Here is a 144,179-nt window from a genome sequence, read left to right as displayed (position 1 = left end):
CTTCTATAAAACTGATTACTTGTCAATAATGTATTGTACTTCACTTCCTGAACCTCCGTGGTGATGGAATATGAGGTCCCCAATTCGAATTGTCCATTGGAATAAAGCCCGTTCCGAACCTCTTATACCACGGATTCTGCCTCTTATTTTACTGAGCTATTTTTATTAATTTTCCGTATCAAACTAAGTCCCGGTAATTAAATTATTTACGACAGTCTGCCAGACCTTGATGAATGCCCTTTCTGGGGACTGAAAAGCTCTGAATGGGATAAGGGTATGAAATTGCCCAGGAAGACTGCATCTTTGTTGGGATGAGGCTCTGGGTACCGCACTCTTCCAACACACACAAAAGTAGAGCGTTTGCTAAGAAAATGAGCCAAATGCCCCGTAAGAAGGGCGTCAGGCAAAATGGTCCCTTTACATAGCTCTTCGTGCAGGTTTCTCCTTCTCTTGCCTTAGTGGTCTAAGTACTCTTTAAATTGGCAGTAACGGGCCCACCACAATTGGGGCACATCCCCCACAGTCTGCACAGCACCATATGAGTTAATGACTTATTTACGCATTGGTTTTAAGAAGACAATCACTTCATTTTATTGGTTCAGCGAGTCTGACCAGTTTTCACACCCAATTCCAGCAGATGAGAGGGACCGGCAGACCCGGGATAGTTGCCCTAAAGATTAAAATATTTGCCCTCACGTAGGACATTGAAGAAGGAACCATCTTCAGCATCACTGATGAAGATCCTCTGAGGGTGTGATAAGAAGATGCTGGAATCCCTTTCCAATGGCCATGGCTGCACAGGCTGCTATGGGGTGGCACTGATAGGCAGCTGAGAGCTCTCCTTCAAGTTCTGGAAATTCCATCAATTTCGAATTTTGCTTTACATGGCTTTGGAGGTCACACTCTCAGAGTAGGAATTAAATAACTGGAATTTAGACACCCTCCAATGGGAAGCTAGACGATCCATTCCATTCAGCATGAGAACAAGGAAGATGTCTTTGACTGCTGTGCTACCTGCCAGAGGAACAATGGAAGGGCGGTTCCCGACTTGAACATCTGTCCTCCTTCACATGATTTCTAGAACATGGGAAGCTTGTTTCCTGGCCCTGTCCAAACTGAGGGACATATTTACAGTAAACTGACTGAGCAGGGTGTTAACCCAAAATTAGTAACTCTGTGCTCTGACAGTTTTAAAATGCAGGGATGCGCTGTATTTATAAAAATAAGGTGCAACCCTGCATTTCCCCTAGCGCTAAAAAAGCTGCCTAGTGCCAGCGGAGGCACCCTAGTGCCATTTTGCTAGGGTGCCTGTGCTGCAGGGGCTATTGTTTACGTGTAGGAAGTGACACCTTCCAGAACATAAACAACCTTAACAAGCTATTTGCTCTATCCATGTGTGCTCAGAAAGCAGCACAAGTGGAAAGAGCAATATACGAGGAGAAATAAAACATTTCTCCTCGTACTGCCTGTTTAAGACAGGTATTTCCTGGTCTTATTTTTGGGGCTGCCCCACACCTTGTTAATATGGGGGAGCGTGAAAAAGCAATGAGTGTTGTGGCGGAACGCTCACTGCAACACCCATTGGATGCCTCTTTCATGCTAAGTGCTGCGTGAATAGGGGCATTGTTTACAAGGCGGGGTTAAGCCACAAAAAGTGTCTAGTCAGACAGAGTCACTCCTGAGGCGGAAGCCGGGAGCAACAGAAACTGATTTGATACCTGTGTGTCTCTTTTAATATTGTATACTGTGCTTTAAAACGGATTCACTTATTTAGCTAAAACCTGACACTCACCTTAACCACGCCGATCAGCTGATAACTTGCTGAAATCGGTAAACGCTCGCTTTCCCTGCCGCCATTGCTAGGAGCGAGGAGCCTACAGACACGCCCATATCTGGTGGCCACGCCCCCTTTCTATTATAAACAGCGCGCGCTGACTACTAGCGCTGCCCTGCAGACAGAGTCACTCCTGAGGCGGAAGCCGGGAGCAACAGAAACTGATTTGATACCTGTGTGTCTCTTTTAATATTGTATACTGTGCTTTTAAAACGGATTCACCTATTTAGCTAAAACCTGACACTCACCTTAACCACGCCGATCAGCTGATAACTTGCTGAAATCGGTAAACGCTCGCTTTCCCTGCCGCCATTGCTAGGAGCGAGGAGCCTACAGACACGCCCATATCTGGTGGCCACGCCCCCTTTCTATTATAAACAGCACGCGCTGACTACTAGCGCTGCCCTGCAGACAGAGTCACTCCTGAGGCGGAAGCCGGGAGCAACAGAAACTGATTTGATACCTGTGTGTCTCTTTTAATATTGTATACTGTGCTTTTAAAACGGATTCACCTATTTAGCTAAAACCTGACACTCACCTTAACCACGCCGATCAGCTGATAACTTGCTGAAATCGGTAAACGCTCGCTTTCCCTGCCGCCATTGCTAGGAGCGAGGAGCCTACAGACACGCCCATATCTGGTGGCCACGCCCCCTTTCTATTATAAACAGCGCGCGCTGACTACTAGCGCTGCCCTGCAGACAGAGTCACTCCTGAGGCGGAAGCCGGGAGCAACAGAAACTGATTTGATACCTGTGTGTCTCTTTTAATATTGTATACTGTGCTTTAAAACGGATTCACTTATTTAGCTAAAACCTGACACTCACCTTAACCACGCCGATCAGCTGATAACTTGCTGAAATCGGTAAACGCTCGCTTTCCCTGCCGCCATTGCTAGGAGCGAGGAGCCTACAGACACGCCCATATCTGGTGGCCACGCCCCCTTTCTATTATAAACAGCGCGCGCTGACTACTAGCGCTGCCCTGCAGACAGAGTCACTCCTGAGGCGGAAGCCGGGAGCAACAGAAACTGATTTGATACCTGTGTGTCTCTTTTAATATTGTATACTGTGCTTTAAAACGGATTCACTTATTTAGCTAAAACCTGACACTCACCTTAACCACGCCGATCAGCTGATAACTTGCTGAAATCGGTAAACGCTCGCTTTCCCTGCCGCCATTGCTAGGAGCGAGGAGCCTACAGACACGCCCATATCTGGTGGCCACGCCCCCTTTCTATTATAAACAGCGCGCGCTGACTACTAGCGCTGCCCTGCAGACAGAGTCACTCCTGAGGCGGAAGCCGGGAGCAACAGAAACTGATTTGATACCTGTGTGTCTCTTTTAATATTGTATACTGTGCTTTAAAACGGATTCACTTATTTAGCTAAAACCTGACACTCACCTTAACCACGCCGATCAGCTGATAACTTGCTGAAATCGGTAAACGCTCGCTTTCCCTGCCGCCATTGCTAGGAGCGAGGAGCCTACAGACACGCCCATATCTGGTGGCCACGCCCCCTTTCTATTATAAACAGCGCGCGCTGACTACTAGCGCTGCCCTGCAGACAGAGTCACTCCTGAGGCGGAAGCCGGGAGCAACAGAAACTGATTTGATACCTGTGTGTCTCTTTTAATATTGTATACTGTGCTTTTAAAACGGATTCACCTATTTAGCTAAAACCTGACACTCACCTTAACCACGCCGATCAGCTGATAACTTGCTGAAATCGGTAAACGCTCGCTTTCCCTGCCGCCATTGCTAGGAGCGAGGAGCCTACAGACACGCCCATATCTGGTGGCCACGCCCCCTTTCTATTATAAACAGCGCGCGCTGACTACTAGCGCTGCCCTGCAGACAGAGTCACTCCTGAGGCGGAAGCCGGGAGCAACAGAAACTGATTTGATACCTGTGTGTCTCTTTTAATATTGTATACTGTGCTTTTAAAACGGATTCACCTATTTAGCTAAAACCTGACACTCACCTTAACCACGCCGATCAGCTGATAACTTGCTGAAATCGGTAAACGCTCGCTTTCCCTGCCGCCATTGCTAGGAGCGAGGAGCCTACAGACACGCCCATATCTGGTGGCCACGCCCCCTTTCTATTATAAACAGCGCGCGCTGACTACTAGCGCTGCCCTGCAGACAGAGTCACTCCTGAGGCGGAAGCCGGGAGCAACAGAAACTGATTTGATACCTGTGTGTCTCTTTTAATATTGTATACTGTGCTTTTAAAACGGATTCACCTATTTAGCTAAAACCTGACACTCACCTTAACCACGCCGATCAGCTGATAACTTGCTGAAATCGGTAAACGCTCGCTTTCCCTGCCGCCATTGCTAGGAGCGAGGAGCCTACAGACACGCCCATATCTGGTGGCCACGCCCCCTTTCTATTATAAACAGCGCACGCTGACTACTAGCGCTGCCCTGCAGACAGAGTCACTCCTGAGGCGGAAGCCGGGAGCAACAGAAACTGATTTGATACCTGTGTGTCTCTTTTAATATTGTATACTGTGCTTTTAAAACGGATTCACCTATTTAGCTAAAACCTGACACTCACCTTAACCACGCCGATCAGCTGATAACTTGCTGAAATCGGTAAACGCTCGCTTTCCCTGCCGCCATTGCTAGGAGCGAGGAGCCTACAGACACGCCCATATCTGGTGGCCACGCCCCTCCTACGCCTAAGCTCCTACAATAAAATCATGAACGCATGCCGGAAGCGCAGCGGACGTGCGCAACGGGCGCGACGATGGCGCGCCGACGCCGCGCCAAAGGGGTGCCAGTCTGCGCCAGTCCGCGCCGGACCCGCGCCCAGAGCCCTATATCCTACCCAGCCTCCACACCTTTCTAGTAAGTCTCTGAAATACTCTTCCTCCTACCTGACAGAGATTCGAAGCACCATGCTCCGCCAGGATTGCCCATTTCTTAACTTAGACGCGCAGTCCGACGTAATTTACAAAGCTTGCCTTAAATGCAATCTCAAATGCACCCACTCCTTTACTCAGACACCCCCAATTCCTGGAGCACCACATAAAGATACCATAAGCATTAAATGCGCACTAGTGAATGCGAGATCTATGTGCAAACACAAAGAAGAGGTGGCCGAACTAATATCGGCACACAAATTAGACATTCTGTTCATAACAGAAACATGGGCCGACTTGGCTTCTGACCCCGATCTCGTGACAGCCGTCCCTGAGGGCTACTACATTGTTAGACAAGACAGACCGGCCGGAAAAAAAGGAGGCGGCCTCGCCATAATCCTACTGCAAAATCTAGCAGTAAAAACTGGAACTTCAGCCACTATCCCGGCTGAAACACTGTCTTTCTCCATCACGCTTTCCCCCACCCAAGTGTTCAATGGAGTCCTGCTCTATCGCCCCCCTGCGGCCCGAACACCATTTCTCCAATCCATCAGCACTTTATTAGAAACTGTGCCAGAAGTCTCTGACCTCACAATACTCGGAGATTTTAACTTTCATCTAGAAAACACCCTAGACAAAGATACTCTGAGTTTGATTGAGGACCTTAAGGCAGCCGGCCTAAACCAGCTGGTCACCTTACCTACACACAAAGCAGGCCACATTCTTGACGGATTGTTTACGAATAACCCGGCCATTGCCCCCCCTACTGTAATTCCAATTGTATGGTCAGATCACGCAGTGGTGGTTTTCTGCGTTAGTGTTAAAAAACACAAAAATCAACCCTCGGCAAAAAAACAACAGAGGCTCTGCAGGGATTGGAAAAATATAGAAACGATCACCTTAGCCGAAACTCTCGGAAACACTAAACCACCCCCAGTATCTGACCCTCAACTAGCAGCAAATAATTATAACCAATGGCTTACAGATACTTTAAATCAAGTAGCGCCTCTAAAAAGAGTGCGGTCTAATCGTGCAACACCATCAGCCCCATGGTTCTCCGAACTGCTAAGAACAGAGAGACAGAAATGCCGCAATCTAGAAAGGCATTGGCGAGTCAACTATGACAACAACGACAAAGAAAGATACAAACAAGCGCTATCAGACTACAGGAAAACGCTAAGACAGGAAAAAAGCAAATATTTCTGTGAACAGATAGAAAGAGCACAGAATTCCAGTAAGCAACTATACCAGACCGTGGCTACATTAACAACGATACCAACTGCCAATATCACTGAAACCTCCCAAGACCTTTGCAATAAAATGGCCGACTTCTTCAGGACCAAGGTAACTGAAATTTTCGATAAATTTAACAACATCACGAATGAGGAATTGTCAGACGACACCAAGAACATAGAACTCACGTCCTCATCTCTGAACGAATTTATCCCCCCATCACTAACAGAAATAAAAGACCTCATTAAAACCACTATGTCAGGATCCCCTCTTGATCCATGCCCACCAACTATTATCAAACTAACATCTGATGTAGTAGCACCAATCCTGGAGAACATCTGCAGCACCATTTGTGAGACAGGAACATATCCCCAAAATAGGAAAACTGCAATAATAAACCCTCTATTAAAGAAACCAACTCTTAACACCTTGGAATTAAAAAATTACCGCCCTATAGCAGCTCTCCCTTACCCATCAAAAATTCTTGAAAAAGCCATAAACAAACAGCTGGCCAACTACATTGATCAAAATAATCTGTTGGAGAACACCCAGTTCGGGTTCAGAAGAGGACATGGAACGGAGACAGCGCTCATCAAGGCCTCTGAAGAGATCAGACAGATCATGGACCAGGGCGGTTCGGCTGTTCTGATCCTGCTAGATCTATCAGCGGCCTTTGACACGGTCGATCATAACATCCTGATCGACCGTGTCAAAGCTATGGGCATAAAGGGCAGGGCTGTGGAACTTCTGACCTCTTTCCTAGCCAACAGAGAACAGTCAGTGAAGATGGGGAACTTCTATTCACCAACGTTCGTGCTGCCATGCGGAGTCCCCCAGGGATCCTCGCTGAGTCCGACACTTTTCAACATCTATGTGTCGGACCTGGCGAGGATCATTAAAACCCATGGAATGGGAGTGACTTCGTACGCCGACGATACCCAGTTGGTGTTGGCAGTACATAAGAACGGGATTGAAGTAGCAGCCAATTTTCAGACTGGTATGAGAGCCATTAGTCACTGGATGGACAATAATTGTCTAAAACTAAACACCGATAAGACCGAGGTAATGGTGTTTGGAGACCTAAAACCATCTTGGTCTCCGATCTGGTGGCCATCGGAAATGGGCAATCCACCTATCCCAGTTTCTAAGGTCAGAAACCTAGGAGTGTTGTTCGACAACAAACTAAGTTTCACCAATCACGCCAACGCAGTGGTCTCCTCTTCCCTCTTCACGCTACGGAAGGTGAAAAAGCTACTACCCTACCTACCACTGTCTGCTGGGAAAACCCTGATGTCCTCCTTGGTGTTATCCAAGGTGGACTACTGCAACGGGCTTCTGCTGAACGCCCAGGAGCAGGTCCTCAAAAAGCTACAAATGGTGCAGAACGCCGCGGCACGAATCCTGACCAGAACACCCAAGTTTGCACCGATTTCATCAGTCATTTACCATTTTCACTGGCTCCCAATAAAAAAGAGAACTAAATTCAAAGCTCTGTGCATTATTTACAAAGCACTGAACAGCCAAGGACCCGACTTCTTCAGGGAATCACTGCAGCTGTACGTTCCCAAAAGAGCGCTAAGATCAGCCTCATCCGCTTCACTATGCATTCAACGAGTGAGAACAGTCACCTGGGGAGACAGACGCTTCATGGTGGCCGCCTCGAGGCTCTGGAACTCCTTGCCCCATCACATAAAAACCAGCCCCTCACTATTGCTCTTCAGAAGGCAAGTGAAGACATGGCTATTCACTCAATAATGCACAGGACGTGCCTCCTTGTCTGCCCAGCGCCGAGACACCATTTATGGTATTTGTTCGCGCTTTAGAAATTTAGAAAATAAATAAATAAATAAATAGTCCCCGCCTTGTAAATAAGGCGAAGGAGTTAACTCCACCAGAACGTCAAAATAAGTGACGTTCTGGTGGTGTTAACTCCTTGTACATATGCCCCAGAGTTTTGGCCCAGACTTGGTGGGAACAGGTAGGTGACTGTTGTGTGATCTGCATCTTGAGAGCCTGAAATAACTAATGACTGAGAAATCCCTGAACCAGAAAGGCTGCTGACCATTTCACAGGATTCCAATTACCGCCCATCCTTAAATGAAGGAATCTGAAATTTTGTTCATATGATTGACTGTTCTTTCATTTATTCCTAGCTCAGTTATTATCATTTTTGTGGTTATTATTAGTTCATGTTTTTTCCTGTGGAAACCTGGTTTGAACTTTGCATCCTTTATTATTTCAATATATTGTTTATTTGAGTTGTGGACCTGTGCATTCCCCATGACATATTCAGCTCAGGCCCAGGACATTTTATAAGCCTTTGGAAAGACCCTGGACATTACCGGGGGATCATGGCCCTAGCATATTTAAAAGTCCTTTTCCACGCTCCCTCCTCCGCCTCCCGGGAGGATTTCTTACACAGGAACACCTTTCATTATTCTCTCTGTTGTTGTTGGAACTTCACCAAGAATACGCGCGGCACTGTAGGAGAAAGTGCGTTTGCTTCCCTCTACTCACAGTGTTTTCAGATCTTGGTCTTTCTGTGTTTGATGTCTGGTTTGTGGAAGCCAATCTCTAGTTCCAGTCTGCTTTCCATGGTTAGGTTTTCTTCAGGCTCAAGTCATGTACAGTGCACTGCAGGTTCCCAGTGTGTATTGGAAGTGGCGGCTCCTCCGTAATGGCGGAGGAGTGTCGCCCCACTGCTCAGTGCCAACAAATGAAAAATAAAATGATAATAAAACTATTTTATTATTACTTTATTTTTCATCCCTGGACTGAGTGAGTCGATGCTGTGAGTGTAAGGTGTGGCGGGCAGGGCCGTCCTCCATAGACAGCAGGCAGGAGAAGTGGTGGGCGCTGCAAGTGCACGTGTTGGTTTGGCCGGCTGTCTTAGAACGGCCAAACCGACATGCGCACTTAGACTTCTCCGACCCAGCTGTGTTGTATAGCTGGGTGGAGAAAAGGAACCTGAGCTAGTTTTAAACCAGCGCGCTCAAGCCAATCCCGACGCTGCTCTCATGCTGGGTAATAGCATGAGAGCAGTGTCTGGGTTGGTGGGGAGTCTGGTAGCCTGTGCGGTGTGGCCGCCGGAAGCGGAGGAGCACCGAGGCAGATGGCAGAGGGAGCGGCAGCGGCAAGTAAGTGTTTTTTTTTAACGAGTATTATTTCCGCCTGCGCTGGCCTCCCACTTTCTGTGGCCAGCAGCCGCCACTGTGTATTGGTCAAGTAATCTCTTCCAATGTGCTGTTCAGGGTTTCTTCATTGTTTTAGGTGTCTGCGAGGTATGTTCTGTGGTATGTGGTATCCCATTGTATGATGTTGGCAAGTGATGATCCCAAAAATAATACCTCCTTGAGGCAGGCGTTAAATCAGAGGAATCTTTTAATTTCTCCTAACTTTTCACACATTGCATGCGTGCTGCACTGTACAGCACGTAACCAATGTGTGGAACGTTTGAAAGCGTGCCTAGGCATAGAATTCACTATGGTGCAAAGTTGTGTGTTTGGTGGTAGGCAGCCTGTCTGTGAGCCAGTGCTGGGAAAGACAGCAGTAGCACCACATCTGTGCAGGGAGGAGCTCTCCCTCTAACGCAATGCAGCGCAGCAACTGTGGTTGCCACGCTTTGAGGCGCTTTTTTTGCAAATTTACCACAGAGTGTGTTCTTTTTGTCTCATCCGGATTACAATGTTTCTTTACCCCACACACACAATTTAGTGGCCACAAAGATGTACTGGGGAGATGATATTGTGATGGATTTTAGATGTGTTTTACTGGTGAAATAAAATATACAAGCTCATTGTGATGGCAAAAAACTCATGGAGGGCTTGTGCTTGTACTGTGTGCACTGTTGATTCAGAATTACTAGATGAATAAAAGCCCTTGTTCATCTGGGGTGGGTGATAGTAACATTAAACGAAAGTGCCAACACACCCTGTTGGAAGTTACAGCAGGTCTACCAGCTTCTTTTCTGTTTGAACAGGGACGTTTCATGTTCACCCATTGAATTACAACTCCTTCAGCTGCTTTCAGCCACCGTCTGGAGTCTGGATTATTCTGGACACATCTTCTTTGACGAGGGTGTACAACTGGCCGCCATGTTTACCTGGTGATGTATTTCCCGCGTGTGTATTTTCAACGCCACAAATGATTTCCTGTTGTTAGGTAGTTCCTTCCTCCCTTCCTGAGTTTCCACATTCTCGCGAGGAAACAGGTGTTCCGGTCGCTGGTTATTTTACAATCTGCCCCCCCCCCGTCCCCCCCTTCGGCCGTGCTCCGTGGGCTCGCTGCTGCTGGCTACAGTTATAATATTTCAATGCACTGTTTGTCTATAGGCGTTTGTACAAGTGTATCAAGAGGTGATCTAACATTCACAATAGGCTATCAGTATGTGGCATAAGGTGTGTGCCGTAGGGTCCTGAATACACATCGGCTACCTTTGAGATATACACCAATACTACACCAGTGTCTTCTTGTGACATACAGACCTCTTATTATATCAAAGTTATTCCCCATCTATACGAGGGAAAGGGCCAGGTGTGGTTCCTATTTCGCTGTGCGGAGGGACTCAAATGGCAACTCACTAATGAAGGACAATAAGCAAAGCCACTGGAATTATGTGGCAGGGGATCACCAATATATGCGGCAGCGTTGTCTAAATTATGCGGCAAGCGAAGGCCTATATGCAACATATTGAACAATAAGAAGCAGTGGTTCAAGCATTCCAAATCATCACTTTTTGTCCTAAGAGAACTGTTATCTCAGGGCTGTGGCTGTTCCAGGCCCAAGGCTCAGTCATCTGGGGACGTCTGCTTGGCAGACCATGAGGCGCCCCTCTTTCTCCTTTCTGCCTCCTCTTGTGTAACGTAAGTACGCATGAATGCCAATTCACCAAAATTCCAGAGGGCTGCGGAAGTGACATCACCCACTCTTTTTTTTTATTTTTACTGAGTTTTATATAGTGCGAACTTGACCCGAAGTTATTAGATCGCTGCACACGAGCACCAGTTATGTTACATGAGGACACGCATTCATTCTTTGTTAGGCACAGGGAGATTAAAGGGTTTGCCCAGAATCACAGGATGTTGAGCGTCCTCACCGAGACTTCAACAGGGTTCCCCAGATTCGAGGTCGACCACCCTAGCCGTTAGGCCACATCCTCTCCCCATCTCTACCCGGCCTTTGACCTTCATTTTCACTCATACACACATGCTTACACATACACACACATTTACACTCTCTCTCAAATAAACACACTTAACCCACAACAACGCACACAACCTACATTTAAAACCATTTTTCTTACTTACCTCAGCTGCCAGGCAAAGTCATATTCCAGATAATAAATAGTAATAAATATTAGTGAATAATGTACTATTATTAACTATTAGTGTAATAACAAATTGACAGAAAACAAGGAGAGTGGTGCCCCAACGGACATCCATAAAGACTAGCTGCTGTTGTGTTCTAGGCACTCATTTTGACACCTCTGAGGCCAGGGGTCAAAGGGGCTGTGGGCTGTGTCAGGGGTCGCAGCTGTGACCGCTGGCGACCCCTAAATGACGTCCATGTGAGGAAGTAAATATAGGCTTACAAAGCGCACGAATGCCTGTCGGCGTCTAGGCGCTAGCGGCCAGATAGAGCCATTCCAAGAAAAAACAGAAGACCTGTTAAGCTAAGGAAGAAAAAAGCCAGGTTTTAAAGTGCTTGCTGAATTTTACCAAATCTGGCTGGGCTTCAAGATGGCCGGGCAGGGAGTTCCACCGTTTACACGTGGAGTGGGAAAGCTTCTATCTCCCCGTCGAGCCATTTTAATTCTGGGAATTACGACCGTTCTCGCTGTGCTGGAACAAAGAGTACGAGTGTGCAGGTGCTATTGAAAAAGATTTTGAAAATAATCAGGGCGAACTTTGTGTGCATAGGGCCTTAAACTTATTTGTGTGTCTGCTGCAAGCTACAATCAAAAGGGGATGTTGTCATGTTAAAGGTACACTGAAGAGGGGTGTTAGGTCAGTGTAGCTAAATCTCTGAGGATAGACCGGAAGTTCCAGCTTGTTAAAAGGCCTGGGGCGGATGGCTGCATCTTTTCCTCCTCTGGCTCAAGAACAGAGGTCTGGAGTTAGCTCAAAAACGCACAGCATCTGCCAGAGAGCCCACTGCCTGCCCTGCAATGTCAGATGTGATGCCTGTGACTGTAATAAACATGCACCGCATCTGCCAGAGAGCCCACTGCCTGCCCTGCAATGTCAGATGTGATGCCTGTGACTGTAATAAACATGCACCGCATCTGCCAGAGAGCCCACTGCCTGCCCTGCAATGTCAGATGTGATGCCTGTGACTGTAACAAACATGCACAGCATCTGCCAGAGAGCCCACTGCCTGCCCTGCAATGTCAGATGTGATGCCTGTGACTGTAATAAACATGCACCGCATCTGCCAGAGAGCCCACTGCCTGCCCTGCAATGTCAGATGTGATGCCTGTGACTGTAATAAACATGCACAGCATCTGCCAGAGAGCCCACTGCCTGCCCTGCAATGTCAGATGTGATGCCTGTGACTGTAATAAACATGCACCGCATCTGCCAGAGAGCCCACTGCCTGCCCTGCAATGTCAGATGTGATGCCTGTGACTGTAATAAACATGCACCGCATCTGCCAGAGAGCCCACTGCCTGCCCTGCAATGTCAGATGTGATGCCTGTGACTGTAGTAAACATGCACAGCATCTGCCAGAGAGCCCACTGCCTGCCCTGCAATGTCAGATGTGATGCCTGTGACTGTAATAAACATGCACAGCATCTGCCAGAGAGCCCACTGCCTGCCCTGCAATGTCAGATGTGATGCCTGTGACTGTAATAAACATGCACAGCATCTGCCAGAGAGCCCACTGCCTGCCCTGCAATGTCAGATGTGATGCCTGTGACTGTAATAAACATGCACAGCATCTCCCAGAGAGCCCACTGCCTCCCCTGCAATGTCAGATGTGATGCCTGTGACTGTAATAAACATGCACAGCATCTGCCAGAGAGCACACTGCCTGCCCTGCAATGTCAAATGTGATGCCTGTGACTGTAATAAACATGCACAGCATCTGCCAGAGAGCCCACTGCCTGCCCTGCAATGTCAGATGTGATGCCTGTGACTGTAATAAACATGCACAGCATCTGCCAGAGAGCACACTGCCTGCCCTGCAATGTCAGATGTGATGCCTGTGACTGTAATAAACATGCACAGCATCTGCCAGAGAGCACACTGCCTGCCCTGCAATGTCAGATGTGATGCCTGTGACTGTAATAAACATGCACAGCATCTGCCAGAGAGCCCACTGCCTGCCCTGCAATGTCAGATGTGATGCCTGTGACTGTAATAAACATGCACCGCATCTGCCAGAGAGCCCACTGCCTGCCCTGCAATGTCAGATGTGATGCCTGTGACTGTAATAAACATGCACAGCATCTGCCAGAGAGCCCACTGCCTGCCCTGCAATGTCAGATGTGATGCCTGTGACTGTAATAAACATGCACCGCATCTGCCAGAGAGCCCACTGCCTGCCCTGCAATGTCAGATGTGATGCCTGTGACTGTAATAAACATGCACCGCATCTGCCAGAGAGCCCACTGCCTGCCCTGCAATGTCAGATGTGATGCCTGTGACTGTAATAAACATGCACCGCATCTGCCAGAGAGCCCACTGCCTGCCCTGCAATGTCAGATGTGATGCCTGTGACTGTAATAAACATGCACAGCATCTGCCAGAGAGCACACTGCCTGCCCTGCAATGTCAGATGTGATGCCTGTGACTGTAATAAACATGCACAGCATCTGCCAGAGAGCACACTGCCTGCCCTGCAATGTCAGATGTGATGCCTGTGACTGTAATAAACATGCACAGCATCTGCCAGAGAGCTCACTGGCATCCCCTGCAATGTCAGATGTGATGCCTGTGACTGTAATAAACATGCACAGCATCTGCCAGAGAGCCCATTGCCTGCCCTGCAATGTCAGATGTGATGCCTGTGACTGTAATACACATGCACAGCATCTGCCAGAGAGCTCACTGCCTGCCCTGCAATGTCAGATAGGATGTCTGTGACTGTAATAAACATGCACAGCATCTGCCAGAGAGCCCACTGCCTGCCCTGCAATGTCAGATGTGATGTCTGTGACTGTAATAAACATGCACAGCATCTGCCAGAGAGCCCACTGCCTGCCCTGCAATGTCAGATGGGATGTCTGTGACTGTAACAAACATGCACAGCATCTGCCAGAGAGCACACTGCCTGCCCTGCAATGTCAGATGTGATGCCTGTGACTGTAATAAACATGCACAGCATCTGCCAGAGAGCACACTGCCTGCCCTGCAATGTCAGATGTGATGCCTGTGACTGTAATAAACATGCACAGCATCTGCCAGAGAGCCCACTGCCTGCCCTGCAATGTCAGATGTGATGCCTGTGACTGTAATAAACATGCACCGCATCTGCCAGAGAGCCCACTGCCTGCCCTGCAATGTCAGATGTGATGCCTGTGACTGTAATACACATGCACAGCATCTGCCAGAGAGCTCACTGCCTGCCCTGCAATGTCAGATAGGATGTCTGTGACTGTAATAAACATGCACAGCATCTGCCAGAGAGCCCACTGCCTGCCCTGCAATGTCAGATTGGATGCCTGTGACTGTAATAAACATGCACAGCTACCACACTCATCAACCTACTCCTAACAGTCTGCACTCAAGGGAATGCACTTATTCAATAAATAATCCTCAAATACAGAGGAGGTGAAGCTATATGTTATGTGATCACAATAGTAACTCTGTAGTTAAGGATCAATTGTTTAGTCCATAGGAAAAGCAGAGTTTTATCATTTATAACTTCTACCTCATTTAATCAATTTTCAATAAAAAAAGTGCTGAGAATCAATTATTTGTTTCTTTACAATGTCATGCAGATTACATTTTTTAGGTGTGTGTGTGTGCGCGCGCGTGCGTTCGTTCGCGTGTGTGTGTGTGTGTCGGAGGGAGGGTTCGAATATTCAGGTTCCCATTAGAATGTTTCCCCTATAGGAACAATTGCTGCCCAATATACTTCTCAATTTGCATAAATATAATGATTGGGCCATTTCTGCACCTTCTCTTGGTTTTGTGAAAATGTGTTAAAAAGTTATTGAGAAACTATTTTATACAATGTAATGATCTAAGAGTAGAGTCTTAAAGTACACATCTGATTGTTTAATGGCTTTGAAGTTCATGAACCTCCTAAATCCGTTTGTGAAAATCATCTCGAGCCACTGAAAGGTGATTTGCTGAAAAGGTTTTACAATATGGATCTAACCCCCATTAATTCATGAGAGGAGTTTTTTTCCTATCATGAATGGCTGTTCACAACCCTGCATTGCTGTAAGACATTTTGGGAAACTACATGGGAATATAGTAGGCACTCTCACAAAAGAGTAGATGAGTCCACTTCCTACAGTAGTGGAAAATACACTTTTCCACAGAAAACTGGGTAAAGGTGCCACAGGGTTTCAGAAAAAATATGCATTTTTATTTCAAAGGAAACCTAAGCTGAAATGGCATTAATACATTCCTGCCCTATAAACCTGGCATTATTCATTTCCCAAAATCTGCACTGGCACTAGTGTGTTCTGCACACAGGGGCATGACCTGCCCCCTGTACCGATTGTCACTGGCAGATATTGGTGTTACGTACAGCTGTAGAAAAAAAGTAATCGTTCTAACTTTGGCCTCATCATCAATCTGTATGAACTTCCCAACTAACAAATATGTCCTTTTTGAATGATTGGAGAGTTATGACCAGGTATGTGTATATAAACTTTGTATTATGACAAAATAAATACTTGATTCGGCTGAATCAAGTTGGGAGAAAATAACTGATTTTGGCTACTTCTTACCAGTGTGTATCTAATTCTGGACTTACGTGCTCTGTATATTTCTCTTTGTTTTGATTTAATCAATACAAAACTTTCTTTTGTGAAAATATTTAATTGTAACTGCAAATGAGTTCCATGCGAAGACTTGCCTGAAGTTAATACAGGTTGGTCAACGATCAGATCTCTGGGACGTGAGCCGGCCTTGCACTGGGCTTGTGCAGTTACCTACACATCTCTTTAAGGGGTCTCTGCTTCGTTCTAAACTTTCCTTGAACATCCATGTCCTCGATACACACACACAGATTAGAGCACTGATTTAGCATCACAGCACTGACAGGAAAGAAGCTTGAAACAAAATCCCAGTGAAGGTAGAGAAAAATTGTGAAATTCAGGGTATCTGGGCAAGTGTTTGTTGACTTCCTGTGGTGTTGCGTATGAACACGCCGGTCAAAAAAGAACCCACATAAATCTGCAATTCTCCAATCTACAGACACCCAAACTTTCAAAAGAGATTCCAAGAGAGTCAAAGAGTGCCAGTGGGTGGTAGGTGATGGCAGTACTAGGACCAGAATGAACGTTTCCATTGTTTCACTTACATAAAATCCTTACAATAAATACAACCCAAAGTTAAAACAAAGAACAGTGTAAAATCCCATTGGACTGTAAAATGTCTAATCAATTCTTAGCTATAATCATAAATTCAAGATTACACAATTGTCTTTGTAGTGGAAGTTTTGATCAACGTCACTATCTTTCACTGTCGTTTGACATCACTGACAACAACAGCGGAGATCTTTAGTTCTTAAAAATATTTGATATTAAAATGTCATTTATTATTCATAAATTGTTCTTAGCCATAACAAAGTCTATGAAGGTGCTGCATCTTCTGCTAACCCCTATTTCAGCTCGTTTATCAAGTAGATAACGTTTTCGAGGATTAACTGAATCAGCTGAGCTTACTTAAAGATGTAATTCTGTGAAATATTACATTTATGTATTTGCCAAACTGAGCTAGCGCTATTGGGTTGCTGGTGGTAACGCAGAATTTTAAGGCCTCCTTGCAAATAGAAATCCCATTTGGTAGAAACATTGGTGTGAGTAAAGTATGACGTGCTGATATAAATTCAGGGCAGCAGTGTAGTAGATGCAAAATAGATTCTCTTCTACAGTTGCAGAATCTGCAATGTGTACTAACAATGGCCATATTCCTGCAGTTTGATCTGTTGTCGTTGATGGGCAGGACCATAAATCGTGCACTTAAGATGTAGATTGTGCAGGCATGCTTAGTGCCTCCTTTAGGTAATATTGAATCTGGCTTGTTTCATATGATGGGCAGATTGGTTTGAAATGTCCATACATTTCTAATTTTTCATAATCTGTCTTCCTTGATAACACCAATTAGTTGCTTTTTTAAAAATAATTGTTAAAGCCAGGTAAGAGAGGGCCTCACTGAAATAAATGTCTTGTTCAATTTCAGGTCTTCAATAGCGGTGGCTGAGTATGTAGACCACAAGTTGTCATCTGACTTATAAATCACTTGTATGGCCAACTTGAGGGTGCCAGCTTTAGCATGTGTGACTATGTGGTGGTATTTGATAAAAGATGATTTACATTCAAAGCCCTGCGTGAGAAATCCAAATTCAAGGGGTATCTGAGTTTGGTGGGTGTACAGTTGTAGTTGAAAAATGCTTCTATATATGATGCATTGCAATTTATCTAGAACTAGTGTAAACTTTGATGGCTAATTTTGATGGACATAAGAAACTGCTAAGATTAATCTTTGCTTTTATGACTCTTAAGACGACTTCTGCCAAAGAACTGTGTAAATATGTGTCTAGTCCACACAAAGCAAGAGTTAGATTACTAGCTTTTTTCTTGATCTGCAATAAAATGAGTGTTTGGTTTGCCAATTTTCAATAGCCAAACCCCCAAGTAATATGTTGATGTACGGACTATCTTTATCTGGCCCACACTCTACAGTTGTTAGAATTTATTCTTACTTTTCGCAAATACCATCACCATGGTTTGTTCATGTTGGCCACAGGGTTGTTCACTAAATTATATCTGTTTAAGTTGTTCAGTGCCCGCAACAGGCCAATTTTGATAAGGTCTAGAATATCCAAGTCATCCCTGTATTGATGAATCTGGATCTTATGTGCCCCAATCTTAGGTTGAAGTGAGTTTGCTGTTATCAATGCCCTGCCATAGTCAGTAGTGTAAATATTGAATAATAGAGGTGTCAGGACGTATTTATGTAGATCTGTTCTGAGACTTTGTCTCCGTGTCCAATCTTAATAGTCACCCAGATGTCAGAATAGAGGGAGATAATTGCGTTGAGTAATATTTGTAATATGCCCCATTTTAGATTTTATTTCCCATAAAATTTGTCGTTCCACCCCATCAAACAAAGCCGAGTAGAATAGAGTAGTAGGCAAGGAATTACGGTATGGCATGTAAGACAATATGACAATGTTGTCCATGGTGGAAGATGTTTGTCTAAACCCACTCTGGTAAAAAGGAATTCATTTTTCTTTTTCTGTGCATTCTTCCAGGTCTCTTAGAAGAAATCTGTCCCTTACTTTAGCTTCCACGTCCACAAAAGCAATCAATCGATAGTTGGATGGATGGATCTGGACTGCTGTCCTTCTTGTGTTTTGGGTGTAAAATAGATCCGCGCCATGCTTGGGGCACTTGAACGTTCAATTATGATACTTGATATAATGGAGTTAGCCCGTTGGCCCAAATAACTATGTCAGCTTTGAAGAGAGACCCTGGTAGACCACTGGATCCTGGTGCCACAACTTCTGATTGATTTTAGTGCTCTTTTGACATCAGCCTTAGAGATTAAGACCTCATTATTATTTTGGCTGTCAATCCAGCGCTAGGCTGAGTTCATTGCTTCCTGAGTGAATATTGCTGTATAGAGGGCTAGTATATGTAAATCCCACTTTGCTTGTGGGACACCGTTCCCTCAGTTACATGTTTTGCTGTTTAGGGAGTTAATGTTCTGCCAGAATTTTGCCTGGTTGTTATGACTCTGCAAGGTGTATATTTGCAACCAATGTTTTTCAAAGTATTTGCTGTTATTTGCTAAGAGAGTTGTTCTACACACCTTCCTTGAGATTTGTTAGGTAAAGCTCAACCGCCGTATTTGATGTATGTTTGTTGTAGTTCTTAATGCAGATCGGAAACCTTAGATTTTTCAACTGTGAGATTACACCATGGGCCAATTGTGGGGCTTATAGTTCCCTTTGCCTTTATATGATTTTTACAGTTTCCTTTTAAGTGATCATGTAGAGAATCTATAATGGTGGACCAATTCAAAATACAATGTTTGCCGTCCATTGATTTACAGAATAACACTGTTTTAAGTTTAAGATTATACCATTCTCTGAAGCGGGACAAATATTCTTTGGAGCAAGGGAACCCTTGCTCCATTTTAACCTCCTTATGAGTGGCATGACTCTATGTCATCTGAAAATCCCACAATATTTAACTATTCTGAAATTTGGAATATGAGCTGGAAACACGTGATCAGTGGTAGAGCCTCACTTTCAAAGCTTTGTGTGATGCAAAAATACTGGTAGTCCAGACTAGCAAATCCCATGTTAAGTTATGATCCAACCTTGAGATCCCCCTGAATGTATGATGAAGCATCCGGTTTGAAGGCTTAAGTATTTGGACAAATTGCAGAGAGTTTAAGTTATTCTCTGAGAAGGAGTCATTGACCTTTCTGGTGTGAGGGTCCAGTCCAGCTAGATGTGGGGCGTTCATACTGTTTGGTCGAATGGCCAAATTGTTACGGTTAAATTCTCCTTTCACTATGATCTCGTACATTGCGTGTCTGCAAATTAGTTCCTCTAATGCACCACAGAAACTTTTGTAGTATTTTTCATACCCCTCCTATGCAAGTTTGGATATACGTTGATAATCAATGTTGATTTAATATTGCCTCCTAAATTGCACTGGTTGATTTTTATTGCTGGAAGTGTAGGGTTGTGTTTGTCTAGTAGAGTAATTGTTACATTCTTTTCTGTGGTTCCATAAATTGATAACCCTCCATATGGTCTTCTAAAAGTGTTGCTTTTACTGGGCGGTTGATGTATTCCTAATATCCCTCAATTGGTTGGGGATTAATTGCCCATGTCTCCTATAGGCCAACGATGCTCTCTGTTTTGATGTAGTTTAAGGGATCAGTCTGATTGAGAGCTTGTTTAAGACTAGAGACGTTCCAAGATATGCGTATGATTTGACTAGCATTCAGCCAGTCGGCCCCAGTGTTTTGTTGGCTTGTGTTAAGAGTAGGTAGTATTCTTGGAAGATGAAGTGGAGGCGGCCACCCAGCTCCAGTCTGCCTCTTTCTCTGGACCTGATGTGCACTGATGGTGCAATTCATTTGGTTATTTGTCTTAAGATGTATTTGAATCTTGGTGTTCCAGTGTAATGAGGGATCAAGTACACTGTTTATTCCATTAAGAATGCTTTTTGCAGACTGTTGCCTTTCTGTTGCCCTTGTAACGACCAAGGGATATTAATACACACAGAAGAAAGTGAGCTGTGTATAAGCCATATTTAGTTTCATCCTGTCCAGTATTTCTTTTCTGTAGCTCATCCCAAAACTTGTGATGGGGATTAAAATGGAGAATTCATGTTTTGTGACAACCCCACTCCAATGCTCAGTCCTATCACCCAAACCTCCCTCCCCCAATCAATCTGTAAAAGATTCTAAGGATTGATCCAAAACCTAACCTCCCCAGAGCACTTCTCAGGACCACATGCATGGTGTCACGTGATATCACAAATTAAATCAAAAATATCACAACATCACACACCACTGTAGCTCATCAGTGCCCTTACAACCCACAATCCATAGGGCTCAAGCCTTAGTCATGCCCAGTAACCTCCAGAAAATACATTCAGCACTCAATCCCTTGGAACCGCCCCCCCCTCCTTCAGCACCTCTACACTAAAAGTCCACTGCACATTACCTTCTTGGTGTTCCCAGTAGAGCCTGCTGCCCAATTGGCTAGGAGCAGAAGGCCTGGACTTTGGACTCTTTTCCCCAATACCCCTATCCCTAAATCACTCTGGAATGCTGTTCGAATGCCCTGGCTTTCACATGCTCCCACCAGCTGGATGTCTTTCCAAAGAAGAAATAAAAAAGATTGACACAGCTGCTCAGTAGCAATACTTTAATGACACCAATTGATATGGAATTCTACAGGTCCACGTTCAACATAGAGGTGCCCTTGCCTTTGTTATAGATCGCAAAAAGCCTTTACTTCTTCTTTCAGCACTCTCATGTCTGGGGTGCAGCATTTGTGCTATCCATGCACAATATCCCCTGCCCCTGGCTCAACAGGGACTCCCCCTTGGCCGAGTCCAGTGGGCTCTGGAGACCCCAGGGACAAGAAACTACAGACCATGGCTTTTGCTTGTCCAGCCAGCTCTGGTTGTACCATTTGGGCACGCTCTGTGCCATATCCCACAAGGCCCAGACCCCACAGGGCACAAGCTTGGAATATGCCCAGCAGACACTGCAAACCAGTTATCACAGAGCCCGTAAAACACATCCTCTGCCCATGCCAAGCATGTTCTGTGGATGGGCAGGATTTTCATTCATGCCATGCACACCGCTCCCAGAGCCTAAAAGCCATTGTATGTGCCTGAGCATAATGAGATTGTGAAGTATTTACTTTTTGTTTGGCATGAAGGCCCAGAATTTATTTTTTCAAAGCCAAAACAGCATTGTCAACACAATTATTGTTTTGAAAATCTCATGAATTGTAGTCTTAAACAATGGTGCATGTATAGATCTACTGTTGAAAATCAAGCAATCAAGAAAGTTAGACACTAGCAAAGAGGTGATCTGATTGTTAATAGATAGAGTGTGTGGTTGCCTTGTCGGACAGTATAATATGTGTGCAGGAATATTTTAACTTTCAGTTTATTTGCGAATATTTGTATTGCCTTTTTCTACTGGAAAACAAACTAAAAACAACAATTTTCACAAATAACTGATTGAATATGGTGTTCTGGTAATGTTCAAATCATGAGAAGGACAGGTTTAATGACAACTCCAATGAAATTTTCAATCTAATAACTATCAAACATCCTGGAAATGAATGGTTTGTGGATATAACAATATCAAAAGCCTTTTCATGTGTAGATCAGACATCATAATGTATGGCAGCAAACACAGTGACACTATGACAAGTGTTGGTCCAACGATGAGGAACCTGCAGTTTCCTTGTTCTCTAGCTAAACGAGCATGGTGAGTTTAGGCCACAGCTGCCTCCAGATGTCAGAATATTGGGAGGGACAAGAGATAATTAAGCATGATGGGTCTGAAACTGTGGTCTGCAGATCTTTCCCTGCTGGGCAAATTCTAAATCTAATCTTGTAATTTACACATCACAAATTTAAATATCATTAGCCAGTGCTACCATCTCAAAACCTATCAACAAACTGTAAAGGCAGCACTCTCCTGAGGGAAACGCCTGTATAAAATAGAATGCTGCACCCTCAAAGAAGGCTGTAGGGTTGGTTGGAGCCCGAGGCGAGTCTTCCTTGAGGGGTGCAGGCGCTGTTACCTATATAATGAGTGATCTGGAGGCACATGGATCCTTCCTGGAATAATCCATTCAGTGAGCCATCGATGGAGCCCTCACCCCCTCCACAGTGCATATGTGTTTTATGCTATGTGAGTGTGGCCTGGTTCCCATCTGTTGCATTGTCTGGAGGGTAAAATAACATCTGTGGGGTAAATATTGCTCTAAAAAGGACACAGTAAAAACTACGCAAATGATACTTCCCCTATAGGTTGCCCTTGCCCTGGGCATGCTGTTGATCCTGCTGCCTTGGCTCAGAAACCTCACAGGATGGCTTCAGTATTATGCGTCTCTTCCCTAGGAGGGCAAGGCCTCTGGTGTTCCTTGGGTTGTGCCGGGGGCACAGAATGTCTCGGCCAGGGGATTAGCTTTTGGGGTGGGGGTGTTTGTGCTGGGACACCTCCCAAATAAAGGACTTCTTGTCTTGGTAGGTGGGTCTGGGACACAAGTCGGGTCTGCTATGTCTTGGCTGGTTTTTCTGCCAAGAATAACAGCCAAAGATTGTACTACTGAATGTGGACATGAGGAATATCAACAAGAATATTAAGGGACAAACTATTGAAAGGTAAGTGCATCTAGTAAAGTATAGATTTACTATTTGTAACTCCACATCTATATACCCGGAATATATATGTACCATGAGGGTACATATGTGTGGAGTTAGGTATAGAAAATCTATACTTACTTACCTGCCATTATTTTTTCGATATTTTGTCCTCAATATTTTGTGTCATCGAAATGTTTACTTTAATATCTAGTATGCACACCAAGACAAAACAGAAACACATCCTTCTTGGTTATATATTTTCACATTTTGAAATTCAGCCATCAGATGAGTATCTTTTCTCTGCCTCCATTTCTCTCTCCCCTGTATTAACAGGAGAGAGAGAAATGGAGGCAGAGAAAAGATACTCATCTGATGGCTGAATTTCAAAATGTGAAAATATCTAACCAAGAATCAATTCCTTTCTTTCCTGCTTGTCCAAATTTTAGGATCTGAGGCAAACATTTTATTTCACAGAGCCTCCTTTTTTTTAAGATCACTTATGCGAGCATTTTGAATATACTTGAAATCAGGATGTGCACAGTACAAGCGCCTCTTATGTCTGATTTAATAGACTATAATGTTGCTCCTTCTATAATAAAAATCTAGCCAATGTTTAGGTTTTACATGACTACTGACTTGCGTCTTAGTTCACTAATGGCATTGTTGGGGGCAAGCCATGAGTGTTTCTATGTTCATGTTAAAAAACGATCACTTTTTTTAAATGTATGTCTATGCAGTGATCTAGAGAATAAAAAAAGAGAGTGACAAGAGTAAAGGCCCTTTATTTCCCTATCTAATATAACAAACAAATGAAAGGCAACCTGCTACCAAAGTTACAAATCGTGTGATGGTCCTCACTCTCATGAGTTGGGAAACCCTTTACGTTTTTAAAAGAACCCTAATCCCCTAACACTAGTTAGTGGCATGCTTCATCACAGGGTTCCCACCCGAGATTCCTAGTGCATCTGGGTGTGCTACGATGCCTGAATTACAGCAGACCGTGTTTTTTTTTTTTTTTACAGGGATCAAAAGGATAAAATGACCTCAAGGTTTCCCACCACTCAAGGTAATATTTAATAATGAAAACCTTAGGTAATATTAAAAACATAGGTAGATGTGATAAGAGATAGTGATGATCTCCCACATACTTGGTCTACATGTTTCAGCCATCTGCAAAGGTGCTCACAGGGTCAGAAGGGCTTTCTTCAGGACCAAGTTGTCCCTGTTAGTAATGAGTCGCTCCTAGATGGTGCCCACGTGCACACTAAGACATGCGGCACAAATATGATAGTTTGTAACTTATGATCTTCCCTATCACTCTGTATGATTATCTGTAGTAAATAAAGTCAGAGAGACATCGTACAAACTCTTTGTAATGCTGAATCTTTCAGGCATAGCAAGCATAACATAACGTGTATTTGTAAAGCGCATATTCACCCTCAACATGGTATCTTGGCGCTGAATAACAGATGTTTGTTGTTACCCAGCTCAATGATACTCATTTTATCGACCTCAGAAAGGAAGAGAGGCTGAGTGGACCCGCCGGGATTTTAACTTGTGACCATGAGGTCAAAACACAGGCCCCTGCAGTGGATATGTTAGTCCACTGAGCCACCAGACCCAGCACAATGCACATCTGCCATGCACTCAATTCCAAACAAGCTGGAAACATAAAAATCACAGTCAGTATCTCTTGTGGATTGTCTGTTAACCCACCGCATTGCCATTCATGCAGTAGGCATTCATATTGTGCCTCAACGGGAAACGTGCGCGTGTCCCTGAGCAGCGTTCAAACTTATCAGTGATCATTTTCAGGCAGTGCAATACATGTGTTCCATGCATCATGGCGTACAATGAGGCTCATGTGAACTCAAGTAGTGAGTTAATTGCATTTAATGAGTCCTTTTATCTTATATGGACTATGTAACCTACTTATTATGCGGTATTTCTTTTCAACATGGATACTCGCAGGGGGGCGGACCCTGTAGTCCAGGCTTCCCGAATGAGTAGCTTGTGAGCTACTGGTAGCTCTCCAGCTACCTACAAGGAGCTCTCCTATGGCAGGATAAAGGACTAAATTAGAAGCTTTTGCTAAGTTGAATTACTATATGTATATCGAAATTGAAAAGAATGTATTTGAGATCAAAATGTGCATATTTTAGAAACTCATAAGCTGATGATTTGAGAAAAATTGTATACTTTATGAAATATAAAGATGATATTTGAGTGATATATCATACAGCATCAAGGAGACTTATGACCCATATTATTACCTTAGTATTATGTGTATTACAGCTATGGCCGTTATGTATTATCCATGAAGAGGCATTCCAAATTGATAAAGCCTTTTTTAACATTACGGTGGCAGCCCTGTCTGTGGCACCATTGTGAGCACTGCTAGTAATCTTGCATAGGGTGGTCGCTAATGTAAACTTGCATGACATGCTCACTATTACAATAGTACACACAGCTGAAACCCCAGAGCTACCTAACGATCACTTTTAACGAACGTACCAAGCTACAGTTCTTAAGGCTGAGAATAGGTGTGATTCCCCTGACCTGTCACCTCCCAAAATGGAAAAGTGACTGTGCCCAGGAAACGTGTCGGCTCTGTAGCCAACACAGGGAAGACATAATACACGTTATATGCTTGTGTCCTAATCTCTTAGAAGACAGAAGGACCCTATTACTAAGGGGTTGGATTGCAAAGGACATAAGAACTTGCAGAGGAGCGGTGCTGGCATGCCTTGACCCCTTGAACACTACCCTTAACTATGCCTTGGTCAGATTTATGGATCGCTTCACTAAGAAGCTAGAGGAGGCGAGATGTGCGCAAGATGGTCGGGCAGGCAACCTGACTCCTTGCCTCACTGAGATTACCCTCCCTGGTCACTGATCTACAGACATGTTTTAGACCCATCACTGAGGCATGGCATAAGCAAAGGAGTCTATTTGTCCATACTGTTTTCTTATACAATTTCTCCCCCCCTACTAGGAAGACGCCAAACCCTCCTCCTTAACTGAACACAATCCGCAGTGTGTCATGGACTGTGCATCAAGCAATAGAGCTTTTTATGTCTCAATGACTCTCTTTTTCTTAACTCTCAACTGTTTAAATTGGGCCTCAGCGTCTTTTTAGATTAGGCTTCTACGATGCTTTTAAATTTTATATCAAAGCTAAATACCTAGCAATGAATCTCTGTTATTGTATATTCTTGCAAGGGTTTTTAACAAATCACTCAATAAAGCAATTTTTCAATTAAAAAAAAAACAATAGTAATAACAGTAGCTAGGGATGATATTAATTGAATATGAGCAGCTCTTATTAAAGAAAAGTTTGGAAAGCCCTGCTGTAGTCACACACTGAGGGAGTAGAAGTGTGCCAGATAATGCCCCCAATTGTATATGAAGTAATTATCAAAAGTCCCTATTCTAAATACTACCCGTCTGGCCCTCTTAGCTCCCCATGTTACTCAGCCCCTGTCCTATAGGGACTAAATACAGTTATCGGCAAGGGGAGAGGGCGGCCGTGTGTTTACACATCAGCACGTGACGTCAGCCGGGGGACTGGCATTCGTGCATTGCAGCGTGTGGGCGTGGCTGCCTGCATTAGAGAAACGGCCTCCGGACGCACCCATGCGAGTCCAAGAATGGGCTAATTCTAAGTGCAGTCTGATTCTCGATTGCAGTTGATCCCTAATCTCAAAGTGGCATAATGTCTAAGGCATCTTTAGGTATTAAAAGCGTGCTCATTTTAAAAGTGGCATGGTTAACATTTTCAGAATTTTATGTGTATTGCACATGAATGTGTGACACGACATCCCAATATTCAACATATGTCCGTCATACAATGAAATGTGTCTATAGTGACAAGCAGAAAAAATGGGGGGTGGGGGCTTCTGATTGTGACAACCTCCAAATACTTTATTGGCTTGATAGTTGGGTCTGTGGCTGAGACGCTAAGTCTGTGTCGATTTTTCTTGTCAATCTAATTTTATGATGAGTTTATAACTAGTTCATTATGTAGAGAGGAAACATAAATAAATATAGTGACTAGTATACCCAAAAATATTTCTGCACATACAGAAGTACTCCTTGAATGGGTGCTAATATACTAATTCACAAATATCGGCAGTTGTAGGCATGGGAAACTGCACCAGTCTCAGGTTCCATGCATACTACTGGTAATCAAACACCCAAAGGTTGATTGGGTGAATGCTTGCAAATAGTCTAACCAGTGGCAATCGCTTGGGGTTGCATTCCAATCCAAGAATGCCAAGAATGTGGTCCAACGGCCAGGGTGGTTGACCTAGGAGCTGGGGAACCGGGTTCGAGTCTTGGCAGGGACGCTAAACATTCTGAGATTTTGGGCAAATCACTTAATATCCCCATGCCTAACAAAAATGAATGTGTCCGTCTGTAACGTACCTGGTGCTCATGTAAAGCACTCTGATACCTCTGGGTCTAGCTCGTGCTATATGAAACTCCACAAAAGTTTTTCAGCTAACAATAATTGTAATGTGTGGCCCATGAATAGTAAACTAACATTCTAGTCTCCAAGAACTTCCTCATTGTGTTACTTCGTAATTGGCTAGACACGAGTCACATGATTAGTGACGCGTCGCCCGCGTACCGATACTCGGAGCTGACTCTGCCTTAAAAACGCCTGAAACATTGAGAATGGCGTCGGCGGGATCCCTTGAGAGGCACCGAGTAGGTGTACTGCGGGCGGGAGGTTTTGACGAAGTAAGCAAACCATTCTCTTACAGGATACGAAGTAACCTTTTTGGGTCTTGTGAATGAGTTTACGACTTTTGGTGGTTCGTTTCTTTACAGTGTGTGACTACAAGCCACCACCCTCCTCCGGGATCCATGAAGTAATTCTCCCTTGAGTTTTAAGTAAGCTTTTCCTCTCGTATCTCTGCCACTACTACGGGAACTACGACTGTGTGCAAATAGTTGTATCCCGCTTTTTAATTCAAGTTCACTTTCTTTTTAATTTGCGTAATACGCCCGGATACATTAGATGTGGGCGCCCTACTTAATGAGTAGATGGTAACGCTCCGAATTTAGGATATTACTATCCATCTAAAAGAAATGTGAAGTGGGTCGCACACCGCTCGTCATACTAGCAATTAGCCCCATAGGATTCTGGAGAATGTAGTGACAGCGGCGAGTACACCTATGCCACGAGTATATAGTTATAATACCATCCCTGGACACGTGTTTCGAGGTAATTGCCTCTCGTCAGCAGGGTGCAGGTATGTATGCGGGGTGCCAAGTAGACTGCCAAAATATATAAGGTATAGTACCTCTCACGGCGCGCGGGTGCGGGATCCAGGCTCGTCAGCCCATCGCTCGAGGGAGCTTTAAATACAAATGTGGAGGTACTATACCTTATATATTTTGGCAGTCTACTTGGCACCCCGCATACATACCTGCTCTCTGCTGACGAGAGGCAATTACCTCGAAACACGTGTCCAGGGATGGCATTATAACTATATACTCGTGGCATAGGTGTACTCGCCGCTGTCACTACATTCTCCAGAATCCTATGGGGCTATTTGCTAGTATGACGAGCGGTGTGCGACCCACTTCACATTTGTATTTAAAGCTCCCTCGAGCGATGGGCTGACTAGCCTGGATCCCGCACCCGCGTGCCGTGAGAGGTACTATACCTTATATATTTTGGCAGTCTACTTGGCACCCCGCATACATACCTGCTCCCTGCTGACGAGAGGCAATTACCTCGAAACACGTGTCCAGGGATGGCATTATAACTATATACTCGTGGCATAGGTGTACTCGCCGCTGTCACTACATTCTCCAGAATCCTATGGGGCTATTTGCTAGTATGACGAGCGGTGTGCGACCCACTCCACATTTGTATTTCAAGCTCCCTCGAGCTATGGGCTGACGAGCCTGGATCCCGCACCCGCGCGCCGTGAGAGGTACTATACCTTATATATTTTGGCAGTCTACTTGTCACCCCGCATACATACCTGCTCCCTGCTGACGAGAGGCAATTACCTCGAAACACGTGTCCAGGGATGGCATTATAACTATATACTCGTGGCATAGGTGTACTCGCCGCTGTCACTACATTCTCCAGAATCCTATGGGGCTATTTGCTAGTATGACGAGCGGTGTGCGACCCACTCCACATTTGTATTTAAAGCTCCCTCGAGCTATGGGCTGACGAGCCTGGATCCCGCACCCGCGTGCCGTGAGAGGTACTATACCTTATATATTTTGGTAGTCTACTTGGCACCCCGCATACATACCTGCTCCCTGCTGACGAGAGGCAATTACCTCGAAACACGTGTCCAGGGATGGCATTATAACTATATACTCGTGGCATAGGTGTACTCGCCGCTGTCACTACATTCTCCAGAATCCTATGGGGCTATTTGCTAATATGACGAGCGGTGTGCGACCCACTCCACATTTGTATTTAAAGCTCCCTCGAGCTATGGGCTGACGAGCCTGGATCCCGCACCCGCGCGCCGTGAGAGGTACTATACCTTATATATTTTGGCAGTCTACTTGTCACCCCGCATACATACCTGCTCCCTGCTGACGAGAGGCAATTACCTCGAAACACGTGTCCAGGGATGGCATTATAACTATATACTCGTGGCATAGGTGTACTCGCCGCTGTCACTACATTCTCCAGAATCCTATGGGGCTATTTGCTAGTATGACGAGCGGTGTGCGACCCACTCCACATCCATCTAAAAGATATAACAGAATTAAGAGGTGGTGGTCACTAATATGGCATAAGGACTTTCACCTCCTCTGGGTGAAATACAGTACTTTTGATATAACAATCACTCATTGGTATATGCATGCATAAACATCTTGTATGTATGACATATGACCTATTATGTTTTTTGTTTCTATATTTCTATATAGATACTTCAGAAATTCTGGAGACGTTATCAGAAACTCTAAGTTACAGTGTTTCATCAACCTTCACAGGTTAGGGTGCGCTTTAGGGTGCGCATACCGCCGTGGAGTTCTCTTGATCCTGACGAATGCCCTGCTAAAACGCACATAAATGGCAGAAACATGTTGATCAATTTTACTTTTTTCATCACTTTCACCTAACGGATACACCTGGTAGATTATTCCAGTGTTTTATCCTCTCCTTTTTCTGTGCCAGATTTTCCATTGATAAAGTCTTTTTGGATAAAATCATGGCACATTTTTAACATCACTACACTGCACTCACTTTTTTGCACTTACATATCATTTTAAAAACCAGCTCCGCTGTAACACAGGCGCAGTAGCACACCAGGGAGGCATTCGGCCTCTCTGGGGGGAACCCAATGATGAAGCATGTCACCACTAGGTTGGTGAGTGAGGATTCTTTTACAAACATTGAGTGATTTTTTACCGTCTTTTTTTTTGTAGCTCTCTTTTGTTGTTTATTGAGATATTTCTCTGGGAGATTAAGAGTAGCAGAGTGCCCTCCCTCTCTTGTTGTTTGAATATATGTAGTATCTCAGTCCACATCCTTTGTCTTGCCCGTGTTTATATAAGAAGCAGACAGACCCATAAAAACACTCAGAACTTGTGAATAAAAAAGCACTTTTTACCAATCTATTTCTGGTGAGGCAAAAAAGAATCTAGAACCACCTCCCCCCAGCTCTAAGAACGTCAACTGCCTTCATGAAAGCCACATAAGAGAACTCCTCTTAAACAGCCCTTTGGATCAGTAAGTGAAACTCCCGAGACCAATCACAAACTGCTCGTTTTTCTACCAAAACAACAGCACGAGGTCGTCACAACAAGTTCCTCCTGCATAAAAAGTGCAGATGTTTAGAGGAGGAGATGTGGCTTAATAGCCAAAGCTGCCGACTTCAAAAGCGAGGAACCAGCTTCGAGTCTCGGTGTTCATTCAACACCCTGTGATTCTGTGCAAATCACTTCAACTAAGCTCCCCGTGCCTTACAAATGTAACCTTGAGTAATAACATCTGACATTTAATGCTGTGTAAAGCGCGTTTATGCCCTTGGACCAAGTTCGCGCTACATAAAACAAAAATCCCGATTTTGTGACGTCTATAAGATTTTATTCTCTTTTTTGTGGTGCAGGATATGTTTTCTTTTTGCAACTTTGTAAAGATCTGAGATGACGATGACATGGTCAAGCTCTGGGATGACGAGATCTGCGCTGTATAAATACTTAAATAAATAAAAACAGAAAGTTAAGGAACATATCACTCAAAAACATTCTCCTCTTTCTTCTAAATATGTAACAATTTCTGACCCTATCTTTAGGCTGCAAACCGTCCCTTTGTTGGTCTGCATTTCTCTGTATCTTGTAACTGTTTGTCTCGGACTCCTGCTGAGCTGAGAAGCATCCGTTTCCACGAACCCCCGCCTCCCATCACCCCCGCCCCCCCAAGCCTCTCACAGTTTCGAATACTTCTGCTGCAGTCTGACCTCGGACAGATGTGAGATTTGACATAAATTATACATATATCTGCTGAAGATTGTGCTGCGTTGTACGAGGCTGTACCAGCCCCTCGCCCTCTGCTCCCCGCAGCGCAGTGTTTACTAGCCCAGCCCTGCTCGTGAAGTTTATGAACATCCCAGAGCAGGAAACACCGCCCCCTGCCGGCCCGGGAGCCCTGGTGTCCACCCTGCGGGGAGAGGGGAGTCCACTCTTCACAACAGCAGCAGCACGGCGGGTACTGTGTCCCAACGGCAGGCAGCAGTAGATATAGGTAAGTACCAATGAGCCATAAAAGAACACATGGATGTCTGCGCCCATGAATGCGCGCCGCGAAACCTGCTTCTGCCCGCTGCGAACGTCTACAGAGAAGTTCTGCCGCGCGCCAGCTGCCTGCGACTGCTGCATTAATAGAGAGCGCGCGCCTCTGTTTCAGTCAAAAACCCGGTTTCCATGTGAGGTTGGTGGCTGGTCCTTGGTTACCGGAGCGTCAGTGTTGTTCTGATCTTGTATTTCTCAGACCTCACGGGGTCTGCGTTTTTCGGTACCTACGACAAAGCGAACAGATTTGTTAGTGCGGTTTGGCAGTAGGCGACCCGATTGTAGTGTGAGTGAGTGGGCGGCACATCGTGTTCCAGTCATGAACATTCATTTTAAATGCCTGTTGGATTGTGGGAGTTGTAGGTCTCGTCACCGATCAATCTCTCGAAATGTCTACATTACCGTGGTTTGGGAGAGGAAAACCTGGTCTGGACTCTGCTATCCCTGATGACACAGAGTCGCCAAGTAACCTTCGCAACGGAGCTTATACAACCGCTGTGCGATTGTAACCAAACACCTTACAAAAGCCGTATTGTATGCACTGTAAGTCCAGGGAATAGGGACACCCTGCATGACCTTTCACATCATTGACAATAAGGTCACACGTAGGTCACCAGAAGCCACATCTCTTTTCCTGCATCCTCTGAGGGGAGGTGAAACAAGTATCGCAGCTAGGGGTGGGCGGAATTTGCGGAATTAACCTTCGCAAATTATCGCGAGAATGTTTAAAATTATCGCAAACAAGCAGAAATATCGCGAAGATGCGGAAGTTTTTTTCCGGCATGTTCGCGAGATTTTCTGCATGGTTGCGGGTCGCCAACTTACCCATGTGGTTGCTTGCGGGCGCGGCCATCTTGTTTTGAGTTGTTCTCGCGGTGCATGATCGCGAGAAGAAAGACGTGGTCGCGCGACGCATGACGTCACTGCGGGCGCGAACTGTCGCGAGACAGCGCAAATGGCTAAAAACAATACAACATCTCATGGAGAACGCGACCGGATCAAGAAAACTTGTCGGCGAACGCAGGGATTCAGGTAAGGCGATCGCGCGCGCGCGAGAATGTATCATTTTACAGCGCGAGCAAGAAACAAATTATCGCCAAGCTGCGGAAACCGGAATTTTTGACATTTTCGCGCTCTCCGCGGAACGCAAAAATGGCAAATTATCGCAATTTCCGCGAACGGAACGAAATTTTTGCCCAGGCCTAATCGCAGCCCCTCTCCTTTCAGTCCTCCAGTGCATGCCAAAGTGGTAACACACAGCTGCCAGGTTACCCGGTGCATGCGTGATGAGCTGCTCCTGACTATTGCTTTCATTTTAATTCGAGGCTTATAGTCAGGGCACAAGTCTTAAATAAAACAAGAAGTGGGGGGGACTAACCAGGTTAAGCTTTAGGCAAGTGAAATCATGAACGTGCCATCACAGCGCATGATGTCACAGCGTGAGACATTGCACATGACCCCACAGGAAGTGACATCACTGGAAGTGACATCAGATATTAAGACCTCACACATGTTTATCAGGTATATCATGAGTACATTTAAGTGCATTATGAGATTTAATAATTGAGAATTGGTGTTGGGGTTGTGCCAAAAAGTGGCTCAATCCTGACGCAAAATTTGGGCCTCAACTAATACATTTATTTTTTAAACCCTGCCACAAAGAAATTGGCAACAAGGAGAACCATGGAAGTAGATCAGTAATGCTTAATTGGTTGCAAAGTCTACATTTTAAAATATTTGATTGGGTTACGGCATCTGCTGTGAAGGTGCCCAGTAAATCTCAGGGAATAGTAATAATGGTGAGATAACTCTGGTGGCTCATGCACTTGCTGGAGAGATCTGTGTTTTGTGAAGTCCCAGATTTGAATCAAATTAGTATAAGGTGAATGTGTCTCCTGCAAAGCACATCATCTAACGCGCAGATGACACATTTTAATTTTCTGTCGATAGTAAAGTGGGGTTCTGCTTTTAACACCGAGATCCTTTTGTTTCCTGCAGTTCATAAATTGCAATCCTTGTAACATAGCACAGTGAGCTACACCTTGTAACCCTCGCTGTCTCATGTAACTCATTTTGTATATTGATTTACACATGTACATGATTTATTGTCAATGTGTAACGTGTATGTTATGTAAAGAGCTCTGACACCCTGCATTGGGTTGCATAGTGCTATAAAAGGAATAAAATAGTGCTATTGAAATAGTTGTTTGTGTAAATACTGGGACAGATGAACACACCTAGCATGCTTACAGTGCGTGCATCTCTTATACACAGGGACTGAACAAAGGCAAAAGCTGCCTCTCTTAAGTACCTGTAAAGAGATAATTAGCTGTGTGCCTTTGTTTCCCGCCGTGGCATTTACATTTAAGTGTGAGGTTCCAGGCCGCCTCCAGTCAGGATATTCAAACAAAAGGAGGCCTGATGGCTCCTTAACTTCGGCCCAGCTCGAGATGAATAAAAAAGCTCCCTCGCTGCCTGCAGGTTGCTGTGGGGAATCGAAAGCAGACAATGTAGAGGCCCTGCTGAATATGTCCCTGTGCCTGGAAATTACACTGGGATAAGTTCAGCATGTTTCTGTGGGGCCCAACTTCTTGGCAGGGGGGGACGGCGTCCACCCTGTGAAAATAGTGGGTGGACTCCGTGTACCTGCCCGTACCCTCGACTTATGCCCTGCATATAGTCCTGGTTTTATACTGGAATAAACAAGACTACAAGTCCCAGAATTCAAAGAAAAAATCCTGGACTGGAGCATCTACTCTCGCATGGCCTGGGAAACTTATCACAGCTGATAATAAATATGTCAGCGGGGTTCATTAGTGCCTCGTTCGCCCCACGTCCTTAGAGCACCATGTCGAGTCCTAGACTTTCACTTCACAACTTGTGTGTTCTGGGAGTTGTAGTCCTGTGTTACTTTCGTGAGCCAACTGCTGATACACCTCAAATCAGTAACAGAAGAGCGCAGGTCTTGAAAAATGGTGTCTTGATGACGAAGCTCTAGGTGGCACCCACAGATAGCCCAATAACAGGGAGTGCAGACTCCAATGACACCGCATGCAGGTCTGACCGAAAGTGACAGAACAGTGTGTGTTCGTTGAGCTTTGCAGGTGGTCGAGCAGTAAACAAACGTTTCATAAACGGTTGTTATTATGGATTCTGTTGTGTAGCTAGCGCTACCCGCAGCATCTCACATGCTTCACAGCACCTTTGGTGCAACTGGGAAAGGTGAGACGGAAAGCTAGAGGCTAGTATTCTCTACGGGGGGAGGGTGGAGGGGGGAATTCACATGTCTAGGTGAGCAGAGGAGAGTTCTTGAATCAAGTCCTTGATAATGTTCATATTATTTCAGTATAAACCCGGGATCTGTACATTACAACAAGGAGCACGCGCTCAGCTCCTATGCAGACTGGCCATCCCCATGTGGCTTCTCAGATGCACAAGCCTCCAAGGCAGGCATGGACATGGCGTCTCTTCTTGCTCTGCTCCCTAGGGTGTCGCAGGGTCTGGTGGAAGGTGGGGGTGTCAGTCGTCAGCAGCCCCAGGGAGGGATCACCGCAGAGACAATCGTGGAAGGCTGCCAGGTCTTTTCAGGCCACCTTGAATCCAATTAAATATCTCTGAATGGACTAGGTTTGGATGGCAGAATTTTGACGTAACTCCATTTCCAATTATGTCTCAGTAATGGACTGACAATTAACAGTAACGGTCATACTGTGATTACCAAGTCCCCAGACCCATCTTGCAGTTCCTGCACTTTGATTTAGCAAGCAAATGCACATCAATAGATTTATAAAATGGGAATATTCCAATAAAAAGAGAGGTTCCTACTACACACCTGAACAGACATGTTAAATGAACAGTGCTATGTCAACATTATAAACTTGAATCAATACTGAAAAGTACATTTAAGATAAATAACGTAACAAGAACGAAACATTTTTGATGAAAGAGACTTCTTTCAATCTTGGGTAGAGTAGGTTAGCTAAGCAATCATTGAGGTTGGGTGGAATACAATAGCTCAACATGCATTGATCTTCATTAGAGTAAGTTAGTTGAGCACACATTGAGGTTATATCGAGTACATTAACAAAGCAGACAGTGATTACAGAAAACAGCCTAGCCACTACTTGAGACTTCACTGGGTTCCCCCCAAAACACTACACCCACCTTGCTGAATCTCCCGCAGACCTAGCCGTACTTCCCCAAGACCCAGCCGTACCTCCCGCAGACCCAGCCGTACCTCCCTAAGACCCAGCCGTACCGCCCTCAGATCCAGCCGTACTGCCCGCAGACCCAGCCGTACCTCCCGCAGACCCAGCCGTACCTCCCGCAGACCCAGCGTACCTCCCGCAGACCGAGCCGTAGCTCCCGCAGACCCAGCCGTAGCTCCCGCAGACCCAGCCGTAGCTCCCGCAGACCCAGCCGTAGCTCCCGCAGACCCAGCCGTAGCTCCCGAGGACCCAGCCGTACCTCCCGCAGACCCAGCCGTACCTCCCGCAGACCCAGCCGTACCTCCCGCAGACCCAGCCGTACCTCCCGCAGACCCAGCCGTACCTCCTGCAGACCCAGCCGTAGCTCCCGCAGACCCAGCCGTAGCTCCCGCAGACCCAGCCGTAGCTCCCGCAGACCCAGCCGTAGCTCCCGCAGACCCAGCCGTAGCTCCCGCAGACCCAGCCGTAGCTCCCGCAGACCCAGCCGTAGCTCCCGCAGACCCAGCCGTAGCTCCCGCAGACCCAGCCGTAGCTCCCGCAGACCCAGCCGTAGCTCCCGCAGACCCAGCCGTAGCTCCCGCAGACCCAGCCGTAGCTCCCGCAGACCCAGCCGTAGCTCCGCAGACCCAGCCGTAGCTCCCGCAGACCCAGCCGTAGCTCCCGCAGACCCAGCCATAGCTCCCGCAGACCCAGCCGTTGCTCCCGCAGACCCAGCCGTACCTCCCGCAGACCCAGCCGTACCTCCGCCAGACCCAGCTATACTGTCCAGCCGTACCTCCTGCCGACACCGCTTAAGATGTGTCCAAAAAAGCTTGTCTTTTCTACTGTGTTTTCTGCCATTTTATTACTCTCTCTGATCCTACAAAAGTCTAAGGGGCGATTCACAAAGAGCCTCCGCACTCATGGCGGAATCTCCGCACTCGCGGGGGAGCCTCCGCACTCGCGACAGAGTCTCTGCACTCAGGGGAAGTCTCATCACTTGCTGCAGAGTCTCTGCACTTGTGGTGGAATCTCTGCACTCGTGTGGGAGCCTCCGCACTCTCAGCCGCACTCGCGGTGGAGTGAGTCTGCACTCTGAGGAAGCCTCTGCACTTGCAATGGCGTCTCTGCACTCTTGGCGGAATCTACTCACTGCAGTTATCATTGCAGACATTTCGCCATGACTGTGGAGCCTCCGCCACAACTACACAGGCTCTTTGTAAATCTGGCCCTTTATCACCAATGGCTACAGATGGCAGATCTCCTATAGAAGGGACATGTGGGTAGTTCTCCACTGAAATGAGATCTCAGTGGCTTGTGCTGTGCCTGCACAATCATGTAGCACACCATCCACGCCCTTCTAATGTCATGCTTGGATCCTACCGCCACTAGATGGTCGCAGAATCTCAGAGCAATCTTCCTCTCGCGAGAACAAAAGAGCTCCTAGTGGCCCGCCGTATACGGAAGAGGCTGTTGTTTCACCCACAGGGGGGTCTTGAGTCCTGGGTGGAATGCTTGACGGAGAAGGAAGTGTGACGAGGGCTCGAAATGAAGTGTTCTTGCTGCTCCATTCAGAATACTCTATTCTTCGAATGGCCCCAACGGAGCTACACACCCTGCGCCTTGAGACCCTATCGGATCAGTAGTGCGCTTTACAAAAACACTGATTGCTTGATTGACACTCCGCCACATCTGGACACACGTTTAAAGCACTGGGTTATTTGTTGTTTAAGGCACTGGGGTACTTGTTGACCAAAGCTGCTCCAGGAACCCTCTGGGCCATATCAGTTCATGTGACCGGCCACCCAGCAACTAATGAGCATGACGTGGATAAATGGGGCAATTTGATTGGTTGCATGGCAGCCAATCTGAGAGGCCGCACTTCAGGCAGTCACGAGTACTGTGCCTAAGAATGGTATAACCCTGGTATCTATGCCCTAGGATGCTTCTCCATCTCTGGCTTCACACTGGAGTACCTGAGGCCTCATGACCCCTTCCCTGTTAAGCGGTGTTGCTCATTGCTTGTATCTTTCCCTGTAGACATCTACTATTGGTAGAACTAGGTAATGAACGAATTTATGCAACCTAAGACTGCCCATCTCCCCTCCCTGAAATGGGTGCCTTTCAGTAAGAGGGAAACACCACCTTCCACAGCTTCTTTACGGAAGCGTGTCTATCCAGGATCCTCCAACTCTGGGGTACTCGCGCCAAGACAAGCGGGTGCGATCATTTCACAGAAAGCATCCCGCTTCAGGAAGAATGGCGAGCACCAGTGGAGTCACAGCAAAGAAGGTGAAGCACAATGGGACAAAACAGGACTGCATGCCAGGACCGAGCAGCACAGGGATAAAGCACGGCGGTGTGGGCATTTCCAGCTGACTGATGTTGCATTAAGGACAGCCTGGTGCTAGTCCTGTCTGTTGGTTTCACTTGATGCTTTCAGCGCCATTGGAACAGATTTTAGGATGAGCAACAGTGTTGCATCCTATGCGGAGACGTTCAAGTGAAAATGTGGCAAATTAGGAAAAGATTAGGAAGGATCCTCTGCACAGGGACAAGGAGAGAACATAAATGATAAAAAAAAGGATGTCTGATGGAAGTATACGTAGAGGGTTGTAGAAAGTGCAAGAAAACAAAGCTGAGAGCGAAGAGGACAAAGTAAGAAAAGATTGTGTGAGGAATGTGAAAAAGAAAGAGATACCAGAATGGAGGCACCCAGAGTAGTTCATGCACACAGGATATCGTTCCTAGTCATATGGGTGCAGCCCCCGGCGGGCCTGTCCATGCCCGTTCTGCCGTAACTTATAAATGTGACTCCATCAAGACCTCAATATCCTCATCCCATAAATCATGCAGAACAAAGATGACGTATCATTCTTTGCCTTTGTTAGTGCAGTCCTTTGCAAGATGTGTTGTTACTCCTTCTTTACGATGTCCATAGAGCGGCCCCTAGCTCCACCCACAGGAGTATTACTCCTCACCTCAGGCTATTGGATGTTTGGTTAATCATTCCGCCATCGATGGAGTGCTTGCACTGCAATGTATGAGGGATTGTATTGTGTCTAAAAACACTCTTAACCATCAGAAATTCAGTTCTTTATCTTATACGTGCATTGTGTGAGGAAAGCAACCCTTTCTCACACTTGAGCTGAAGATGGCCACTTTTACCTCCTCATCTGCTTTTCCATTTTTACATTTCATGGTCTGGCTCAGTTCCTGCCCTCCTTTTACCTCAGATCTTTGGCTGCCATGCCAACGCTGCAGTGTTAGCTGCCGACAGCTCCCCGGTGCTGCCTCATTGTGCCCCCCAACCACCATTAACACTACCGCCACCATTGCCACCTCCATTACTATCACTAGCACAAATGTTACCCACAAGCAAACTGAGAACTGGCAGCTCTGTTTTGCAAGGGTGGCCAACTGTGCAAGGTCCCGAAGTCCTGGTGATTACCACTTTCACAATCCCTTTTGTGCCAAATTATCATGTTGAACACCCCTAGATTGTCTTTAGAATTATTTGCTTCAACTTTATTATGCTGTTCTTTGTAGGTTTTTTGGGTTGCAGTGTTTTATTCAACTAATGAGTGTTAGTGTTTTATTGCAGAACATATTTTTTGCATACATCAATATCACACCCAAAATATGTTCATCTCTCATTCTGACAGTGTGGAAATTTAGCGTGCAAACTGAACATTATCTGCGCCATCTTGCCTCTCCCCAGCGCCACGCACAACGAATGCACGGCCGCCATTTTAGGCACCCCGCTCTCTCCCCGCTCACTCTCGACCGCCAGCGTTTTCCCTTGGCGCTGCAAGCATCCCCCGCGCGCCGGCCACCCCCGCTCTCTCATACAGGCCATAAACCCTCTCCTTCTGCGCGACCCTGCTACGGAACCACTTCCAACCGACAACCCATACATGGTCATGCCTCTCCTTTGATAACCCCCTTCCTCTGCGCCCCATTGTCTGAACTGGTCCCAGGCCATCACCTAGCCCTGCGGATGCAGTTTACTGCCCCTACTGTAAGGGAAAAACCCCACATCAAAGGGATTACAGTAGATCAAAGCCCCTACCCCCTGAGACCCGGCCAGTTGCACACACCCCCGGGAATTAGCGGAATTCCCTACTGCGCGATAGCCATCTCCCACTGCGGGTAGGGTGGGAACTTCTACTGTATCTATGTGTGGGATCGGATCTGAGCCGGGGCTTCAGGGGATGTTCTTTCAGGCATCAAGGGAATCTCAAGAATGTACTATGTGTAATAAAGCAATAAACCAGTGTATAAGAGACCAGGTCTCAGAGATGCAGTTAGAGCACCTCGTGACGATACCTTGCTGTCTGATCTGATGTGTTCTGCTCCGACGGAATAAAACTTTGTTTCCTGCCTTCCAGTCTCCGGCGCCTGCCTCTTTTATTGGTAAATTATCGAGTGGTATGAGAGGCGATTACCGCCGGGCAAATACTTGAAAGATTATCAACTGAAACTGCCGCTACCATTTAACAATTGGCGTCCCAAACGTGGGGCCCATCAGCGACACGTGGATCCAGTGGGAGAGGTCCCGACGACAGAGTGAACGACTGCAACGATCGGGAGAGCTCCTGCCCAATAGACCCTCGTCTGGCAGCCGATCATCCGAACTTCACTGGTTCCGAGCAGACCTCTCTCGAGTGATCTACGGTCCTGACTGGGAACCATCAGGAGTGCCGCGGCAAATACGGAGAATAGAGGACGATCGGGCGCTGGAGGCGGAAGACGAGAAACTGTCCACGCGGTCCGGGTAAGGTCGTGAAATACGACAAAAGTGCGAAATAATTGATTGATTGTTTGAATACTAGTATTGCTCATTGATTATGCTCATTGATTGTTCTTTTTGAGATATTCGCTGTCTACAAACGGGGAGGAGTAGAAATACTCTCTCTCTCTCCCTTTGCAGATGGTGAAGGGTAGGTAACGCAGACTTTTGTCCCCGTTGAAACCCGTCGTGCCTATCTTTATCTCCCCACTGATTGATTGTCCGAACATTGATTGTTTTGAAGAATAGTGCTCTTTGAGATATTCTCTGTTTGCAAATAACGTAGAATAGAAATATTCTGTCTAGTCTTTGCAAATAGTGAAGGGTAGGTAACGCAGACTTTTGTCCCCGTTGAAACCCGTCGTGCCTATCTTTATCTCCCCATTGATTGATTGATTGATTGTCCGAACACTAGTTGTTCGATATTGGTTCTTTGGAGGTATTCTCTGCTTACAAATAACGAAGAATAGAGATATTCTGTCTAGTCTTTGCAAGCAGTGAAAAGATAGGTAGTGCTGACTTTTGTCCCCGTTGAAACCCGTCATGCCTATCTTCTCCCCACTGATTGGTAGTTGGTTCTGCCCGGACCGCTTATTAGAGGTGAACCACCCGGCTCCACTGGAAGGCACCCCTAATAAGGACATGTTCACTAAATATGGACTAGTCGCCGTAGCTTATAGCAAGCTGTGGCATAAATATACCAAGAAGGACCCCGAAAGTCAGTGGCCACTGATGGGATCCTTCGACGACCGCAAGATAGAAGCGCTAGAAGTAGCTCTGCGTAGCAATAAGACGACGCCTACTATGCTTGACAGTATTGGCATGTGGCGCAAAGAAGCGACGCAACGGAAAAAGAGGGAAGAAGTAAAAGCAGAAAAGGAATTACGAAAGGCAGCTCACCTAGCCGCTAAAAAGTTAGAAGAAGACATAAAGGAGAGAAGGGAAACTAAACTAAGACAGGAGCCCGAAACCTCAGGCCAGTACGCTGTTAGGACCCCTTCTTTGCTCTACCCTGTATTGTCCTCCAAGCAGCAAACGAATGACGAATTACTGTTAGGTCCCCCGACCATTTACATGCCCCCTCCGTATGCACCCTCCCAATCGGTAGTGCAACACCCACAACCCCCGAACACGAACGAAAGCAGTACAGGGGCCTCGGCCCTCACGGCCTCCGCGCCGGCTGAGCCTCTTGTACTGAACCTAACGTCGACTACAACGCTAGACGACCATGAGATAGGAAAGAAAGAGTCCACCAGAATGAATCGGTTAACTAAAGATGAACGAGCAGGAATTGACAAGATAGTAGGGACGCTGGTGGAGCGAAAAGAAAGTGAGGAGTATATAACGGACGTGTATAAATCGTATGCCGACAGCCGCAGACGACACTTCGTCGTACGGCTCTGTTATCACACCCTGAATACATATGAGGATAGGTACCACGATAAAGGTCCCGAAGGCCTAGCGGCCCTATATAGGAAGGTAGACATTGGGGAAGAAAGAGAGGGCGATGTAACGAACCTCTTCACTCGTACACTCGAGGTCTACCGACACCTTAAAGAACATGGACAGACAACCAAAACAGAAACCCCCATAGCAACTAAGCCCCAGGGAGGAAGGGCCGATGCCATGATGCCCATTAAAGAAGCTGCCCCCTATTGGGTCCCCCCACGGGGTCAGGGAACGCACGACGACATCAACCACCAAGATGCGAAGGGAAGGGTTGTATATAACTGGGTCTACCAGCCGTGGGACCGGCAAGATATTTTGACCTTTAGAAAGACCCTACCCGACTTGAGAAAGAACCCGACTGCCTTCTACACTGAATTAGGCACAGCCTTAGGCTCAACGATAATGACGTTAGCAGATATCGACTTGTTCTTTGGGCTATGTCTGCCGGCTGATGTGTGGAAACAAATCCGGAAAGTTGACCACGCTGAGCCGTTCGGATATACCTGGGTACAACTCGATACCATAGATAAACAGCGAGAACCTGGACAGAAACCCCCGAAAGCCATCTTAGAGCTCCCAGACAAGATTGTACAAAAGCTGAAGACTTTAATCCCAGAAAGAAAGGTAGACTGGTCGATAGTGACGGCTTGCCGCCAGAAACCCCAGGAGGATGTGTCTGAATACTTCTCCCGATTCGAGACTGTGTTTTCCGATTACAGTGGCCAAGACATGACCACCGCAACCGGACACCACCTCTTTGTCCAGAATTATGTAAAGGGTCTGTCTCAAGAAATCTCCCAGAAGCTACAGACCAGCGAGAGTAGTTGGGCAGCCTCCAAACCCGCAGCAATTCTCCAGATGGCCCAATACTACGAAAATCAGAAGAACGAGAACGATAGGGCGTCAGAGAAGAAGAAAAAGGAATTAAAGGAGAGGGTGATGATAGCGCAGTTGCAAGGGGTGACCATAGGAAGGGAACCCCCAAAAGAGAATTACCAACCAACCGCCCCTAGAAAGCTACCCCCTAGAGACCATACACCTACACCCTACAACGGACGGAGAGACTTAGATGGAAATCAATGTGCGTTCTGTAGAGGGTTCGGACACTGGAAATCCCAGTGCCCGGTCCGTCTGGAAATAAACAAGAATAGGGACCCCAGAGACGCAGCATACGACCACAGAAATAGAGGACAGGGACGAGGGCACACGAACAACACCATCAACGACAGGCCAGGCAGACCAAACACCTTTGATCGCCCCCGCCAAAACCAGTGTCAGCAGTCCGACTATGAGAGCACTCATGACTTCGCATAGGACCGCCAGGGGCAAGGGAGGGATCCAGTCGAACTCCGTGTTGACCAGCAAGGTCCTTACGTCACCGCTAAGGTCTTGGGCACAAAATCTCCATTCCTGGTAGATACTGGGGCGACACGTAGTGCGCTATCTAAACGACTGATTCCTAGGGCACCCTTGTCTGGCTCACACGTAACCTCAATAGGCTTTGACGGAACGCCCTCCACTAACCCCTTATCAGCACCAATCTCCTTTGACTTAGAAGATAACACCACTGACACGACCTTTCTGCTCTCCTCCAACACCCCCGATGCTATTATGGGACTTGATTTGCTAAAACATTTTCGAGCCACTATCAGATGCTCCCCAGACGGAGTTCGAGTCATCCTACACGATAACCCAGATCTGTCCAGACCCTGTCACACTCGGCGTATGCTCTCTATAACCGATGCTGATATGTCCCTACTCGACACATTACCTTCACATCTATGGGCTAAAACCGACTCAGATGTAGGGCGCATGGTGATCGACCCGGTACACATAACCGTCCGACCGGACGCAGTGCTCCCAAAGCTTCCACAGTATCGGATATCACCCGAAGGCGAGAAGGCATTGGTGGAAATCATCGAGTCCCTGGTCGAGGCAGGAGTGGTAGAAGAAGTAGTGCTGCACGCCATTCCCGATGTTTCCAGGGGCCCGGGACACGACATCCAACCCGGTGACTTCGTCTTAGTGCGTAACTTCCAGCGCACCAAGAGTCTGGAGCCCCGGTGGACGGGCCCCCTGCAAGTCCTGATCACCACCCGAACAGCTCTTCGAGTGGAGGGGAAACGCAATTGGCTGCATGCACACCACTGCAAGAAGGCATCACCGACCCTGACAACCACGGACAACATCACCACCCAAGAGGAACTACTGGACAAAGACCGACCATCCCTGAACCGCGGCCCGGATACAGAGACACTTGAGTTGATTGAATATCCCGATCCCACTGTGCCATCTAAAGAAGGGTATAACTTGCGACGAAAGGAGAGAACTTCGGCTAAGCAGACCACAGGCTAAGTGGAAATCTCAGAACGGTAGCCTAGTCACCTAAAAGGCCACCAGGAGAGAAACTAAAACAAAGTCTGTGGTTCTGCCCGCTACCGAGTCTCTTGAAGGTGATGGAAGCGCCCGACATGAAGATGATGGAAGCAACCGGACGTCCGAAGATCCACTACAGAAACCCAAAGACTGACCGAATGCACAGCTTAAAGACTATTGCACTTTTCATTACCCTTCTCTTTTGCCTTCTCCTCATGGTCACCTTCTGGATCATGGAGGAGAGCACACCCGCTCATAAGACATTACTGACCACCGTTCAACCTACCACCACGAAAGAACATCATCTGATCTCGCTTTCACCCCAACTCCGAGAAAGGCGTAAGGAGTTCTGGAATAACTCTTTTGTGCAGTTGCTCCACCAACACAATCTTGCTACCAACGCCACTAATTGCTGGATCTGTGGACTGCTACCACATGCCACTGGACACTCTATCCCTTTCATCCCTTCACCTTTTTCTGTCCATGGTTCCTGCCTCGCCTGGCTAATCCTCCTGCAAGAAAGCTACAAGGACAATGCCACTTCCGGCAGAACCATGTCACACTTTTACCATGGGTTCTGGCTGAACAAAACTGGAAGAACTTCTGCCCTCTTCTGCCCTCTGAGATCGAACACTTCCTTTCACATGGACATCCCTGCCAAAGAACGAGTTGAAATGCAAGTGTTCAACAATCCAGCCAGACCCACCTTCTCTTACCTCCGGAAACGGACGGCCGCCACCCTAACAGTGGCCCTGTCCGTCATCAACATCACTGGGTCTGTATGCCTCGAAGGCCTGGGGGCACAGCTGGTGGGCCACAGCTCCTGCCTCATCACCCGAACATTGGACTCAGTTGACCCACCCTCCTTTGTTGCCTCCCCGAATATGTACTTCGTCTGTGGTACTAAGGCCTACACCTGGCTTCCGAAAGGTTGGGGAGGCACCTGCTACATCGCCTTTGTCCTTCCTCCGACGTATGTGGCTCCAGCAAACCATCACCGACAGAAACGGGCCAAAGACATTGTGCAGGCCGACTCCACCGGAGCACAGTTCATGGACGCAGTCAAAGGCCTTGTTCCACTCTGGGGTCCGATGGCAAACAGCCGTGCCATCCGCCACTTAACCCAGGCAGTCGAAACGGCAATGAACATTACAGCTGGCGCCCTCGCCAACAACACCGCTGAGCTTCAGGCCGTCCGCCTGGTGGCTCTCCAGAACCGCCTTGTTCTAGACGTGGTTCTGGCAGATCGTGGAGGAGCATGCCGCATCATTGGGTCCAGCTGTTGTACCTACGTACCGGATAACTCACCCTCAGTCTACAAAGCAATTGAACATCTCCACAGACTGTCCGCAGAGGTTCATCAAGAACAAGAAGAATGGTCACTGGGGAGTTGGTTTTGGGACACTATTAAAGGTTGGGGATGGAGACTGTTTTCATTTATCCTGATACCGATTGTGTTACTATGTGGATGTTGCTTGGGGATTCAGTGTCTGCCACCTTTATGTTCGCTTTTTATGAACTGCATCTGCCCTAAGACTTTGGACTTTGAAACTGAGCGGATGAAAGCTCTGAACGAGGTGGAGGTACGGGGTATTATGGGGATAGATCCAAACTAGGCAAGCTGGCGAGACATGTTAAAAGGGAGGACTGTGGAAATTTAGCGTGCAAACTGAACATTATCTGCGCCATCTTGCCTCTCCCCAGCGCCACGCACAACGAATGCACGGCCGCCATTTTAGGCACCCCGCTCTCTCCCCGCTCACTCTCGACCGCCAGCGTTTTCCCTTGGCGCTGCAAGCATCCCCCGCGCGCCGGCCACCCCCGCTCTCTCATACAGGCCATAAACCCTCTCCTTCTGCGCGACCCTGCTACGGAACCACTTCCAACCGACAACCCATACATGGTCATGCCTCTCCTTTGATAACCCCCTTCCTCTGCGCCCCATTGTCTGAACTGGTCCCAGGCCATCACCTAGCCCTGCGGATGCAGTTTACTGCCCCTACTGTAAGGGAAACACCCCACATCAAAGGGATTACAGTAGATCAAAGCCCCTACCCCCTGAGACCCGGCCAGTTGCACACACCCCCGGGAATTAGCGGAATTCCCTACTGCGCGATAGCCATCTCCCACTGCGGGTAGGGTGGGAACTTCTACTGTATCTATGTGTGGGATCGGATCTGAGCCGGGGCTTCAGGGGATGTTCTTTCAGGCATCAAGGGAATCTCAAGAATGTACTATGTGTAATAAAGCAATAAACCAGTGTATAAGAGACCAGGTCTCAGAGATGCAGTTAGAGCACCTCGTGACGATACCTTGCTGTCTGATCTGATGTGTTCTGCTCCGACGGAATAAAACTTTGTTTCCTGCCTTCCAGTCTCCGGCGCCTGCCTCTTTTATTGGTAAATTATCGAGTGGTATGAGAGGCGATTACCGCCGGGCAAATACTTGAAAGATTATCAACTGAAACTGCCGCTACCATTTAACAACAGGACAAGTGAATCTGAAACGTAACGGTGTCCGAGTCCTAATTTTGTGATGTTCACACTTACTTGCCCCTAGCGGTACCCCTCACAAAGGTCCCATAGACACTCCAAAGCCCCTCACCCTCAAATCCTCTCCCTGCTCCTACCCAGCACCTCCCCAGCCTGCATCAGCCTCACTTCAGATGTTTACTACCCGCTTAGAGCAGATGGAAACTATCTGCAGGAGAGTTCCCTGACTCTGGGGCAATCCTGTGGTACAGGAGTGGGTAAAACTTGCTCCAGCAGGTTATTTCCCATTCTGTGGATTTTCACTCATAATCCCTGTTATCACAGGAAAACGCCAGCTTGATTTATTAATACTGGCCCCAATATCTCCCAGCAGAGGTAACGGGGTACTTGTGATGCGGTCCTCTGTGGTTTTCACCATCTAATTTCCTCCACATATTACCTGGAGCAATTTGAAATCAAACCGGTAGGTGGTGGGGGTGTTTTTTTCCAGGTGCAGAAAACTACATACATCCCATAACACTATAACCGCACCTCGTGGTCATCACGCATTACATGGAAACACTTCAGACACCAACTTTCCAGCCAAACCCCTACATGGTGTCATGTACTACCCATGTAGGCAAGCGCTACAGCACCCCACATAGGGGTAGTAAGCGTAGTATAAAAGTTGCAATACAATACATCTGCCAGTTACATCTGCCATTCAAAATTCGGAATGAGGTGATATAACTATAAAGTGCAGTAACCAAATTGCCCTGGGATGATTTTAGCACACTTCCGCGCACCTTAGAAATGGTATTTAAGACTACGGGGCCGATATATAGTTTGACAAATGGTGTTAGCACCGTCTGCATGGCGAGGTACTTTAATCCTACCAGTGCAAGGGTACTCCACCTGCCATATTCAGAGATGTCCCCAGGCCTAGCGGACATCTCTAGCATTTATAGGAACCGCCGTCACAGAGGTTCCTGTAAATGCATTGAAAGTGGGCTGTGCCGCTCCATCAACATGACAGAGCTGCACTGCACACTTTTGAATTTTTTTTATTTTCAAAAACAAAATCCTAAAGCAGGATTTTGTTTTTGAATGAAGAAGAAAAAAAAAGCAGTGATCCACTCCATGGCATGGGCATCATAGACATATTTTTTACTTTTGAATACATGGCAACATTTTAGAAGAGGAAAGTAGGAGATTTAACAAAATAAAAAAAAAATAGCCAGGAGAATGAATTTCCCCCATTGACTTCTATTGAAGTAGAGGCAATTTCAGGTGGGAGACAAAGTAAAGTCATTTTTGGTTTTAAAAAAATCGGGAGTCTCCCGCCTGAATTGGGTCTGTTGGCATGTATGTGTTTGCTTACCTCCGCATTTGGGGTGGCGGTTTGTAAAGGAAAAATTGGCCATGAATCCGCTCACTCTATATTGAGCAGACGGGCACTTGGCCAAACCTCTATCAATCAATCGGCGGGTTTAAAGCGCGCTACTCACCTGTGAGGGTCTCAAGGCGCTGGGGAGGGGGAGGGCAGCTCCGGTCTTGAGGCTCTTCCTGAAGGTGTGCAGAGTAGGGGAGCGTCTGATGTTGACTGGGAGTTCGTTCCAGACTTTGGCTGCGATGTAGGAGAAGGCTCTTCCACCCACACTGGTTCTGTGGATGCGTGGGGTTTCTACTATGGTGAGGTTGGCAGAGCAGAGGTTTCTTTTGGGTATGTGGAAAGAGACTCTATCGTTGAGGTATTTGGGTCCGATGTGGAGGGATTTGTAGGCGTGGGTGAGTGGCATGAAGATTACTCTCTTCTCGACGGGGAGCCAGCGGAGGTCTTGCAGGTGTTGGGTGATGTGCTCATGTCGGGGGATGCCAAGTACGAGTCGGTCCGCGGTGTTCTGGATGGTCTGTAGTTTGTGTAGCAGGGATTTGTTGATTTCAGCGTAGAGGGCATTTCTGTAGTATAGTCTGCTTGTTATGAGTGTATGGGTGATGGTCTCTCTGGCTTCGGGGGGGGATCCACTTGATGGTCTTGTGGAAGATGCAGAGGGTGTTGAAGCAGGTGGAGGCACACGGCGTTGATCTGTCGGGTCATGGTGAGGGAGGAGTCTAGTATGATGCCAAGGTTCTGGGCTTGGTCCATGGGGGGGGGTGCCGAGGGCGGGGGGCCACCAGGAGTTGTCCCAAGCTGAGGGGGTGGGTCCAAGGACGAGAACCTCTGTTTTCTTTGAGTTGAGTTTCAGACAGCTGCTGCTCATCCAAGCTGTGACGTCTTTCATTTCTTCTTGGAAGCTGAGGCTGGTGGTTTCGGGGTCCTTTGTGAGGGAGAGGTTGAGCTGGGTGTCGTCGGCTTAGGATACAATGCTGAGTCCATGCTGTCTGATGATGGCGGCGAGGGGGGCCATGTTGATGTTGAAGAGCCTGGGACTTAGCAAGGATCCTTGTGGTACTCTACAGTTGATCTCTGTGGGTTCGAAGAGGAAAGGCAGAAGTCTGATCCTTTGGGTTCTGCAGACGAGGAAGGAGCGAAGCCAGTCGAGGGCGGTTCCCTGTAATCCGGCGTCGTGGAGTCCGGCTGCGAGAGTGAGGTGGGAGACGGTGTCGAAGGCTGCAGACAGTTCGAGTAGGATGAGGGCTGTGGTGTGGCCTTGGTCGAGGAGCGTGCAGATGTCATCTGTGGCAGCGAGGAGGGTGGTATCGGTGCTGAAGTTGCTGCGGAATCCAGATTGGGAGGGTTCGAGGATGTAGTTCTCTTCGATTAAGTTTGAGCTGGGTGTTGGTGATCTTCTCAGTGACTTTGGCGAAGAAAGGGAAGGAGAGAGATGGGTCGGTAGTTCTTCAGGTCCATCGGTTCTTGAGGAGGGGCTTGACTCCTGTGCGCTTCCAGTCGTCGGGTAAAGTGCCTGATTCGAAGGAGGCATTGATGGTCCGTTGTAGCTTGGGCGCTATGGCGAAGGTGGCTCTGTGGAAGATTTTGGGAGGGCAGGGGTCCGTAGGGGCTCCTGAGTGAGGGTTTTTCATGGTCGTGGTGGTATCTTCGGTAGAGACAGGGGTCCAGGCGGTGATGGTGGGCCAGCTGTCATCAATGCAGGAAAGGGTAGTTTCTGGAGTCTGCTTGCTCAAGTTGTCGCAGAGGGCCTTGATTTTCAGGTGGAAGTAGGAGCCGAGCTTGTTGCAGAGGTCCTGGGAGGGAGTGATGTTCGTGGCTTCGCTACGGGGGGTTTGGTGAATTGCTGGATGATGTTGAAATGTTCCTTAGAGTTGCTGGAGTTGGTGAGGATTTTGTTCAGGTTGAAGGTATTCTTTGTGGATCTTATGCATTCGTGGTATTCTGTCATGGCTTTCTTGTAGGTGGTCAGGTCTTCCGTGGCTTTGCTGTTTCTCCATCAGTTTTCAAGACTTCTGCAGGAGCGTCTGGCTTCTTGGAGTTCGTGGTGAACCAAGGGGGCCTTCAGGAGGTGTTGTCTGTTGGTGGCGCGGAGGGGTGCGAGCTTGTCTGCGCAGTTGGTAATCCAGCGGCGTAGTTCCTTGGCTGCAGATGTGGCGTCGGTCAAGGCAGGGGGGTTGTGGATGAGGGTGGAGTTGAGGTGCTCCTCTGTGACCTTGCTCCACATCCTATGCAGAGGGCGAGGAGTAGGTTTGAGAGCAGTGGTAGTGTTGAAAGAGAAGTGTATGCAGTGGTGGTCCATACAGAGGGGCTGCGTGGTATGGCTGAAGCGGATGTTGTTGCCACCTGCGAAGATGGGGTCGAGGGTGTGTCCTGCCTTGTGGGTGGGGGTGTTGCTGAGCTGTTTCAGTCCGATGTTGGCGAGGTTGTCCAGGAGGGCAGTGGAGTTGGGGTCGTTGAGCTTGTCGAGGTGAAAGTTCAGGTCTCTGATGAGTATGTAGTCCATGGAGGCGATGGTGTGGGGTGCGATGAGGTCAGCAATGGTAGTGGCGAACAAAGCGCGAGGTCCAAGGGGTCTGTAGGCAAGGGTGCCACGAAGAGTGTTTCTAGGTCTGGATCTGGAAGTGAAGGTGTTCAGCGGTGGTGGAGGAGTCGCTTGTGATGGAGGTGGAGAGTCGGAGGGAGCTCTTATGTGTGATGGTGAGTCCTCCTCCTAAGTTGTTGGGGTGGTTGTTTCTCTGGATCTTGTAGCCGTCGGGAACAGCAGTGGCGATGTCCGGGGTGGAGAAGGCTCTGACGGCCCTTACCCTGTCGGGCCATCAGAGGGGTATGTAGGCGGCAGAGCTGGCTACATACTGAAGTCCTGCCTGTCTCTAAATCAGGTGATTGGACCTTCAGTTTGGCAAAGAGAGTACTCCATCCCCTTTGTGACAGACTGCCCCTACACCAAACTGTAAATCAGCCCCTCTGTTTGTTAACTTGTGCTGCGAACGCAAAGGAAGGATGTAATTTCATGGTTGCTCAACATACGTTTAAAAAATCGCGTAAACTCACAAACGCATTGTGTGCCAGTGGTGTAACATAAGCCCCTGCAGCCCCTGCCGTGCGGGAGGGCAAGCTCCATGGGGCCGTATCAGCAAAAGTGATAGGTGTTTGGCTGGGAAGTGGGGGAAACTTTGCAGGGGGGCCCTCAGGTTTTGTTATGCCACTGTTACGCCTTGTTCACAGTGACTGGCTTCTCACCCTCAAGGCTTTTCATCTTAATAATATGCACCTCATTTATAGCTGGTTAGAAGTATTCACTGGCCTTGGAAACTGTTGTCCTAGAGCCTGTTCAGCCCAAAGAACAAACTCTGATTCATGACTGAGAACTTACCGTCCGATTAACTGAATTTTTTTGCAGCTTCAAGTGTGTTTACACCTCCCTACCAAGGCCGCTGCCTTGACAAGAGCTGCTTGAGGGTGAAGGAGGCTCTTTCTGTGCTCTGCAAGCATCGCGCCAGGAGCTGCCAAGGTTAAGATACTTTTTCAAGTAGAAAGAATGAGGGCGGTGAAGTCAGGCAGATACACAGTTTCAGAATGTAAACAGCTTGCATAGCCTCACCCTCTCTGCTGCCTTTGTGTGGTTCCAGCTCCCTGCCATAACCCTCAGAAGTCTGCACTGGGCAGCGTTCACTTGCTTTTCTTACTGTTAAGTTTGAAAATGACATCATCCACTTTTTGGCTGACCCTTTCCCTTTCCCAAGCAGGCTCTGCTTAATTCCTCCAGCTGGAGGAGGGGCTGAGCCTGGTGGGGGAGTTGCCTGTTTCTTGGAGATGAGTTGCCTTCATAATTTAAGGACTGTGATGGGGAGGTGGGGAAAAAGTGGTATTGTGGTCATGTGGCTAAATTGCTTACCTTCCATCCTGGAGACTTGGGTTCTATCCCAACTTCTGGGAAATTGTAAATATGTGTTATAGTCCAATGCGTATGTGTGAATATATATATATATTTATATAGCTAGATATATATGTGTGTGTGAGGTATACGTAGACAATTTTGTGTACCTACTCTACTCCTTATCACATCTTTATTTCTGTAATCCTGTTATTATTTTTTCCTATGTGCAACACCTCATGTTTGAGATGCTGATGTCGCAAAGACGCCGACCCACATATTACGAGTTGAGGGCTAAATTCCAAACCCGTGTTTGCACAGCTATCTGAATTACAAGTTGTTTTGATAATTATCATGCGTTGCAGTTTCCACCTGCTGGGGGGAAAAGGCCCTGAAAAAATGGAAAGTATGGAGAATTATGTGCGTCAAAACTGACTCCACATCTAATGCACATCTTCCTTCTAAAATCTCAGAATAGTAGGTATTTACCACGAGTGATAAATACCTTTACTTCATGTGCTAAATACCACACGCCGCCTGTCAAACTTGTATTAAGGGCCACAGTCTATAAACCATTCCGTTGGGATTCAGAGCACAGTTCCTCTACTATTAAAAACCAAAAGTGCAATACATTTTTATTTTGTTTAATAGGCAGGGCCACTCCAATTGAGCAATGCTGCTTCGTTTTCCTTACAATGATGGATTTATTGCATTTGCTACATAATCCATCATCTGTTAGATAATTTACAAATTTCAACAAAAATGTTTCTAGTGCAAACGGATCGAAAGTTACTAAAGCACACTGAGGTGCTTTGCCGTTCCATGGAAAGCCATTCACAAAGGCTATCTGGATAACTTTCAATTGCTTAACAGGAGTAAAAATGACAAAAAATAATGAATTAACACTACCACATAAAAATAATGAAGTAATACAAAAAAATAATGAAGTAATACCACCACAAGATATTGCCTACTACTGCAAGGCCTGCCTCTCCTATAGGATAATATTGGGTTACCTTATTACATTTAATACATGATAACTTTAATTTGAGACAAGGTACGAATGTTGAGTTTGGTGTCTAAAGAATTGTAATTTATAAGCTTCTTTAATGGTAAAGTTGGATTTTAAGTCACAATTCTGAAAATCCCACTTGTAGCAAGTTGCCATTTTCTTGTCCCAGCCATTTAGTGCCTGCAGCCTGTGACCTTGGTCACATGACTAGGTGTAACTGGCAGTTGGCCTTTGTGTATTTCCCCTAGACTGTGAGACAAAAGGGGAATAGGTGTTGGTGGGATGGGCCATCTCTGTCTTGATAGGGGGAGGAGCTGTCACCTACCACACTCACACATCACAAAGGATCTGCCGCAGCACACTTACAAAGACTTTCACAATAGACTTTTGTGCCCCCAGCCAAGCTGAGGCCAGGACAGGGAGTCAAGAAATTCCAAACACCTCCTGGTGTGGAAACCTCCAGAGCCATCTCCTGTTCCAAAGCTGGCACCAGGTATGTATAAATAGTGGAACCTCAGAACCAACACTTCAGTACACCTGTGGAAGACTCAGAAGCACTGCTTCTCTGCTGTCCAGCTGCTGAGTGAGTAGGACTGGATCTGCAACTTGAGCCCAGGACCACCAAAGTGACTCTAAGGGCCAATTGGCTGGCCTCCTGATCACAGCCACAGGCACAGAAAAGACTCCAACCGTCTTGAACCCTGCACCTGGACTATGTCTGCTGAGAGTCTTGCCCTCCCCCACAGTGGTGCTAGCCAGTCGTGGATGCTTGGAAGTGGGCCTGAAGGTAGTCTACCAGCCAAGCTGTGGCAAAACCTGTCAGAATCGATGCTAAACAATCCAGCTCCTCACAGCCTTGCATCAGAACTGCTGCTGTGCGACACATACTATCTGTCTATCCTATCTATCTATTTAGACTGGAGAAGGCGGTTAAGGGAACAGACCAGTGACACTTCCATACAAATGGCAACAAAGGTGTGATAAGACTTGGAGAACTTAAATATATGTACAATCTAAGGAGGAGAGAGATTGATTGGGTACATTTATGGAAAGCTAAAATATTATGCTTTGGTGAAAAAGCAGGTAGTGCCGCAGACAATTGGTTAAACTATAAGCCTAAAAAGGCCAAAACTACTTGTACTACTACCTGTGCTATACACACACCTATATCTCACTAACAGGTTATACGCCTCGCTCCAGGAGTTTTGTACAAATATCAGCAAGTTTATTTAGTGGCCATACATTGCCACACAGCACACCGTCACCAGTAAGAGGAAGGGGGAGAGGCCGTGGACAAAGACGAGGAAGAGCAGAAAAACAAGGAGGGGATCTAAAACATTTTTTATCTCCTACGCAATCATCATCCGAAGTAGTGGAGTCATCATAAAGGACCACGGATGATAATCTCATCATTAATCTCTCCTAACACATGTTCAACAAGCATCAAATCAATCTCCTAAATAAGGTCTACGATTTTGTCCCGAACAGCACTATGATTATGTGGAGAAAAGGATTGATAGCTATAAATTGAACAGAAATTGAAGTTGGCAAACTTCTTAGCAATAACAAATATAAAGACAACCATGAATACTAGCTCCACCAGAACGAGTACGAATCTACAGATTGAACAAATACCAGATGTGAAAACAGTGTATGACCTGATGTTTGATGAATTCATGGAAACACAGTTATTGGAAGATCTAGGCATAGAGACGGATGGTCATAAACATACCAACTTTAAAATTAAATCTAAGTACTGTGTGAATCCGTGGAACAAAATTGATATATATCATGATCTAGTGATATCAGATTTAGAAAAGCTAACTAATATTTAACAGAAAATTAAAAGGAAAATCTAACCCTGGCACAGCGTAAAGCATTGCAGGAATTGATGGACAATTAAATGATTAAAATAAAACCGGCAGGCAAAGGGGGTAATATAGTGATCTTGGATGAAACACAATACATGTAGGAGGCAATGAGACAAATGTGGCCATCAACTGTATGAACTTGAACCAGAACCCCATCAATGATCTGACTTTGACCTTCAAATGAGAAAATCAAAAGTTGGCAAGCAGTGGACTTATTGAGTGATGAGGAGGCAAGATTCTTAAGAAATAAGAGTCTGATTATTCCCACAATATACTTCCTCCCGAAGCAACAGAAGACACTGGATAAACCCCGATGGAGACCCATCATATCTAGCTGTGGGTTCCTTTGCGAGAATCTTTCCATATATGTTGATCATTTTCTAGCCCCATTAGTAACATCATTAAGCTCCTATATTAATGATATAGGGGATTTCTTGAGAATCCTTGCGAATACAGAATGGCAAGAAGGCTATCTATTAGTTACATTTAACGTTGTTTCACTATACACATCCATCAGTCATGAACTGGGACTAAAATCAGCTAAATATTTTCTTCAACAAAGAAATGTCCAGGAGTTGAGACACTCAAATATGCTACTGGAAATGATAGAGCTATGCCTCCGAAACAACATCTTCCTGTTAAACCATCAGATATACTCCCATATCTGTGGGACAGCCATGGGAGCTTCCTTCTCTCCAAGCTATGCAAATCTCACAATAGGTTGATGGGTGAAATCCATAGCTTGGGTAGAAGGGAACGAAGAATACACTGCCAAAATAGCTCTATGGCTGAGATGTATAGATGACCTATTCTTGACCTGGAATGGCATGAGCTAATAATTTATGGAATATTTTGAAAGACTAAATGTGAATAATGTTGGCTTAAAGTTCATCTGTAACACGAGTACAATATCGGTACAGATCCTGGATGTGATGTTCTACATTGAAGAAAATCATATACCAACGACTGTCTATCGCAAACCTACATCTGCCAATAGCATATTAGACGGATCCTGCTTCCATCTAAACAATTTTTAAAAAGCATTCCTTATGGAGAATTCATTAGAATTAAACTAAACTGTTCTGATAAGAAAAAATTAGAACCCAAACTTAAAGAAACAGAACGTAGATTCCTACAAAGGTGATATAGACCAATGGACATTAGAGTAGGAAAGAAGCAGGCAGAGTATGTGACTGGGGCACAAACTTTGGTAAATAAGAAATCAGGCAAAATCTCAGAAAAAGACGATCCAATAATCAGAATGATATTAAGCTACAGCAAAGAAAATCAAGACATCATCCGGATTTTGAACAAATATTGCAATATACTTAAGAAAGATCCAGACACTGGGGACTGCTGGGCAGTAGACCTTATATATCATACCAAAAAGCCCCTTCATTCAAAGATAAACCAGTGAAAAACCACTTTGAAATGGAAAAAATCCAAATCATGGCTGACAAAACAACAAGAAGGGTTTACCCTGCGTAACATGTAATGCATGCTGGACAGGCAAAAATATTGGAGAACTCCCCAACTTCAAAGGAAAAATCTTTTCTATTGATGAAAGGATAAACATGCGAACTACTTATGTAGTATACATCATTGAATGTCTGTATTTAGGTACTACCATCTGTTCCCTAAAAAGGAGGATACTTGATCATATTCGAGCAGTACAGAATAAGAATATGAACTAAGCAATGACGAAACATCTGGAAGTACATCCGGGATATGATTGCCAACAGATGAAATGCTATGGAATAGCTAGTGTTCCCAAAAATGAAAGAGGAGGAGACAGAACATTAAGATTGAGACTTTTAGACTTGCGTCTCATTATAAGATTCAGGACAAAGCATCCATAGGGACTAAACGTGGACGAGGAACTGCACTTTCCTATATGAGTGAAATGAGTGGAACTGTTAATAAGATCAGTAGAAAAAAATAAATATAGAATGACTCTGACCATCTGCCCTACTCAAATAAGTAACACATTTGCAGTGTGATAGATGTAGACATTTAGAAGTTGCAGGTCTCAAATTGCAATTAGATCCAAAGAGATGCCTTGGAGACAGCAATGACATAAACACATGGTAATTAGATGCCAGAAGGGATGGGGCACTGAGCACAGAATGATGAAGGCTGACACATTGAAACCATACAAAAAGAAATTATTTCAAAGACCAGAAAGAAATCTATTAGAGCACGTTAATTCTCAGAAAAGGGGATAGCACCCTAAAATAAGAATTTGTGAGGATCTCACAACTTAGTGTGAGGAAACAGCAGGAAGGAGCCTTAATATCAGGCTCCTTAGGGTATGGGAGTCAGCCACATAGCTGTTCAGTGAGACTCCTGCACTGAGCCTGTATAAGGGGAATAAGATCTCTAAACCTTAATTAAATGAGAGGAAGCAAATAAGCAAAAGTGCATATACCAATGACCTGACAATTATACATCCTATCTCAAAACTAACACCTAGGAGTGAGATTGGGCATAAAATAATAACAATAACAAACACACCAGCTGCTGGCATGACGTAAGGTGTATAAGTATGGAAATATGTCTAATTTGTTTTTAATGTTTATTATTGTATGTAATCTCTTGGACTACATAGTCCATGGTGAGCCAAGTGGAAACTATGTATAAATAGAGAAAGAAAAGAGGGACTCGCTCAACCTTGAACGAGACTTTCTGGTCAAAACGCATTGGTGATGGTGTGCTGTGTGGCAATGTATGGAAACTAAATAAACTTTGCTGACATTTCTACAAAATTCCTGGAGTGCGGCTTATAACTTGTTGGTGGGAGATGGTTGCTGGGCATGGTTCCGTCCTGAACGCCAGCACCAACCATGAAGAGCACGCTGTCACTGGAACCAGTAGGTGGACAATATATTCTATTTAACTTCTATTATTACATTTTCTAAGCAGTCACAGACCCCCTAAGTAGGCATTGTGGTCCCCAGGGGCCACGAATCACAGGTTAAGAACGGCTGATGTACAGTGGTCCAAGATGTATCTTTATATGATTACTGTGTAGAAGCTATTAATAGACAATGAATGCAGTGAACCACAAGGGGAAATGTAAAAAAGAAATATGTGTAAACTGGAGGCTAGGAGAGATGTGGACTATCACAGAGAACGTCAGTCGTTCAATGTAGCAAGAATCTTAACAAAGCAGGTTTATTCCATTGGAGGACTATTCTCAAAAACAGGGTATTGGTTTAGAAAGGGATTAGATACAAACTCAGTCGGTCTGGTACTGGTCTAATAAGGAGAAAGCTTAAGGAGAAAGCTGGAGACCATGGAGAGTTTGTGTTATGGTAGAGAGGATGTGCCTGGCTCTTCTCTGTTATAACATTTTTATTTTTTTTTCATATATTTGCAATCACCCAGTTTCAAAGGTATGCCAAGAGACTGTACTTCACAGATAGAATTTGCATACTTATAGCATTACTCTGAATTCATAGAAATGTGCTAAGTGTTTCCTTCAGGACTGGTCTTGAATTAGGAAATCCTGCTCCTTTCTGAAGACATTGCAAAGATTTCTGTGAGGATTAATGTACTACATATTTAAACCTCAACATTGAAGGAGTATCCCATACACACTCACACTGAGCATAGTGTGACTCACAACAGTGGGGGAGTATTTATTCATTGAGGCGTGTTCTCCATTATATCCTGGAGTGAACCACACTAACGGAGACACCCATGGCCCAACATCTGGGATGGATTGCAGAACAACTGCTGAAATGTGGTCCCAGGAAAATGCTGAGTAGCCAAAGCGAGACCTCGTTAAATGGGAATGAGTCAGCATTTTTGAATGAGAACAGAAGCAGCTGGGCATTAACATGCACAGTCTGTGGCTACAAACCCAATACATATATTTCCGATAACCAGATTTTGATGTATTTGCCAGTTGTTACCCGCACACAAGGGTGCCTCTCTCAAACAGAATGACAAAGGACTACATGGCATATTGGTTGACTATATGTACCCCATCTGCTTCCATGCATTACTACAACTTTAACCAGACTGTAGAAATCAACGTCTATGGTCCACACCCAACACTTCAGGCATACTGAGAACAGAGGGAATGGACATAAAAAGGGCTTGGAAAAGTGGGTGAAAAGGTTTAGAAAATATGTCTTGATTTCTCTTAAGGTATGTGCATGAGGGGTGCAGAAAGGGCTACATACATACAAAGCCCTACACTAAATAGGACCAGAATACCTGAATAGCCGCATACACTTTCACCAACCCACCAGACACTTACGCTGTGCCTCACTCGCACACATTCCCTGCATCCGCAAAAGCAAAGCTGGAGGCCGCTTATTCTCCTATGTCGCACCCAAGACATGTAATGACCTCCCTCAACACATCAGAGTCTCCTCCTCACTTTAATTCTGAAAGAAGCTGAAGTTTGCTTCTTTGTCTGAGCCCCTGGGAGACCATACAACTGCCCAAGTACCTGGATACCCTCTCGGGTGATTAGTGTGCTATACAAATCAACGTAACATAAGAGACTGAGCTTGGATCAGATCAAGATGAACTGTTTAGAATCAAGGAGGGATGGGGAAAGAAGAGTCAGAAATTAAACCTTGTGTGCAGTGGTATGGGGACCATCAGCGACCATCATTTAGCATTCGCCCTGGACAACCAGCGCCTTCCCTCCGCAGCAGCGTGTGGCTTGAAACCCCTTCATCCCCTAAATCACTCCATGTGGCAGCAGTGTGTCCCCCACAAGCGTCGTCTGCTGGGTGTGCCAGGCAGTGGGTGGAGGTGCCTGGGAAATGATGCCACTCTGAATGGTGCTGGCCGTTATCATTCCCATGCGATGCACGCCTTGGTACCCAGGCCAGATGTTAAGGGAGAGGGGCTCAAACTGCACTGCACCCCATGTGTTTCTGAGCACTCCCCTGCTTTGAGCACACTGCACCCTCCTCTGTGCCTTCACAGCAATTATAGAGAGTAATCAATGGAAATATCGTCCTACAGTTTGTACGAGATGTTTGTGCAAAGGCGGTAGAGAGAAGAAAGTCGGTTGCTGTACCACTCTGAACTAATATACGTCCTCACAGATATCACACTCGCATGCATGGATGCAGAACAACAACTATCAACAACATGTGTCCTAAAGAGAAGAAACACTGTGCCTGCACAGGCGCGATTTCATTGCTTACTATTGCTTCTTTGAAGCTCCAATTGGTGATGTCATATGTGATGTCACGCATTCCATTGATGTTGTTACCATTGCTGGGATTTGTGAGATCATGGACAGTGCATTGGGGGTGTTGCTGTTACACAGCAATTTCAGTGGGGTTTAGGTTTTTGAGCAGAGCTATACAATTTTTGAGGCAATGATCTTTATTACACTTTTATATTATACGTTAGTTTGTGAGCTTGTAAATGTTTTTTTCCTGTGAATTTCTATAATTTTGTGTCCATATTCTTTGGCGCCTACCTCCAGTACCCAATGGGAAGGGTGTGTCCTCCTGCAGTGCCCGGTCCACGCACACCATCTCCTGCAGGCTGTGGCTTATGGCCATGCTCACTGGGCACTGGTTACATGATGCCTTTATTCAGCCCTGTTTTTACTCCTTCCCTCCCAGTGCACCCTTGGCATCACCTTCAGCCATGCCATGTAGGAAATGGGCACATGATGGGGCACTTGTTTATGCCCTGGGTCCAGTCCCCCTTCTAGGCTCATGAATTGTTTCAGGAATATGGATCCCGGTTCACAAACCTCTCTGAGAGTTTTAAAAACATCTCTTTCAGTTATGGTGACAAAAACAGACATAAGGAGGTACTGCAGAAGAGAAAGAAGGCTGAGAACCAGTGAGGGGAGCAGAGCCCGGCTGGCAGCAGCACTCTGACCCTAGGGTCCATTTGGCTGGTCAAGGGCTGTGCCATCTGGTCCCTCGGGCAGAGAGACTGAGAAAGGTTACACGCTGCATGTACACACTCCTGTGCAGGTGGACACACACATATTTAAAGATTATCTATATCATTAAAAACATAACCTCTTCAATCAAACTAAGAAACTTACCTGTGAAGTGAAGTCAATGATTATGTGGTATGAACAGTCATCAATTAATTTTTTTTAAAAACCTTAAAAAGCCCTGACAAAATATCAGTCAGTGTTACAGTCCAAGCCCTAAAAACACCAGGTCTAACTGCCTGCAACGCAGTGCGCCTGACCTTGCACATAATGCTGCAAATGATGTCACATGTGCGTGCCCAGTCTGCTGACCCTTGTGCCTACAAGGTCTCAGGCACTGGGCACAGGACCCAACATTCTGCAATGACATGTCTCAGTGCCATGGTCCATGTCCAGGCCCCTATCAGTGCCATCATTGGGGTAACCAGTGGTCTTGAAGGCAGGTAACACCACACCTAGTTCACAAGTCAATGACCTGCACCCCCCAACACAGACACATCTTCTCAGCTGCCCATCATTGGTGGGCCTGCCAGTGTTCTACGTTGCAGCTCTTGTGCCCACTAGCGATGGTTGGTGGATTCCTCCTAGCAGATGTTGGTGAGAGAGATCAAAAGCCCCATAAAGCATTGCAGTCGCCCTGCATCATCCCATACAGTCAGGACTGCTGGCGAACTGATGTGACATTGGTCACTTAAGTGTACCTGTGCCCTTTGCTGCTGCCCTACATTTGTGTTACTTAGCACCTGTTGTGTATATGCTTGCACATGCCCTGCGAGAAGCCTTCTTTTAATTTGTAGCTGAGCAATATCTTGGTGGAGCTCTTGCAAAACAGTCCTAGACCAAACAAATGTGTTTGTGTTAAGCCGTGCACACACATATGTGCCTTATCTCGTGCGTGTTACTCTTTCTGTAGGTATAGAGCTTGTAGGCCTTGGCTTTGTAACATCTAAAGCAGTAGTGCAATAGTTGTGCATAGCTACTAGGAATCAATCAGCAGTTGTGTACTTTGTGTCACATCACACTCATCTCCCCCACAGTGGCATGTTGTTGTTTGGCAGTTGTTCTATGAAGGCATATGCATGCCATACTACATTTCCACCTGATTTTATTTATAGCCCTTACATTAACTGCCTGGTTGTCTAAAATGAATATGGCAATTTTCATTAGGATATCGCTGTAGTGTCTGACACCATTCCATGGGTGTGTTTTATATCTATTTTACATGAATTATTGTCCTATACACACACGCAATTTGTCACTCACTAGGAGGAAATGATGAAACCATTTTATTCTCAGACTCTTAATTTTTTTTAGAAAATTACAAGAACACAAAAATATAGTATTGGCCAACTTTAAAAAGATATCTTCCATCACATACCAATATAATTACATCTTCAACATTTAGAATTTTTGGTGAAACACAAGTATAATGGTGCATGTTAATACACTTTTCCTTATTCTCTCATCTCAATTCTTCCCCTCATTGCTGCCCATTAGCTGAACTATATTCTCTTAAGGTATAAACAAGAATCTCATAGCATCCCAGGTTCTCAAAAACAAGAAGGTGTTCATTGATATTTAATGTTGACAACATTGTTTCATGCTGTAAATAACTAGATCTTCAATATCTTATCTTATGTAGTTGAAGGAACGATAGTATTTGAAACCTTCCTTGTTTTCTTCTCGTGAAGAAATTAATAATTTGTTTCTTGACTTACTTGATTGCAGTCCTTGGCACACTGAGTGGTTTGAAGACTGCAGTCATGCTTTTTCCACAACTTCTGAGTGACTCCTCAACTTTACATTGTGCTTTTGTGTGTGAGCAGTTTTACATTCTGAACCATTTTTTTTGTAGAACTCTTTTATTAAGCATTAAAACCAAGACACACATACTGTCAACCCTTTGGTCAGCCGGGGGGTGGGGGAGGGGGGACTAGAATAACTTTTCAGGTTGAAGAGATGGCACATCTTACTACCCTCCGTTTGATCTCCACCTATGCCTGTATGTAGCATTAAACATTGAGCACTGTGAAAGCATAGATACAATTCCTTATGTGTAATCTCATGAGGGTTGAAGGATTCCTTAGCAATATCCAATGCCCTCAGGGGTCATTGGCCACAGTGACCTGGAAAATCTCTCTTGGTATCATTTGAAAAATCACAAGATATCTAGGGCAAGTGAACTTGTGAAATTCACTTGCTAAGTATTGTGTAATTAGGAGACCATTCAATCTCAAATGCTGTAAATTTATACTCCAAGTAATATGTAGCTTTTTACATCCGCAAGACATACAGAAACATTTTGTCCAATCTCTCAACACCAGGTCCTCTGGCTTTCCCAAGAGCATCACGATTCCCAGTATTGTGGAGAGGAGTTGGCCTAACAGCTAGGGTGGTGGACCTCAAATCTGGGGAACCGGTTTCGAGTCTCGGCAATGACGCTGAACATCCTGTGATTCTGGGAAAATCACTTAATCTCCCCGTGCCTAACAAAAATGAATGTGTCCTCATGTAACGCAACTGGTGCTATGTAAAGCGCTCTGATACCCAATACCTTTGGGTCAAGTTCGCGCTATATAAAACTCCATAAAATAAACAAAAGTGCCTTTATAAGTGCCAATGTCATGAGTTTATCCTGTCTGGTCCTCGGACCCTGCACCTCATGACCTGATAGGTCAAGGAGGACCACCACTGAATTACAAGAACCTGGATATTGAACATTGTGTTTACCAATGCTATAATTTCCCTCCAGTATCTGTTGAGTTTAGGGACTAGTAAGTGTGTCAAAGAGCCAGAAGCACCACATATCCTTCAACTTTGTTGATCATGATCTGTCCAGGCGTGCAGCTTCTCAAGTGTGTGATTAAAATACTTTGAACTATTTGTTGGGTTTCCATATCTGCCATGTTTTCGATAGAAGACTTCGTCTTGCATAGATTGTTTGGCATTCTTTGTCAGCAACGACCCATCCCTACTCCCTTTCTAAACGTCTGTGACCCAGTGATTTGTGTAGCTTGGGTGAGATTAGTTGTACTTTAAGCAACAATGATCTGGCGTGTTTTGTATGGTCCCCATCTTTCATCCAGAGCTCAAAGTAGGTTAGTTCCCAGGTGCCAGGGTCCTCATTAGTTGCAAACCCCAGTGTCAAACATGGAGATATCTGAACCTTTCTGCCTCTGGGAACGTAAATCCTCTTCTCAACCGAGGAGCTGCTTGAGTCCCCTCCCCGAAAAAGTGATCCCATAATTATGCATCCTGTCTTGTGCCAGAGCAAGAATGCCTATCTGTCCAACCTATGTGTGATCGGCATAAAGGGTGAAAGGAAAGTGACTACACTCGGTCTAGTATTGAGTTTGTTCCAGATGGTCAATGTAACCATAGTAACAGAGGTGCCATAAAGAACTGAAGTCAACTCCTTTGAGCCCCGTTCATCCATTGTGTGCTCCAAAGTGAGGATCCTGCGAACATGTGGCCAATTAAGCACCAGTATTTCAATGTTTCTTTTCCCACCATTAAATTCGAAACTGCAGTTGGGTAGGTTGATAATAGCATGCTGAATTTTGCGGTCACAGGCCACTTCTGTAAACCGAAAGGTATAGGTATTTGTTAGCTACTCTGGGTTCTTTGTCCTCCCCTAACCTCCCACTCCCCAGATAAAGGAGGAGTTCACAATGTCCTGGAATTGTTTTAGACTGTGGGGGTGGGGAAAGTAGATAATAGGATCACTTGGAGTATATAGATGAGTTTGGACAATATTAGCATCTTTACTGCTGCAACTCCCCCAGCCAGGAAATGTGACAAAGGGCCAATAATGTCACAATCTGAGCAACTTCACCCTCCGTATGTAATGAATTTAGAAGTCCAAGCGGCTGGAATGAGCAATTAGAGTTCCCTCTGCTCATCGGGGAATCCAATAACCATCACTTTGGATCTTGTTAGGTTTATCTTAAACTCAAACACTTCTTGACAGTGCCTTACTTTTACAGCAGGCCAGGTTTGGAGATGTGCAGTTCCGTAAGCATCACTATTATGTCATCCGTCAACACTGTCAACTTGAAGCTGCCCTTCCTATTCGTACTCCCTTGATATGGTATTGACATTGATAGCAGATGCAGTTAAGTAAATGATTCAAGACAGCGCGTTGAGACCCTTACGGGTGAGTAGTGCGCTCTATAAATCACCTGATTGCTTGATTGATCCCAATGTGAGGGCAAATAGGAGTGGGGACAGAGAACAGCCCTGATGTGTGCCGTCCATATTGTCCCTTTCTGGGAAGCCATACCATTCAATCTGATGGATGTCTTTAGATTCTGGTAGATAACTGGGACCCATCCAGTACATCTGGGACCAAAGTCCAGGATCTCCACCTGTCTGTATGTATATGTTCAGTCTATGCTGTAAAAGGTTTTTTCAGTGTCAAGGGAGCGCATTAGGACTATCCAAGGGGCCCACTGTGTGTATTTTGTTATTTGCAAGATCTTTTTTGTTTTTGGTATTATTGATGCATTCATGACTTTCTGAAAGCCCGACTGGCCGACTCAAGGAGGTCTGGCACCATTCGACCAACTCTTGCTGCCAGAATACCCATGAAAAGCTTGGTATCAAGATTCAGAAAGGAGACTGGCGTATAGGGAATTCATGCAGAAAGATCCTTACCCATTTTAGGAATTACAATGGTTGCCTCTGCCATGGAGCCAGCCACAACCCCAGAGTTAGTAAAGTGAAAATATAGATAGGTTAGTAATGGTGCCACTGCTTTGCAACATGTTTTGTAAAATGCAGCTGTAGAGCCATATGGTTTGAGGTCTTTGCCAGTTGTTATTGGTGAATAGCACTAATTACCACCTCTTTATATTTAGGTAAATCTAAGTGCTCCACTCACTCAGGCGGAAGTTTGGGGGCAATATGAGCCTTAAGATACTTGTCAATCAATTGTCCATCTACCCACTCTGTCTCATAGAGACTCTGATAAGATTCAGCAGTATTGATATACGTATTATATAGACACAGTCTTTTCACCCTGATTTTTCCTACCTGGCCCTTGTTGAATTTGTTCCTAAGCAGTCTGGCCAGGAGTTTGCCCACTGTGTTGCTGAACAAGTAGTACTTTTGCTTTGTTGTGAGATGGGTATATTCTGCTTTATCAAGATACAGTGCCCTGGCTGAGATGTATGATCTGTTACTCCATCCTTGTCTATAGACTTAGTTTATGTTCTGCTTCCAAAGAGGTGGGCTGCCCTTCTAGTTGTGCCCTAGTGTCAGATCTCACAGCTTTCAAGTGTAATGCTGCTGATATTAAGGATACCCTCGGGATCTCTTTGACAGTGTCTCAAAGAACGAATGGGTATAGTTCATCTACGTAGTTTTCCTTGATGAAATTAGAGATACTTTCTATGACCTCTTTATTTAAAGCAGAGTTAGAGGTGGTTGTTGTTCAAACCCCACCAGGAGTTTAAAGCGGGCTCCTTCTCAGAGCTGTGGTCAGTATGATAGGTGCGCAGTCCGACAAGGCTGCATGCTTATTGGTTGAGTCTACTGCCTGGGCCGATGCCCAAGAATAGCCAAATCATGCATACGCTCTGAAGTACGAACTGCTAGAATCTTTGTTGGTCTAATTTTATCTTTTTAAACTCTTTTAAATTGTTTTATCATTGTATTCTGCTGCCCATTACCTGCATTTATTTGTTTTTACTGGTTCTCTGGGGCTTGAGAGGGGAGTTGACTGCTGCTCGTATGCACTGCACTTTATCTACCTGCTTCCGGCCACAAAAACACCACTTCCGCCGGTTAGCGGTCTAGTGGCTCATGGGGGAGTACTTCAGGAAGTCGCTGTCGCGCCCGCGCAGCACTTGACAGCCTAAGCGAAGCTGTGTGTTATGCTCGCTGCAGCGCTGTAACGCTCTGAAGTACGAACTGCTAGAATCTTTGTTGGTCTAATTTTATCTTTTTAAACTCTTTTAAATTGTTTTATCATTGTATTCTGCTGCCCATTACCTGCATTTATTTGTTTTTACTGGTTCTCTGGGGCTTGAGAGGGGAGTTGACTGCTGCTCGTATGCACTGCACTTTATCTACCTGCTTCCGGCCACAAAAACACCACTTCCGCCGGTTAGCGGTCTAGTGGCTCATGGGGGAGTACTTCAGGAAGTCGCTGTCGCGCCCGCTGCGCGGGCGCGCCGCTGGCGCGCCGAAGGCGCGCACAAGGCAAGCCCGTCTGCGCCCGTCCGCGCTCGGGCCGGGCACAGGGCCACGACCCCTGGTCTCGTCCCCCCAGCAGGAAGACACACTTACACGGCTAAGGAGCTGAAGCAGCTGAACCGTAGTGATAATGGGCTCTGATGTCACAAGCTTTCTTTGGACTCCTTCACCGATGTTAATGTGGACTCTGAAAGAAAGGTCGGGCCTACAGTATGTACGGTGTGTCTGGCTTTACTCCCGATCCCACTTAACCATTCTATCCGAGATATTAAATCTGGTCATGCCACGGACAAAGCTGTAAGTAGGGATAATCACCTCAAATGCGTTTTATTTAACGCAAGATCGCTTGTTAAACACTCAGTAGAATGCGCTCTTTTTTTAGAAAATCACAATGTTAAACTCGCATTTATCACTGAGTCTTGGTTAGACAACACCTCTGGCCCTGACCTGGTGAAGGCTACCCCCACAGGTTTTTGCTGCTACTCTTTAGATCGAACTCATAAAAGGGGAGGAGGGCTTGCAGTGATCTACCACGACTCACTCACCCCGTATTTCCAACCGGTGTACGATCAAGGTTGTGAAGCCCTCTCCTTTAATATTACGTCTGAATATTGCAGACCTTTTAAAGGTATCCTCATCTATCGTCCTCCTGGAAGTAAGACCAATTTCCTTAATTCTCTCAACACATTACTAGAAGATGGTCTGACTCAACAATCCTTTGTCGTTCTGGGCGACTTCAATTTCCACCTGGAAAAACTGGAAGACCCTGATACGGCTAATCTCCAAAGCACAATGGCCTTGGGAAGCCTAGAACAGCTGGTCTCCTTCCCCACCCACATAAAGGGACATACCCTAGATGGGATTTTCTCGAACAATTGTGATCTGGGTAACATTGCTGCTCTTCCCATAACTTGGTCGGACCATGTTGCAATCACCTTTGAACTTAAACATGTCACGAGGGATTCTACATGTTTAAAAGTTAAAAAGGAGATCACAACTAGAGCTTGGGGAAGAGTAGACGTTTTACATCTAGAATCCTCCCTTCAGGAAAAACTACCCATAATTTCACCTGACCCTGAGGTAGCAAGCCGACAGTATAACAACTGGTTGGAAGAGGCATGTTTACAAGCAGCCCCCCCCAGAAAATGGATACCGAGAAGGGCCATACCTACGGCTCCTTGGTACTCAGAAGAGCTCCGGGGGAAAAAACTTTTATGTAAACGGGCTGAAAGACTGTGGCGAAAAAACTATACAATAGCCGATAAACTGGAACTTAAAGTAACCATCGCAACATACAAACAATCTCTCTTGGAAGCCAAGAGAGATTTCTTTTCGCGCCAAATTTCTAATGCCAAATCTGACTCAAAGGAGCTTTTTAAAACTGTCATTAAACTCTCTAACCCTAGGAAGCCCAATGGTCCAATCGCACCCAATTTCTGCAATACGGTGGCAGCTTTTTTTAAATCTAAAGTGGAAATCATTTTTTCCTCTCTATCAGACACGATTAATAAAAATGATGAGGTTTTAGAGACCAACACCCCCCCTCCCCTGGCTAACACATTAGATCACTTTATTCCTCTGAATTTAGAGGAAACTAAGGATCTTATGATTAATATCAAATCAGGTGCGCCCAGCGATCCCTGCCCCACCGGGATGATCAAACAGGTGGCAGATATTTCCTGCAGGGCCCTCACACCCCTCTTCAATAATATATTTCAAACGGCCATTTTCCCTACCCTATGGAAAAAGGCCTCAGTACTTCCTCTTCTAAAGAAACAATCCTTGGACCCCAAAGATCCATCTAATTATCGCCCCATCTCCAGACTCCCTTTACCAGCGAAAATGCTCGAAAGAGCTATGAACAGACAACTCAGCAATTTCCTTCAGTTGAATGATTCTCTTGACCACTCACAATATGGTTTCAGACCATATCATAGCACGGAGCTGGCGCTTATTAAAACGACAGAGGAGATTAGAGAAACCTTGGACAAAGGAGGAAGTGCTATGCTAATCCTTTTAGATCTATCCGCGGCCTTTGACACCGTGCATCACAAAATTTTGTTAAATCGGTTGTCAAAGACCGGGATAACAGGACAAGCCTGGAAGCTCCTGGAGTCCTTCCTAAAAGACAGGCTTCAAACAGTCGAATTAAATGACACTACCTCTGAAGCTTTTTCTTTGCCATGTGGGGTGCCGCAAGGCTCCTCACTAAGCCCCACCCTCTTTAATGTTTATGTGGCCCCCTTAGCCGGTATCATCAGGTCATTCGGCTTCCAGCTTACCTCCTACGCCGATGACACGCAAATTGTGCTATCGGTAAGGGAGGGGGCTGAGAACGAAACAGGCAATCGCTTCTCGAATTGTATGCTATCTATTTCCAGGTGGATGTCAGCTAACTGTCTTAAGCTGAACTCGGCTAAAACAGAAGTGGTGAGGTTTGGCAATAACCTCCGGATGTGGACTCCTGACTGGTGGCCTGACTCCCTAGGCCTCTGCCCCATTCCCTGTAGGAAGGCAAAAAACCTGGGAGTGATGATTGACGATAAACTCAACATGGGCGACCAGGTGAGCAGTGTCACTTTAGGCTGCTCCTTTGTACTTAGAATGATTAGGAAAATCAGGCCCTATCTGACTGAAGGTTGCCTTCGTACTGTAGTGACCGCACTCATACTATCCCGACTTGACTATTGTAACAGTCTTTATTTGAATATGCAGTTACAATATCAAAACAGGCTGCAGGTCATCCAAAATGCCGCAGCCAGACTCCTGACTCGAACCCCTAGATGGGTATCAGTTAAAGACGAGTTGAAAAAACTGCACTGGCTCCCCATCCATATTAGAGCCAGGTTCAAGGCCTCGTGTATTGTGTTCAGAGCCTTGAACGGGACAGCTCCCGAATTTCTCAAAAATAAGTTCTCCTGGTATAGACCAGGCAGAACGCTCAGATCATCTGGAGCCAAGCGGGTAAAAGTTCCTTACATAAAAAAGGTAAATTGGGGAGGAAGGAGCTTTACCTATGCAGCCGCTAAAGTCTGGAATGGATTGCCGTTCACACTGAGAAATGCTTCAGATCTCGCCTCCTTTAGGAAGACTCTCAAAACCTGGTTCTTTTCCGAGTTCTAATTCTTCACGTCAGTACAGGCTTTCAGTGCTTAGCGCCAGGACACCGCAAGGTAATCGTGCGCTTTATAAACTATTATAACATAACATAACATAACATAACATGCCCTGACCCGCTGACTAGAAGGTGAAATCCGTATCCTTTGTGTCGCGTTCTTTGCACACAAGTATTAGAACCATTGAGCTTACCCATAAACAAAATGTGGTTGAGGCCTGAAATGCGATGTGATCTATCTCTGTTTATTTCCATTACTATATTGAAATCCCCATATGACCACATCACCTTTTTAAGTATGAGATCTGTGAAATTGCCCCTCTAATAAATATCTCTTGAGCCTCGTTGGGTAGGTAAGGGGATGTGAACATAAGTAACTCAGTAAGAACTAATGTTCAGACATCTTGTCTGGGAACACCTGTTCTGTTGTACAGATCTCCTGAAATGTCCTGCACATAGTATCACGGTATTTGCCTTCTTTAGTCGACTGGAGTGTACAGTTTTTAAGTGGGAACCATTTTAAATTCACTTTGGAGGAATTCCTTTTTAAAAGGTAGGTCTGCAGAAGGCAGACATCTAAGCTCTTCTTTCTCAATAGATTCAGTGTTTCCTCCAGGAAATTGACACCTTTCACATTCAGGCTGAGCGCTTTATGCAGCGAGTTATATGAGGACAGAAGACTGTAGTTTTTACTGCTGCTCTTTCACCTGTCCCGCTCAGTCGGAGACCTCATTGCCCTACCCAACATATGTCAACCAGAGTGTTGTGTCCTCTAAAGGCCAAAAACACTTCTGCATAAATAACATTGAAGACCATGAAGAGAATAGAAACTACTACAACCTTCCAACCCTTGAAGGAATGGAATAATCTGTAGACTTTCAGAGGCCAACTCCCCTGTCTAGCTATCCCCCTCCACCGGTCGAGTTGTCAGTCTGACTATTCACAGCTTTCTGCTCTAGTCCATTGATACTCTCAGTATACCAGCCCTGCTTCCGTCTGCACCTCTCTTGCCACGTCTTCTGCTCTCTTGCCACTGAACTTTTGGACTTAGTTTAGGGCTTCCACTATGGCCTTCTCTTTCTCTTTGACCATGATATTGTTCTACATGTTTTTACAGTGAATGATCTGCTATGTGGGCCGTGTTTCTCGTAGTCTGTTTCTAGAGCTTGAAGTCCTCCTACTGGTGACTTCCAAGCGGAGGCTATCTTGTGCTTTCTCTTGGGCACTAACCAAGAGCGTTGTTCTTCCCAGGGGAAGATCGATCTGAATGGGTCAATGCATTGTTAGGATGTGTGAGGAGGATGGAATTGTCATCAATCTGAATTCCCTTCTCATCCACAGCATGGAGGCGGCAAGGTCCTAGAACATTAGGACCATGTGACCTTCATAGATTAAATAGTTTTTATGACTTATTGAGTTCATTATTTCACCTGTTTCATCACAATAAAGTATTCTCATTCGGATGTTTGGGGGCAATTGACCTGTCACCATATGGGTACGCTTCAGAAGGATTGGTTGGTTAATATGGTTCTATTACATCGGGATCTGTTCTTAAGATCTTCCTGCCTGAGTGCAAGCTCTCCGTATCGTCTTATAGATTTAGGGTCCGGTTGCTGACTACTTGTTGTTCCTATACCTGGTTATCAATGTTTTTTCCCAGTAGTCAATCTGGAAGCACAACGTATTTACATCTTTTTTAAAGTTCACTTATGTAGGTCTTAAGGTCCAGTCAATGGTTACCACCTCTGCTTTGATGTAGGCCAGGAACTAGTGCAGATATTTCCCTGATCAATGGGAGAAAATATCTGCACTAGTTCCTGGCATAGATGAAAGCAGAGGTGGTAACCATTGACTGGACCTTAAGACCTACATAAGTGAACTGTAAAACAGATGTAAATACGTTGTGCTTCCAGACTGACTACTGGCAAAAAAACATTGATAACCAGGTATAGGAATATAGGAATATATATATATATATATATATATATCACTTAAAAAACCATAGGTTTCACACATGTTATAGTTAGGTGGATATTTCACTCGTAAAAAACCAATGAAATTCCCCCGTTATAGTTACTTCAGATAACTATAACTCGCGCGCCCGCAATCCTCTGCTCATGACGTCACATATTACATCACTCATGACATGGTCAGTTGCATCACTCTTGACATCACTGATAACATCATCCTTGTGATAGAGTGGCGGCCGCGCGAGTTATAGTTATCTGAAGTAACTATAACGGGGGAATTTCATTGTTTTTTTACGAGTGAAATATCCACCTAACTATAACATGTGTGAAACCTATGGTTTTTTAAGTGAATTTGCAAGGTTTTTTAAATGCTAATTCCTAACTATAACGTGTGTGAAACCTATGGTCTTTTCAGTGAATTTGTATGGTTTTTTAAATGCTAAGTTATGTATGTATGATTATTTTTTTAATATATTTATTTTTCAATAAACTACGTATTAAAAATTTTGTAACTTTTTTTATGGTTTTTCATCGTGCGCGCACCCCCGCGATTTAAAAAAAAAAAATGATAAATGTTTTTTTCTGCCTTCGGGGTCCTTCAGGGACCCCCTGACAAAGGCTAGGGGGTCAGGATCTCTCTACCCTGCCCCCTTTTCACGTTCGCCACCTTCCTTTTCCACTCTCGCACTGAAAACAAACAAAATGGCGGCCGACACTTCCTGATTTCGACCGATTCGAACGTTGACTGACATGTAACAACCAATCAGAATTACGCTCGCGCACGTTGGGGTGCGCGCTCGGTGCGCGGCTATAGATATGTATGTGCTTTTTACTGCAATTTTCTCTGGAACCACTGAACAGATTGACTCCATATATGCAAAAGGCACATCCCTGACCTGAGGACTACCTCTCTGCCAAATTTCAAGTAATTCTGTTCAGCCTTTCGGGCTGTACCTTCGACTAAAGGTCCTATGGGAAAATGCATGGGGAAAACGCGTTTTGGGACCCCCCTTTTTTCTCGGCCCCCACTTGACGAATCCCCCCGAGACTTTCAGGGTAGGAGCTGAGCGGAGCGCCCCATTAGTTTTGAACATTTCGCGAAGATTCGTCAACCGGCGCCAAAGTTATTCAAAATAGAATTTTGAGATTTCCTATGGAAACACAGTCCTAACTATAACTATCTACTGGCGACCGCCAGTAGATAATATATATATACGCCCTCCTATCCTTGATTCTCCCTATGGTTGTGAGTTCCTGTCCTGCAAACCCTATATAAGGCTCACAGAAGACTGAGTTTGTGTTTTATGAATGTTGCTGCTGCCTTCTGCACGTTTACGGACATCAGCCTTTATATGGATTTTGTACACTGTGTAAACAATCTTGCACAGTGTACAATTTGCTCCTCTTTATTTATTCCACAACTTTTAGAATTTGTGTTGACAATAGGTCTGTGCTAAATTTGTAAGGACAACTTGGTTAAGTTCTACTTTGAAATATCAGCCTGTAAAACAAAAATCAATCTGTAAAAAAGGTGACAGACAATTAAGCTGTTCATCATATTTGCAATGTTTTGTCACTGGAATAATTATATTTTTCCAAACTCACATTCTTCTAACACATTAGGTGAAGTATGATTCCTTTTGCTCACCTTATTTTCAATTGGTTTACTTTTTTATTCTCATTTCACACCAATTTTTATTGAAGTATCTTTGGTTGTGCTCTTTCAAGTTTTATAAAACTTGCTTTACAGGTTTTTTTAAATGCTAGTTGCTCACTGTAGCTCGACACTTCTCTAGGAAGATGTTTAGCAACTATGAATCCTTCAACACTCGAAATCCTTCAACCATGTTTCCTGACAGCTCTGATCTTTGTGTAATCACAATGAGGATACCTGAGGATGTGACGTGTGGTCCAAATTGTCTCAAAGCGGCTGTGATGATCTTTTCCTTTGTGTTCTAGTATTATTTGTCCCAAATGTATACAGCTCTGAGTGCATTTTCCTCTGTTTATCATATAATTACTACAATTATTTCCTCTGCGTCCTTGATTCTTGCCACAGGAAGGCAGCAGTTGGTTCTGTTGTTTTCATCTGTGGTTCAGGGTACCGCCTCTGTGTTTCTGTCTAGAATGGCCTGACTGGTTTGTTCTTCTCTCCCCTGAAACCGATATGAGTCCAAATTGCTAATTCGGAGTTTTCCTTTCTCTTGTCTTCTCAGCATTCCAGTCTCTCTCCTCAAACATCTACCAGTTTACTACAGTTTACCTTTGTGTTTGTTGTCTTCAGTAATTTTTCTTTGAAATACCTACTCTGTTCCCTCACAGGATAAGCATCACGCTACCTAAAAATATAAAAATAAAACTTCTTTGTCCACTCACCTGCATTACCTCCTGTTTTTTTTTAATTACATTTTTTACATTTTTGGTATTTTAGAGAATAGATCATTACTTTGAAAGTGGCTGATAAAGACCTGTCGGCAGCCGTCATTTTGCTGGTTCCTCATACAGAAACCAGCGCTCCATGTTTTGTGATTCGCGGACTTCAGATTTTTAAAAATATTTCACAAAATATTTGCTGCCCACTTTTGTAGGCTATGGTCTGCTTTGACCCAGATGAAATAAATGGTGTCTCGAAGGCGCGGGTGATAGTTGTGCCCAAAGACCTGACCTCAATTCAACAGTTGGGCAAAATGGCCCTGATTAAGGAGGCTATAGAATCCAAGGAAATTAAAGCATTCTGGTGACATGAAAAATACCTATTAAAATGCGGAAGCAGACCTTCTAAGTGTGCACTATGACTGTTGCACATCTCTGTGATATGAGAAACGACCCCTCCTCCCAACTTCTAACCATTTCCCACAGTCACTGAATTGTTTCCCAAGCTCCTCCCCTTCCTGTCCCCCAGCTTGCTTGTACTATGCTATGCTGTTATTGTCATATACCTATCCCATACAATATATTACTAGCTATAGGACACACAAGCGGGCTTAAGGTCTACATGTGCAAATTTCACAGTGGGAGTCCTGTCCCTCACAACCAAATGGACGAAATGGAGGAAGAAAAGTGTGAACCAAGTTGGACTATAATTTTGCATAATAAACCATACATTTGTTTTGGCTTGCAATGCCTTTGAGAGTAAAAATCAGTGTTAGTACAAGCAGATATCAGGGACACGAGAACAGCTTTGTTATTCCTGAGATCCACCGAGCAGGAACATACCCAAGTGGCAACAAGAATATTTATTTGACTGCAATGGAAATAGTCATGAAGATTATGGTAAACTCGATAGACTTCTTATACAGCTGAATGAGGGGAATATCTACCCATGTGCTATGAATGCCAGGCGAGTTGGTGAAGTTCTTTGTGTTCTTGTCTTCTACTATTAAGAGGGCATGGACTAGAGTTTAACATTTGTGATATTCATGTGATAATAATGAGTTTTCATATAATGTACTATCAACTGTTGAACAATGAATCCAGGGTGAATTGTAGAAAAGAAGGAATGGTGGATGGCTTGGGCTAAATCGCTGATATGTTATCTGCCCTCATGAGGGTTTTTTGTGGGCAGTTATAGCCAGACCTGAAAGAAGGCAGCGGTAAAGACACAATAGTGGTTTGTGCAAAGATGGGCACCTTTTTGTAGTCTTCATCTGGCGGCTGTGGGCTTTGTTCTGAAAACTAGATTTGGGGCAAAATCCAAACCCAAGCAAGACTTGGCTATAGAAAAACCCAACAAGTAGGACTTTCGGTTCAGGGACATGACATTCTTTCCAGCAATTTCAATGGGTTAAAACGTCATTGTGAGCCTTGAGTGCCAGAGGGTGCCCTCTATCCTTGGGGGCTTTATGCTATGATGGGCTGTAAGCTGCAGCTTGATGGCTCCACCATCCAACATTTGCCCCTACACTTGATTATTTTAATCAAAACAAAAAGATGTATTTGGAGCCAGGCATACAAGATGTGATGAGGAAAGGTGCTACAACATCATTACCTTTATCAGAGAAACATTTCCTCAATATTATTTCTTTGGAAAAATGGAATAGGCCCAGGTTTAACCCTAATTTGCAGATGCATTAAGTTGAGGAAATGCAACTACCATGAAATATGCTCCATGCACCGAACTGTGTGGTAAAGTAAATGTAAAAACAAGTCGGACGTTTCTGCAGTTTAAGTGGCAAGGAAAGAAGTGGCAATCAGCCTATTTCTTAGTCTTAATGGCATTGTCATTAATGATCTACCAGGCTTGTAAGATTGGTGGTGGCCTGTTGGTAAGAGAGAGGCATTACGCTTATTTAGACAACAGGCTGATCATGTACCAGACCCTTCAAATTTGCAGGAACAATTTATGTTGACTGTGATTGTACTATAGAACTTCGTATTTATCATGACTAAGGAGAAATTGATAATGGTACAGTCTCAAAATTTGCAATATATGGGGTTCTAAGTAGAGATAACAGAGCTGCTTGCAGGCCTTCAGAGAAAGAAAGAAATAAGTACTTTCATGAAAAACCAACTTTTACTTTGAGGCAATGATCAAGTAATGAGGCATCCATCAAAGGAATCTTTCTGTGCCTTTTGCCCTGCAGATCCCATTGAATCAAAAGGTATATAATCTTCATTAAGGCTCTTGGAGGACGTTCAGCAGTGCTACATTAATGATTATGGAGCATACAATGTTTGAATTGCAGGGCAATATTGCAAATGGTCGGTGGCTGAAACCTGTCCAAAATTTAATTTCCTGGTATGCTCTTCTGTGATTGCGTGTTTGGTCAAGATAGGTAAGAATCGTTTCATAGTCCCTGTCCAAGTACAACATTTCTACGATCTGTTACATTTATCAACCTAGAGGAATTTGATCAAAAATACACCAATTACTCTTGAGAGGAATATCTTCTAGGATGGAGGACTGAAACTTTGGGACTGCAAAAACAAGAAGTTCGGCAAGATGTGTTTTAATGTTTTCATGAATGGTTGAGTCCCCTGAATCTGTACATCTTTGCCAAGGGTTTCATTATGGATGGTGGTTTCCAGTTGCAAAGACACTCCATTATAATTTCACAGTGCTGAAATTAGAGAGACATAATCAATATGAGAAAAAGTAAGAGTAAAATAGGGCAAGACCGAAGCAAGAGAAAGAAAGCAAGAAGTGAGAAAAATGAAAGAGGATCCATGAGATTTTGCATAGAGGCTTAGCATTAATGCATTATGCAACAGGTTGCTTCACAATTTAAACTAATAAAATATGATAAAATAACCAAACACAGAGTACTGAAATACCAAGATGCAGCATTTTTTGGCATGGCTGGGTAAAGACTGGGCAGTCAACACATACACTGTGAATCAAGTGTGAAGGTTTTAGCCCCTTATTGACACTTGTTGTGATCCCAAGCGACTCACTTGGTTGATATGTTATGTGTAATCCATCAAAAGGAGTAGTATAAACGAGAGACTTCTAGCAAAAGATTTAGCTTGTCAGATCTGGTTCATCTGAGAGATCACTATTCTATCTGAGACTAGATTCTGAAAGAGACCCTGCTGTATAAGGCCTGGGCTTGTAACTTGTGTGTCACATGAAAGACAGCTGTGCTATCTAAGGCTTGAACCTGAAGGATCGTTATAACCTGTGAACGCCACCAGCATCACTTGTAAGGTGATCAATTGTGCTCCACCCTTACTAGCATCCAACATCAGGACCACTCTAGAACTTCACAAAGCCAAGTCAAAAACAGATGCCATGTCATTGCTTGCTATGGCCTAGAAGTGGACAGGCATGCTGGTAGACATTTACAAGGCTCCAAGCATCCTTCACTTCAGAAAAAATTCATGACTTTGCTCTTCAAGCAACGCCATATCAGTGTATGTCTTCTGGATCATTATAGTATCTACAGATCAACCCTTCATGTCCCATTCTCCCCTCTAATTTATACCACAAACATCTGGCTGCTAGCTCTCTTCCAGTCACCTCTCTGGTTTTGAGCACACGTCTCTTGGTTGCGCAGGTACACATTCTCACCATCTAGTACCGACAAATGGGAAAAAGTAAAAAAAACAAATTTAGTATTGAAGTTTGAGTAAGCACATGTGAATTGGTCAATAAAGGCTTAAGGGTTATTATACAGCTACTGACAAGCTACAATATCTTCCTAGAAATCCACTTTCATCACATTTGATTCTTTACCAGGAAATCCTAATTTAAGTAATACTGACTTGACAAATAATACGAGCGCTATGATAAAAACATTTAATATAGTGTGTGAATCACTCCCGGAGATGTATCTCGGTGCTGCATTGCTTAGAGAGGGAGAGATTTCCTATGCAGAAGTCAGTGCTTATCCTTATAGCTGTCTTGAATCCTAGCAGGGGCAACTCAACTTCTCCTCTATGTAATACTGTGAAAATAAGTATCGTAGAGTTTTGTAGTAATCTATTACTACGAAAGTAAGATATTCAAGTGTGGCTCTACTAAACTATCTATTAGTATGCTTTTCAGTGATGCCTTTTGTTTATTTCTATGGAATCAACTCATCAAGTTGTTTTTTAATAATAACAAATGATAAATATATTAACCATTATATTTATTTAATTCTGCTTTTGTTACACGAAAAAGCTCTAAGACTGTATAACTTTATCTCAAAAATGTATAACCTTTGCAAATTTTTGTTTTATTGCAAGACGAGACATATTGAATATGGTATTTTAATTGAAGGGGTGCCACCATCCAACATGGCAGGCTCCGCCCTGCCAGAGAGGACTACGCTGTTCAAGAGTGAGTCCGATGGCGTCACATACCGGATTCCCGCTCTCCTCTATGTCCAATCAACAAGCACTTTCCTGGCCTTTGCTGAGAGGCGCCTGTCCCCGGAAGACATTGACGCTGAGTACCTGGTCATGAGAAGAGGTCTCTACAAGAACGGTTATGTGGAGGTAACCTGTGAGGGGATCAAACACTGTGTTTTTTGTACTTATGTTCATGAATGTTGTCCTTAATTGATAGGGTGCTTTTTGTTAAAATAGTCGAATGTGACAAGAGGCTTGTTGCCTAATACTTTTCTAACGTTATTTACAAAAACACATGTCGATCTCCTATGGCATGGGGCCTAGGAGATGACAGTGGTTTTAGCACTCTTGTTTTCTCTATTTCTTGTGCCTATAGTTAAAGCAAAACAGGAATATTCTCAAGAATAAACAAACATTGGCAATGCAATTAATCTAGCCTATGAATGAAAGTCCCTGTTGTGTCACTGATGGGTTAAGGCACTCAATAGGTCATCATGCATGAACTCTGTCACTTATCTTTGCACTTATACATTCAATCATCCATCCACTGACTCATTCTTGCATTCACCCTCTGATCCAGTCGCAATAAAACACAAATTAAACAACATGTGGAATGGTATACATTCCTAGGGCAGCCCTCCTCCCGTCTGTGCTGCTGCCAGAGAAAGACAAACACCATAATGTATCTAATTATCTAAGATACTTTTGGATCATTACAGTGTTGTGTGTGGCCCTGGAAGTTCAAACTCTGGCAGCTGGATAAATAAACAAAATGATCACAGCTGGGAGGATGGCAAGCACTTTTTTATGGATGCACACAACTACTGCCCAATCAAAATATGTACTCCTGACTCCCAACATGTGTGCAGAGAAAAAGCTTGTCTATAGTAATGCTCACATAATTGTATGCCGACAGCTGTGCTGTCAAGCAAGACCATAGAAAGCAGGGTTAGCATTCTTATCACAATGTAGAATGTTATCTGATGTTGATATTGTGTTCAGCGTGATGTAAAACCAGTTGTAGGTGGTAAATGCTGGTAGCTTGTGTTTACTGAACTAGTCCAGTTAAAGCAGAGTTTTGTTTGCTGGTGGGGTCTACATAAGAGACTTTGAAGGAGAGATTGATACTGAGCTGAAGTCTGGTGGGGGTGTTCATCAGATCTCCTGGTCCTAGAGCACAATGTCTTTAAAAAAAACAAAACCTTTGTGTTATCATGAGAGAGGTCCCAGGTCCCCAGTTGTGCCAGGATCACACATCTAAAGGAAGATGTATCCCTGAATGATTGATTTAGCACGTAGGAATGATTGAATCAGGTGTATGTGTGAGTTAATTGTGTGTTCCCTTTGACACCACCAAACACAAGAAGATGATGGACGGAGCGCTTAAACTTTTTAGACACCCCCAGTCACAGATCTGTGTTGAATCCATCATCGTTCTTTATCTCACACAATTAACTTACACATACACCTGATTCAATCATTCCTACGTGCTATATCAATCATTCAGGGATACATCTTCCTTTGCATATGGCTGGGTCGGAACTGGAATGGAATGGGGAGCTAATAAACTGTGGATTTAGGAGCAGATCCCTGTACTGGGGTGAATGTTTGACATTGTGCAGCATTGTGTCCATAAATTGTTCTTTTTGCATTTGTCACCCGAGTGGGACGGGTTTGCCCAGACGTGGGTTCTGTGCTCTCCATGCCACTGGAGTCAAGCTCCATGAGGGGTAATGCCCCGAAACTGGTCCCAGGATGCTTGATTCCAGTCCAGGGAGGACTTGGCCTGGCAGACTGATTTGCATATGGCTGAGTCTGAACTGGAATAGAATGGGGAGCAAACAAAACGATGGATGTAGGCCCAGATCTCTATACTGGAATGAATGTTTGACATTGTGCAGCATTCTGTCCATCAATTGTTCGTTTTGCATTTGTCACCCCTTTGACACCTAGCCAGACGAGTGTTCTTAGGTGTTTCCCTTTTGTTTTAACCTAATTCATTCTTCTTTGGAACTCTGGTGGAACCCAAGAGCAGTGCACAGGAGGACCTTGTGCAGGATTTGCCATACCATGCAAAGTTACTCTTATTTAAATCAATTGTAAACATACCATTTATTTATTTTTCAATTATTATTATAGAAGCCTCTATGCATCTTAGGTGTACACAGTGTACGCACTACATCGTGAGCAAACAAACAGCGGCAACATCCAAGTTTTTACAAATGAAGAAAAAAAGAAAACATCTCTCTGACTCATGGGACATGGCCCCTTCCCAAACTCAAGAATGGTAGTAAATTTCATATTATGCCATCCGCATCCCCAAATATACTAGATATATGCAGATGTGTATAGTGTAATATGGATCTAACCATAAATGCGCTGTTGTGGTCGCAGGCTCGGTAACAACAGCTCTGTGGATATGCAGTTGTAATCCGTAGAAAAAGCATTCTTCTGATTGCTAACAAGTTGGCCTTATTTTTTGTAAACCTTTGTATTAAGTTTTAGGTAGATTGGTAGGTGCATTGTCTCTTCTTAGCGAGCATAGTAGGCTGGAGTACTGAGGACATTGGGTGGCCAAAGAACCTTCCTTCTGATCTTTGGGCACAGGGGTCTGGCACACTGGGCAAAGGCTGTGGTTGGATCCCCCACTGAGCACTCGGAGCAGGAAGCCGGGGTTCACAGCAAGAGTCATGGCCAAAGACTGCTTCCAGTGCACACAGAACATGTTCAGAGATCTTCTTGCTGGTGCAGTAATTGCCAGTCCTACAATGATTCGACTGTCAAAGTTGAAGTTTAATTATTAACATCTAAAAAGTCAATTAAATTCTGACGGTCTCTCACTCTTGGATGTCCTTCACAGCTTCAAAGCTGATTGGGCAGTAAAGCCTCATCCTATATGTCTCCCTCCTCTCGCAACAAAATCATCCTGGACTTTAAATCTACTACCTCACACTTAGCTTTTTGAAAGAAAATAAAAATGTAGTTTTTTTAGTCTGAATCTTTCAGCTGAGGGTTATGGAAGATCTCTTTACATGCTCTCTTAACATAGCATGTACCATACCTGTGTGCAGCTCGGGAATTGGTGGTTCATCGGGGTATGTTGGATAGAGGAAAACAAATGTTTTGTGGCAACTGATGGTTTTCCATTCTCTGTGGACTTTCCGTTTAATGTTTTCCTCCAGGTATCTGAAGTAAGGGTGCACCATTGTGGAGAGTCTTTCTTACGTAGGTTCACTAAATGTAAACAAGGGGTTAACTGCTTACTTCTACACTAAAATCTTCCTTGAAATGGCATTCATTGGCCAGAGATCTCCTAAAACAGTCTGTTGTAGCTTATAGGACAATAGTGGCTGACATGAATTGATGAGTAATATCTATGTTCGCTACTCGCACCACCAGATCTCCTCACTGGATGTCTGTGTTTTGATCTCTCTACCCTAAGTGTCCAGCTCACTCTTTCACAGGAGGAGGAGTCCCTCCCTCAACAATATAAAAATGTTGTAGCTGTATTTTTCTTGTGTCCTCATCTTTCGTGACCTGATGTGGTTTCACCCACATAGGCTTGCGAGGGGCGGAGCCTAACTATGAAGGTACTATAAAAATGAGCACTTCCAAGGGTGGTGCTCTACCTGTTATTGATGGATGACCCAGTTCATGGCATTTTGTTTACTTTTTAGTGAACAATATTACTTAGAGGTATGAAGTCCCACTTTATTCCAAGATATCACAGACAAAAACATCAAAGAGTGGTCAGTCAAAACCAGTCCTTTGGTGGTAGGTAAGCCATCAGATCGGATCTATACTTAATCAAAGACAATCTCTTCATGGAACTGTGAACCTAGCCAATGTGGTAATTGTCACACTCCGTACGCAAGATTTCTGACACGGCTGCTTGTTCTTGCATCCATTCTCTAGCTATGAATCGATCAACTCTCATCAGTTCTTCTTGTCCAGTTTGACTAGAATTTTCCTCACTAGAATGTTGGCAAAAGTCCTCCCAAGATTAACCCAACCACCGCTGAATCCATTGCCTATGAACGACATAAGTAATACTTTACTAGAGGAAACATTTTCATCTCTGCAATAATTTGTAAATTTATTTCTATTTATTTATTTGGTAAGCAACAACAGCCCTTCGAAGACAATGCGTCTGTACATAGAACAGTGAGGGTGGGGAGGTTTACAGAGTTCTAAAATCATCAGTTAGTTTAGGGATTGATTGCACCAGTTGCATATATGTCACCTAGCATCTTTGTATGCCAATATCTAACAGACCATGCACGCATGAAATGTACATATTTACATCTGTTTGTTGAGAAAGACAGCGTTCAGCCATGATTTCCAAGTTAGAAATAGCAAACGCAAATAGCATTCGCTATTCCCAAAAGTGCTTTGGAACTCGTAATTGCAGTAGGGGATGGAGGTCTGCTGTCCCATGCAGGGCTTCATCCCAACATTCGCAACGATTCGCTAGCCAAATCCTACCCCATTAAAATTAATGCTGCAGATGGTTTGCAACTTGTTTGGAAAAGTGTGCTGCATCCACCTCCTTTCTTGCATCAGTGTCTTCTACTGTGAAAGGCCTCAATACTAAGTTTGACTAATGTGGTTTTCAGTGCAATATAACAGTATATATTATTTATGCACTGTCTGTTATCAATGTGTAGCCTATCATCAGTACATTATTTCAGAATATCTATAGAGTGTCCATCATCCCATTTGGTTTTGCTTTGTTCGCCCTAAGTTGGCAGGGTATGCCCAGACGTGGGTCCCCTGCTCACTTGGCCACTGGATTCAAGCTAGCCTGGATGATGACGGCTGATTAGCCAGAAACTGGTCCCAGGATGCTTGTTTCCGGTCCAGGGAAGACATGGCTTGGCAGTTCTGGCTGGACTGTTCCCATGAGGCACAGGGTCAGACTGATTTGCCTATGGCCATGTCTGAACTGGGGTGGCAGAGTGAGCTAAAGAATGATGATGGATTAAACCCAGATCTGTTGACTGAGGGTGAGTGCTGTTTGGTAGGAACCACAAGGGACGCTCCCTACAGCATGAAATGAAGAGGGATCTAAGCACTTCTGACCTGCCTAGAGTATTTAATAAATAAGTTGCTCAGTCACAAAATTCACTTAATACCACTATAGGTCGCATACACGACCTGGCTGCTCCCAGCCAGAGTCTTAGCAGCCCACAACTGCTGGCTTTACCAAATCTCAAGCTCAGTTTACAAAGCACAAGTATAATTTGTGATGTACTTCAATCAACATGACATCACACACCTGTATTATGGATTCTTTCTGCCCCATTACTAAATGCATACTATGCTCTGTGTAAGTGGGTTGCAATGGAATGTTAATTGAGGAGTTGTAATAGTGGTTGCTGCACCCAGCAGATGTTAACCATTCCCAAATGGGAAGTGGCCATGGTAGTCCACCTCCCCTTTTCCTACTTCAGCAGAAAGCATCATGGCAGCTATAGGTGGTTTCTCAAGACTACCTCTGCCTGACCCCCTGTTGCTGACCTTCACTGAACATCTGTAAATAAAACCGGGGCCCTTCTCCCTTTAAGAGACTGGTGTGGCATTACTGACCCATCATGACCTAGTAAAGACCATATGCTTCTCCATTTCAGTGTGTACCTTTCTGTACCTTCTTGTTTAATTTTGACCATGCTGTGCTCTGTGGAGCCAGTGGGGGTGGGGGGAGAGTGCTCTCATAACATTATAGACCCTATGCATCTTGCTCACCAATTATTAAAAACTCTCTGGCTCAATATAGACCATAATCTGCAGCTGGGGCTTGTTACTTGGGCAGAGGTCAGTTAACAGCCAGTATAGCCCTCAGCTGCAGACTATAATGCTAAATTAGAACATTGGAATGCTGAGAGCTCCACTGAAGACCGTGGAGTGGCTCAGGGCCGAAAATGGCTGGTACAGACCTTCTGCTTCAACATTCTAGCACTCGTTTTACAGTTTTTCTCATTTATGTGTATTTGTAAAGTGCACTGAGGGTATCTAGGGGGCTGAGCAGATGTGTGACTAATCCTGTGTAGGGTAGCTTGGTTAATTGAAAAGTCAGATCTTCAGGCTCTTGCGAATTCAAAAAGATAGGAAGTGGCTCTGATGCAGAGGTTGTTCCGCGCCTTAGGAGTGGTGTAAGAGAATCCCCCGTCCTTCTGATTGGGTTCTGTGTAAGCGTAGGTTGTGTGCAAGTAGGACTACTGCGGAGCGGAGTAGGCTGAGTAGTTGATGGAAGGAGATGTAACTTTTCATATATGTGGGGCCTAAGCTGTGTAGTGCCTTGAATGTATGTGTGAGGAGTTTAAAATGAGCATGTTTATGTATTGGGAGCCAATTTGGCTCCCTGAGTTGTGATGTGAGTTCTGATGGGGATGTTGAGGATAAGTCTGGCTTCGAGTTCTGATTGGTTTTTAGTGTTCTAGTGAGTTGCTTGGTGATCCTGGTGTACAGGGCATTCCCGTAATCCAACTTGCTGGTGACTAGAGCATGAGTGATGATTTTTTTGGTGTTGATTGGGGTCCATTTGAAGATTTTCATGGGGTGGAAGCAGCATGCAATGATGGTGTTGACTTGTGCGGCCATGTACAGTGTGCTGTCGATGAAGGCTCCTAAGTTTCTGCTGTGAGTGCTGGGTGTGGATCTGAGTTCTGTCAGCCACCAGTTGGAGTCCCTTGATGAGGTTTTCTTGCTGAAGATCACTACTTCTGTCTGGTTGGTGTTGAGCTTGAGACAGTTGGCTTTAATCCAGTTAACAACTTTTGGTTGTGCAGGCGGTGAAGATGTTTCTTGTGCTGGGGGTCTTGTCAGAGAGGGAAAGGATGAGTTGAGTGTTATTGGCATAAGAGACGATGTTGATGTTGTGTGCGCAGATAACGTTAGGCAGAAGGATCCTGAATGCAGTGAACAAGGGTGGGCTGGGAGATGAACCTTGATGCGCTCTGCAGATGAGTTTGCAGGTTTCTAAAGGTGTCCATCTTGTGTTCTATCCATTAAGACATTAGGCTCAAGCAGATCCAGCAGAGAGCGGTTCCTTGGATGCCAGTCTCATGCAGGTGCCATATAGGGGGCGAGACTGGGTCAAATGCTGCAGAGAGGTCCAGGTCTTTATATCTCCTCTGTCAAGGATCACATGGATTTCGGCTGTTGCTTCTTTGATGAAGGTGAATATTTTCTTTACTGCAGATTTTGACTGCGTCGATGTGATCTTCAAGAGCTCTGTGCTTGGTGTTCAGTATCTACATGGTAGTAGCATTTTAGGGCGGATTTGAAGCAGTCTTTATCTGTGGTGTCTTGACTTGTTCTCCATTTGCGCTCCAGTTGCTTGCAGCTGCATTTTATCAGCCTGAGTTCCTTTATGTTCCAGCTGGTCAGATGTTTGGCGTTGGGTTGCACTTGATGGGCGCTAGGGTGTTCAACTGTTGAGGTTCTAGATGGCATTTGGCAAGTTGCTGGTGTGCTGGGGTCAGTTCGTGGAGAGTGCAGAAGCTTAGTCCTCTTCTCTGAGGCTTTTCCAGTAGGCGGGTCTGGTGGTGGTAGGTCTGAGGTGGTGTGGGATGGCTATGCTGAAACTGATTAGGGCATGGTCTGTCCAGGTCATAGTTGCTCGTTTGTTGACTGTGATGTTGTTATTGAGAAGAAGATTGGGGTTGATGTTTCCAAAGTTTTCTAGAACGACTGTAAATGTTTTCTAGGAGCGCCTTAGAGTTTGAGCCACTGTGGTTTTCTGGGTGAAAGTTAAGGTCTTTGAGTAGGATGAAGGTACTGGCACTGATAATGAGGGGGCAATGAATTTCTTGATGTCGCTGATGAAATTGGTGCAGGGGTCCTGGCGGTCTGTATAGCAGGGTGCTGCTCAGGGAGAAGTTGGCCGTGATACGTATCTTGGATGTGAGGTTTTCCATTTAGCTGGTGGGAGTATCCATGTGGGTGGTGAAACTGTTGGTGTCTTTGAATATGATGGTGATTCCAGCTTGTGCTGACGGTTTTACCTGGCAGTGTTCTACCCTGTGGGGATGGCTGTAGTGAGGCCCTGTGCAGAGGTTTGGTTTAGCCATGTTTCTGTGAAGAAGAGCGGGCATGGAGCATGGTTGTGCTGTAGGTCCAATATCTCTGTGGCGTGTTTGATGAGTAAGAAAGTGTTGTGGAGCATGCATGTGAGTATGGCATGTTAAGTAGTTGGTCTGTCTAAGCATGAGCTGGTGGCTAGTTTGAGTGAGTCTGAGGGAGTGGGGTGCTATTGGTGTGGGTTTGGTGGGGTGCATGAGAACTTGCATAAAAAGGCACGTGAACATTCCCTCTGTGTTGTGTGGTGTGGCAGCTGTCAGGGTTTGAGAGCACTGATGAGTGCTGCAGGGTAATGGTGGGTAGGTGGGATCAGGGTTTCTGGCACTGGGTGTGGTCAATGTACGGATGGGTGCAGATGAGCTTGCCTTTAGCGTGCAAGTAGTGTGCCTGCCGCATGCATCTGCTGTGTATCAGTGCTGCAGCTGCCATTAAGTAGATCCTGGGAGGGCTGAGGAGCACACAGGATAGTGTGCAGATGGATAATATTTATTTTATAACATTCTACCTTTAGTGGATGGAATGCTCTAATATCATTATGGCCCTACTACCTTGGGCTATACCAGTTTATTCAGCCGAATAACTTGGGAAGTGGGCATTTAACAAGCTTTATAGTTTTTGGCAATGGACAATAATGCTATAAAATTATACAATGGTAGATGTCTGCAGGTCCTTTCAAGGCTTCATCCCCGCTTATGCTACCATGCACAATGGGTTAGACACGTTACAACCAGTATTTTCAGAGCAGAACACCAGCCTAGTGACAGCCAGCGCCACATAAGCATAGTGCTGCGACCCACCCTGTTGATACATATGCCCACTGTTTTCCAGCACAATATACAATTATTGTTTGGAAACCCGAACGTAAAAACAGAAGGACTGGTAGGACACTGTGAACCACTGGATTTCCTTTAAACAATTCTTGCATAAACTCAGTGAGTCTCTGGAAGAATTGATCAAAAATGCAGCTAAATGCGGTACACCTACCTTAATTTCTGTAGGGCTAAAATAGTAGTAATCCCAAAACCCTTGAAAAAGCTAGATATAAGCTCTTCCTACTGACCCATTTCCCTCCTATATATTGAAATCAAGATTTTGGCCAAAGTGCTGGCTGACCACTTGGTTAACGTTGTTCCCTCTTTGATACACCCTGACCGGGCACGTTTTATACCTTGGCGAGCAACCTGCCACCACATTAGATGACTAAACAATGCCATAGCCCTGGCTGACAGGCTCCGCCAACCTACAGCAATATTACTAGCGGAGATTGAGAGGGAGTTTGATTGTGTCAGCTGGACTTACTTGTTCGCTCTCCTAAGATGTCTCAACTTTGGCCCAAGGTTCTGCACTTATATTAAGCTCCTGTATACTGACATGACAGCGCATGTCAAGGTGGGTGCGGTGGCTTCTGTGCAGTTCCCGATACAAAGGGGCACGAAACAGGGTTGCCCACAGCCCTCCCTGCTGTTCACCATAGCCGTAGAACTCTTGGCAGAATGGCTCAGACTCAACGCGCAAGTAATGGGGTTCGAATGGGGCCCGTGGCTCTCGTACAGAATCACCTTGTAAGCGGATGATAGTGATTTTGTTGTTGTTTGTTTTTAAAGCAAACCCCGAAATGTTTGGACCTTGGGCACCTCAGATTGTTCGAGTATTTGCAGAAATGTCGGGCCTTAAAATTAACCTAAGCAGATCTACATCTTTCTGGTTTTGCCTCCCATGCACAACCCTCAATGGGAACCAGGGATACCGGTGGTGTCCCAGGGATTCAAATACCTAGGATTATTTGTTACTCCTGATATTGGGCTCGCTTGGGCAATAAACATCCAGCCAATACTAGACGGGTTAGTGGCTGACATTAAGACATGGCCAACACTACCGCTGTTCCTGATGAGGAGATCTGCCATTTTAAAAATGTTATCACTTCCCTGTCGTTTATATAACTAAGAGAATTATCCTTACCCTCTACCTAAATTTCGAATGGCCCTCGTCAAATGCTTAAAATAGACATATGAGGGGGGCTAATCTGCAGACGATGTTGAAACATATTGTAGAGTCTCTCAACTGGTGGGCATCAATGAGTGGTGATACGACACCCGGTGGGACCCTGCCTATGTCCCTCCATGGCACATCTCTACAACACCTACTATTTGGAGAAAAATTCCCCCAAACTCTCCCCGGCCACGATAGTAGTCCTCCAGGTGTGGAAAATGGCCTTAACAATCATGGGGTGGGACAAGTGACTCCAAGGCCAAACACCTCCGTGAACGGACAACATGCTCCCCCAAGTGGCAGTCTTAGAGGAGTTCCATGGCTGGAATACTATTGGGATCTCCACTCTAGACAACTTGAGGGTTGGCACAACGCTTAAAACATATCAGACACGTGCCCTACATCACAGCTAGTTTCATCAATACCTGCAACTACGGCATGCCCTTACGCCCTTACACCCTACATTGTTGACCTGGAAGACCTTCCAGAATAGAACCCTTTAGAGGCCAAACTGCGTGACAATAAACTATCCCTTATCTATTGTTCCTTGATGCACAACACGCCAGAGACTTTTGCAGTGTTAAAAGCTGCTTGGGAACAGGACTTAGGCCCTCTGCCCGATGAGGACTGGGAGGAGGCTAGGGCATTGCCGAGACACGTGGTGATCACCACAAAATTTCGCCTCATCCAGTCAAAATACCTGCATAGAATCTACATCACAAACATAGACTTAGACAGATGGGAGTAACTGCCTCATCTCTCTGCCTGAGGTGCAAGATGCATACGGGAGACTTTTTGCACACCCCACGGGAATGCAGAAGGCTACACCCATTCTGAGAAGGTGTCTTGACCTGCTTGGATCACATACTGGATTGCCCGACACCACGCGACCCTAAGCAAGTCCTCCTACATATCATCGGTTATATAGAGATGAACTGCTACAAACTGGCACTGCTCTGAGTGGGCCTAACAGCAAAAAAAAAATTATTTTGCACACTGCTGGAAGGCAGAGGCACCACTGTAAGTCACGGAGTGAAGGTGAGGTATGGACTGGTGCATGGCCAGGGAGCAGCCGGTCTATGAAGCCAGAGGGTGACCCCAGAAACATGCAAATATATGGGGTACGTGGGCGGAGTACAGAGGTATTATTCTGGTTAAAAGACATTCCTTCATTCTCAATTTAGATACCAACATTAGAAATTCAGACATATACAGGACTGTGGTTGTCACACATGGACATGATGCACCAGTCCAAAAATAACGACAAAGGAGGGGGGGGATTCGCTGGGGGCACCGGGCTTACGTGCCTCTGTTATTGTGTTATTTCATGCAAAACTAAATAAGATGTTATAAAAAAACAGGACAAGAACCCTCATATTTTGGGAGCATATAGCCTGCCAGTCCTCAATTACTGCAGATGTAATTTTACAAGAGAATTCCTTTTTGGAAAATAATGTTATCAAAATGCATCATGCATGATAGCAAAACCGCATGTGACCGCTTTTAGCTTCTCTCAAACTATTACTTGCCTTGTCTCTGTGCAGGAAAAGAAAGTAGCAATAATATGTAACGGTGATTGGGGGTCGACAGGAAATTCAGTGGCAGGACAACAATATCCACATTTCCTGGTTACTGCTGTAATCGTTTTTAATGCTGGAGTGACTTCTTGTTTTTAAAAGGCTCTAGCTCCACCCATATTTTCTCCTGGAGTCTCTGGAAAAAGCAGTGGCGAGCATATCTGTTTCCCTTCTTGTGTTCACTCTTTCCTGAAATTAAAAAGTTCAAAGAAGGATACAGTTCAGTCCCAGATGTTTATTTTCCGAGTTTCCATTTAATTTAAATGTAGTTTGCTTGTCTCAAGATAAGAAATTGCATCACTGCTCTTCTAGCACAGTGTGACGATAATTCATGATGATAAAAATGTTGAAAATTGAGAGAATGTTAGTTATGAAACTTTACTTAAAACGGTCAACCAGTTGTAGGCCTGGCTGGTGACAGCTTTGTTATGTTATGTTGATTTGAATAGAGCACTAATCCCACCCAAGGGGGTATTCAGGCCCTTGGGAAGGAAGGTGTGTCGTCCCAAGGTATTTGTAAGATGAGCCGGGTCTTCAACTTATTCCGGAACTCAATAAGTGAAGAGGAGGCTCTGAAGTGTTGAGGGAGGTCGTTCAATGTCTTGGGTGCGATGTAGGAGAATGAGCGGCCTCCAGTTTTGCTTTTGTGGATGCGGTTCATGATTAACTGTCAAGAAGAGTATACCTGACCCATGCACACAGAAGGGTGCAAAAGGACTGTCTCTCAGCCATTGTTTGCACATTGATCAGCCCATATTCAACTGGTCTGATCAAAGTATTTGCTGATTGTCAATGCTAGGCATGACATGTGGAGTGTCAACTTCACACAGGTTGGACAAGTCCTCCAGAGGCATCCTTCCTCTGTAGTGCATGGACAGTGAAAGAGGGAAACATCCCGTTGTTGCACTGGAGGGTGCACTGGTAAGCTGTCAGGACCTAAAGAAGTATGGCCCTTGGGAACTCTGATGTCTCTCTCCAGAAAGCTTAAGCAGATGAGCCAGCTGACTATCTGCTCAGGCAAACACTGCATGAGATGTTTTTCTTAAGGCGGTCTTCTGTGTTGAAGTAATGCTTTTCACCAGGAGCTGAGGCATGTGTCTGGGGGTCAGGCCTCCATGATTTTCTTTTATAGCACCTTACACTACTGAGTGGCTGGGTGCGATACATTTCAGATTCACTGGACAGTAAATATATTGGATCTGGGTTAATGGGAACAAAAGTAATTCACCGGATGATTTAGTTATACTAAGAGCAGAGTGCAGTCGCACTTTCACTGGCTGCGTATTGCAAAGAGATAGACCTTGGCTGAAGAGCACCTCTTCTCCCAGGGTGGTCAGCCAGAAATGGGCGGGTGTAAAATGGCTTAGCCTGCATCTTTCTAATGTTTTGTGGTTGTAGAAGTTTTTGTTTTCCACTATGTTCTGTAGGCTGCCCTAATAATGCATTGTTGGAGGATACTAAGGCAATTAAATTGGATTTGGCTTTCCACCAGAAGCCATCACATTTTCCTTTTGGCTTTTTTGATGTAAGCAGGACAACTAGGGTCATTGCCAGGCAGCCTTTTGAGTCTTTGTATTTTTTAATACACAGGTTCACTCTATATTGCTCCAGTTGTTTTATGTTGGATTAGTGTTTGAGATGTATATATGTTTTCTGCCTCCTGATGACCTTCTATCAGATTTTTCCGGTCCTGCATTTTTTGCTATGAATGATCAATAATAATTCTTTCATCCAGACTAGACTGGATTATGAGAACGCAATTTTACTTAGAATTACCCCCCAAATTCAGCTGGAAGGCTTCTGCTCGGGTTAAAAAGGGTTGAACTTGTCTCTGAGCATTTATGGAACCTACACTGACCACCAGTAAAAAAGAGTTCCCTTGAAGGCAGATACTGTCTACTGTCCTACCATGCAAGGACCCTTGCTTCCTCTATCCGAAATGCATCAAATACTAGGCAACAAGACACCTTTGCTAATTAGATGCAATGTTACGAACCATATCAAAAGGCAGGTGGAAGAAATGGGAGGTAAAGCCTTCAGAGCTGGAGCGATCCAATGCTGGGACACCAATACTGTAGAATGGTGGTACCTCCAACTCTTCCTCGAGTCTGTAAAATAGCTTAAAGCCTTGCTAATCAACAGTACATCAGTCTCACATTGAGATTTCACTCAATTATTCAAAGAGGTACCATGATGCTCCCTACGGTGCCAAGAGAGTGAACTTGTGCCTAATAAAACCCATAATAATAGTATTAATCACCATAATTATTTGGGTGTTAAACCCTCACCCTGGTCACTTGTGAGACTAGTGATTATTTGCTGTGCATATTTATCAATCAATCTTTAAATGTGAGATTACCGAGTGTCCTGTTTCACAGTTTTGGTGGCACGTGGTTTGTTACTGTAGCCATGAATTGTTAATCAATTTAATCAAAGTTGGCTAGAGCTGTACAGTTCTTGTCGTTTGAGGGTCCAAGACTGTAGGATAAACTAGAAAGTCATGGTAGTTCTGCAGTAATAGGAACATGATGGAAGCCTTGTAAGGGTAACTCAACTTGTGGCCAGAGATGAGGGTGTGTTTATAGTAAGTAAGGTCCCTGGTGGAGGTTAGCTGTAGGAATTCCCATCGGAATATGTATATAGGTGAATCAGGAGCATCTCACCTGTTTATAGAAGAGGGTTCTGGGAAAGTGCGGATAGGCATCTAGGTTGGGCACGCCCATGGGGCATCTACAAGCGATAATACAACGCCTGGCCCTGGATCATACGACTACATCTAAAATGAATCAAAAGTGCAGATCAAAACAACAATAGCAATAACTTCAAGGGATACAACTTGTAGCAGTATATGTAAACTTTAATAACACGTATATCTCTACGTTAGAAAAATGGGCTGCACGGGTTGATCTGACTTAAACAATGACCGTCTACAATAGGTCATCCTGAAAATGTATTTAAGTGTTGTTGCGTCTGTTAGTGTTCTTGGTGTAACTGTTCTGATATGTACTCAAGTGTGTGGTTAGTTAGGTCATCCTATCAGTGAAAACCTATCCTTTTCTATGCTTCCTACTGTGCTGATCCTGCCTCTGGACTGTACTTTGTCTCTAAGCTCCAAGAAGCAGTCGGCATATGTGGCGCTTTACAAATTCTTCATTCAATCAACCATGGATGTTCCAGTGGTGAGATAAGTCTTGGTCGAGGTTGCAGAGGTTTATCATCCACAGGGCTGCTGCATTCGGAAGCAGTACTTGTACATGGAATTTCAGTGTCTGAGTTGTTGTTCGGCAGGTACAGAAGCGACAGAAAATAGTGCTTTTGTGCAGAGCCAATTCACTGGCACTAAAAGTTGGAAGTGGGTGATATAAGCATGCTTCAAACCGAGAAAACTGTCTGTTTTGAGCAAGGTGAAAGTCAGATGTTCAGGGAAACATTCGGAAAAAATGAACAAATACATACAGCGTGACCCAGTCTTTTGGTCTGCAAGAAGCTTAAACTATGATTGGCTACAGTTTTGGAAGATGATTGCTGACAATGCAGTGCGATGTTTTCAAAAAGCAGGTTTAAGGGTGGTAGGCTAGCTGTGAGAGAAGGTGGTGCCAAGGAGTCCGGCTGAAGAGATTTCCAATGGCAGGCAGCCTCCCGCAAGCTAACAGTATGCTGACTCTGTTCAGACACAGATAATAAAAAAATGCAGATATCGCCTCCGCCATATCTGGAGACCTCACCTTGCAGTCAAAGTTCTTGCCTGTGCCCCTTCCCCAAAACCTTGCAGGAAATCATACCTCTTCGCATTTCTTCAAATTCAGGAGACACTAGCTTGCTGGTGAGATTTTCTGGCATGGCCCATCTTGGTCACACTTCCTCGCTTGCATCTGTAGTCATTACCTTGCTGTTTAGGTTCTGGTTCTCTTTTCAGCCCCAAACTTTCCCCTCTATGCTTTTGCTTAGGGGTTACTTCGATATTTGGGAATCTTATCCCTCCTCAGGACCATTTTTCCTAGGAAACATTGTCTTCTTCAAATCTCCCTCTGCTACATTTTGATAAATTGATTAAAGCTATTTATAGGGCCTGATCATCTATTTCCCATGAAGTCTCCCAGGTGCTATAGGGGAAAAATAGCTTAAAGCTGATCATCCCAGAGGATTCACAACTAGAAAGAAAAAGGAAACCGCACACAGTAGCCCATTCAAAAGGATACTCGGCTAAGGCAAAACATTGTGAGTGAATAGATGAGTGGTGAGCTGTTTCCTTACAATTAAAAAGGTTCTGTTGCGACCACATAGCTAAAGATACAGATTTCCAAGCCTTAAATGTAATCACCGCTGAGAGTGGCCAACTTGTCTGGCCTTCTTAAACCTAGGGACATTTGCCAAAAAATACTCTTTAGATTGTAAATCCCTAGAGGCGATATTTTGAAGAAAAAAAGAGACTATGTAGGTGGACTGGCTAGTATTATGCACAGTTTTATGGCACAAATACATTGCTTTGAAATAACATCTCTTAATAACTAGCCGCTAATCCAATTTCCATAGCTTTTCTGAGGTAGGAGAGTCTCTCTTTGGACCCAAAATCACTCTGTCCGCAGTATTCTGAAGAAGCTGTAGGCGTTGGGTGAGATGTTTGAGTTGTCCGACCTATAGGGAGTTGCAGTAGTCCATTCTAGATGTGATCAGTGCTGTACCAGATCCTTTCTGGCAGATGGAAGCATAAAAGGCAGAAATTGTCTGATTATGTGCAAAAGCCTGTGGCGCAGATGGTATTAATGTGTTCTGAGAAGATCACCTCATTGTCGATGAAAACCCCCATATTACGTGCTTATGGCAAGGGCACAATTCCTAGCTTTTCCAGCCAGCACACCTTAGTCTATGCTGATTGTGGCCCAAAGACTATGATTTGCTTCTTCTACTCAATCAATGATGGGGAGTTCATCCAGTTGGCTACTTTCTGCTAACAATGTATAAGATAGCAAGCTGCTTTAGTTGCATCACTATCACGAAAAACGAGATGCTGAAAGATTCAATCGAAAAAGCGCGGTTGGCAACATACAAATTATAAAGACTCCAGAATGAGGATCGATCCTTGAGGAACTCCAGAAGTATTCAATTTAGAAGTGGAATAGTACTCTGCTTACATCACCATTTGTGTTCAGTCTTGAAGGATGCAAACCATTGATTGGATTCCACCCGAGATTCCAATTTCCTTTCATCGATTTAGACAGATGGAGTGTGAGATGGTATCAGAGGCCATTGATGGTTCTAATAAAACCAGGGCCATGACTCCACCTTCATCTCTAATCTGTCTCATATTGCCAGTAAACATTTGCTTTTCCAAAAGCCTGAATGGACTTTTTGTGGATGTTGATACTAAGTTAGTTCACTGTTAACAATTTCCAAGACCTGCTTCAGTTGTTAAATAGCACAGACATCAGTCGGACAGGAGGAAGGCAGAGAGATCAACATTTTACATATCTCCTGAGGGATTGCTGCAGGAATGCAAGCGAACTAGTGTCCCCAAGGGCTGCATCTGTATCTGGAGAGAAATGACCGGGTTTTGAGCGCGGTTAATCATAAGGTTAGTGAATTTTCAGTAAAAAATGTGTTAATCACATCATTCTTGAGATGGACTAATCGTATTGTCCTCAGCTGTAGGGACTGCCATGCTTTTTTAAAGCTTGAACACCTCTCATAGGATTTTTAGAGTTTAAAATTCTCTCCAGCGCAACATCTGCTTTGGCAGTTTTAATTGCATCATAGTTGGGGCTCACGGTTTTATAGTTTTTTTTAATTTATTTTTTTACTTTTCCATCTGTATTTATCCACATTTATTTTTTGCTACTTTTATCTGTATTTATCCATATTTATTTTGGGTTTTGTGAAAAAAATGAGGCTGAAACTAGTATATTTCCACATGTATTTAGCGGATACATTTGTACGCATGTTGAGTTGTGAGCTTGTGTTCACTATCCTTTATCCACCCCTCCACCCCCAAAAGGGAGACTTGACTGCTCGTACCACACTAACCCTAGAGTCAAGTGCAGAAGGGGTACTTGGCCCAGTTGCTCAGAATCCATAGTAGGTCGGGTCCTGGGACATCGGGAGTAAAAAGCCTCAACCTCCCCGGTTGGGCCCAGTAGCCCCTGTGTGCCCTGAGGCCCTCTGAAAGTGGTTCTGACTAAACACAAGATCACACATTTTTCAGACCTGCAGTCTTCATCACTGTGACATTCTGTGTGTGCTGTGCATGGAGGTGGTATCTGGGAGACCCAGGTTTGGGCTGTTGCAATAGGTTTTTTTAGTGCTGTTTGGTTGCTTGGTCTATGAAGCAGGTTCACGGGAATCGATGCCTGGTCCATGAGTGACTGGCGCGTTCTTCCCTGCACTAAGGATCCTGGTCCATGAGTGACTGGCGCATTCTTCCCTGCACTAAGGATCCTGGTCCATGAGTGACTGGCGCATTCTTCCCTGCACTAAGGATCCTGGTCCATGAGTGACTGGCTCATTCTTCCCTGCACTAAGGATCCTGGTCCATGAGTGACTGGCGCATTCTTCCCTGCACTAAGGATCCTGGTCCATGAGTGACCGGCGCATTCTTCCCTGCACTAAGGATCCTGGTCCATGAGTGACCGGCGCATTCTTCCCTGCACTAAGGATCCTGGTCTATGAGTGACTGGCGCATTCTTCCCTGCACTAAGGATCCTGGTCCATGAGTGACTGGCGCATTCTTCCCTGCACTAAAGATCCTGGTCCACGAGTGACTGGCGCATTCTTCCCTGCACTAAGGATCCTGGTCCATGAGTGACTGGCGCATTCTTCCCTGCACTAAGGATCGTGGTCCATGAGTGACTGGCGCATTCTTCCCTGCACTAAGGATCCTGGTCCATGAGTGACTGGCGCATTCTTCCCTGCACTAAGGATCCTGGTCCATGAGTGACTGGCGCATTCTTCCCTGCACTAAGGATCCTGGTCCATGAGTGACTGGCGCATTCTTCCCTGCACTAAGGATCCTGGTCCATGAGTGACCGGCGCATTCTTCCCTGCACTAAGGATCCTGGTCCATGAGTGACTGGCGCATTCTTCCCTGCACTAAGGATCCTGGTCTATGAGTGACTGGCGCATTCTTCCCTGCACTAAGGCTCCTGGTCCATGAGTGACTGGCGCATTCTTCCCTGCACTAAGGATCCTGGTCCATGAGTGACTGGCGCATTCTTCCCTGCACTAAGGATCCTGGTCCATGAGTGACTGGCGCATTCTTCCCTGCACTAAGGATCCTGGTCTATGAGTGACTGGCGCATTCTTCCCTGCACTAAGGCTCCTGGTCCATGAGTGACTGGCGCATTCTTCCCTGCACTAAGGATCCTGGTCCATGAGTGACTGGCGCATTCTTCCCTGCACTAAGGCTCCTGGTCCATGAGTGACCGGCGCATTCTTCCCTGCACTAAGGATCCTGGTCCATGAGTGACCGGCGCATTCTTCCCTGCACTAAGGCTCCTGGTCCATGAGTGACTGGCGCATTCTTCCCTGCACTAAGGCTCCTGGTCCATGAGTGACTGGCGCATTCTTCCCTGCACGAAGGATCCTGGTCCATGAGTGACTGGCGTATTCTTCCCTGCACTAAGGCTCCTGTCCATGAGTGACTGGCGCATTCGTCCCTGCACTAAGGCTCCTGGTCCATGAGTGACTGGCGCATTCTTCCCTGCACTAAGGCTCCTGGTCCATGAGTGACTGGCGCATTCTTCCCTGCACTAAGGCTCCTGGTCCATGAGTGACTGGCGCATTCTTCCCTGCACTAAGGCTCCTGGTCCATGAGTGACTGGCGCATTCTTCCCTGCACTAAGGCTCCTGGTCCATGAGTGACTGGCGTATTCTTCCCTGCACTAAGGCTCCTGTCCATGAGTGACTGGCGCATTCGTCCCTGCACTAAGGCTCCTGGTCCATGAGTGACTGGCGCATTCTTCCCTGCACTAAGGCTCCTGGTCCATGAGTGACTGGCGCATTCTTCCCTGCACTAAGGCTCCTGGTCCATGAGTGACTGGCGCATTCTTCCCTGCACTAAGGCTCCTGGTCCATGAGTGACTGGCGCATTCTTCCCTGCACTAAGGCTCCTGGTCCATGAGTGACTGGCGTATTCTTCCCTGCACTAAGGCTCCTGTCCATGAGTGACTGGCGCATTCGTCCCTGCACTAAGGCTCCTGGTCCATGAGTGACTGGCGCATTCTTCCCTGCACTAAGGATCCTGGTCCATGAGTGACTGGCGCATTCTTCCCTGCACTAAGGCTCCTGGTCCATGAGTGACTGGCGCATTCTTCCCTGCACGAAGGATTCTTCTGCTGGTAAAGGCTTTTTATCATCTTGCTACAGACGGCAATAGCTCTCTGCGCCAGTGATGATGACATTAATACAGGCGGATGGATGGATACACTGCCACTGAACACATCAGGTCGTGTGTGTTGTGACCTACAGTTTTTTCTACTTCCTAGAATAACGGTACCAGACCTGTAACTAGTTTCTGTAATACAGGTAAACATGCAAACCAGACGCCTTGGCTTTGTCAATGCTTGATTACCATAACTGTAACTGTTTGCTGTTGGAAATATATTTTCTAAATTCTAAACATCACAACACAGGGTTGTGTGTCGACCCTTGGTATTGTTTATTGCATATTTCTATGAAGTAGTTTAGCTTCACTGACTGTAAAGCGCCCTGGCATCCAATGGCTGGCCTTATTTGTAACGAGGCGCTTCGTTCAGCATAGTTTGCCTTCATAGTCGAATGCGAGAATCCTGCTCTGCTCAGTGGGAAGCACAGATCCAGGCTTTCTTCAGAATCAGACAGCAGACAGGTGTTAGCATCGGTAAAACCCTTTTTTGCTGCAGGGATCATTTCAGGAATTCTCCATTCGTTCATTACAGTCACTTTCTACAACTGTGGGCCTTGGGTTCAGTCTGTACCTAGGCAGAGCCCGAGCTGCTGGCTTTTCCCTATTGCATCAAAAAATATTGTTTTTCGGTGCCTTCCGCTTAGCAGAGATTTGGAAACATGCGCTTCTTGAGGAAATATGGGGTGTCCCCTGTGATAATGGGGGGCAAAGGTGTGCTAGAAGGGAATGTTAACCATTCATAATGGGGGAAAGGTCCAGAGTGGACGGCTTGTCTTTGCCTGCTTCAACAGGCAGCGCTGAGGGCGCAGGCAGCGGTGCCCCAGGACTGCTGTCTGACCTGTGAGGCTGATCTCAGTTCACCTCTGAAACTGGCACGGTGGCCGCGCGACCAGTGCAGGACGTGACTTTTCCTTGCGCAGTGCACGTGATTGTCCAAAGATAGATGTCTGCGTTCACTTTCAAGCTTTCATCCATGACGCACACACACAATAATAATAGTTACGAGACAGTCCCCTCGAAGCTCTTTTCCCAGACATCCTTCACTTATCTCTTCATTCACATATTTTTGCGTAGAGCAAGGGCTGGCAGTGCTTAATTTGAGCCAGAGTTTTCCGGTGCTCAGCACCGGCACTTAATTGGATTCTAGTGCTCGGCACCGGCACCTACTTGGCAACACCAAACTTAGGGCAGTCTGCCTCAAGGTGGCGCTGCTCATGTAATTTAGAGATGAGCAGTATAACAGTTGTTAAGGAAAACAATATATATTAAAAAAGTACTAATACCTGCCTCCCCAGGCATTCCTTTAGCTTTATGGACCTGGAATAATCGGAACTGTCGCACTTGCAGGCGAGAGGGATGGCTAATAGTTGTTTTGGCAGCATTGACAGGGGCAAGCTTGAGTGGCCTCCTGGTCAGAGCCCTGGCACTTAATATTTTACAAATTAAGCACTGGATGGCAGCTTGGCGCTACAAAAATATAGTGCTTCGACTAACTAATCGTTACATGTGCCCTCTTCGTGTCCAGAATAACATGCTATGATTGTTTATGGAATGGTCCTTTGAAGAAAGGAGAACCCTGCTGTGTTGGAAGGGAGTTGCATATCGTGGCACAGTCAATGCAGCTGCACATTCCCAAATAATTCAACATCAAAAATAAAAAATAAGACAACTAAGAGCTTCAGGCTATCAACTCTTTATTCCTGTGACCCCGTTCACCTTTTCCCAAGCTGTTGTTTGCTTAGTTACTGAGCAGGAAAAGAAAGTAACAATAATGTGTCAGGGCAGGTGCCGGTTAACAGGAAATTTGGTGGGTGGACACCCATATCAGCATATCCTGGCTGCACTGTAATCGTTTTTAAGGCTGTTATGAAATCTCACATGTTTCCAGCACAAAATATATCTATTTTTATTTTTTTAAAGAAAAAAAACACTCCAGTTCCACAGAGGCTTTAACCTGGAGGGGCCTGGGTGAGAATAATTGACAAGCAAATCTATTTCACCCCTCACGTTCTGCCTCTACAGAATTGAAAATGCTCCGACAAGGAGGCAGTTCAGGATTGTTGGTTCTACTTAATTTTATTTTAACTCGATTACGTTTCTTTTGTTTGTCTTAAGCCAGAGTATCACTCTCCTAGAAATAAAGAAATACGAGAAAGGGAGACTTACAATGTAAATTTACCAAAAAGGTGTTAATCAGTTTTAGGTCTGGCAAAGTCAAAGATTTATTGTCGTGAACACAAATACAGACTCCTTCAGCAATCGATAGCTTTAGATTAGACCACTTCAGGCATTGCTTCCCTGAAGTGTTTTTCACATTTGGATCAGCCCGCGAGAGTATTTCACAGGTTTACGTGGACTTTTGCTTCGCAACGGTGCATAGTTTCCTGAGAATTGTGAACTATTGCAGCTGTTATATCCCCCAAGTATCCATACTAACTAAACCATTGGGACGAGCTGTCACTCATAAAATGGTGTTCATAGCAGCCACTGATGATCCATTGCATGGCACCACGATGAAAGAAAGTAATATAGTGGTGGATACAGGCCCCTACGGGCTTTGGCCAATACCATTGGAAGAACACTACCATGGAACCATGGCGAGAGTGCCCCTATCGCATTTGCCCGTCAGACCCTGAGAAAAACTGAAACCAGGCGCTCACAGATTGAGCATGAAGGCAAGCAATCAAATGGCGTTGCCTACTCTTTTACATATATGTATACCATTTCCAAGTCATCAGTGGCCACAAAGCACTTATGCCATTGTTCCTTGACCCCGCATCACTCCCAGAAGCCAGCATAGAAAGAGAGCCTTGCAGCTCAGGTGTAAGACTTCAAAGGCCTGTGAAGAAGACTGAATAGCGGGTTTATCAAGTGACTTTTGATTCCTGCCCCAGGACCATTACCAAAGAGGGACAGCTGAAAGCACAAAGTACCATGCTTGTCTTCAGGTTACATCTCTGGCAGCCAAAACAACCTGCGGAAGTCGGGCCTACTGGGTCAACAACACACACCCATCGGTCCCAGACCTTCTTTCGATTTCTGTGGATAATGCACTATGACCAGAGCACCAATGCAGGGCTGACTGCGTCGTGATGCCTCACCGCTTTTTTGACAGAACCATTTAGCTGGCACATCAAGGGTAACAAGGAGTCATTTCAGCACATGCTTGGTTGAAGGGTAAAGTGTGGTTCCCTGACTTGGAAAGATTAGTGGAGGAAACTGTGAGCCATTGCACTTTGCCAGACTGGTGAACAGAACAGATCTGACATTAAAGAACATTTCAGGAGGGGTAGCCGGTCACAATGTGGGATTGCTTGTATGGAATATTGTGTGTTTGTAACGTGGCCTAATATGGGTAGTGTTACAGTGCTGTGTGTGATTCTTCTTGTGTTTTGATTACTGCACCTTGGTGTGTATTGAAGGACAAAAGAGAAACAAATTTGAGATATAGCTGTCATGTGTTGGTTTATGGATGTATTAAATGTCCATGAGTGCGGTATGACCTATGTGGGATGTGTTTTTGTTTCACGCATGTAAAACAAAGGCTGGTTATACCATGTTGTAGCAAACATGCTGGGTTCTATAGGCATGGGGGAAGGTGAAAAGTATGAGAAAAGATGTGGTCACACACACTGATTTCTACCTTCTTCGGAGAACTCGACATTGTAATGGTGATCGAGACTCCACTGATTTAAGAGGCTAGAGCATGAAGAAACAAAGTTGATGAGACTTTGGAAGGGGAAGGTTTTAGAAAAGTAGCGAGAGTCGGAAAAGACCATAAGAGGGATGATGGAACTCAAAGCTGACTGGTGGGTCAGCAGTGGTATGATTTAGTGCAGTGGTCTTTAAACTTTTTAATGCCAAGCCCCCTCCAGTGTAAAAAATAAAATCATTGCCCCCCCCCCCCCCCCGGAGTTATAAAGTATTTTTTCATAATTATTCTATAAAATTGGCAACATTTAAATATGCATGAATATATTTAAACACCGCAGTTATCCCTTGTAAAAATACAGTCAAATATCAGCGAACTAGCATGGTGAGACTGGGACAAGACTGGCTAACTGGAGTGTAATATAAACAAGAGAGTACTTGAAGTCTAGAAGGGAAGTAGGACAGAAGCTGAGGACTAAAGCAGGTTGGAACAGGGTTTTAATAGGGAACTAGAAGTCTGCAGTACGAACACAAGTAATAATAGGAAAGTAAAGCAGGGAAACAATAGACAAACTATCATAGCAGACATCATAATTTGTCTGCTCCTCGAAAATGACCTCTCTGTGTGATTAATCTGCTCTTTCCTTTTGCATAATATCTTTACTCCTCACAGAGTTTGGGGAAACACCCAGCAGCTCCTAGGGAGGAGAACTGGGTGAGTCTCTGTGCCAAAGGCAGAAACCTTGAAGACCCAACTGGCACAATTGGACGCTAGTACAATTAAAAAAACTTACAACATAACCACAAGACAGAGAAACCGGGAAAAGAACAAGGAACACCAAAACAGAAACTGGGCTAAAAGAAAAACTGGACTGGAATGCACAGAGCTGAGATACTAAAAAACAAGCTAGGAAAGATCTACACTGAAACAAGGCAAGCAAGAAACATGCAGACTAACGGGAACAAAGAACAAAAGGCAACGTGTCTGCCTATGAAAGAGCAGCTCAAGAAGACGGCTACAGGAGACTATGATCAATGGAACTGAGATGCAGGAAAACAAGGGACAGAAACACAAATTACAAGTAGCCAAAAAAAGAAAATGGGTACAGGGAAAAAGGGAAAGAGAATCAAAGAACAAGCCTGTAATAACAGCAGGAACACAACAGAGAACAAGGAGACTCAACAGAAGTCAACTGCAAGCTGCGGCACTTTGCGCACACAGGTTTGAAATAGCTGGATGCTCAGGGGAGGAGTACAGGTGCAGGGAGAGTGCCAGGTGCAAAGAATAAACCAGGTGCAAGGAATCAGAGAACCATTAATGATGGGAAGGCTGAGCTGAGGCTCGTAGGAAAGAAGACCAAGGAAACCAGGAGACACAAGACAGGGAATAGGATAGGTTGGAACAAAATGTGGATCTGAGAAAACATAGAGAAGAGTCCTGAATACACATATACGGGTTCAAAATAACCACAGGATCCAAGAACCAATCTAGTGAACAGGAAATCACCACCAGGACATGATCTAGAAAGGGTCTAAAGACAGAGGGAACTACAAGGACCATAATGCATCACGGAGGTGGAACTGAAACCTGGACTAAAAGCTGAAGCAAAACTATTATGGTAAGTGTTGATGCGTTTATTGACTTTTCCTGATAGAAAGGCAGGTTCGTAAAGGTCCCACGTCAGTGACATCTAGTGGCAGGATAACAGAATTCTGACATCGAATACATGATTGCCAATATACTATTCTGGCCTGAAAGGTCTTACTAAAGTGTAAAAGGGTCTTTGAGAGGTCCTCCCCTTTGACACCGACTCCCAATCAGGACATGAACTACAAAACATGTTAGTAATACCCCTGGATGGTGGGCTATTTAAACAATACAGTAGAATGTCCGTGCCGTTGGTGCACCTTCGTGCCAAAGGGAAGCCTGTCTGCGCCCGGACCGCACCAAGCACCAGAAGCCTTAGTCGTTTTGCTCCACAATCTTATCGAAAATTGAGATACTTGAGGGGTGAGCTTCTCGGCTGCAAAATTTTGGATAGGAAAACTTCTTGTACCGTATTTGACCTTTACAATACCATAAGAACTGATCACCTTTCTTGTAAGGGTTGTCATTTTTCACAAGCCATTACTACATTAGAGGATAATATCAGCAGAGCTCCTAAAGATGAGGATACTGTTTGCCCTGTAAAAACTTTAACAAAAGGTAAAATAAACTGTGCACTTTTCAATGCGAGATCCTCAGATAAAATCAACATTGAATTTGCTGACTTTATAGAATACCATTCAACTGAAATAGCTTTTTTTACTGAAACCTGGGTGGACCCAACCTCTGGGCCCAATTTAGTTTCTACCATACCAGTGGGCGACTCCTTATTTAGATTAGAATACACAGTCAAGTGGGGAGGGTTTTAGAGGTTGTATACCAGTCACAGGGCAGCCACATTTTTGCCTGGGTCTTTCACTGACGCAAAGTACTTTCTCTTAAAATAGATCTCTCTACGAATCAGTCTTTCAATGGACTGGTATTGTACCGTCCTCTTGGACTGAGAGCTTCCTTTGTACACGCATTGAGTACTCTCTTGGAATCCTGACAACATCTATCTAATTTTACTCTACTAGGGAATTTTAATTTTCATTTGGAAGCCTCAGTGGATAGGGACAGTGAATATTCAATTGATACCATTTCCAGTCTAGACCTTGCCCAATTAGTCCATGCTTCTACACACTCAGCTGGTCCCACTTTAGATGGGATTTTTTCTAATAACCAGCTACTAACAGTCATGGTTACACTACCACTCACTTGGTCAGATCACAATTATGTTCAGGTTGTGGGTACTGAACAAACCATCCCCCACTAGCATATCGAGTCAAACCTTAGAGTCATATGCTTGGCACAAAACTGAAGCAGAGCGGTTCAATCAGATCTTATTAGAAACTCAACCGGACAACATTAGTGATCTGTACTTAGCAACATCTAACTACACCTATCGGGTTTGCTCAGCAGTGGACCAATTAGTTCCTTTTAAAATTTCAGTCACCATAGATGCAAACCTACAGCCCCTTGGTTTTCTGTCAAATTAAGAACTCAAAAACAGCACTGTTGACGAGCGCAGCAAAAGTAGAGGAAAAATTATGATACCAATGAGAGAGAAAAATGCAAACAATGCATTAGGGACTATAAAGCCTGGATCCAGGCTGAAAAATCAACTTACTTTATTGATAAAATTGAATCTGCGAATAATTCAGCTAGAGCACTTTTTTAGATAGTTAACATATTAGCTAATTTCAATGACAAAATTACCCCTGGCAGTAATCAATCCTTTCGTAATAAACTGGCTAATTACTTTCCATCGAAAGTCGAAGAGCTTTATAATTTTCCTAGAAACAGCAAGCCAATCAAAATGTATTAAAGATGTAAGGGCCAGATGTACGACTATGTTATTTTGCGAGTCGCAAATTGCGCTCAATTTGCGAGTCACCAATTTGAGACTCACAAAATGACATGTACAACAGTGCCAGAGACCGTGTTTGCGATTCTCAATGGGGCCGCAAATTGCATGCCTCATCAATATTCATGAGGCACTCGCTATTTTTGACCCCATTGAGAATGGCTGGCCCTCCCAGGTATGGTGGCCTGCTGGGCTCAACAGACCCCCATGTCTGGGACTGCTTTTAAATAAAGCAGTTTTTAAAAAAAAAAAATGCAGCCCGTTTTCCTAAAAGAAAAACAAGAAGCATTTAAAAAAAAAACATTAAACTTTTTCGTTTCATTCTTAAATGGCAAGTAGTGGTCCCTGGAACAACTGCCTGGCCGTGAAAAATATTTTCCCCTGCATTTGCAAAGGAGAAGGGTTCCCCTGGGGACCCCTCCCCTTTTGCAATCGCATTACCACCCTCTTGAAGAGAGCGGTAAATTGCGAGTGTTTTGTGACCGCAGTTGCGGTAGCAAAACATTCGTACATGGCTTGTGGGATCGCTATTCCTAATAGCGAGTCGCTAAACACTATTTTGCAAGTGTCAATCTTTAAAATAGTGTTAGTACATGGCCCACAGGGTTTTTGCATGCGCAAACGGGTCGCAAACCCGTTTGATCATGCAAAATCTTGTCGTACATCTGGCCCCAAGTTCCCCCATTATAACTGAAACTTTTAATTAATTCACCACTCTTATGGTTGAGTATTTACACAAACTGATGGAATCAGTAAAGTCGAGCTCTCGCTCTGATCCATGTCCTCTGGCATTAATACAGCTTGTCCCAGAGACGGTAGGTCCACATCAAACTAACATCGTGAATGAGATGATTAGATAGGGATATTTTCCCAAATCCCGTAAAATAGCCTTGGTGCTACCCTTAATAAAGTAACCCCAGCTTAACTTTCAGGAACTCAGCAGCTACCGCCCCATTTCTCGACTCCTGATGCCAGCTAAAATTGTAGAGACGGCCATGAATCGGAAACTATCTTCCTTTGTAAATTATAACCATCTCCTAGACTCTTCTCAGCTTGGATTTAGAAGCAATCATAGTACAGAATCAGCACTGAGTGTGGCTTCAGATGGAATCAGGGCGATACTGGAGAACGGTGGTGAAGCAGCACTCATTCTTCTAGATCTGTCGGCCACGTTCGACACGCTCAATCACAACGTGCACTTGGATCGTCTTAATAGCATTGGGATCAAGGGCACTGCTTTGGCCATTGTAAGCTCTTTTCTCTCAGTCAGAGAACAATCAGTCACCCTAAACAAGTTTGTGTCTACCCCTGTGGAGTGCCTCAGGAGTTGTCACAGAGTTCCAGGCTTTTCAGTATATGTCATGCCCCTGGCAAGCCTGATCAGCACTTTTGGATTTTGCATAGTGTCTTATGTTGACAAATTGTTCTCTCTATATCAAGTGATGTTTACAATGTAGCTAATAGGTTCCGTGATTGTATGATGGAAGTGAGCAATTGGATGAACAGTAATTGCCATAAACTTAACTCTGGTAAGACAGAGGCCCTGTGTTTGGCAATAACATTTCCTTCTCGTCCCTCACTTAGTGGCCTCAGGAGTTGACCTTTGTGTATCAAATTAACTTATACTTTGAGGAGAATATAAAAAAATCTTTCATCCCGTTTGAACTTCAGAAGACAGTAAGAGTGACACTTGTGCTATCTAAAATTGACTACTGCAATGTCCTTTATGTGAATATGCAGCAGCAAAAGTTGAACAAATGTCAGACCCTTTAAAATGCAGCAGCTCGCTTGCCCTTAGCCTTCCCCAAGTTCCAGTAGGTCTCCCAGGATTTGTATAAGGTTCAGTGGCTGAGGGAACACAAAATGGATTGCTTTTACGCCTCTATGTATCGTCCATAAGGCCCTTCACAAGAGAGGCCCAGAATACCTAAAGCATAGGTTCAAGTGGTACCCCCCCATCAGAAATCTTCATTTGACCTTTTCCAAAAATGTAGTGGTTCCTAAATTTAACACATATCTTGGGGCAGTAGAAGTTTAATTTGCTGCTCTGCCAAACTATGTAATAGCCTTCCTCTTCAGCTAATATATTTGACCAACTTGCTCCATTTCAGGAAGGCTCTAAAAACTTGTCTGTTTTCCATCTGTTAGTTGGCCTGCGGGCCTATGATCCATCCTGCCAGTTGCCAGCACCACGACGTCCCAGGGAATTTGCACGCTTTATAAGAATATATCATATTACATATCATATCATTACAGAGTGGCCTAGTGCTGCTCTGTTATGTTTTCAGTAAAAACAAAGCTATCAGCAGGACGATACTCTTGGACAGTGCCTGGTGCCCCCCCCCCCCCGGATCAATTACGCCCCCCCCCCCCCAATAAAGTCCAGTTTGAAGACCTCCAAGTTAGTGGTATAGCACAGAAAGCAATGATGAGATACTGAAGGGCAGGTACAGTGGACGCTGAAGTAGAATGAGTGGTGGTTGATAATACAAAGACAGCCATTGGGGAAAGTCACATAGTAGGCCGAAGGAGGACTCTACCTCAGAACACCCTTTTTTTAGACATCAGGTACTGCCTAAGGATGAGCTAGGCAGCAAGGGCTGCTTTGGGTTCAGATAGACACTAGAGGCTTGGATGGAAAGGAGGTGAAAACTGATAAGACACTTGATGTGTTTGCCATGGGTAAACAGTATAAAAATCACTGCTGAATAGAACTAGACAAGTACCAAAAACATCTCCCCCTGAGTCTGTGTACCATACACTGGCATTCCTCCTTCTATACCTATTTTTACTCATGCAAAGGTGCAGCCCACATGATCTACAGATCAGGACTTATTTACAGACAACTGGAGCTCTAGAACGTTTGCCTGTGGAGTCTCATCCCATCCTCCAGTCAGTATAATCTCTCAAAGGGTTGTTGCATTTGCTGAAGACCATAGACCTAACAGTAACATGATACTTCTGAGTTACAAGACTACTGCAGAAAGGTACACCGACCATTAGGGATCATGAACAATTCGTGAAAACTTTCAAGACATTTCTTTTCATCTAACTTATGGTTAGAGACGAATCAGAGAAGGATTTATCTTTAACATAACATAGATCAGCCTTTCTTAATGGGGGAGGGGGGTCTGCAAAACGTACAACCGTGGTCCACGCTGCTTAGAAAATTAAGTAATATTAGCGATTTAAAAAATATACATACATAGAAAAGCCAATTGTAAAGTTCACAATTTTAAAACGCTGTGTAAACGTGCAGGGATTTGAAACTGGATGCTAAAAATCAACTTGGTATCCTTAGCTTGATGTGTGTGATGCGACTAATTACGTCAAAAAGAGTCCAGTATGGACGATTGGTGGCCTCAGCCCTAGTATTGGCTGACATAGTGAGAATGCATCAGGAACAAAAAAGATCAGATGATATGCTGGAATCTGGCATATTGGTTGGTCTTTTAGAACTAAAATCACATTTTCAAAAACTCCAACCTTCCAGCTAAAATCAAAATTCTTATTTTTGTTTGGGAATTAAATCAAATATTTCATAATTTGCGTATTTGTTGTAGTCTTGTTTTTCTATTTTTGTGTATTGTTTGAGCTTTGGTTCCGGCATCTAGTGGTGAATCTGAGGGGTTCCACAGAAGTCAAAAGGATAAGAACCGTTGACATAAAGTGTACGTTCATCTAGTGGCGTTCTTTGGCACCATATAATAGCAGTTTATTTTTCCCGCACTCTAAGGTGCCAGTTTCTTTGATCTCATGATGAAAGGCAGAGTGGACCTGGCTATACTCAAACCTATGGCCTTAAGGTTGAATAACGACCCATGCATTAGTTTACTGAATTATCAGACCTGACAGCTGTGACCCTTGGTTTGAAGGGGCCCTTTTGTTTGCCCAATTCACATTACATAAACCCATCTTACACAGCACAAAGTGAAGAAACGTGTCATCGTAGAGGCTCCAGCGTTTTGCCATCATCAGCTGTTATCACTGAGCTGCATTGCCAGCTATTGTAAAATCCTGCTGCTGAGAAGTAACTACAGGTGCAGTCACAGGTTTGTATCCAATAGGGACAACGGATTCATTCATTCATCCCTCCAAAGTCAACGTATTAAGCATGACTGAATTGTTTAACAGTAACACCTTTTGTGTACGCCACTACAAAACAGTAAACTGTGGCAGCAAGTGAAAGATATTAAAACAAGTTAGCAACACAGACCCTCACTCCCTGCACCTATTCGACCCACTTGTAAAGATTTTTTTTAATCAATTTTCTCCTACGTAGTTGAATTCTACTCCACATCACCTGTACAGCCTCACTGGCTCCAACCCCTTCACAACAGGAGGCCCACAGAATATTATGGAAATAAGATGCTAAACCAGTCAAAGAGAAAGAATGAGGTGCACCCATGTAAGGGTAGTGAGAAATGCATGGTTCAGGGAAAGAATGGACAAAAAATAATTGGCAGCAAATGAAATCCCAGATCAGGACAGACGTAGCGAAATGGTGCAAATTATATAGATGATCGTGGTTGGGCCACAATAATGTTGTTAACAAAAATTGTTGTCGTTCGAGGCTCTGTTCAATGCTATTGTGAAAATTGAATTAAACTCCCTACACAAAATGTTGCTATCATTAATCGGGGCAAACGGTAACGCCAGAAGAGCAAAAAGAGGTAGCAATGGCCACAGGAGAAGAAGGCGACCTGGCATGCCCAGATTTACTGAATTATTACTACACAACCCACCTAAGAATCATCATTGAATAGTTGGTTAGAGAATCAGAGAAACATTGGCTAAAGAGAGCACTCTTATGGGATTCCCCTTAGTTACATAGAGAACGTGGCCGCAGAATCTCTATATTTCTGAGATAACCTGATCCCCTCTCGAAATATGGGACAAATTAGCAATCGGGGAAGGACTTACCACCTTCCCCTCTCACTGTCCTCCTGTACACTTAAACCCACACTTCTCACCAATGTTGGAGTGAAGTGGGTTTGAGAAATGGGAATAAGCCTTACAATTAGAGACATGTTTGCGGAGGATGTTAGATGTTGAATCTTTTACAGAATGTAAGTACACTTTCAAGGTCATAGAGCGAGACAGACTTCAATATGACTAACTTAGGTTCTCAATAATGAAGACAGTAAATAGAATAACGGCCACTAGGAAACATACCCCGCTTCAAAAATTACTGAGCAGGTTTGAAACCACAAAGGGGCTCATCTCAAAAATATATCCAACACTGTTAGGGACCATAAGAAATGGAAATACCAAACACAATGGGAAACTAGATCTCTGAGGCTCATTGGTAAAAGAACTGGATAACCTTGCCTAGATATTTCAGAAGCCTCCAAACTAGGAAACCCGTATACAAAATCAGGATGAGATGGTACCTGACACCCCAACAGATTACAACACACATACCTGAATTCCTTTAATAAGTGTTGAAGGAGGGGGGAGGAAACGGTGTCAGTGCTGCATGTATAGCAAGAATGTGCAGATATTCAGGTATATTCTATAGACGTTTAAGTCAAATCGATAACGTCTCATGGACAAAAATCAACCGTAATCCAGAATTCAAATTCATTCTCCTACATCGGGGTCCTGTTACCCAAACAGGTGACGCAAAACTATGGGGACCCATGGTCTTCCACATGTTGGGAGTGGCCAAGAGACTGATATGTGCCTATTGGGAACAGAGAGAGTCTCCGTCAGTAGCCCAGTAGATACAATCCTTGTTGTAAGTTATGGCTCTCAAAACAATTTACACATACTATCCCACAAACCACTAGGACCGTAGAGAAGCAATGTAACCTACAAATTGCCTACTTCACATCCATAACTTTATTGAGAGATTTCCTTCCAAAACTGAGAGTGTGGGGACTTTTATAGACAAACTAGTCTTGAGGGTGGCTCCAGTCCAATAGTAAACTAAATTTAAAAGCGCCAATATAATCCTTTGAGGACAAAGGCCAAGTGGGATGCTGGGCTCGAAGGTAATGGGAGATTTAAGTTGGGATATTTGAAGTGATGCATAGTTCTGTTTACAGAGCTAGGATGGATGTATGTATGTATCATGATGTAATAAATATTCAGCGAAAGGTCTTCTACATATTGTCTCTCTGAATGTCAATTGGTATACAGTGTCCCACAAAGACACATGACTGTGTCATACTGTTCATAAAAATACTAACATTTCTACCCATAAATATAATGAGAAAAACCTTGAAAAATATGGAAGAATAAGGAATCAAGGAACCAATGACGTCAACTCCGATATTATCGCTTGTGATTTTAAGCAAAGACGAGGGATGCCAGCCTATGTCTATGTATTGATTTGATGGGTTTGATTTCTGTTATAACTGTTGCGCATAAATAGTTTATTCTTGTATGTTGGACAGTGCTTCTGTTCATGAATTTCTTACACTCTTCATTGCTCTCATAAGTGGTTTCAGTTAAGCACTGTCTCGTGGGTTAGCCTTTGCCAACTTAGTATCCTAGAAGGCAATCTTCTCCTTGGCCATGGCAAGGATTGCAAAGGCCTTCCATGGTGCTATTCCGGTATTCATGAAACACTAAAAAGTATGTTTATGTGTGGAAGTTTGTAACTAAAGTGTCTTCCCTTCTAAGCAGAAAAATATGTAAAATGCTGTATTATTTTGAGACTTATCACTTTGAAAGACAATATTCTGGCTAAAAAGAAAGGCATATTAGCTGTATGTGTCCATGTGGGGCAGGAGCAGAATGTTGGTAGGGTTCCGGTGTCGGCGATTAAAACAGTTCAGCTGTCAGGCTGTCCAATATGCCTATATCGTTCCAGATCTAGATTTTAAGCTTACCACTTGTCACCTGGAGCATATGAGTCACTCCATATACACAAGGAAGGAAATCGGAGGCAAAAGCATGAGAGTGTATGGTATACAATTCTGAAATTATTTGAATAACACCTTCGTGCTTTGCCCAAGTTATAACCATTATTAATGTAATTCTTATAATCATTTTTATGGACCTTTTCTAGGCTATTATAACATTTGTCCCTAAGCACCAAAATGAAGCATTGAAAACCACTGAAGTAAAGAAGCCTTAACTTTCAGCCAAGACTAGGGAAGCCTCCTCCTCCTCCTCCTCCTCCTTCAAAGAGGGATTAGCCCCCTCTCTAGCCTCAGAACTAACCATGAATCCTATAGGCTGATATACGCATCCCAGAACAATGTGAGCATGCATCTCTAGTCTGTCATAAATGAGGAACCAGGTTCAGATCTGACGATTAGCGCTAATTCTCATAGTACCTTTAGTATAAATATAGAGACCATTTTCTTCTGTTTCCCTGTAAAAATACTTTTATAGTTTCACTGCCCTTTCTCTTGGCCCATGTTGGAAAATGAAATATTTTGTGTGGTTTTGGTTGTGCTGGATTTCTTGGGTTCGTGTTTAGATTATATGGAAGTTCATGGTGTGTGCTACTGATTGGAGGAGAAGGCACATGTGCCCATGTGTGGATCCCAAGTTAATAATATATATTTTTACTCTACAGTGGGAAGGTTGCCTGCGAGTAGACAATGCCACCGTTTCAGGATTTCGAACAATGAATCCTTGCCCAGTCTTCGAGGAGAGAAATGCAGTACTGTTCCTGTTCTTCAACTGCATAAAGGAGGGTGTATCTGAGGGCCATCAGAGGCGTTGTGGCAACCAGACAAAACTGTGCTTCATTGAAAGCAAGGACTGCGGCATTACCTGGAGCCCCTGCAGAGAGCTGACTGAAGCCGTTACGAACACCTTCCCGAAACTGGCCACATTTTCAGTCGGGCCTGGACATGGCATTCAGATGCAAAATGGTGCACTTATCCTACCGGCGTATGCCTACGTCGCCAAATGCATGTGCCTCTGTATATTTCCGTGCTGCCCCAAAGCAAAGTCTTTCTACCTTTATAGTGAGGACCGAGGACAGACGTGGCGGGCATCAATGGGCATCGGCAAGTATGAAACCTTAGAATGTGAGGTAGCTGAGATCGTGGGAGAGGATGGCAAGAGTATGCTGTACTGCAACGCACGAACCACAGGCAACAAAAGGGTGGAAGCCATGTGCTTTAAAGTTGGGGGGGAATTCAAATGTATAGAAAAGAGCAAAAAGCTAAGTGAGACTAGAAGCGGTTGCGAAGGCAGCACCCTTAGCTTTCTGGGAACAGAGACACTAGGGCAGGACCCCGTGCACTGGCTCTTATTCTCGCACCCCTCAAAAAGAGGGCACACCGACCTTGGGATTTACTTAAACAAATCTCCCGAGCAGTCCAAATCCTGGTCTAAGCCTTGGGTGATTTACAAAGGCCCAAGCGCCTACTCCGACCTGGCTCATTGCAAAGGTACCGACACATTCGCCATCTTGCTTGAATGTGGGGAGAAAACCGAGCACGAGGGGATCGATTTCTGCCTATTCACAGTGCAGGATGTTCTAGAGAATATTAAAAAAAAGAAAAGCTTTTTTGCAAAATTTCGGAAATAATCTTTAAAAACATTTGCGCTTGGCATAAACATTGCACTTGGCATAATATTTGGAATTGGACAATCAGTTTCAGCACTGGAAAATAAACACTGGTCTACAATATTTCAAGATACCTTAATACTACCCATTATTGCTCCACCAGTGTGAAAACTTTGAAAACAAAACAGGTCTCTTCACCTAGTATAGTTGTGAAAATAGCTTCATTAAACCTTTTGGAAGAGGAAGGCTTGAAATTCCATGTTAGAGACGTGCAAATCATTCCGTTTTTTAGGCTTCACCTATATAGTTGAAAGACCTTTTGTGTACAATATCAATACTTACTCTGGGCTTTCGGTAAGCAATTGCTTATTATTGGTTGACTTTAAAGTGAATCTAATTTGTTTTCATCTTATTCAATGGTGTTCCTTCCTCTTCTTGTGTTTATCCCTACCTAGATCCTAGCCTCTTTACCATTCTTGTAATTCAATGACTTGTATCCTTCCACTGATCACAACCAGGGAACTACCTTTTTCTTTTGCTTTTAACTCTCCACTAGAGTGCATTTGTTTCTTGCTCTCTCCAGTGTGCTGCTTCCCCCTTCTGGCTCTCGCCTTCCAGGGCGCTCTGTGTTGCTTGACCACCCCCAGCCCCTCCTATTCTGCCTTTTTTTAAAAAAAATTGTAAACTCCACAATCACATGACTCCCCATTCCTCCCAGCCCGCTGCTCATCAGCAGCAGCATATATATATATATATATATGCATTTCCTAACCTCTGTCCACTCCTTAAATCCCATTTTTAAAAATATTTTTTTTTACACTTTGCGAGGGTCTGGCAGGTGAAAATCTTACCACTCCACTGCTTTCTGTTAACATATTTTTGTGCACCTTTTCTTTTTCTATTTTATTTTCTGCTCTAAAATGGGCTTCCACCATCTTGCAATATTAATAAAAAAAGCAAAATGGCCATGGCATTATTACATATACGTGTACGTCTTCACCCTGGGGCCACCATACTGTAATGATGCATATATGCACACACATGATGCTTGATATATGTGCAAGATATACAACTCATTAATGCATATACATTATCACGCTGGGTTTATTATTACTGCTTTTTATTTTTGCTGATGCTGAACAGAATTGGCAATAGCTATTTTTTATTTTTGCTAGGGCTGAACAGCATAATCAAAACATATTTGCAAAGCCAGAAGGCGAGACCCATTTGCTTTGTCAATGCATGTTTAGCTTTGAGACCAAAACAAAAGGCGGCAGCCATTAAGAATTGTGACAGCCCCATCCCACATACTAATGACAGAAACATTCAAGTATAAGGCCAGAGCAAAAAGCACAGATCATCAGCTAGCTTACATCAGAAGCTTTAAAGCTTGGAACTAACGCTTTAAACACATTGCAAGCCTTTAATTTTCTGATTCCTATTTTTTTATATTTTACATTTTCCACCCTTAAACAAACAAAGCATCGATTGTAAGTTGATCTCCTACTATGGTCTTTTTCTCTATAATCTGCTGTTGTGAGTTGTTTTGTTGTTGCTACAGTAAATACTCGATTGCAAGTACCAGAACTCAAAGAAAAATACAGGACTGGATGAAATACAACTTAAACAGCACTACTAAAGATCTCTGAAAATCCCAGGCACTTTCCTACAAAGCCAGAAGCAGTGCAAAACTAATGCAGAGCCTGGCTTTGCCTTACATGGCAGTACAACATTCTGATATCATTGATTTATTGTTCCTAATTTGTTTTCTAAAGGTCCTATACTGGTACAGATAGTAGCAGCCTGGTTAGGGCCGCTGACTGGAAACCACTATTTTGAGATGGCAACACTGCTACGACAATCAAAAAGGGATTTATAAAATATTTGTGGCTGTGCTCTGTGTCTAGTAAATGCACTGTATCAGGTTTGGCCTTCACACCAGCCTCATTTAATGAAAAAGAATCATAAATAAAAAACATGCATGTACTGGGTCAGCCGTCTTCAGCCACTGATCTGTTCAAGTTCTGGACAGCCCTCTTCAGCCACTGGTTGTCTTTCATTGGGAGTGATGGTATTTTTTCCAGTCATGAGCACATCCGTCCAGGGCCAGACTGAGAACCCAATGCAGCCCTGGCAATGTATGTGAGACCAGCCCCGTACAGTCCATAGTGAGTAAGCTAGCAAGCAAACTTGACCACTACACGAGGGATTGGGGGATTGTCCACCAAGAAAAATGGCCAAAATGGTACATTCTCCAACACATTTTTCATTATGTATTCAATTTTATTAGGTTTTAAAGCATAGTAAATTATGGCCATACAGTGCACTAGGATGCCCAGTCATACCCAGAGACATTGCTAAAGAGAACACAAAAAATAAGATGTCAAGCATGAAACATGATTTTAAATATAAGTGCACACATTCACTGTTAAGCACAGCCAGGAAGCTAAGAACACAATGAAACACCAGTTCAAGGGATGTTAGCGTCCTCCAGTGGCACAACAGGACCAGCTTTAGCACTGGTGGAACCCCAGTGGAAGAATAATTTTCGGGCACACCCCGTCCCATGACCACCGCCTTCACAGATTCCTTCACTCTCCGCCAGTGCCCCTTATCTCTCCATAGCCCTTCTCTCACATGTATTTCATTTGTCTTATAGCTCCTCACATACCATTGTAGGATGTCAGAGCACTTTACAGCACACACACATTATAGAGAGACAATAAATCATACGTGTGTAAATCAGTCTATAGGAATTGTTACATAGGACAACCAGGATAACATGGTGTAGGAATCCCATGTCAATTATACTGATGTATTTCTACCCAAGGAGGCCCCTTTTAGCAACATTAGGATAATGAAAGCATGGGTAAAAAAAACATTACTTTATAACCTGTATCGTGCAGCTCTTTGATGGCAGTTCATAGCTCACTGTGCTATATTAGGATTGTGACTCATAAATTGCAAGTAACAAAAGGATCTCCATGACAAAAGCAAACACCCACTGAGCTATGCACATTAAATACAGTTCTGTGACTGCATGGTACACGTTCTTTGCAAAAGGCACATTAATCCTCTGCGGTACTTTAGATGAGTCAGAAATGCCACTAGACAAAACACCAATCCTTCTCCAGCAAGAACATAAATCACCAGGGATATATCAATTTTTTTATTTTTTCCCCAATACTGCTGGATATAAAAGGAACTCTGCAGTAGGTGCTTTTAAATCCAGTACAATTTGCAAAACACAGTGCCCCCTGCTCAGCAATAAACCACACCCAGTAACAAAACTGCCCCCCCTCCAGCCTCCCAGGTAAACACCTGATGCCCGGTACAGCGAGTCGGGCCTTGCATCAGTCTAAAAAGGCCCTCGAGTACCAGGCGAGGTGGGCCTTTCCTTTCCTTTGCCCATGCTTTTTTTCTTTACATTCTTTATCCTTTTTGTTTTTCTGTCATTCTTGTGTTTTTACCTGCTCTAAGTGCATCTGAACGCTAGGAAGCAGCAGAGCTTTTCTACTAAAATTATATGACATTTGTTTTAGCTTAATTTCTATTGCAACCATTGGCTTCCATGTTAAGGCAGCCGCATGCTTTCCTATTATTTTTGCGGCACTCTCTTGTAAAAAAATAAAATGTAAAAAAACAAAACACCAGTCCAGCTAACCAAGGTATAACTTATTGGCTTCGCCAGTGCTTATTTAGATATGCATACATAAACAGCATCCGTTTGGGGGTACAAACATGCATTTCCAAAGCAGTTTGCTCCTTACAGTCTGAAAAGCTACAGATAGCAATCAAGTGGGAGTGGAGCTAATGCTTTCCTTTAATATGACAGAATATGCTGTGGAAGGTTTGCTGACTTCACCTTCTTGAGCATATGTTGTTTTAAAGCATTGTGTTTAATCACATGACCTTAGCATTCCAGAACTCTCAATAGTGAGTCCTGCTGAAGGTTTATTTTCTGCTGACCAACAGCAGCATTAGAATATCTGGCATAGCGCACTCATTTCAGTTCAACCCTCCAGTTCGTAGTAAAATGTTTGTCACCAAAATCCACAACAACCAAGGCTATGCTCATTTCTGCAATATTCCAAGCTTAGTGGTCCACCATCCTCCGAAGGATGAAAAAGAAAGTCGATACTGCAGGGTTTAAACTTATCACTCAATGTCAGTGGTAAACATTTACTTCACTAGTGTTCTTTCTGGGTAATGATGACTTTTTAGTAAAGGGTGTGAAGTCTCAATAGTGGGCACACGGAGTGCTTCCATTCATTAAATAATGATGTGACCTAAAACAAAAGAAATGTCTGGTGGGATTAACAAATTAGATGTTATAACATTCCCATATGTATTTCATTGCTAATTCTGGAACCTTTCCAAGTTCTCTTCTTAAATGGAAATGTAGTTGTCTTGGAATGTCTGTGGTGGTCTTTGTCTTAATTATTGTTCTTAACACTGCTGTATTCCAATTTTGTTGAATAAAATTAAATAATGTCTTGACACTATGAACTATGAAGTCCCTAATTGTCTGAGTAAATAAACTGCTTTTTTTTGTGAGCGGTTCTGCTGCCGTTGGCCACGACTAGGACTCCCATTCAGGAAAACCTGATGTGAGATCTTCCTAGGAGGACTCTCCTCCGCAAGGGGTTCGCGCAATAAACTCCACTGGGCAACCGAACAGTCAACATCATCCCTCTCACAGGAATATGGATGAGCCCCACACATACAGTACAGGTGTGCGGTATGAGAGGAGGCACCATTCCAGGCTCTCAACCACACTGCAAGCGTGACCTGAAGGACCACATGTTTCTTCTCTGTAAGGACTACACCCCCTGAGGGTTGGATGGCATTGGGGCTAGTCGCACATCAGACCCCATGCGGCTGCTCAATTGTGGCTGCTTGCCACTAGATGCACATTCCGATCAGGCTTCTGATGATTAACCACGCCCATGGCATCGCAGCCACATGCACTCTCCCTTGCTGCATCTCCTGTTCAGGGGTAGGTTTAAAAAGCACTGTGCATAAAAACATAAACTATGACACACACTTCGACTTTAAATAAAGACGCTTTTTCTAAAGCAGCCCATTTAACTTAACCCCTTCGCCGCGGCAGGAATTCCGCCGCGGCGCTGGGGGGGGTTTGGGGGCAGCGCGGTGGCGCTGTGCTTGTGACGGAACCGCTCCGTACGAGCCATGGTTGAGCTGTGCTCATGACGGAGTGGTTCCGTCACGTCTCCGCCCACTGCGCTAATCGCCCGCACAGGCGGGGAATTAGCGCCGCGTGGGCGGAGCGGCGGCCAACGGCCGCAGCATGACGGAACCACTCCGTCATGAGCACAGCGCAAGTGTGGCTCATTACGGAGTGGTTCCGTCATGAGCAGGGAAGGGGTTAAAGAAAACGGGAATGCTTTAACAAAGTTTTTTTTTTTTTAAAGTTTCTTTGGGAGTTGGCAGTGGTCACTTGCACCACTGCCTGCTCTCCATGAGACTTTTTTTCAACAATCACAAAGAGGAAGGGGTCTAAAGAGTTACTAGCCCAGCTTGGGAGATGGTAACTTTTCAATGGTTGTGACTGAATTTCGGTCGCAAACCACTGATGCATTGGATACCAGTTCCTAATTTGGAAATTATGCATACAACATATCCTTTCCAAAGTGCAGATCAGCATCCATTTGCAATCTCACATTAGGAGCAGATAAAAGTTTCCCAATTGCCAAAATAGGATTCGTACATTGAAAAACCTATTTTGGGGTCGCACACACTCCTATTTTGCAAATCTAAGCGTTTACTACTGCAAAACGGGTTGGTACATCGGCCTTTAAGTTATGTCAATTATGAAGATTTTGCTATCTGAAACATCTAATCTTTTCTGCTGGTTCTTGGGACCCTTCCAAGTATTTTACAGGTAAAGAAAAACATTTTAAAATATATTTTGTGTTGCAGTCACTTTTTAAGGCACCTTTGCAAAATATAGCCCAGCTATATAGAAACCCTAGACACTGGCTAAAGCATAGTCTCAAAGGCAATTTACCAACTCAAGACCGTAAATCTGGTGGACAGTAACCTATGAACCACCTAAGTATTACATGAGGATGGAGTGTTCCGGCCTGCAATCAGTCTTGTAAAACTACAGGTTTATTTGTTAATGAGTCAACTCCAGAACTACTTTCACCATGGGTGGTCACACACACAAGAAACCCACACTATACAATTTAAAGACTTTATTGAAATGAGTGTCCTAATCTAAGGCAGATAACATGTATTGATGTCACAACAAAAACAAACACAATAGAGGCAATGAGAACCATATGAAAAGTATAAACAAGAATTGCAACACTGTTGTGATGTTTCAGTAATTCATTGCATTGAATGATGGAAGCAGTCTGTAAATCTACCCCATCCTTTTTAGCCTGTAGCTAACCTGTCCTAGCACTAAAAGTGCCAATCTGAGTTTCTTGAGGTGAGCTCTAGCCAGCATATCTTAACTGAACAACAAGCCTGTTCTGTACTTCGCGAAAGTGACTCTCTGTCTTAGTTTTGGCCTTCTTGGATGAGCTGATAAGGCTGTGCTGGCTCCCAGAACATGATAGCATGTGCTTGGGCTGCTTGCAGCTCAGCTCACAAACTAATGTCCCAGAAAGAAAGCTGAAGATTCCTCTTTGCCTAATACATGCCTATGCCTGGCTTAAACACACTTTCCAGACTATTTCCAAAAGAGCAGGCATTCCAATGAATTATGTAAAGTGCAAAAATGTGCATATTAATTATGTGGCACTTACACTAAATCTATCACACATAATAAATCACATACATGAATTGATGCACTACCAAACTATAATAAAATAAATATTAATTGTTGTATATGTTTAATCAATACTAAATGCAGCACATGTTTATAAATGAAATATGTGATACATCAATATATGAAATGTAATGGCTGTACACAGGCAGAAGATGCAAAGATGATATCAAGCACAGTAGTGTCATATTTTTTTAGAGATACAGGAAAGACTCTTTAACATTTTGCAAAAGAAAGATGCATTTATATTTACCTTATCTGAATGCCCATAGAGAAGTCTGCATCCCAGACAAATCCCAGTCCTTGATTTTAGCATACATGGGTATAGCTTGCTGAATGCTGTACATTGGAGTCTGAAATGCTCTGAGGTCCGTGTCTAAGAACCTCTATGTCCTATGGACCACTTGGTCCTAAACATCACGAGCTTCACCTTATTGTCACTGAACATAAGGCTCTTCTCTCCAGTCCACAAGCTTCCAGCCCCCTTGATTGAGTAACCTTGATCAGAGACACACATGCATGTCGTTGGCATAGAAATGGAAGTATATGGTGTTGCTCCAGAGCAGCACCATGACGAGGGCCAAATAAGTGTGTACCGGAGACATCTGGGGCATGGCAAAAAACTACATAGACAAGCAACAACACCTGAACCAAGACCATGGACCCTGTCAACCTCCTCCAACCAATGCAAGTGGATAGCATTATCCACAGCTTTTAAGGCAGCAAGCAGGTTTAAGGAGATTAACTTTGGGGCATAGCCTGGTAAAATAGCCGACAGATATCTTTTCGAGCAGCTCCAATGCCATCACTTTCCTGCATCATCTTGTCAAATGCTGCAATGAAAAACATTCAACAAGTTGCTGAACTCCATGTAGTGACAACATGACAGAGACATCTGCCTTAAGATTTGATGCAACACTGACGAGTGAATGGCCTCTGGGAAACCAGTGCATTCCCCCGTTTACATTGACTTGGTCTTGCAGACTATGGGCGACGGAGCAAGTGGACTGCTCTTTGGAAATGCAGATACACTTGGGGAGCTAAAAAAAAAACAACAGGAGATAGCCCCCTGGATGGGTGGTTGTGGAGCCGGGAGCTCGGTCCTACAGCGTTAAGCTTGACATCCTGAGCTCTGTGTAGGCTATGGGTCTGCCGATGAGTGAGCACAAGCGCTTGAGGTCCCTCGCTGCAGCACCATTATGACTAGGGACAATGATCCTACCCTGGCAGCAGCCCTGTGTGCTGATGCAAGAGAGAGCCCAGGGCAGCTGGCTAGCAGCTTGCAACTGTTGGGTTGGCCAGGCACTCCCCGTATGCCACAACATTGATGAGGCCTACCTGGGGAAGAAGGTGAGGCCTCCAGGGATCGCTATATCTGGCGGGGCTAAGTTGCATGGAGTTCGGAGGTGTGCTGCTATTGCCCAGGCGAGCTCTGGTGCTGCAGCTGGTGCTCCTGTTAGGGCTGCCGGGTTGGACTGGACCCACAGCAGCTCACAACTCAATACCTGTGCATAAACTGTGAGCTAGGAAGAGCAACATTAACATACTGGAAGGAATCAGTAAGTCTGGGCGGTGGGAGACAGCCTGGTGGTTCCTGAAGCGGAGGAAGTGACACGGCATACAGCAGTGCTGATAAACCCACACAGTTGTAAACTATTGATTCAGAGATTCAATAAACCACAGTGATCACAGATAAATCAAACAAACATGCAGGTGAATTTTATTACCCAATAAACGACCCGCAAAATACATCGCTCAGCACTACCCAACAAAGAAACACTGCCCTGACAATGCATCATGGTGAAGAAAATGAGGAACTCATGATGGCAGACATAGTGCTCAAAGGACATAGATGCGTTAACAATTGAAGTTAGCCTTCTGAGTGTAGACCACTGCCGGCTCCTCTAAGGCAGAGGTCGCTCCACTGAACAAAAATACAATGATAACTATTGTTATTATCATTTTATTTTTCCTATAAACTTCAGTGACTGCGGGGCTCGAAAAGTAGAGAGAGGAGTGGTTTTCCCTCTTGGGCCAGCAAAGTAGTCATTCACACTTTGCATCATTCCACCAAGGCTGCATTACACAGCCTGGAAGGGAACATGCAAACCCTCCCAGTCTGAACGTCGATCCACGGTGCTCAGACCAATCCCAACGCTGAATTGCAGCATTGTGATTGGCTACGGGGAGGGCGGGTGCTTCCTGCAGCTGGCTGGGAGTGCAGGAAGATGTCGGCGGGACGGAGGATGAAGGAGAGGCGGCGGCCGCTTCAGGTAAGTGTTTTTTTATTTTTTTTATCCCTCCCCCTCACCACCACACGGTTCCGGTAGCAGCTGCTACTGTTGCAGACCAAAGGAAGGTGGAGGAAAGGGTTCAGTTTACTGAAGATGATCCCAATGGTCTAAAGTCAGAAATGAGTACCCCAAGAGACAAAGTGACTAAACTGATCACGGTGACCAAAACCCTGGAAGATAGGGTGGATAATCTGGAGAAGTTAGCTAAGATTCTTGGGTTTGCCAGAGTGGTTGGGCAGAACCTCGGTGGGACAGTTGCTCGAAAATTGGATCCTAGAGGTGCTCAAAACACAGGGACTGTTAATTGTGTTTACGGTAGAAAGATAACATAGAGGCCTGTTCACCAGCGCCCTGCCCGGGCCCCTCCATAGGCACTGATAGCCAAGTACCTAAATTATAGGCAATTAATTAACCATGTTAGGGAGTATGGAGGTGTACTTAAAGTCTGCTAGGATCAAAGGTTTTAGTCCAAATATTGTGAAAAAGAAAAATCCAAAGCGGTGAACAATGTATCATAAATTAAAACTATCCATATATAAAAAGTTACCCAAATATGGTAATATGGCATCTAAATCTAGACTCAAGCTACACTTTCAAAACTACTAACAAAACCTACAGAGGGTGCTTAAAAAATAAAACTATATTGAACACTCTTGGAAGCAACTTAGCAACACTTAGTAGGGCTGGTAAAAATCAATCCTTTTGATCACCAGTCTTTTTCATAATTGGTGTTCAAGGGATTCCTCCCTACTTTCACCTGGATATTGCTCAGGTGCCCTGGATGCTGCTTCCTAACTTTGACCCTACATAACCAGTGGTGGGCGGTGCTGCCACTTTATGCTTAGGGCTCTCCCTGAGCTAATCAGTATGGTTGGAGAGGTGCCCACTGGATTTTTCTGCAATAAAAAAACTTCCTCCTATATTAAAAAAAAATTGAAACCTCCCACACTAATCCGTTTGAGGATGTATCTGCATTTTATCACAAAAAATTATTTTTTAAACGTCATGTACCAACTGTTGACATGTTTCACCATATATTTACTTACACGGTTTCATCAGGACAGACATGGAAATTTCATATTATCCACTGGACAATCAGAACATAGCTACATTCGCATCAATTCAAGTGGGCAATTCCCTATCAACAAGGCAACCACAGAATCACCAGTCAAATGTAAACGGGGAGACATTTAAGTAATGTGAATGGCCAATCTCTTTTAACCCCTTCGCTGCTAGGCCTTTTCCCCCTCCTGTGCTAAGCCTTTTTTGGGCTATTTGGGGTAGTGCGTGCTTAGGCCCCTGTAACTTTTTGACCACATTCGGTATCCACGCCAAATTTGCGTCCTTTTCTTCCAACATCATGGGGATTCTAAAGGTACCCAGGGTTTGTGGATTCTCCTAGAGGGTTCCCAGAAATTAGTCAAAATACAGCAAAATTTTGGTTTTTTTGTGAAAAATGGGAAAAACGGGCTGCAAATGAAAGCTTCTGGGTTTTTCTCTGCAAATGGTATCAAAAAAGGGTTTGTGGGGCTGAAATCACCATTTCTCCAGCTTTTAGGGAATGATAGAATTTTGGCAGAAAACCAACATTTTTTACACAGTTTTGGCATTTTTCTGGGACATACCCTCTTTTTGCTATTTTTTGTGCTTTCAACCTCCTTCCAGTTAATGGTAGAAATGGGTACAAAAACAATAATGGACCCTGGAAAGCTATACATTTTTGAAAAGTAGACAAAATTCTGAATTCAGCAAGGGGTCATTTGTGTAGATCCATCAAGGTTTCTTTATAGAAACTAAGTTAAATATAGGAACAATTAAAAATTAGTTGAAAAAAGCAGCCTTTTGAGTCAACGTTTTCACCTGTAACTTCTTCTAATTATCACATCTCTTAGAAAGCAATGTACCGTTACATCCACTGGACCTTCCTGGTTGTGGGGATATATAGGACTTGTAGGTTCACCAAGAGCCCAACGAACCCAGAGTAAAAAACTGAGCAGCATTTTGTAATGGTTTTTTTTTTTGTTCCGGGTCTATAGCAATTATTGTGGGAAAATGTATACATGGAAAAATCGGTATGAAAGACACCTATGTATTTCTGAAATGGGAACAAACTACAGAGTTTAGAAACAGTGCATATTTGCACATTTTCGAAATATGGGAATACTCATACTTGCATGACAATTATTGGTCATTTTTCAAAATGACTTTTTTTTTACACAATGTCTTTCATTTGGAAGGGAGAAATGCATCCAAAATCAATAGGTAATAACAGTTGCTTTACAAATCTGAACTACCCTAAGTCTCCCGATAAAAATGGTACCTCACTTGTGTGGGTAGGCATAGTGCCCACGACAGGAAGTGGCTCAAAACCTAAGCTGAACACACCACATTTTCACACTGAAAATTTACACTTTTTTTGCGAAGAGTCTAGCTGTAGTTTTTGAACCCTAGCCCTGCCGGAACCTAGGGAAACCTAGAAAACCTATACATTTTTGAAAACTAGACACCCAGGGGAATCAAGGATGGCGTGACTTGACTGCCTACCACCATGGTCTGTTACCCAGAATCCCTTGCAAACGTAAAAAAATGACAAAAAAAACACATTTTCCCCACATTTCTGGGATGGAAAGTTCTGGAATCTGCGTGGATCCACAAATTTCCACCCACCCCGCGTTCCCCAAAGTCCTACGAGAAAAATGGTACCTCACTTGTGCGGGTCGGCCTAGTGCCCGTGACAGGAAACGGCGCAAAACGCAACGTGGTCACACCTCAATTTTGCAGTGAAAAATGACCCCTTTTTGGCAAAGTGACTAGCTGTAGTTTTTGAACCCTAGCCCTGCCAGAACCTAGGGAAACCTAGCAAACCTATACATTTTTTAAAACTAGACACCCAGGGGAATCCAGGATGGGGTGACTTGACTGCCTCCCACCATGGTCTGTTACCCAGAATCCCTTGCAAACGTAAAAAAATGACAAAAAAAACACATTTTCCCCACATTTCTGGGATGGAAAGTTCTGGAATTTGCGTGGATCCACAAATTTCCACCCACCCCGCGTTCCCCAAAGTCCTACGAGAAAAATGGTACCTCACTTGTGTGGGTCGGCCTAGTGCCCGCGACAGGAACCGGTGCAAAACGCAAGGTGGTCACACCTCAATTTTGCAGTGAAAAATGACCCCTTTTTGGCAAAGTGACTAGCTGTAGTTTTTTAACCCTAGCCCTGCCGGCACCTAGGGAAACTTAGCAAACCTATACATTTTTGAAAAGTAGACACCCAGGGGAATCCAGGATGGGGTGACTTGACTGCCTCCCACTATGGTCTGTTACCCAGAATCCCTTGCAAACGTAAAAAAATGACAAAAAAAACCACATTTCCCCACATTTCTGGGATGGAAAGTTCTAGAATCTGCGTGGATCCACAAATTTCCACCCACCCCGCGTTCCCCAAAGTCCTACGAGAAAAATGGTACCTCACTTGTGCGGGTCGGCCTAGTGCCCGCGACAGGAAATGGCGCAAAACGCAACGTGGTCACACCTCAATTTTGCAGTGAAAAATTACCCTTTTTTGGCAAAGTGACTAGCTGTAGTTTTTGAACCCTAGCCCTGCCGGCACCTAGGGAAACCTAGCAAACCTATACATTTTTGAAAACTAGACACCCAGGGGAATCCAGGATGGGGTGACTTGACTGCCTCCCACCATGGTCTGTTACCCAGAATCCCTTGCAAACGTAAAAAAATGACAAAAAAAACACATTTTCCCCACATTTCTGGGATGGAAAGTTCTGGAATCTGCGTGGATCCACAAATTTCCACCCACCCCGCGTTCCCCAAAGTCCTACGAGAAAAATGGTACCTCACTTGTGCGGGTCGGCCTGGTGCCCGCAACAGGAAACGGCGCAAAACGCAACGTGGTCACACCTCAATTTTGCAGTGAAAAATTACCCTTTTTTGGCAAAGTGACTAGCTGTAGTTTTTGAACCCTAGCCCTGCCGGCACTTAAGGAAACCTAGCAAACCTATACATTTTTGAAAACTAGACACCCAGGGGAATCCAGGATGGGGTGACTTGACTGCCTCCCACCATGGTCTGTTACCCAGAATCCCTTGCAAACGTAAAAAAATGACAAAAAAAACACATTTTCCCCACATTTCTGGGATGGAAAGTTCTGGAATCTGCGTGGATCCACAAATTTCCACCCACCCCGCGTTCCCCAAAGTCCTACGAGAAAAATGGTACCTCACTTGTGCGGGTCGGCCTAGTGCCCGCGACAGGAAATGGCGCAAAACGCAACATGGTCACACCTCAATTTTGCAGTGAAAAATGACCCTTTTTTGGCAAAGTGACTAGCTGTAGTTTTTTAACCCTAGCCCTGCCGGCACCTAGGGAAACCTAGCAAACCTATACATTTTTGAAAACTAGACACCCAGGGGAATCCAGGATGGGGTGACTTGACTGCCTCCCACCATGGTCTGTTACCCAGAATCCCTTGCAAACGTAAAAAAATGACAAAAAAAACACATTTTCCCCACATTTCTGGGATGGAAAGTTCTGGAATCTGCGTGGATCCACAAATGTCCACCCACCCCGCATTCCCCAAAGTCCTACGAGAATAATGGTACCTCACTTGTGCGGGTCGGCCTAGTGCCCGCGACAGGAAACGGCGCAAAACGCAACGTGGTCACACATCAATTTTGCAGTGAAAAATGACCCTTTTTTGGCAAAGTGACTAGCTGTAGTTTTTTAACCCTAGCCCTGTCGGCACTTAGGGAAACCTAGCAAACCTATACATTTTTGAAAACTAGACACCCAGGGGAATCCAGGATGGGGTGACTTGACTGCCTCCCACCATGGTCTGTTACCCAGAATCCCTTGCAAACGTAAAAAAAAGACAAAAAAACACATTTTCCCCACATTTCTGGGATGGAAAGTTCTGGAATCTGCGTGGATCCACAAATTTCCACCCACCCCGCATTCCCCAAAGTCCTACGAGAAAAATGGTACCTCACTTGTGCGGGTCGGCCTAGTGCCCGCGACAGGAAACGGCGCAAAACGCAACGTGGTCACACCTCAATTTTGCAGTGAAAAATGACCCTTTTTTGGCAAAGTGACTAGCTGTAGTTTTTGAACCCTAGCCCTGCCGGCACCTAGGGAAACCTAGCAAACCTATACATTTTTGAAAACTAGACACCCAGGGGAATCCAGGATGGGGTGACTTGACTGCCTCCCACCATGGTCTGTTACCCAGAATCCCTTGCAAACGTAAAAAAATGACAAAAAAAACACATTTTCCCCACATTTCTGGGATGGAAAGTTCTGGAATCTTCGTGGATCCACAAATTTCCACACACCCCGCGTTCCCCAACATCCTACGAGAAAAATGGTACCTCACTTGTGCGGGTCGGCCTAGTGCCCGCGACAGGAAACGGCGCAAAACGCAACGTGGTCACACCTCAATTTTGCAGTGAAAAATTACCCTTTTTTGGCAAAGTGACTAGCTGTAGTTTTTGAACCCTAGCCCTGCCGGCACTTAGGGAAACCTAGCAAACCTATACATTTTTGAAAACTAGACACCCAGGGGAATCCAGGATGGGGTGACTTGACTGCCTCCCACCATGGTCTGTTACCCAGAATCCCTTGCAAACGTAAAAAAATGACAAAAAAAACACATTTTCCCCACATTTCTGGGATGGAAAGTTCTGGAATCTGGGTGGATCCACAAATTTCCACCCACCCCGCGTTCCCCAAAGTCCTACGAGAAAAATGGTACCTCACTTGTGCGGGTCGGCCTAGTGCCCGCGACAGGAAATGGCGCAAAACGCAACGTGGTCACACCTCAATTTTGCAGTGAAAAATGACCCTTTTTTGGCAAAGTGACTAGCTGTAGTTTTTTAACCCTAGCCCTGCCGGCACCTAGGGAAACCTAGCAAACCTATACATTTTTGAAAACTAGACACCCAGGGGAATCCAGGATGGGGTGACTTGACTGCCTCCCACCATGGTCTGTTACCCAGAATCCCTTGCAAACGTAAAAAAATGACAAAAAAAACACATTTTCCCCACATTTCTGGGATGGAAAGTTCTGGAATCTGCGTGGATCCACAAATTTCCACCCACCCCGCATTCCCCAAAGTCCTACGAGAAAAATGGTACCTCACTTGTGCGGGTCGGCCTAGTGCCCGCGACAGGAAACGGCGCAAAACGCAACGTGGTCACACATCAATTTTGCAGTGAAAAATGACCCTTTTTTGGCAAAGTGACTAGCTGTAGTTTTTGAACCCTAGCCCTGTCGGCACTTAAGGAAACCTAGCAAACCTATACATTTTTGAAAACTAGACACCCAGGGGAATCCAGGATGGGGTGACTTGACTGCCTCCCACCATGGTCTGTTACCCAGAATCCCTTGCAAACGTAAAAAAAAGACAAAAAAACACATTTTCCCCACATTTCTGGGATGGAAAGTTCTGGAATCTGCGTGGATCCACAAATTTCCACCCACCCCGCATTCCCCAAAGTCCTACGAGAAAAATGGTACCTCACTTGTGTGGGTCGGCCTAGTGCCCGCGACAGGAAACGGCGCAAAACGCAACGTGGTCACACCTCAATTTTGCAGTGAAAAATGACCCTTTTTTGGCAAAGTGACTAGCTGTAGTTTTTGAACCCTAGCCCTGCCGGCACCTAGGGAAACCTAGCAAACCTATACATTTTTGAAAACTAGACACCCAGGGGAATCCAGGATGGGGTGACTTGACTGCCTCCCACCATGGTCTGTTACCCAGAATCCCTTGCAAACGTAAAAAAATGACAAAAAAAACACATTTTCCCCACATTTCTGGGATGGAAAGTTCTGGAATCTGCGTGGATCCACAAATTTCCACACACCCCGCGTTCCCCAACGTCCTACGAGAAAAATGGTACCTCACTTGTGCGGGTCGGCCTAGTGCCCGCGACAGGAAACGGCGCAAAACGCAACGTGGTCACACCTCAATTTTGCAGTGAAAAATGACCCTTTTTTGGCAAAGTGACTAGCTGTAGTTTTTTAACCCTAGCCCTGCCGGCACTTAGGGAAACCTAGCAAACCTATACATTTTTGAAAACTAGACACCCAGGGGAATCCAGGATGGGGTGACTTGACTGCCTCCCACCATGGTCTGTTACCCAGAATCCCTTGCAAACGTAAAAAATGACAAAAAAAACACATTTTCCCCACATTTCTGGGATGGAAAGTTCTGGAATCTGCATGGATCCACAAATTTCCACCCACCCCGCGTTCCCCAAAGTCCTACAAGAAAAATGGTACCTCACTTGTGCGGGTCGGCCTAGTGCCCGCGACAGGAAACGGCGCAAAACGCAACGTGGTCACACCTCAATTTTGCAGTGAAAAATGACCCTTTTTTGGCACAGTGACTAGCTGTAGTTTTTGAACCCTAGCCCTGCCGGCACTTAGGGAAACCTAGCAAACCTATACATTTTTTAAAACTAGACACCCAGGGGAATCCAGGATGCGGTGACTTGACTGCCTCCCACCATGGTCTGTTACCCAGAATCCCTTGCAAACGTAAAAGAATGACAAAAAAAACACATTTTCCCCACATTTCTGGGATGGAAAGTTCTGGAATCTGCGTGGATCCACAAATTTACACCCACCCCGCATTCCCCAAAGTCATACGAGAAAAATGGTACCTCACTTGTGCGGGTCGGCCTGGTGCCTGCGACAGGAAACGGCGCAAAACGCAAGGTGGTCACACCTCAATTTTGAAGTGAAAAATGACCCTTTTTTGGCTAAGTGACTAGCTGTAGTTTTTGAACTCTAGCCCTGCCGGCACCTAGGGAAACCTACCAAACCCAGACATTTCTGAAAACTAGACACCCGGCGGCTTCCAAGGAAGTATGGCTTGCGTGGATCCCCCAACGTTTCCTTACCCAGAATCCCCTGCAAACCTCAATTTTTGCTGAAAAAATCACTTTTTTCACACATTTTGGGGTGGGAAAGTAGTGGCATCAACGGGCTCACACAAATTTACCACCACCCAGCGTTCCCCCAGGTCTCCCGGTAAAAATGGTGCCTCACTTGTGTGGGAGGCCCAAGTACCCGCGGCAGGCAAGGGCCCAAAACGTAGTGAGGCGACATCAAAATGGCCTATGGCAAAACCACCTGGTTTTGCAAGGGGGGTCACTTTGGTTTTTGGCCCGGTGCTCGGCGGCCATCTAGGGAAACCTACCAAACCCACGCATTTCTGAAAACTAGACACCCGGCAGCTTCCAGGGAGGTATGGCTTGCGTGGATCCCCCAACGTTTCGTTACCCAGAATCCCCTGCAAACCTCAATTTTTGCTGAAAAAATCACTTTTTTCACACATTTTGGGGTGGGAAAGTAGTGGCATCACCGGGCTCACACAAATTTACCACCACCCAGCGTTCCCCCAGGTCTCCCGGTAAAAATGGTGCCTCACTTGTGTGGGAGGCCCAAGTACCCGCGGCAGGCAAGGGCCCAAAACGTAGTGAGGCGACATCAAAATGGCCTATGGCAAAACCACCTGGTTTTGCAAGGGGGGTCACTTTGGTTTTTGGCCCGGTGCTCGGCGGCCATCTAGGGAAACCTACCAAACTCACGCATTTCTGAAAGCTAGACACCCGGCGGCTTCCAGGGAGGTATGGCTTGCGTGGATCCCCCAACGTTTCCTTACCCAGAATCCCCTGCAAACCTCAATTTTTGCTGAAAAAAATCACTTTATTCACACATTTTGGGGTGGGAAAGTAGTGGCATCACCGGGCTCACACAAATTTACCACCACCCAGCGTTCCCCCAGGTCTCCCGGTAAAAATGGTGCCTCACTTGTGTGGGAGGCCCAAGTACCCGCGGCAGGCAAGGGCCCAAAACGTAGTGAGGCGACATCAAAATGGCCTATGGCAAAACCACCTGGTTTTGCAAGGGGGTTAACTTTGGTTTTTGGCCCGGTGCTCGGCGGCCATCTAGGGAAACCTACCAAACCCACGCATTTCTGAAAACTAGACACCCGGCGGCTTCCAGGGAGGTATGGCTTGCGTGGATCCCCCAACGTTTCCTTACCCAGAATCCCCTGCAAACCTCAATTTTTGCTGAAAAAATCACTTTTTTCACACATTTTGGGGTGGGAAAGTAGTGGCATCACCGGGCTCACACAAATTTACCACCACCCAGCGTTCCCCCAGGTCTCCCGGTAAAAATGGTGCCTCACTTGTGTGGGAGGCCCAAGTACCCGCGGCAGGCAAGGGCCCAAAACGTAGTGAGGCGACATCAACATTGCCTATCCCAAATGTCCCATCACTACGTTTTGAGCCCTTGCCTGCCGCGGGTACTTGGGCCTCCCACACAAGTGAGGCACCATTTTTACCAGGAGACCTGGGGGAATGCTGGGTGGTGGTAAATTTGTGTGAGCCTGGTGATGCCACTACTTTCCCACCCCAAAATGTGTGAAAAAGGTGATTTTTTCAGCAAAAATTGAGGTTTGCAGGGGATTCTGGGTAAGGAAACGTTGGGGGATCCACGCAAGCCATACCTCCCTGGAAGCCGCCGGGTGTGTAGTTTTCAGAAATGTGTGGGTTTGGTAGGTTTCCCTAGATGGCCGCCGAGCACCGGGCCAAAAACCAAAGTGACCCCCCTTGCAAAACCAGGTGGTTTTGCGATAGGCCATTTTGATGTCGCCTCACTACGTTTTGGGCCCTTGCCTGCCGCGGGTACTTAGGCCTCCCACACAAGTGAGGCACCATTTTTACCAGGAGACCTGGGGGAACGCTGGGTGGTGGTAAATTTGTGTGAGCCCGGTGATGCCACTACTTTCCCACCCCAAAATGTGTGAAAAAAGTGCTTTTTTCAGCAAAAATTGAGGTTTGCAGGGGATTCTGGGTAAGGAAACTTTGGGGGATCCACGCAAGCCATACCTCCCTGGAAGCCGCCGGGTGTCTAGTTTTCAGAAATGCGTGGGTTTGGTAGGTTTCCCTAGATGGCCGCCGAGCACCGGGCCAAAAACCAAAGTGACCCCCCTTGCAAAACCAGGTGGTTTTGCGATAGTCCATTTTGATGTCGCCTCACTACGTTTTGGGCCCTTGCCTGCCGCGGGTACTTGGGCCTCCCACACAAGTGAGACACCATTTTTACCGGGAGACCTGGGGGAACGCTGGGTGGTGGTAAATTTGTGTGAGCCCGGTGATGCCACTACTTTCCCACCCCAAAATGTGTGAAAAAAGTGATTTTTTCAGCAAAAATTGAGGTTTGCAGGGGATTCTGGGTAAGGAAACGTTGGGGGATCCACGCAAGCCATACTTCCTTGGAAGCCGCCGGGTGTCTAGTTTTCAGAAATGTGTGGGTTTGGTAGGTTTCCCTAGATGGCCGCCGAGCACCGGGCCAAAAACCAAAGTGACCCCCCTTGCAAAACCAGATTATCTATTGGTCCTACAGCGTGAGAATTTTGGAATAATATTGCAAAGAAAATGTGGCAGACATTTTGAGGTTTGCAGGACATTGGGGATAAAAAATTTTTTGGAATTCACAAGAGAGACATCACCATGAACTCCCATGGGTTTTCGACAATATCTACAGTTGGTGGGTTATTCTTGCATGGAAAGTGTACCTTGGCAGAGAAACTAAAGACAAAGATTCCTGCACAACCATCTATTCCTCAAACACACACACACATACTGGTTGGATTTGGCACGAGGGCGAGTCATGGTTCAGTGTATTAAATTTTATTAACAAGAGATTTCACAAAAATGAAATGCACTGTCAATAATTAAATTCACAAAAAACCAAACCAATGACTCACAGCTCGTGAGCTGTAAAGCCACGTCAAGGCACCAACCACTTTACAGGCCATTCACACACCTTTCATACGTGATACAAACAAGACCATTCGCACCACCAGGCACAAAAGCAACACATTACAAAATTCACCAAAAAGGGACAAGGTACACCCTGCTTCAGAAAGACAAATATTACTGCACAGCCATCTAATCCGCAAGCACACACACATACTGGTTGGATTTGGCACGAGGGTGAGTGATGGTTCAGTAGATACAAGTGTATTAGCAAGTGATTTCACAGAAATGAAATGCACTGGTAATAATTGAAAGGGCGAGAAACTGAACCATTGACTCACAGCTCGTAAGCTGTAAAGCCACGACAAGGCACCAACCTCTTTACAGGCCATTCATACACCTTTCATACGTGTGAGACATACAAAACCATTCACACCGCCAGCCGCGGGCCCATCACATAACAAAACTCACACCAGCACACAGCGCCATTCAAGGGCCCATCACTTTCACACGCCCACAATCCAGACACAGCAACTACACAGGCTGATGGATTGCGTGGAGTGGCACTCAGCTAGCAGTGTGTGTAGTGACCAGCAGAAAGTCACTACTCACACACAGCCAGCAGAGCACCAGTCCACACACACCTCTAGCCAAACACCAGTCCACGCACACCGCTAGCCAAGCGCTAGTCCACAGACACCACCAGCCAAGCACCAGTCCGCACACACCACCAGTCCACGCACACCGCCAGCCAAGTACCAGTCTACGCACACCGCCAGCCAAGCACCATTCCACGCACACCGCCAGCCACGCTCCAGTACACGCACACCACCAGCCAAGCTCCAGTCCACGGACACCACCAGCCAAGCACCAGTCCACACACACCACCAGTCTACGCACACCGCCAGCCAAGTACCAGTCCACGCACACCGCCTACCAAGCACCATTCCACGCACACTGCCAGCCAAGCTCCAGTCCACGCACACCACCAGCCACGCACCAGTCCACGCACACCGCCAGTCCATGCACACCGCCAGCCAAGCACCATTCCACGCACACCACCAACCAAGTGCCAGTCCACACACACCAACAGCCAAGCGCAAGCCTACACACACCGCCATCACATTTAGGATTTTTTTAGAAAAAAATAAAAACACAAACAAATTGCAAATAGATACAAATCTTGTAACAGAAAATCAGCAACTAAATACATTGCACTAACACCAACCTTGAAACAGAATCAAATTATCCAAAGAATACAGACCAGGCAGTTAACTTTACCACTCAAGAATCCTCCCAAAAATTCTTTCGTGTGTGGTACGCTCTAAAACAAGCAGAGAGACACAGTGCAGGATGAGAAGGACAGTCGGGGCAGTACATACGACTCTCCTTCCGCAAACCTTTTCGCCAAAAGACTCTACATCTCCTACTGGGAAAATCTTTTGCGGGTGTGGGAGGAATGTGATCTGGAAAGTGGCGTTCTTTCAATCTAGCAACATCCTCCACCAGTCCAACTCTAGGAACACTTGCCTGTTCCACTACAACAAGGCTGCCTATTACAGACTCCTGAAACTTAGCAAAAGTCATCTTTGACTCAGGGCAAGAATCCTGGAACACAACAAAAGCATTAAACATTGCCAAGTGGAAAAGATGGATAGCCAACTTCTTGTACCAAATGTAAGCCTTACGAAGAGCAGTGTAAGGTTCCAACCTCTGATCTACTCTGTCAACACCACCCATGTGCCTATTATAGTCTAAAATGCACACAGGTTTGCGCGCTTCAGCGACCTGACCCCAAACAGTCACAGGTGCAGTGCTTTCATCATGGATGGTAGTCAGCATGTAGACATCTCTCCTGTCTGTAAACTTCACAGCAAGAAGCTCCTGGCAACGCAACGCACTGCACTGTCTCCGCACAAGCTTTTGACAAACCAGTTCTTTCGGGAAATCTTTACGGTTAGAGCGGATTGTGCCACAAGCAAGAGTGTCCACTTTGGCCAATTCCCTGAACAACCGCACACCAGTGTAGAAGTTATCTACATATAAATGGTGGCCTTTGTTAAAAAATCCTCTTCCAAGTTCCCAAACAATTTTCTCAGTCACTCCAAAAGTGGACGGACAACCAGGGAGGTTAAACCTAGATTCCTTACCGGTGTACACCCTGAAATTAGAGACATATCCAGTCCTACTGTCACACAGCATATACAGCTTTATTCCATAGCGTGCCCTCTTACTAGGAATGTATTGCCTAAAAACCAAGCGGCCCTTGAACAACACCAAAGACTCATCCACTGCAATTTCTTTCCCAGGGCCATAAATCTCAGAAAATCGATCAACAAAGTGATCAAGGACAGGCCTAATCTTAAAAAGACGGTCACAGTCAGGGTGATCTCGTGGCAACGCTAAACCATTATCAACAAAATGCATCATCCGAAGCAGAAGCAAATACCTGTCACGACTCATGACTGCCGGAAAAATAGACGTTGCCATCAAGGGACTGCTAGACCAATATGAAGACATTGATGGCTTCCTTAGCAAGCCCATCAAAAAAGTTAAACCCAAGAACTTCTTCATCTCTTCAACATTTGTGGGAGTCCACCGGGTAGCTCTAGAGTGTGGCTTAAGACTGGCACAGTTGTCCCTCAAAAACTGTTCGGCATACAAATTAGTCTGCTCAACAATCTCTGCAAAAAACACATCGTCCATAAACAACTGAAAAAAATTTACCGGCAAAAAGTTTTCAGTATTCACTCTAGACCCTGGAACACCAGTAAACTCTGGCAATGCCGGCTGCACCATGCCAGGGGCAACCCAGAGGTCATCACTTTCAAAGGGAAGCCTTGCAGCCCCAGCCTGCAGCCCAGATGCCTCTTGCCGCACTACACCAACGGGATGCCTTGCAGCCGCAGGCTGCAGCCCAGAAGCCTCTTGCCGCACTACACCAACGGGAAGCCTTGCAGCCCCAGGCTGCAGCCCAGATGCCTCTTGCCGCACTATCGGCACATCAGTCTCCTCCTCTAACACAGGCACTTCATCCGCACTAAGAGTATCTTCATCATCCGATGACTCCATACGGAGAGACAACTCACTGCCAGAATCGTCCCCTGCCTCCTCTCCCTCAGATGCAGAGTCAGTCTCTGAACCAATATCAGAGGAAGACTCAAACAGCAAACCAACAACCTGCTGAGCAGTAATCCTGCGGCTAGCCATTATACTTACTAAGATAGAAGACTGCACAAACAAGTCAACAACAACCAACAATGTGCAAACCAAGTAAGTAAAGAAATGTGTACCTTTATCACAAAGATCAATGTACTCAAAAACTATACAATTCAATTACAAGAGACAGCTGCACTCACCAGAAACCAACTCTGCAGTGACACAGCAAAAACCAACGATATCCAACTAGAAAGAAGAAAAAAAAAATTACTCACAAGACAACAAAATACACATCGAGCACCAATGCAAAAAGTTTTTGACACTCAAAAACCAAACATACTGCTATTATTACACCATTTGCAACAAAAACCAGGGAGAGAAATCAAACACATTTACATTGTACAAAAAAAAGTCTCTTACCAAACTAATCAAACAGCAGAACAAAACGGCAAACTGAAAAGAGCAAAAGCCTTCACCTAGAACAAAAAAGTAAAAAAAAAAACATTACAATTGCATGCTATGTCACTACCCAAATGGTCAATCGGGTTGTGTGCCAGGTGGGGCTACTCAGTCCCGGGGCGGGTGAGCCAAATACATATTATAAAAATTGCACCCTGGAAGTGAGGGGTCTAGTGGGCTTTTCTGCCCCCCCCCCTGGGAGCAGAAACGGCAAAAAAATTAAACCGATCTGCCCCCAGAGGGGGCAGAAAAGTCTTCAAAAAAATTAGGGGCCCAAGGAAGCGACCCTTGCCCAAGGGGTCGCTTCCTACAATAACAAACAGATCCCTGGTGTCTAGTGGGCTTTTCTGCCCCCCCGGGAGCAGAAACGGCGAAAAAATAAAACCGATCTGCCCCCAGAGGGGGCAGAAAAGTCTTCAAAAAAATTAGGGACCCAAGGAAGCGACCCTTGCCCAAGGGGTCGCTTCCTACAATTATAATTAGATCCCTGGTGTCTAGTGGGCTTTTCTGCCCCCCCTGGGAGCAGAAACGGCGAAAAAATAACACCGATCTGCCCCCAGAGGGGGCAGAAAAGTCTTCAAAAAAATTAGGGGCCCAAGGAAGCGACCCTTGCCCAAGGGGTCGCTTCCTACAATAATATTTATATCCCTGGTGTCCAGTGGGCTTTTCTGCCCCCCCCCGGGAGCAGAAACGGCGAAAAAATAAACCGATCTGCCCCCAGAGGGGGCAGAAAAGACTTCCAATTATTATGGGGGCAAAGGAAGCGACCCTTGCCCAAGGGGTCGCTCCCCAAATACGGAAACACACATCCCTGGTGTCTAGTGGGGCATCCCTGCTCCACGATCGCGACGCTGTGCGCGATCGTGGAGCAGGAATGCCCTGTATTGAGACATCAGGGGAGAGGAAATACTCTTTCCTCTCCCCCGATGCCTCAATACTTTGAAAATCCCCCCCCACGGCCCCACCGGAGCACAAAACTCACCGTCTCCTCCCTGGGACGCCTGGAAACAAATGGCTTCCAGGCATCCCAGCGCTTCCTGATGACGCCGGCGCGCGCTGTGCGCGCTGACGTCATGGGGAAGCGTGGGGGGGCTCGGGGGTGGCAGCGGAAGATCTTCCGCTGCCACCGCCCTCTGTGGGGGCACGATCGATGCCCCAGGGGGGGAGCGCCAGCGCTTCCCCCGGGGGCTGTGCTCATGAAGGAGCGGTTCCGTCATGAGCACAGCCCAACCGATGCTCATGACGGAACCGTTCCGTCATGAGCATCGAAGGGGTTAAGGTAGATAAGACCCATCCAATTGAGAAAAGGAGAACTGAACTTCAAAGACACTGACAACAACAAATGAGAATGCCAAAACTCTATGGTTGAAGATGGTGTCTTTGCGGTTCATTTCCAAACATCGATGAAAAGTTGATTTTGAGATGCTGCAGGTGACTTCTCCCTACTTAGGCATTACAATCTAACTGGGTGAACTTAACTGTGTTATAAAAGGGCAATTGGACTGGTTCCCTTCTAGAGCCAGGATGAAACCGTAATGGAATCTCCACTAGGAAATATACTGAAGCAGGCGGACTTCAACACCCACCGAAAGACATCCACACCCACTAAAATAAATGCATTCTTATTCCTCTCAGACATTGCATATCTCCAAAATTCTTGACTATATACTGGGGAGGATGAAAGACCTGGTAGATTTTGGAGACATAACATTCTTGAATAGGTTCTTTTGTGAACACTCGCCATTAGTATTCTCATTAATCCGGACAAACGTCAGGCCAAAATAAACACTATGGAGACTTCGAACTGAAGCCCTCACAGATCAAAATTTTGTGTCCTGTTTAAAAAAACATAGAACTAGGCAACTCTTCTGACATAATGAGGACACAACGGATATCATGGTAATAGAATGGGAAGCCTATAAAATGGTACCCAGAGGGGAGAGCATAACTTGTGCCACTTGAGTAATCATGCAATTGGAACTTACGCTCCACGACAAAGAAAATCTATTAGCAAGCCCATAGAAGTAAACTGTCCTAGCTCCCGATAAAATGCAGAAATTAGTGGGCACCAAGAGACAACTTGAGGACACATGGGCTAGATGGGAGAAATACTCCAACACCCAATACAGACAGGGGCTATTAGGAAGTAGACACATCAGATTGGATATTGGCATGGCTAATGAAAACAGAGAAACCCAATACACATGTACTAAATCTGTACCAGGAGGGGGGCTCTGAAAATAATACCAGAGAGGGGAAAAATAGGACACGTAAGGAGCATTTGGGCTATCTACAGACTGAAAAAGATTGAAGGTGGTGATCCTAGATCAGTTTACTGCGATAAAACTTCCCAAGTGGTTGGCACACCAAAGAAGTCAGTCCGAAAGCCTTGATCACCACAGACTAACTCATGAGGGCACTAACGATGCTTCAAAAAACATAGGTCCCCAGGAACGGGTGGCATACCTGTTGACTTGTTCCAATGAATGGCAATAGGTAGAGATTTTACGAACAATGACAGGTACCCAGCCCTTAAAATATATCAGCCAATGACTGCCCGGATATTCCCCAAGAAGAAAAAATATAAAATGAAAATAAGATTGCAAAATAGGTACTCGCAAATTGCGCATGCAATTTCAAGGGTGCCAAAAGGACACCCTGATGCACCCCTGAAAGTTCAATTAAAAAATATGTTGTACACACACATGCCCCAAGGGCATGTTTGTGTGCATCATAGAAGTTTGAAAAATGCACTTTTGTGCATTGTTCAACATTTTCGCAAATTACCATCAACTCTAAGTTGATGGTAATATGCGTTTCTTAAAAGCGAAATCGCAATTTTGTTTTTGTTGCATTGCATTTAGGGAATCGCAATTTGCGATTCCCTAAAGTAATTACTTAAATAGCGATTTTTGCATTTGGGATGATATATCCCAAATGCAAAAATTGCGGTCGCAAAGGGGCAGATTCTGTGAAATAGCCCCTTTGCGTCCGCAAAAAACAATAATGCATGTGCCCCTAAGTGCCATATTTATCAAGGTTTTGCATCGCCCTTGCATCACACAAGTGGGTGCAAGGGCAATGCAAAACCTAACTCACATTTATCAAGCCAAGCATAGTCACCTTGCGTGGTCCAGCGTAGCTTGATATTTCTGGAGTAATGCAAGGCAGCGCAAATCGCTACCGTGCGTTACTTAGCCTCACGTAGGTGTTCCATGGGTCGTAATGCCCACTGAGTTCAAATGAGAGCCCGAAGTTCAAAATGAGGCCTAACCTTTTGACCGTTTGGGCTGAGTTGAGCAGGTTAACATGGTCAGTTACTCCTGTAGTGCATATGAATTGGGCAGTGTCTGTTGAATTGTAAAACGATCCGAGGCATCGGTGCAGCAGATGAAGGACAGAAGCGGTGTCAAGAAAGCATTGAATAGTGTCGAAGTCCAGGTTGAGCGTTGATGCACTCTGCAGAATAACTGCTTGGATCCTGACAAGTAGGCCTGGGCGGTGTACTTCGCTCCGTTCGCAGAGTTTGTGGAGAATTCTGCACTCCGTGGAGCTCGCGGAGTGCAGAAAACTCCACTTCGCGATGTGCAGCGGAGGTTTTTTCCCCGCTCGCGATCGTAAACGGTAAGTTCGCGAGCTGCCGCTCGGGTAGAATTTCTACTCGAGCTGCAGGAATACCAGCACAAACTGCAGTTTGCACTGCACTCAGTCACTCGACGAACTTTGCAGAGTTTTTTTGTAACTTCGCAGAGTTCCACGTAGCAAAACTCCGCAAACTACGACCGTGCTAAGTTGGGTGGCATGTCCTGCTTGGGATCTAACACAAGGGAAAGACAAATAAGCATCCGAGTCAGGGGGCCTTCACTCCTAAGGACCTTCAGTCTGGAGTGTAGTGTGATGTGGTTTACCGTGCAGAAGCCTGCCTGCCTGTCCTGCAGGATTGATATGTCAACGACCTTAGTGCCAGTGACCGGCTTTAGGCCATCCTACATTGATACAACTGTTGATTTGTTCACCTCTTTGTTGGGCGCAAGGCATCATGGAGGCGGGTCTAACAGTATGTGCTTCTTCATGGTGGGTGATCTGCGTGTAGATTAAGCACTCAAGAGCTGTTTGAGGCAGAGAGAAGATTCAATTTTCAGAAGGGTTCGATTTTGGCAGCTTAAAGTCGATCTTTATTGATGTCTGGAGGAAAGCTGAGAAGTCTACAGTATGTCTGGTGGGCAGGGGGTCCAAGGAAACCCATTTCTATCACCTTTCACTGATCAAAAAGGAATTGGTAAGTGCTAAATGAGTGTGGGTTATTTTTTGACACAGTTTTTGTGAGTTGTTGACACTGATCACAGCACTTGGTTTGTGGAGTGATTGGTTGGAAGTGCTTTTTCTAATGGTGGATCTTAGTGGTTATTGTATGTCTAAACGATGTATTTGTCTAATTGCGAGTTGATGTATAGCGCGCATTCCATTAAACGTTTACACATTTATTTGTACCCATGCGCGTTGTGAACCCCCCATTTTTGCAGCTACAGCGGGGTGGTGTTCTTTGTTGCCCAGTTATTTCTACAACTTGGAAGACAAAAGCTCATAATTAATGCTAATAGTTTGCCTTGTGTAATTCCACTTCTTACTCCTCAATCATAAACTAGGGCCGGAAACGGAAATAATTCGAAGGCCTGTAATCGAAATGAAGTATTTCTGCCTTTTGGGGGTGTTGCCCTGCTGTCTCAAATACACTGTGCTCTGGAAAGAATGAAATCTGAAAATATACTTTCTTTGCCATACAATTATAAAACAGAAGAGTCCACAGCTGGCCGACAGCAGGCGAGGTTTAGAAGATGCCTCGCCCTGCTTACATTACAGGGAAGTGCAGCAGCTCTGGCAGCAACTTAGGACCGCGAGTGCCCCTGGGGTCCCGTTTAGTCTGCTGGGCCCTTGTTAAGGAAATGATGCTTCAGATTTTGGTTTTGTGCCTCGTATTGTCAAGTGCTTTTGCATTTTCCGGAAGAGGAATTCTTCAAACACCCGATTTTCTTTTATTACCTACATGAAAAGGCTTTTATTTCCCATCAATGTGTATAAGATTGGTGTGGGGCATCTGTAAATAGGAGACTATCTGGCATTTTCAAACTGTGGGAAGGCGTCCCATTTTCTGCCCCACCAAGCCAGTAACCACTGTTTTTGTAACAACCTTTCCTTTGCAGTATTTATATAGGACACAACACCATAGACCAACACACGAGAGTTTACAGCAATAAGAGACCCATCAAGTCCCAGTATCAGGAGATCAAAGTACAATGTAGAACTTGTACAATGGAGATAAAAAATGAGACAACAGGCGGCCAACCAAATGAAGATACCAGAGTCCTCAAAGCATCACAGTTCAGCACTTTCTATTCCCTACAGTGCAGCAAGTCACTAGGATAGCTGGTGTAGTTACTGTCACAGCATATTATAAGAAGGTACCGGTCAGGGTAGAGGTCATGGGTACCAGAGGCAATACAAATCCGACTCACATGTAGAGTACCATAGCAACTTACAGCAGGGGGAGGTCATTTACTCTGGTCCATAGTAGGGCTCACTAAGATGTCAAGTAAGAAACATCCAAATGCAACCCTTAGGCCCTCAGTCATGGCATGTCCTCTACCCGAAGTGGCGTCGGAAACCGCTGTCGTTCTCAATGGGAGTCTTCAAAGAAATGCCACTGCTGGGAAAAAGAAAAGTGTCCAGTGAAACCCACAGGTGGATTATTGATGGAAGGAACCTGAAAGCAGAGGAAATAGAGTCTGGTCACTCAGGAGTGACCAGGGGCTCGGTAGACGAATGCCCACCGATGTTGGGTGCTTCAGGTGTATAGATGGAGACCTTGACTCTACAGCTGCAGGGACCAGGAGAC

The 144,179-nt window shown here is 45.0% G+C and overlaps 1 protein-coding gene across 2 annotated transcripts; it reads left to right on the top strand.

The window, feature by feature from the left end:
- Positions 1 to 31,581: 31,581 nt before the first annotated feature.
- LOC146806030 (sialidase-3-like) lies at positions 31,582 to 119,285 on the top strand. 2 transcript variants are annotated; one of them, XM_085623352.1, is made up of 3 exons: positions 31,582 to 31,717; positions 79,108 to 79,325; positions 113,841 to 119,285. In XM_085623352.1, the coding sequence occupies exons 2-3, from the start codon at positions 79,125 to 79,127 to the stop codon at positions 114,804 to 114,806; spliced, it is 1,167 nt and encodes a 388-aa protein (XP_085479478.1). In that variant the 5' UTR covers positions 31,582 to 31,717; positions 79,108 to 79,124; the 3' UTR covers positions 114,807 to 119,285. The 2 variants fall into 2 exon arrangements, with proteins under 2 accessions (XP_085479478.1, XP_085479479.1); XM_085623353.1 differs by having other exon boundaries at positions 31,589 to 31,717; positions 79,074 to 79,325.
- Positions 119,286 to 144,179: the final 24,894 nt, after the last annotated feature.

The sequence above is a fragment of the Triturus cristatus genome, chromosome 8 (assembly GCF_964204655.1).
Source record: "Triturus cristatus chromosome 8, aTriCri1.1, whole genome shotgun sequence".
NCBI lineage: Eukaryota > Metazoa > Chordata > Amphibia > Caudata > Salamandridae > Triturus > Triturus cristatus.
The sequence above is the reverse complement of the archived record's forward strand: the minus strand, read 5'-3'. Positions and strand labels throughout refer to the sequence as shown.

Coding starts and splice junctions, on each gene's coding strand:
- LOC146806030 (XM_085623352.1), top strand. CDS start 79,125: ATGGCAGGCTCCGCCCTGCCAGAGAGGACTACGCTGTTCAAGAGTGAG. Junction 79,326..113,840: donor ACAAGAACGGTTATGTGGAG/GTAACCTGTGAG, acceptor TTTACTCTACAG/TGGGAAGGTTGCCTGCGAGT.